Raw genomic sequence first — 113,685 nt, 5'->3', positions numbered from 1 at the left:
GGATAACCGACTTGTACTTGACCAAAAGGAAAATGAACTTGAGTGAAGAACCGGTTGGGTCCATCCATCGCTGGGAGTGGCTCCATGCCCGATGCGGCCTTGGCCCCTCAGTTCGACGCCATCGACTGGTCCATAAGCTGCATGGTCTGCCCTCCCCTTTAATCTCCCCTTTGGCTGAGAATGATTCTAGCGGACTCTTAACCACAGAAAACACACTGATGGTTACCAGAGGGGAGGTGGGGAGGGGGGGTAGAAACAGGTGACGGGGATTGGGTGATGAGCACAGGGTGCTATAGAGAGGTGTTGAATCACCCTAATATACACCCAGAACTAATATTACACTGTATGTTAACTAACTGGAATTTAGATAAAAACTTGCAAAAAAAAGATGATGATTCCAGAGAACAAGGACTGTGTACCATCCACCTCTCCAGAGGCCACGGGAATTTGCCCATCATGAACTAACACTAAATATGTTGTCCTAAATGAATGATTCCAGAAAGAGTCACCCGCAGGCGGTGATAATTTGCATTTGACAAAAAAGCAAGCCGTGACGTGCCTCCTGGCCCCCTGCATCAAAAGCAAATCCTGACAGAGGTGAAGTCATTGCTGAGGGCTGACATCGCCCCTGATGTGTGCGTACCAAGGTCTAAGTCCAGCTAGGGGCAAAAGGAAACCCAGGATGTGTGTGGGAAGCGAAGAGACAACTGTTTGCCCGTTATATCTGCACGTAGGGGCCGCTCACAGAGGCAGTGGCTTTATTTAGCTTAAAAATCAGGGGCGCCTGGAGCCTGTTTCAGATTCTGTGTCTCCCTCTCTCAGCCCCTCCCCCACTCACACCCTGTCTCTCTCTCAAAAAGTAGACATGTTTTAAATGTCTTAAAAACTTTTGAATATAAATATAAAAAGTAAATAAAAATCATGGGACACCTGGGTGGCTCAGTCGGTTAAGCGTCCGACTTCGGCTCAGGCCATGATCTCACGGTTCGTGAGTTCGATCCCCGCGTCAGGGTCTGTGCTGACCACTCAGAGCCTGGAGCCTGTTTCAGATTCTGTGGTTCCCTTTCTCTTCCCCACCCCTCCTCATACTCTCTCTCTCTCTCTCTCTCTCAATAATAAATCAACATTTAAAAAAAAATTCTTTTTAATAAATAAGTAAATAAAAATCGAACTAAGCCCCCCAGTGACCAACAGTGACAACGTCCAGAGCGTGACCGCTTCCTTTCCTGGGCCAGGGCAGCTCAGGAGCCCATCACAGCGGAGGGCGCCATCGTCCGCAAGCCTGGGCTGCCCGGCTCCGCCCTCCGGACTCCCCCACGGGACCCCTCCGGGCGCCACGGCAGACACGGTGACCTGTTTCCCCAGCGGCAGCCCGGCAAGGCCCCCGCCACGCACCCCTCACTGCCCACAGCGTGGCTCATCTGCTCGGGCTCAGGGACTCCCCTACCTCGTTCCAGAAATGTGCGAAATCAGACACCCTGAGGGACAAACTTCACCAGCGGGGCCAGGAGCGGGGGGTAAGTGCTTCATCCTTACCCGCCCCGTGTGTGATTCTGACACAGGGTCCAACAGATTCCCGGGAACTCTTGGAATTTTGACCCAACAGCTCAGTCCACAGTGAGTGCTTGCAGGGTTTGGGGGGTCCCCACGACCAGCCTTGGGCTTGATCATTCACTGGAAGGACTCCCAGAACTCGCTGGAATCTGTTATGTTCGTGGCTGGGGTTCACCAGAGGGAACATCAGCCACGGGAAGAGGCTCACACGTGGGTCCGAGAATGTTCCAAGTCGTCCTCTCCTGGGGGAGCCGTGGGCGGTGCCCACTCCTCCTGGCATCCACGTGCACACAGCACTGCCAACCCGCTCACCCAAGCGCTGGTGTCCAAAGCCCTGGGGCTCAGGGACGTGGCCGTGACCTCCAGTCAAGCACTGACCTTCAGTCACCAGCCACCCTGGAGGTCAGGCTGACACTGTGTGACCCAAGGCCCCCACCCGATCCCACTGTCAGCAAAGACCATCTGGCGTGGCCCAAAGCCACAAAGCATCCCACCGGGCACGACATTCCAGCGGCCAGAGACCCGCCGGAGGGCTGATCCTCTGCTGCTAGACAGGACATGGACACGGCGTGCCCCACGTTGTCGTGCAGGTGGGTCCAGCGAAACGCTGCCCCTGAACTTGAGGACATCTGAGCAACCCAGGCAGGAAAAATCTCCCAGGCAGCCCCGCGGCCACTCTCGCTTACTACTCAAGTGTGAAAGTGCGATGGATCCACTTAAGAAATTAAAACGTGTTTTTCAGCACATAATTGTTTCTCTTCTTCTCTGCTTTACGGGAAGACTCGTGAAATCGATAAATAGTATTCATCCACAAGCTGTTGGTCTCACTGCCTCTGCTCCTCCGAGGGGTCACAGCACTTTTAACAACAGGCATCATCAAGAAGGAAAGGAAAACAGAGCGTCAGAGCAAAGTCACCTTCATCTGGGACGGGACTGCCTTTCGTGCTGCACCCCCCCCCGCCCAAGGTGAGAGACCTGGGCGGGCGGCACCAGGCCAGCGTCTCCGTCCTTCGTGCATACTTCTGCGACCTGGGAGGGAGGTCACGGAACTTTGTGTGTTTGTTTCTGGGGGACTCGGGCGTTAGGCGACACCAGCCAGGGCCGGAAGATGCACGAGCGGCCATGTGATGACACAGGACTCCACACTCAGGCCAAACCATCCGCTCTTGCCGTCTGGAAATTCTGAATAATTTCCGCACCAGGGGCCAAGCAATCGGTCAACGGATGCCAAGGGGGCCTGGCGAAGGGTCACGGTGTTGAGTGCGTGGAGAAGACTCGTACAAGGCCCCGCCCTCAGGCACGGACCCGGGGAGGGGACAGTCCCTCTGGGGCAGAAGAGGCACCAAGAGGCCGCCCCACGGCCGTCAGCCCGCAGGCCCGAGAGAACGCATGAAGGCTGCAAACTGCCTGGTCAAGCGTGGCCTGCCCTGACCTGCCGTGTCCGTGGCTTCCGAGAGGCCAGGACACGTGGTCTGCGCCCTCCAGGGAGATCAGCGGAGGAGGCGGAAGCAAGTCTGCCCTGAACCTAGACACCCACACCCCTTTCTCAGACACGCACACCCCGGTCTCCCCACGTCTACCCCAGGGGGCCCTGGCTGCATTCCCAGCAGCCTACAATCGTAGGGTCGTTGCGTCCCAGGAATCGTGCTAAGCCCCGTCCGTGCAGTCCCGCCCGCGTGAGGTGGGCCCCAGCGCCCTCCTTTTACAGGACAGGGTGACGGGGCAAGACCTGCCCACCACACCATCAGGTCGAGGAGCCCAGGGGGCTTGTGTGGCCGGGATCAACCACATGTGTTTCCGGATCTTGCTGTGGGTCGGACTGCCTTTCCCCAAAATTCGTATGTTGGACTCCTAACCCCCAGGGCCTCCACACGTGACCTTATTTGGAAACGGGGCCATCGCAGATGGGATTCGGCAGGTTAAGATGAGGTCACGCTGGAGCAGGGTGGCCCTAATCCAATGTGACTGGTGTCCTCATAAGAAGGGGAATGTGGACACCGACAGGTGCAGGGAAATACCACGTGGGCGAGGGGAGGGGAAGGGAGAGGACTTGAGCACATCCTTCCCCAGCACCTGCGGTGGACCCGGCCCTGCCCCACCTGGATCTCAGACGTCTGGCGCCAGACTGAGGGACAATGAACTTCGGTTAAGCCGCCCTGTTCGAGCGCCTTTGCCCCGGCAGTCGCGGGAAGCTAACCCAGGTCTCCCAGCCGTTGTCCCGGGTTTCCGCGTCATCATCACAATATTCCAGGAGAGTCACGGGGTGGCCCTCATCGTATCCATTCCAACCGCACCTGAGGCCCGAGGAAGTGAAACGGTTCCCCGAGACCATGCTGCGCGCCAGGAGCGGAGCAGGGGACTAGAACCCGGGGACCTCGTCTTCTCTGAGGCTCTTTCACGGTCTCACGAGGCCAGAGTCGGGAACCCAAAGTGTTTTCGGGAAAACATATATTAGAGATCTATATTAGAAGCGCCTCAAGTGTTTCATAAGTAACAACAGCATCACAGCGCGGACGCAGGGCTGGGACACCAACCTTGGTGTTTTGAGTGATGAAGACTGTAGACTGGCCCAACCATCCACACGTTTTTCAACATCTCACTTTTCCACCTGGGGGACTAAATATATGAACAGACAATAGCCAGACTGTATGTGACCACAGCTCTGACCCCCAACCCGCGGCCACCGGTCGGGGAAGCCAAGCCGCGGCCTGCGGCAACCAGCCCCAAACGGCCAGGCCTTGATCAACACCCGCCAGCTTCCCTCGCTCTCGCCCCCACCTCCAACTTAGGACAGACGGGGAAAGCCAAATACGTCCCCCCAACCAACCGCGTAGGATCCTGCTTCTGGTCAGCCCTCCTGACTTCCCCACGCCCACGGCCCCCAGCAGGACGCACCTGACCCCCTTTTCCACGGTGCAGCTCCCCTCTGCCAGCTCGGAGTCCCCACCCGGCACAAGCAATGGTGGCTGAGCCCCTCTGAAGAAAACAGCCATGACTGTTCTCATTTAGTTCTTCATTTATTTCCACACAGCAAAGCTTTGCCTTCTTTACCACGAATTTTTTCTTCCAGAACCAAAAGGAAAGCAGATTTCATTTTATATTTTCCTCTACATTCTCCACGAGAGATGCCACCACATCACATGGCCAGAGGGCAGGCAGCCAACCACCAGAGTTCTCCCGGGCTGAGAGAGCCTCCGTCGTCGAGAACCGACCCCAACCTCCAAAGGTATGAATTAAGAAAACTTCTGAACGTAAGTGACATCTAGAAACTCTGCCCTGACCACAAACATGATGCCCACTGAAACTACTAAAATGAACAGAAATTATTTTTCTCTTTAAGAATATTCCCCAAAGTGGGGCGCCTGGGTGGTTAAGCATCCAACTTCGGCTCAGGTCATGATCTCACAGTTCGTGAGTTCGAGCCCCACATCGGGCTCTGTGCTGGCAGCTCGGAGCCTGGAGCCTGCTTCGGATTCTGTGTCTCCCTCAAAGTCTGTGCCTCCCCCTCTCGCACTCTGTCTCTCTCTCAAACATAAATAAAACATTAAAAAAAATATATTCCCCAAAGCACAGAACTTATAGAACACTGGGCGTTCTCACTTGAAAACAAAAGATGAATTGACATAGCATCACATCATTTTTATTTTTATCCTACTCATCAAAAGGGGTTGTTTTCACTAAAAACTAGAAATTAGACATCACAGCAATGACCACACCGTCAACTGCCACGCGGATAACACTGTAGGAATCACCGCCCCCCCCCAAAATCCCTTCCCTTTGGGGCATTTTGTTTATATTTGAAATTCCAGTAAATGAAAATTGTGCCCTTAAGGAACAAATGTCTGCCTAAACGCGGTCTGAGGAGAGTAACAGACTGAACATCTGCGTTACCTCGGATGAGTATGAGCCTAAGAAATGAGCGACCACAAAAAGAAACACGAGACAGCCATCTGTCCGTCTTTCTGCAAAGCACCAAAATAGCCGCTGGAACTTAATGTCCCTCACTTACCACCAGTGACCACCAGAAGCACCATTATGAGTTCTCTTCAGCTCACGATACAAGTAATATTCCGAAGAAAAAAGGTTTTAATTTTTTTAACTTTATTTATTTGTTTTGAGAGTGCGACAGAGCGGGGGAGGGGAAGAGAGAGACTTTTTTTTTTCCCCCTAAACAAAGTCGTTTTTAGAAACCTCATCTTCTCTCTCACAGAACAGTCTACCAGGGGCAGAAACACAGGCGTCCCTCCACCGACACCCCCTCGTGAAGGCAGCTCTTCCGGGGGGACCCCAAGTTCCCCGGTGGTCTAGTGGTTAGGATTTGGTGCTCCCTCTCTCCCGGGGGGACCCCACATAGACGGGTGTCCCCAGCTCTGGCCTCCGGAGCCTGGGGCCGAGAGCCATCACCCCTGTAGGCTTCCCAAGTGATTAAGAGCTCTCGGCCCTTGAGTAAAGAGACACCCTGCACCTTCGCACGAGCTTCCCGAACATGTCTGGCCCTGGAACTTGCTCCTTCCTCTGCTGCACCGAACACGCTCAGAAGCAATCGTTTCCTAGCACGCCATGCACGGCTCACTGCGAGCAGGACTGCGTAAGTCGCTGGTCTCCTCCAGGGGTCCCGGGTGGGATTCCCGTGTAGCCCAGCAGGCCTGGCACTGTCCCACGCACAGACTGAACCCTCACGGCCGTGAGTCAGGCAGCGCAGGTCCTCAAGGGGACGAGGTCACCGGCGTCCCACAAACCATCTCTGGCACCGGGGTGCGAACACCAAGCCCCTTTCCTGCTCTGTTCAAACCGGCCACGAGCATTCACTTCTGGGCAGGAAATGAGTAGACAGAATTCCAGGATTCACAGCTGGAGGCTTTCCAGAACCATCTATGGTGAACAGAGGAGTTTAAGATTTCAAGAGAAAACTATACGCTTAAAAACGGATAGCCTTGGGGCGCCTGGGTGGCTCAGTCCGTTAAGTGGCCGACTTCGGCTCAGGTCAGGATCTCGCGGTCCGTGAGTTCGAGCCCCGCGTCGGGCTCTGTGCTGACGGCTCAGAGCCTGGAGCCTGCTTCCGATTCTGTGTCTCCCTCTCTCTCTGCCCCTCCCCTGCTCATGCTGTGTCTCTCTCTGTCTCAAAAATAAATAAACGTTTAAAAAAAAAATTAAAAACAAAAACAAAAACGGATAGCCTTTTGTGTGAATGTATCAGCGACTTTCTTTTTTCTTTTTTTTTTTTTTTTTTAAGGAAAAGCAAAAAACAAAAACCCTGAAAAACTGTTGTGGGTTGTGGTTATTAAGCCCTATCAATATTGTTACCCCACGTCATGAGGTGAATTTCCTAAGGTGTCACCGCAAGATCAGGCACCCACACTTAACTGCGTTGTGAATGTAACTTTTCAGGACCCTGGCACCCAAATTCATTACACAGGTCACCACGCGGGGTTGGGTGACCACGCTATGTTACAGGGCACAATCCCACCTGGAAACAAGGCTGTCCGTTGAGTCTGCACGCAAGAGCTTGTCGGCCCTTTTAGAAGTTAATGATCTGGGGGCACCTGGTGGCTCAGTCGGTTAGGCGTCCGACTTCAGCTCAGGTCATGATCTCTCGGTTTGTGAGTTCGACCCCCGCATCGGCCTCTGTGCTGAGGGCTCGGAGCCTGGAGCCTGCTTCGGATTCTCTCTCCCTCTCTCTCTCTCTCTGCCCCATCCCCACTCATGCTCTGTCTCTCTCTGTCCCTCTCAAAAATAAACATTAAAAGTTACTCAATTGTCGAAATGAGTCAGAGAAATGCCATGCGATTTCACTCGTATGTGGAAATTAAGAAATGAAGGAACAAAGGAGAAAAGAGAGACAAGCCAAGAAACAGACTCTTAACTACGGAGAACAACTGGTGGTTACGGGAGGGGACAAGGGTGGGGCACGGGATGAAACAGGTGGCAGGGACTGAGGACACTCGTGATAATGAGCAGGGAGTAAAGTGCAGAACTGCTGAATCACCAGACCGTGCACGTGAATCTAATGTAACACCGCACATTAACTACACTGGAATCAAAATTAAAAACTTAATTAAAAAGGGGCACCTGGCTCACTCGGTTGGGAGAGCGTGTGACTCTTGATCTCGGGGTTGTACGTGGGAGCCTCACGCTGGGTGTAGAAATTACGTTTAAAAAAAGAATCTTCGGGCGCCTGGGTGGCTCAGTCGGTTAAGCGGCCGACTTCGGCTCAGGTCATGATCTCTCGGTCCGTGAGTTTGAGCCCCGTGTCGGGCTCTGTGCTGACGGCTCAGAGCCTGGAGCCTGTTTCGGATTCTGTGTCTCCCTCTCTCTGACCCTCCCCCATTCATGCTCTCTCTCTGTCTCAAAAATAAACGTTAAAAAAAAAAAAATTTTTTTAAAGAATCTTAAAAAAAGACTTAATTAAAAAAAGTTACTCAACAGTCAACCAGGACCATGAGCTGCGTATTTCTAGAAAGTTTATAATGCTGTTAATCTTTGCCATCAGGGGACATTTAAGTTGTACGTCCTACTGCAATAACCTTCTTAAACTCTAATTCAGAGAGCTGTAATTATATCACGCAATGATGTTTCGATTACCTATAAAGTTTAATTTACTGCAGACATAAGACCTAATAATACATGTGAAAACCTACTAATTTCGTTTAAGAAAATGGCTACATAATCAGAAATGCAAGCACATAGACTAGCCCAGCTGAGATGGGAAACATCAGTGGAAAATATCACTTAGTCGTTTGTACTTTTACAGCTCACTACTTATTTCCCTAGATGGCTTATTTCTAATTATTATGAGGAGTACTTTACATCATGCTGTTATCCTAAATTCTTTGACAGTTCTCAAGTGTCACTGGTAACGGGCAAATCACCGTCGCTCTTTTTCTGCAAAAGAAATAAAGCACCGTGCTAAGAATGCAAAAGACCGACTATTTCTAAATACAGCAAGAGAAATTATCTTTCAGTTTTTACGCTGAAAGCTGCATCCTCAATTTCAAAACGTCTATTCCCTACCTTCATCCAGAGATCATAGTATCCGATTGTTCTGATTTGATTCCCCTCTGACACACCTCATCGACTTTGCCCGCTGTTTTACAGAGTAAGACATCAGACTCTGACCTTCATGCATACGTTAGCCAAGCTCCAGACGAGCCTTCACGTCCAGCCGACTTCACCTCTCCTGTTCCAGGTTCGCTCAGTGACTCCAGAAAAGCTACGGCTCTGGGCACAACCTCCCAGGCGTGTCTGTGCGAATCCCATCATCCCTCTTCACTTGCTTAAGGGCTTTATTCTTAAGAGAAAGACCTGTGCTCGCTTCGGCAGCACATATACTGAAATATGTTAAGAGAAAGACCAAAACTCTCACCCCAGCCCCACCCTGGACACCCTTACGTCCCCCCTGCCTTCCACACCAGGCGTTGGTGCTGCACTGAAAACTGGCCTTGTGACCTGTTCCCGGACCCCTTCTCACCGTGGCTCACAGGCCCCTAGACAATGTGCAGTCACAAAATGGGGACCTTAGCGGAGCACCCGGAACCCAGCAACCATCAACAGATGATGGCTTTTCCCGTTTTAAAAACAGCTTGAGGGGGCGTCTGGGTGGCTCAGTCGGTTAAGTGTCCGACTTCAGCTCAGGTCATGGTCTCGTCGTTCGTGAGTTCAAGCCCCGTGTCAGACTCCTCACTTACAGTGCAGAGCCTGCTTGGGATTCTCTCTCTCCCTCTCTCTCTCTGCCCCTTCCCTGCTTGCTCTCTGTCTCTCTCTTTCGAAATAAATACATAAACTTAAAAAACATAAAAACTTGAGGCACAAAGGATGGGCCGCACAAACAGAGGGTGCTGCGGTTTCTATAGCCGGCAGCCTGAAGGGGTCCCCCTGGAGTTGCGAGAGAGCAGCCCCACACTCTCGTGTCACTTCCTTCACACGACAGTGTCCCCCACGGCCGTCTCTCGCTTCTCCTCTTTCCAGCAAGCATCTCTTCTGGGATGTTCCGCACCGCAGGGCGCCCCGACCACGGGCTCCTGGCCGCGTTGCCGTTGGCTCACGGCTCATGGAGGCAGAGAGGGAGGTGAGCATGTCCCAAGTGGCCCAGCCGCCAGCCAGGCGCCGTGCCAGGGCGTGAACTGGGGATCTCAGACGACCTGCTCTCCGCCTTATTCTCAGCCCCGCCGCACTACGATGAGCAAATGACACAAAGGGCACCTCGCCGAAACACTCCATCATCTGGTGTCACTGCCGAGCGCACACCAGAAGCGCGAAGAAAGATCACTCGAGGCCAAAGGGTATCTGGTGGGAAACTACTCAGAATACATCTGCAGTAAGTGTTAACGTGGCCAAGAGGGACTTAAATGGAGCTCTGATCAACTGTGACGGCTGATCTGACCCCTTAATACTGAAAATACAGCCAGGACATGTCATTTCTATTTTGACACCATAAACCCCTTAAGTTTTTAATTATTAATTTTTTCATAATTTAAAGTTATATTCATTTTTATCAATTAAAAAGTTCTGAAGTTTTCAGTAGCAAATACCATTAAACTAATATATATTTGTGCATACACACGTAATTAGAAATCATCCATGGCACCCCCCGCCGAGCTAAAAAAAGGGTAAAAGTCAACCAGGGAATAAATAGCCGCTTACTTTTGAGACGTAACACAGGGCAGAAGGAACTAACATCTTAACATGAGAAAAATCTTCCATGATACCAATATCAAGCTATAGTTTCTTTTCTCCTTTTTAAAAAGATTTATTTCCATCTGACCGTGTAAAACTGACGTAATCGCCAATTAGAGCCCCACGCAATTATTTTGCCAATCAATTTACATTGCTCCTTAACAAGCCTGACAGCTACTTTTAAACGAAACGTTATGAAATATTCTCCAATTAAGTAAAGAATTATTTAACAGATAAATATTCTTAATGGGGCTCTCTCGTGGTTGTAAATGAGCTGTGCACCTGATTAAACCCCACAAGCTTGTCTGCACTAGTGTAATTTTTACAAATGAGATAGAATGGAGGGATCGTAAAGAATGAATTAATCACGAAACGATCAGGAGTTCGGTCACACAAGAGCTCGTTATTCACATTGGTTAAGTTGGAGAAGGAAGTATTACTACCGTACAATATACTGAGGTCTTCAAGATCTGTGCGGGGCAATTTCCTCCACTGGACCCTTGTCGATTCCAGTGCAGGCGGTAACCACCGTTCAGGGAAGCCCACCTTCCGAGACATGTGACAACATGACATACCCACCTTTCGGCACACGGCACATCTACCAGAGTCTCCGTCCGGAACGAGATTTTCTATCGTTACAAGTCCTAAGGTCAAGGGGAGCCTGGGTGGCTCAGTAGGTTAAGCGTCCGACTCTTGGTTTTGGCTCAGGTCATGATTTCACGGTTCATGACTTCCAGCCCCGTGTCCGGCTCTGTACGGACAGTGCAGAGCCTGCTTGGGATTCTCTCTCTCCCTCTCTCTCTCTCTCTGCCCCGCCCCTGCTCTCTGTCTCTCTCAAAATAAATGAATTAAATGAAATCAAAGGGAAAAAAAAAAGAAGTCTTAAGGTAATGATAGTGAATGTCCCAGACGCTCGAAAACCAGGTTTCATATAAGGTCACCCAAACACAGAACACTTGTCAGTGCAGAGCACGCACAGCCTGGAAAAACCAGGGAGGGAGTCTCCGTGTGAACGGGAATTTATCTCAAAAGGTATTGGGCAGATACCGTGTGCCAGGCGTTGGAAGGTCCCTGGGGGTACAAAGATCAGTCCCCTATTTTCAAGGACCTCAGTCCAGGGAGGGCCACAGGGCATCACTGGAGCATGGAGAGGCTGGCCCGACGGGGGAAGAGGCTTCGTCCAGAGGGGATGCCGGAGCCCTCCGAAGGAAGGGAGCCCTTCTGCGGGTCGCTCACTCCAGGGCGCCCACACCTGCCGCCGCAACCACCCAGTGACAGCCTGTCTCGGTGCATTCATCTGAGGCGTGCCTGTGGAACAAGCATAACCCAAACCAAAGATGTCCTCGTGCTGGTTATGAAAAGAGCGGCTCAGAGCACAGAGCTGGGCAGGGGGACAGCAGCAGTGCAGGCAGCGGTGGCTTTTGTACGGATGTTAAAGTGATTCGATTGTATCAGCAACGCGATGCTAAGAAGAGGCCAGGTGACGTTTAGATCCTACAACTCTACACGGAGATCTTTTTTTAAAAATATCTTCTTGGGGCGCCTGGGTGGCTCAGTCGGTTAAGCATCCGACTTCAGCTCAGGTCATGATCTCACGGTCCGTGGGTTCAAGCCCCGTGTCGGGCTCTGTGCTGACCGCTCAGAACCTGGAGCCCGTTTCAGATTCTGTGTCTCCCTCTCTCTCTGACCCTCCCCCGTTCATGCTCTGTCTCTCTCTGTCTCAAAAATAAACAAACGTTAAAAAAAAAAATATCTTCTTACTGAAAGTTCTGAAGGCCATTGAATGCATGAACCGAAAATTCCCTTCCCCCACCAAAACTATTTTTTAATGCAATTGTGACGAGTAGGGCTCTCAGGACACAATAACTGCTTTAAATTTTTTTAATGTTTTTTTAAAATTTATGATTGAGAGACAGAGACAGAGCATGAGCATGGAAGGGGCAGACAGAGGGGGAGACACAGAATCCGAAGCAGGCTCCAGGCTCTGACCTGTCAGCACAGAGCCCGACGCGGGGCTCGAGCTCACAAACTGCAAGATCGTGACCTGAGCTGAATTCGGACGCTTAGCCGACGGAGCCACCCAGGCGCCCCTACGATAATTGCTTTATAAACAGAATAACAATGGCTAAAACTTATTGAACACTTACTGTGGGTCCATTATGGCTCTAAGTGCTCAAACTCTTTTACTTGCCTTGTGAAATACAACAAAGTCCACGCACATGATGAAACAGTATTAGCGGGGCGCCTGGCTGGCTCCGTCGGTTAAGCGGCCGACTTCAGCTCAGGTCATGATCTCGCGGTCCGTGAGTTTGAGCCCCGCGTCGGGCTCTGTGCTCACAGCTCGGAGCCTGGAGCCTGCTTCGGATTCTGTGTGTGTCTCTCTCTCTGCCCCTCCCCCATCCATGCTCTGTCTCTGTCTCAAAAATAAATAAACATTAAAAAAAAAAAAAAGAAACATGAGCAAAACGTTATGAACAAAAATGAAAATAATGCAACATCAAAACATGCTATAAATCCTGTGTCAGTAGCTTCCTAGAACACATTCCATACCAAGGGATGTGGATGAGAGGGGGAATGTTTTCTAGCTCCTGCGGCTGTCTCCAAACTCTTTTTATTCCAGCATCTCATGAAATCACTGCCCGGGCTCACGCCATCGGGTTGGACCCCCGCTCCCCCGGCTGGTCGCAGTTCTCCTCCTCCTTTTACAAGAATCAGGAAAGCACACTTTACATCAGTAATGCCTTCTCTGCTTCCTACCTGCTGGTAGGCACGCACTGAATTCTTTTCAGCCACGGTTTCCTATCTGGAAAATGGGGAGAACAGTGATGCCAATTTCCAAGAGCTGTTGTTAAGATTAAGGAAGGTCACGCACGGTCCCCACTTAGCAAAGTTCCACGTGGAAGGACATGTGGCGCTCCCGCTGCCACGTGTCGGACGCATGGGTGTGCGTGAAGGCAGACAGACCGGCCCGGAACTCAATGCGACAGAGTGGCTGGAGAAACCACACGAAACCAGAACAGACCGGAGGTCCTGAGAAGCAGCAGACCCCCGAGGGAAAGCAGAGAAGCTGTTTGTTTGGACAAAGTAAGAACTGAGTGGTCTGAAAGTCCCCAGTGAGGAGACGAGGGTCTGGGGTCGCTGACAGTTAATCAGGAACCAGGCGGGGACGGCCTACGGCCATACCACCCTGAACGCGCCCGATCTCGTCTGATCTCGGAAGCTAAGCAGGGTCGGGCCTGGTTAGTACTTGGATGGGAGGAACCAGGCAGGGACGGCCTCGGGCAGAGGAAACTCAGATTTCACCACGCTGGGAACTTACTGCTGTTCTCAACCTCGTTTCTAAACTTAAATAATAAAACTAAATGTTTCTTTATGAAGGCTAAGCTTCAGAGAATAAAACCTACTTCGTGACTTGGAAGCAAGTACCATAACAGTGTCAAACGGAACGCATTACATGAAGAACGGCGCAACACTAAATCTCTTACTTTCGCCAAGTACCTTTTAAGCCAGCAACCTACTCAGCAAACGTCAGAGCAACCACTCAAAGCTCAGCGATGAGTTCTGGGTTCCAAGGAAGGGATGCTGGAAATCCGCAGAAGCACCCTCCCCGCCCCGCATCCAGAGCCCCTCACGTGAGCATCCGGGGCGCCGCTGGTGACCGAGTGGCCACTGATGGCAGGCGGTCCCCGTCGTTTTGGGAAACGTCCTTCCGCGGACTTGGTACCGATCACCAAATCCTCCGGTGACGGGAGACAAACCGCAACACCCTTTGGAACCAGCATGAGCCCAAAGGGGAGACGGAAAGACCAGCACAGCACGACAGGAAATCTGTATAAAGAGTCTAACCGCTTTTATTACAACGGTGCACGGTAGCATTTCATCCAACACTCCAACGGCAAACCAGCGTCTTCTATAAAACAGTTCCAGAAAGGTCAAACAGGAAAATGAAGAGATACATTATCTGTAACGATTCTCGTACAACAGCGTTTAGTGTTGAAACTTCATGTGACGCCAATAAAGCGTGATCATTTTCTAGCAAACATGTGGCAAAAAAGTTTGCTGTTTTGTTTTGTTTGCCTACAGACACATCAGAACATGCCTCACAAGTAGAAACGTTTTTACAGCAACTCCAAGACACCAAAATCTATTCGTGCTTAGGCTCGGCCAGTTGTACCAAATACCAGGAAATACAAAATAATAGGAAATATAAACATCAATTTGTATTTCAAGTTTATAACGTTTTATTTACAAAAATAGGCCGGGAGGGAAAGGGGGTGCAGCCCCATATTCTTTCCCGCGGGGACCAGTTTGCGCCATCTTCTGGGGGATTTCCTCACCATTTTTAAAGTCGCAGGTGAATTCCTTCAGAATTCTCCGCGGACTAGAAGCTCGGAGGCGGGGAGGCGGGGAGGGCGCGGGGAGGGAGGGCGGCCGTCGGACGGCGGGCACACGGGGGGCGTGCACGGAACCGCCTCATGCATTCGGCGACGCAAGCACGCTTCTCGACATCGACACTGGACGCCACTATGTACAGGAGCTGCGGTCTCAGCCCGGCGCCGCGTGACCGGGCGACGCCGTCGACGCGAACACTAGGACATGACTCCGAAGACGGGGTTGTGGCGGCAGATGCTGGGGCCATACTCCTCGTAGTCCTTCTTGGTGTGGCACACCTGAAAGAACTCGGGCTAGGGGAGGCAGCGGTTAGGAGCGGTACAGACACCTTCCGGAAAGGAACAGGACTAGTAAACCGTCACGCAAAGGAGACCCCGGTGGTGAGGTTCTCGCCCTCTGAGGCCCGACTACGGACGGAGGTCACTTCGGTTCTTGGACGTGTTCACCCTCCGCTCGAACCAACCACACGCTCACCCTACAATGGCGACTCACTAGCTCGTCACCGAGTGAGGAGAAGAGTAAAAACTACTTGGGGCAGTCATGGGAATCAATGACTGACGCAAGGTGTGTGAGGTTATTTTGGGATCCCGCTTACCCACACTGTCTGCAAGCCCTAATTAGGAAGGATTAGTCGTGCGATGGACGTTACCATTAAGACGGTTCTTATACGTCACAGAATTAAAAGTGCAACTGTTGAGAGCCACACACCATTTAACCTTCACAGGGCAACGTTCATCCCAACTCGACAGAGAATGCAGAAATGAAAACAGACAACAATCTAGAAAAGGACTTACAGTCGAGGCCAGCATCGAGCCTCCAAACCACACCGCATAGCGCTGCATATGATGCGTTATCACCTGAACCTCCACGGGCTTAGGCTGCGAAAGAGAGTAAGGGACGTTGAGTCACCAGGGCGGTCGAGTGGTCACCCAGCAACCACTCAGCAGGCAAGAGGACAGCTCTGCCCTGAGTGCTGACTGTCGAGGGGCCTCTTCCCAGCTGACAGCTCGAGGCCCATCCCCGATGTTCTAGTGCCTCGGTGGTGGCATCGGCCACACACAGCCTCTGACAGGAAGGGTCTCGGCCAAACGCCCCCAGCCCCCAGTGGGGATGGTGCAGAGAACAAAGCGCCCACATCAAGGAAGGGTTATCTTTCACGAAACTAAAGGCGTTTGAAACAGTAAGAAATCCAAGCAACTAACCCAGTTGATTTTTTTTTTTACTAATCCAATTAGATGTTTCAGCGTCACAGAACTAATGCCAAGCGTCCCGAAAACACCGTGAGAAAGCTGCCACCAGTCACTCCACCAGGCCAGAGGGTGTGCATTTGCTCCCGTCTACACCGAGGCCCAGCCCTGCCCGGAAGCCCAGGGAAACTCTGCAGCTCGTCAATGATTACCTTCGGGTAACACACCGAGACTCCCCACTAAGGGTGCTTACTTTAGTTTCGTGAGAACACCTCCAAAAAAACATAAAAGACCCTCACTGTCAACTGGTCCCAACCCGGTAGATCCTGGTCATCACAAAGAAAGCGCCGGCAGGGGTGGGTCACGAAGTGGTTGGTGCCACCCCAGTAGGGACACCAGCCTTAACGACACTCTTGGGATGAGTTCGGCAGCAGCGACCCTCGAGTGTGATCTCACGGTGTGGCTGGGGAAGGGACTTGAACCCTGGTGCGGGCTCCCCAGCTGGCCGGCCGGCTCCTCGGGCTCTGTGGGAAGGAGCACAGCCAGGCGCGCTCAGGGCCCGGAGACGCCTCCTACCTTGATCCGGCCACCGCTGAGCTCTTCGCTGAGTCTCAGCCTGGCATCGACCACTCGTTTTAAATCTCTCTGCAGTCGACGTCCGAAGTCCCTGAACATTGTGGAGCCTCCTGAGAGAACGACGTTCTAGAAGACACAAAGCAGAGGGTTTCCTTTGATGAAATCACCCGCCCACACTGTTCCGTAACCCGCCTCGCCGCTTCTGTGAGTAACACCCTTCGACCTATCTAAGAAGGTAAGAACCGAAGCAGAGCCCGTGCTACCCCACGGTGTACATTCGTGGCGTTTGGCTCCCGTGTCATAAACTCCTTCTCTCCGCACTTTTCCTTAATCATAACCAAGCAAAGCCGTAAAGCAATTCTGCTCCACAAGCTCCCTCGACAACGAGAGAGCTTCACAAGGACCAAGAGGCTCAAACAATCTATAAACCCCCACACTGACTTGCTAGAATAATCTAAAGCCAAATTAACACTGGATCTTTAGCTATCTTGCCTTAATAATTACTGGGGTGGGGGAGTCTTTCGATTAATACTTGAAGCTTCCTGGAAGGGTGAGGCTGGGGAGAAAGGGTTCCCTAGGAGATTATGCGGAGAAATGACACCCTGCTGCCCACTCCCCCCATCACTCTCAGATGTCCCTAAGGAGCCAGACAGAAGCCTGTGTGGGAGGGGGAGGGAGGGGGAGGGAGGGGGAGGGAGGGGGAGGGAGGGGGAGGGAGGGGGAGGGAGGGGAGCTGTATTAAATCTCTTATCGGATGTTGATGAAAGACAAATACTGTGTTCTTTCAGGACACAGGATAGTATTTACGACAATGAAGCAAGAATCAGGATAGCCTGACAACTTTTTTACAGAAAGTATCGCTTGAGAAAACTGTGTACAAGAAAATAAAGTAATCCTTCCCGGAGCCAGAAGCCCCGCTTCAAGACCATCTGGCGACACTAAACATTAGACCTAACCCCGCTCTCCCCGAACGCCCTGAGTAACTGCAGGATCCCCCCACCCCCACCCAAGTCCTGTCTGAACGTAAATCCCTCACCACACGGAACAGAACGGGGAAGCAGGCCTTCCTGTCGCCGGTGACCCGGGTTACAGGTCAGCTGACATGACGGTAGAACATGCCCTTCCTGACACCTGCCGCCCTCGTGCTGAACAGAGAGGCCGCCCCTTCTCGTCAATGCCCACAACAGCCACCAGCACCCGCTTAGCCTCGGGGAGAGACACACAGGTGAGCTCAGAGACTGGAGGAGAAGGAGCAGGTGCACGAGAGGCCACCAGTGATCCTGTCCCCTTCCTGGGGATGTACGCCATCTCCACCCGAGCGTCCGCAGAGGAAAATGCCACATTCGCGACTGCCCACCACCCCAACGCGGCCTGGGGTCGCCGGGCTGGACACACTGCCAGAGGGGGGTCTCTGAGCAGGCCATGGCCGGGGGGCGGGGGCGGGCGGGGTAAGCGTCAGTAAGCAGCCAGCAGTCCAGCTAACGTTTCTGTCACCGTCAGAAGTCTCCGTCCGGCCCACTGACGCCGGCCGATCGGGGCTGGCGAGGCCGGGAACTGGGGCTGACTCTGGGCTGAGACGCCCACGGCCTCCCTGGGGGGAGAAGCGCCGTGCAGCCCAGAGCCCTGAGCAACCGCGGGGCTGCCCCCAGCCCTGCGGCGGCCCCTTTCTGCTGGAAGGAAAGCAACGCTGAGCACCGCAGACCCCGGGGGGACCCCCCTCGGCCAGAACCTGCGAATACACACCAGACACAAGGAACCGGAAGGCCTTCTGCCGCCAGAAGTACCCCTCACGGCCGGTCCTCACCTGTGCGCTTCAGTGTTCCCTGAGCACTGTGGCCACGGTCCCCAGGGAGCCCAGACCGCGGCCCCTTCCGCCTCTACGGACGCCCCCGCAAGAACCTTCTCAGGGCGCCCCTGCCCACACGCAGAGAACCTTCTTGGGGCGCCTCTGCCCGCACGGTGAACCTTCTAGGGGCGCCCCTGCCCACACACAGAGAACCTTCTCGGGGCGCCCCTGCCCACATGGTGAACCTTCTAAGGGCGCCCCTGCCCACACACAGAGAACTTTCTCGGGGCGCCCCTGCCCACATGGTGAACCTTCTAAGGGCCCCCCTGCCCACACACAGAGAACCTTCTAGGAACGCCCCTCACCACACACAGAGAACCTTCTTGGGGCACCCCTGCCCGCACGGTGAACCTTCTAGGGGCCCCCCTGCCCACACACAGAGAACCTTCTGGGGGCACCCCTGCCCTCATGGTGAACATTCTCGGGGTGCCCCTGCCCACACACAGAGAACCTTCTCGGGGCGCCCCTCACCACACACAGAGAACCTTCTGGGGGCACCCCTGCCCACACGGTGAGCCTTCTAGGGGCCCTCCTGCCCGCACACAGAGAACCTTCTACGGACACCCCTGCCCACACACAGAGACTGTGGGGCAAGCTGCAAACCTAGATCTTTCAAGCAACATCTTGTCCCAGAACCAGCGTCATGAATAATCACTGTTATGCTCCATCACCTTGGGGAGAAATCTCCCAGAAACAACAAGAGAGAGTCTGGCTCCTGTCAGAGGCAGGGAGGAGGGGCACCCCCCACAGCTGCAGCTTCGGAAACACAGAGCTCGGGGTCGCCCTGGGTCTGACGCTCATGCACGACAACACCCAAGGGTGAGACCTGCAGGAACCAGTCCTGGACAGACCACAGGGAAATCCTAAATGAAGCAAAACGAGGGGTTCTGACTCCATGTCCTTTCAGAGAGGTGTCATCACCTGGTGACACACACAAACTGCGCATCTGTTTGCTGTTACAGATCACAACACAGGAGGCCTGGGCGGCTCAGTCAGGTAAGCGCGGACTTTAGCTCAGGCCACGATCTCGCAGGTGGCGAGTTCGAGCCCCACGTCGGGCTCTGTGCTGACAGCTCAGAGCCTGGAGCCCGCTTCGGATTCTGTGTCTCCCTCTCTCTGCCCCTCCCCTGCTCGCACTCGGTCTCTCTCAAAAATAAACATTTAGAAAAAAATCACAACTCAATGGGGCCCCTGGGTGGCTCAGTCTTGGTTAAGCGGCTGACTCCTGATTTTGGCTCAGGTCATGATCTCATGGTTCTTGAGTTCGAGCCCCACATCAGGGTCTGTGTTGACAGTGTGAGGCCTGCTTGGGGATTCTCTCTCCCCTCTTCCCCTGCTCATGCCGTCTCTGAATGAATGAATGAATGAATGGATGAATTATGACTCAAAAGTATTCTTGAGATTTTGGTCATCGTATCCTAGAACAAGCCTCAAATGGCAACTGATCCCACTTTCTAAATGCTGGTCAGAAAGGATACAAAAATGCTGACTCAAAGAGGCACATGCACCCCAATGTTTACAGCAGCGCTATTGACAACAGCCAAAGTATGGAGAGAGCCCAACTGTCCATCAACAAATGAATGCACAAAGAAGATGTGAATGGAGTATTACTCGGCAATTAAAAAGAACGAAACCTTGTCACTTGCAACAATGTGGATGGAATTGGAGGGTATTATGCTAAGCGAAGTAAGTCGGTCAGAGAAGACAGATGTCATATGTGGAACTTGAGAAAGCCAACAGATGAACACAGGGCAAGGGAAAGAAAAATAAGATAGAGAGAGAGAGGCAGACCGTAAGAGACTCTCCAATACAGAGAACAAACTGAGGGTTGCTGGAGGTAGGGGGTTGGGAGGTGGGGAAGATGGGTGTCGGGCATGCAGAAGGACGCTTGTTGGCCTGAGCCCTGGGTGTTATATGGGAGCGATGAATCCCTGGGTTCTACTCCTGAAGCCAAGACCACACTGTATGTAAACTAATTTGAGTTTAAACTAAAAAAAAATATATAAATGCAGGTCAGACCAACCGACTATTTCCTGGAAAGAACTCAGCTTATACTGAGGAAGAATTAAGCAGGAGCTGGGGGAGGGACAAGGACCACGCCTGTGTGAACTCTGACACTTTGAAGTGTGCTTTTAACGAGGTGCTTTGTTTTTGGCTATTGTTTTTCACTTACTTTTATTTCTTAAATCCCACCACACACAACTCTTTTAAAACCCTTCCAGGCTAAGACCACCACACAGCCTTGCTCCACAGCTGTGTCATGGCATGCCCTGAGGGTTCCCGAGGAAGCCCGGGTCTATCCATGGCTCCCCTCGGCCCACCTCAGCGTGGCCAACATGTTACAGTGGCCAGCTCCTTGAAAGTCCCACGAAGCCCCTGTGAGCCTATTCTCCCCTTAAATGGCTGTCAAAAGATATGAACTGCTTTTAACTGAACACCCAACACGATCAACCAAGAATCTTCCGCTGCCGAATCTCAAAACTGGGTGCTTGTTATTTTGAAAGATAACCTAACGGGTATATAGTGTATATTCATGCTTCTGAGTGATCTAAATTTTATTACTACGTCACAACAGATGGTCGGAAGGCTACCCGTGTGTTCGGTGTTCTCTTGGGATCCACCCAAGGGACTGTGCGTCTGGGCTCCACACTCTCGGCACAGGCCGCTCTCATAGAGACGGCTGGAGAACGTACTCTCGGCGAAGGTCTGAAGCGGCAGCTTCTCTTAGGTCTCTGTGTCAGGAAAGGCTGCACCTCTCAGGAAAACTCACTGGTTGTGATCGCACGTCTCAGAGGCCCTGTGACTTCCACGACAGATTGAGGCCTCCCTCGTTCCTCTGGTTAATGGGCCTTTCGTGAATGGTGGGCTCTGCTCTGTCCTCGTCCTGCCCTGCCATGTTAGTCTGCTACCCTGTTTTCCCTGCCCAGACGCCTTTTACATTAGACGTATTTTCCCAACCGCCTCAAACTCCGCACACTAAGGTTGGGCAGGTAGATAGCGGAAGTTTCTAGGAGCCGACAAACAGGAAAGCTGAACGCGTAAGAACCAGCTTCAGACAAAATAGCTCAATGAGACTGGAGCTTATGAAAGAATGCTTCGTCTTACTTTGGACTTCCTTCCTTCCTTCACTCCTTCGTCGCACAGCAGACCTCGACAGCCTGAAGTCCGCTGTAACCAACAGTCAACTTCCTATTCCCTTTCGTGCACTTGTTGTGACAGGCGCTAATGCAAAGACCTTGCGGAGCACCAAAGAGCAGAAATCATAACCTGGGTGCTGGAAGTTCATTCACAGGCTTGAAGAAGCTGTCTGAATCCCAGGAATCCAGAGATTCTCAAAGGGGCCTGTGATCTCAAAAAAAGTTAGAAAATGTAAAAAAGTGAAACTTTAAAATGCAAATTTCTGTCATTGTGGAGACTGACATTTTAAGAACTTAATGTTTTGAACCTTCTAAAAGCATTTTAAAGTTATTAATTTCATATTTTTCTCTAAAAGGAGCTGTTTGTTTCTTCCATTAAAAAACAAAACAAAACATTCTGTGACTGAAACTTTGTTATCATTGAGAGATGCCCAGCAAGGTCACTGCGCAGGGAAGCTGAAGGTGCACTGAAGTGGCAGTGATTTGGCTCCGGAAGCAGGGTCCCTGGACCCCTGGTGGACCCCCCACCTCCGAGGTGCCCACTCACCACCGTTAATGAGAGCTACATAACAGGCCCCTGAAAAAGAGTTGAGTCCTTTCAGGAGCAAGCATCCATATCAGGAGAATCTATGAGGCAAGGTCACAACCCAATGACAGGTAAAAGACAAGACAACCCTCTTTTCCATAGCTTTGCTTATTATCTGGAATTAGGATGTCCTCACTGGGAAATAAACATGAGCTCAAAATCACGGTTTGGAGCTCCATCCACATAGTCATTATGTTCTGTCTAGATCAACCACAGTTAATATGGTCAAGAACAGTGAACTTTAAAACTATGCTCCAGAGGGAATCTTGAAGAAAATACTGCACGAATAATGGCAAGATTTAAGATAGTTCTATCCATCAAGAACATTCTGGAGAAGTCAGAAAATTCATATTTTCAAATGCATAAGCTCAAAAGTAATCAGCAAATGACAGCAATGTGCAACAAGACAGATAATAAAAAAGCAGAACTGAAAAGACTAAATTAGGGGTGGTCTGGATCCAGGTTGTAATGAGATTTACTGAAGTAGAATATACTGTGTGTAAATGTGTATTTAACTTCACTGTAGGACTAGAAATGAAGAAAAGCAAGTCCCTGAACTAAGTCAATTAAGACACTAAAAGTGACAAGTGGTGAGATAAACCACCAATGGGTCCCCCCTGTGGACAAGATGGCTCTCACTGACCATGGCAAGTGGACGACCTGGGTCTCACTGACAACAGTAAACGGACACAATATGGCTCTCATTGACCATGGTAAGTGACAAGATGGCTCTCGTTGACCATGGCAAATGGATAGATGGCTCTCACTGACCGCAGTTAAGTGGACAAGATGGTTCTCGTTGACCATGGCAAATAGATAGATGGCTCTCACTGACCGCAGTTAAGTGGACAAGGTGGCCCTCGTTGACCATGGCAAATGGATAGATGGTTCTCACTGATCGCAGTTACGTGGACAAGATGGTTCTCGTTGACCATGGCAAATGGATAGATGGCTCTCACTGACCGCAGTTAAGTGGACAAGGTGGCCCTCGTTGACCATGGCAAATGGATAGATGGTTCTCACTGATCGCAGTTACGTGGACAAGATGGCCCTCGTTGACCATGGCAAATGGATAGATGGTTCTCACTGATCGCAGTTAAGTGGACAAGATGGCTCTCGTTGGCCATGGCAAATGGATAGATGGTTCTCACTGACCACAGTTAAGTGGACAAGATGGCCCTCGTTGACCATGGCAAATGGATAGATGGCTCCCACTGACCACAGTTAAGTGGACAAGATGGTTCTCGTTGACCATGGCAAATGGATAGATGGCTCTCACTGACCGCAGTTAAGTGGACAAGATGGCCCTCGCTGACCATGGCAAATGGATAGACAGTTCTCACTGATCGCAGTTAAGTGGACAAGATGGCTCTCGTTGACCATGGCAAATGGATAGATGGCTCCCACTGACTGCAGTTAAGTGGACAAGATGGTTCTCGTTGACCATGGCAAATGGATAGATGGCTCTCACTGACCGCAGTTAAGTGGACAAGATGGCCCTCGTTGACCATGGCAAATGGATAGATGGTTCTCACTGATCGCAGTTAAGTGGACAAGATGGCCCTCGCTGACCATGGCAAATGGATAGATGGCTCCCACTGACTGCAGTTAAGTGGACAAGATGGTTCTCGTTGACCATGGCAAATGGATAGATGGCTCTCACTGACCGCAGTTAAGTGGACAAGATGGCCCTCGTTGACCATGGCAAATGGATAGATGGTTCTCACTGATCGCAGTTAAGTGGACAAGATGGCTCTTCGTTGACCATGGCAAATGGATAGATGGTTCTCACTGATCACAGTTAAGTGGACAAGATGGCTCTCGCTGGCCATGGCAAATGGATAGATGGCTCTTGCTGACCACAGTTAAGTGGACAAGATGGTTCTCGTTGACCATGGCAAATGGATAGATGGCTCTCACTGACCGCAGTTAAGTGGACAAGATGGCCCTCGTTGACCATGGCAAATGGATAGATGGTTCTCACTGATTGCAGTTAAGTGGACAAGATGGCTCTCGTCGACCATGGCAAATGGATAGATGGTTCTCACTGATCGCAGTTAAGTGGACAAGATGGCTCTCGTTGGCCATGGCAAACAGACAAGATGGTTCACATTGACCAAGCCAAGTGGACAAGATGGTTCTCATTGACGATGGTAAGTGGACAAGATGGTTCGTACTGACCATCACTGAGTGGACAAGATAGCTCTCACTGTCCATTGCAAGTGGACAAAATGGGTCTCAAAGACCACAGTCAATGGACAGGATGGCTCTCATTGATAAGGTGAACTAAGCATCACTTTATGAGAATGTACTGGCTATACTGATTTCGCCCTGAATCCTTTCCCATTACTTCCCTAGAACAGATCATCTCTATCTTGCAGATTATAAGGCTTCTTCTGTTGATTTTGTTGTGGCAGAAAAGAGATTAAATACAAAACAGTACTTGGTAAAACAAAGTTGGATTGACATTAAATCCCTGGAGTGATGCCTGAACTTAACAGTGATTCCATCTTCCTAAGACATACAAAGGGATCTGGTGCACAGGGCTCTGTAATAATGTTAAAACATGTCAATCAAACTAGGTACTTAAAGGTACTGTAAGGAAATAGAAACTATCATCAGAAAATTTCAAATAGGCCAGTTTACCCAACAGAACTCGAAGCTGGATTTCAGAGACAGAATTTGTAACATAAGCCATCATTATAAAATACATAAAAAATTTATGGGGCGCCTGGGTGGCTCAGTCGGTTAAGTGTCCAACTTCGGCTCAGGTCATGATCTCATGGTCCTTGAGTTCAGGCCCCATGTCAGGCTCTGTGCTGACAGCTCAGAGCCTGGAGCCTGTTTCAGACTCTGTGTCTCCCTCTCTCTGCCCCTTTCCCACTCACACTGTCTCTCTCTCAAAAATAAATAAATATTAAAAAAGATTTTTAAATACATAAAAAATTTGGTAGATTACATCTAGAATGACCATTTATTTTTCAAATACATTTCTATTTACATTTCAACCCAGATAAGCACAGTAACCTAGTTTTAAAAAAATTTTTAAAAATCAGTTAATGGCTATTTTAATACATTTAATCCTACTTTTTTAGAAAAGGCAAATATTAATCCAACAAGTCGACGTAATGGATTTTTTATTTGAAAAGAAAAAACTTATTTGAAAATAAGTAATTTCAAGGTAGCAAAAGTGGGACACCTTCATTCAGATTTACCTAACACTTTACCACATCTGCTCTATCATTTGCACTCAAAAACTCTCTCTCTACACACACACACTTTTTTAATCATTTGAGAGTAAATTATGTATATCATGGTCCTTTACTCCTAAACACTTAGGAATGTGTCTATTAAAAACCGGAATATTCTCTTACGTTACCACAGTACTACTGTCAACTTCATAAACTTGCATGAATGCAAAACTTCTATCTAATCTATTATTCCTATTCCAATTTTGTCACTTGACCTATTAATAGTCTTTATAGCATTTCTATCCCTCCAGTCCCAGACCTGGTCTAGGGTTACTGCGATTATCTGTCATATCTCTGTAATGGATTTTTTAATTAAAAAATAATTCACCAGAGTTTGAACATGAATGTTCATTATGATACTTTAGAAGCACTGCGAGGTCTTGAGTTGCCTTCAGAGAAATAATATGTAAGATCCATTTTTCATTCACACAATAATAAAAATGGCACTGAATATACGCGGTCAAATGATTTTAGACCAAGTTGCCAAGGACTTCAAGAGGGAGAGGATGGTCTTTTTCAAGCAAGAAATGATGTTAGAAAAACTGACGCCCATAGGAGGACGTGAGCACTTGCTCATTACCGAACTTCACGTGCACAGAACTCACAATGGATCAGACTTAAACGTAAGAGCTAGAACTATGTAGAACCTCCAGAAGAATTCTGGCTTTTTCAATCTTCATGGCTTTGAGGTAGGCAAACATTTCTTTCATAGCACATAAAAAAAGCATGATAAAAATGGGCTGGACTTCATAAAATGAAAAACTTTTGTTCTTCAAGGATACCACTAAGAGAGGCACGTGGCTGCCTCAGTCAGTGGAGTCTCCTGATCTTGGGGTCGTGAGTTTGAGCCCCACACAGGGGTACAGGTTACTTAAAAAAAATAAATTAAATTAAATTAATAAATACAACTAAGAAAACAAAAAGACAAGCCACAGAGTAGGAAAAAACATTTGCAATACATATATCTGACAAAGGACTTGTATCCAGAATATAAAAAGAACTCTTACAACTCAATAAGATAAACCAATAAAAAAAAAAGTCAAAAAATTCACACATTTCACAAAAGAAGATCTACAAACGACCAATAAGTCCATGAAAAGATAATCAACAGCACTTGTACTAGAATCATACGAAATCATACTTAAATACATTACACACCAAGTTCAGATTAAGATATGAATGAATGAAACTTCTACATTGTCAGTGGAAGTGTAAATGACGGCACAACCACTTTGGGGACCATCTGGCAGTCTTTATAAAGTTAAACACAGTGCCTGGGTGGCTCAGTTGTTAAGCATCTGACTTCGGCTCAGGTCATGATCTCACAGTTCCTGAGTTCGAGTCCCACAGCAGGTGGGCTCGAGTCCGGCTGCGGGTGACCATGAGCCCAGGTGAGCCCCACTTCTCTCTCTCTCTCTCTCTCCCTCTCTCTCTCTCTGCCCCTCGCTCACTTGCCACCCTCTCAATAAATAAATAAATAAAGTTAAACATACATTTATCATACGATAAAGCAATCACACTCCTGGGTAATTACCCAAGGGAAAGAAAACATATATCCACACAGACTTGTACCCAAATGTGCAGAAGGTTTTGTGGCAGCCAGAAACTAGAAACAACCCAAATTATATCGGGGGGGGAGGGAGACACATTGTAGTGTATCATACAGCAGGTGCTAATTGGGACAAAAGTTATGAACTACATTAACCTGCAACTTAAAAGCACGAACCGAGTAAAAGGAGCCAGAAACAGAGGACACGCCAGTAGGAGTCCACTCACACTCGTCCCTGGGAAGTCCAATCGGATCTGCAGTGACAGAAAGGTCCGTGCTCTCCAGCAGCTGGGGAGGGACAGGGACGGCCGGGGAGAGGACAGGAGACCTTGTACAGGTGACGGTCACGTTCTGTATTTTAACTGTGGTGTTGACTATACGGGTAGGTAAACATGTCGAATCTCTTCAAACCATACTTAAAATGGGTTTATTTTACTGTAAGTAAATTAGATCTCCAAGTTGAATTTTTAAAAACAGGGCAACAGCACGTGATAGAGGAAGGGCTACGGTGAACTGAGGACCCACTGAATGGGCAGCCCCCTAGATGCACGGAGCAAGGAAGCCAGAGGGGGGCGATCCCACTCAGGAGGCCCGGTGTCTCTAACCCCTCACTGCCCTAATGTACTCCGCCCACATGAGGAAGGAGGCGTAGAGCCAAATCCAAGTTTATTGAACATGTAACTCCCAGGCGCTGCTGTGGACGGCAGAAACACGGGCTCTGTGGCCCAGGCCCCGAGCAAGCTCCAGGCCTCACCCCGGTTCCACGCCGTGCTCGGAATCGAGAAATTCTAATGTGACCCAGTAATCTCAAGAGACTTACAGAGGACCAACCCTGGATCTCAACCCGCTCGCCTACAAGTAACTGCCCACCCTATCCTTCTGCCTCTGAACACACACCTGTCGTCCTCAACCCCCGCTTGGATGCCCCCCACTAGCAAGCACCTTCCTTCACGGAGACCCACGACAGAGGGGCCGGGCCGCAGGGGGAAGTGTGCAGTGCCCCGGCCAAGGCACTGGTCTCTCTCTCGTGTTCGGCTCCTCCTAGGCTTCTGAGCACCGAGCTATCGGGGGCACGTCCACACGTATGCTCCACGCACGCGTGACGGGATCGGCGAGTCCCGGAGCCCGGCAACGACTTGGGGTCGGTAACACTGCACACCCCTAACCAGAAGCTGCAGGCCCAAACTGGAGCCTTTACTCTGCCTGGCGACACTTCTAAGCTGCTGTTCTCGACTCTCTCATTCTAGCAGGCTGCACTTCTGCCTATGACTACGGGTTTCCCTGGGACATGAACTCTACCTCCAGGCTAGAGAGGCGTCACATGGACACGGGAAGGCACCGCGTGGACATGGGAAGGCACCGCGTGGACATGGGAAGGCACCGCGTGGACATGGGAAGGCTGCCGAGTGGTCATGGGAAGGCCCCCACGTGGACATGGGAAGGCTGCCATGTAGACATGGGAAGGCCCCATGTGGACATGGGAAGGCTGCCGTGTAGACATGGGAAGCCTGCCGTGTAGATGTGCAAAGGCCCCGTGTGGACCTGGTAAGGCTGCTGTGTAGACATGGGAAGCCTGCCGTGTAGACCTGGGAAGGCCCCGTGTGGACATGGGAAGGCTGCCGTGTAGACATGGGAAGCCTGCCGTGTAGACGTGCGAAGGCCCCGTGTGGACCTGGGAAGGCTGCCGTGTAGACATGGGAAGGCTGCCGTGTAGACGTGCGAAGGCCCCGTGTGGACCTGGGAAGGCTGCCGTGTAGACATGGGAAGGCTGCCGTGTAGACGTGCAAAGGCCCCGTGTGGACCTGGGAAGGCTGCCGTGTAGACATGGGAAGGCTGCCGTGTAGACGTGCGAAGGCTGCTGAGAACAGAGCTGCCCGGCAGGGGCGTCCCACTGATGCAGCCTCCGCTGCCCCTAGATGGCCGCAGCCTAACGCCCACCCACAGCCCCCCATGCCGACCCTGCTGCAACGCCTTCCCCGGCCACACTGCCTGCTGCCGGGTGGGACGGAGGGCACAGCTTTCAAAGGAAGACACACCAGCCGCTTACACTACACAACGCAGAAAGCCGGGCTCTGCATGGCCCCCCCGCCCCACAGGAACAGGAGGCAAGAGCACGAAAACAGCATCCAGAAGTAAACACACACTCGTGTGAGCGACCCTGTTTCTGGAGCAGGCAGTCCAGGCCCTTCCCGGTCTGAGCGCTGGCCCGTGCCCCTCCACTGGAGCCAGAGCGACAGCCCCAGTGGGGCTCACACTCTTCTCTGCTGGTTTTGAGACCAACAGGCAAATCATCTTCTCCTGAAGTCTGTAAGGAAATCAGGAAGGTAACACACGGGCAGCACGTGGCCCGGGGCTGGACCCAGGCACGGGCACTCTCTCGCGGAGGCCTCACGACACCAGTGGGACCGTCCCCGCCCCCCCCCCCACACACACACACTGGGGACTGAGCAGGGCAGGCCCGCCCACACTCTGCGCCGCGTCACTGGCACAGCGCACGGCCAGCGGCGGCTCCCCGGCGAACATCTGGGGCCGTGGGGGCAACAGTGAAGGATGTCGCTTTCCTCGGCTCTGGAACAAAGGGGGAAAGGGGAGGAAAAGACTCCAGCAAGTAATTCAGGAGCCACAAACAGGAGTCACCACTTCCACGGACTTCCTGCACGGCGGTCCTCTCACGTCCCCCCAGCGCACAGGTTCTCGACCAGGGACGATGCGCACGCAGGGGGCACCCGGGACTGTCCGGAGACGTCTGCCGGGGTCAGGAACGGGAGGGTGGGATGCCCCCGGCACCCAGCGGTAGACTCCCGCGGTCCCCGCAGGACGGGACTCTCTGGCCCAGCATCCCCGGCACCGAGACTAAGAGCCCCGCTCCCGTGTTAAGAAACCCAGAGAGACGTGTGCCCCTCTCGACCCCCAAAACAGCAGCCGCTGCAACGAGAAAGCACAGAAAACTGGGCAAGACCCCTGGGAACTTTAACTTGAAGACGAGAAGAGGCCATCAGCGGGAGCCCACCGGGGCACGAGGCGCTGTCCACGGGGCACGACGTGGAGCGGCACCTGGAACACTGCCGGCAGTCACGGGAGGGGCGTCCGCCGAGTTGCAGGCCCCGCACCCGGCCCGCAGCAGCGTCACTCGGGGACACTACCGCCCCGCTGGCCCAGCCCGAGAGGACCCTGAGGCCCCGAGAGGTGGAGCAGCCCCCGCGGGGAGGGCTCAGACCCAGGGAGCGCACGGGCCATCCCTTCCTCCCGGGCCCCGCGGGACGGTCCCCAGTGCCCCACACCCCCCACTGGGCCTGCTCCAGCCCTGGCACCCCTCTGCACAAAAGCGCGAACGGAGCTCCCTACTGGGTCTTCCCTCTCAGGTCACACAGCACCACTGCCCCAGCCTTCCGGCACACGGGGCTCCCCAGGACCCGGCGACCCTGCTCCGGAGAGGCCGCAAGACTTGATATCAAGCCTCTAACAACGTGCCCACCACACACAGCAGAGGACCACCCCATCGAAGCAGGGTAAAGAAACTCTGAAGGGGAAATGGAGTCCTGCCCGGGGCATGGCAGGAGGGGCGGGAGGGGCGGGCAACCAAGTTCAACCAACAGCATCTCCTAACAGCAGAGAACAATGGTGGCAGGAAAAGCACCACACCCACGGCAGCAGGAACTAGAGGAAAGCTCTGGCACTTTTCCGGCCCCTCGGGAGTTGGCAGATTCTTACAATCACCAACCAGGTTGTACGTTACAAAGAGGAAATCAAAAATCCAGTATTTCCCTAACTAACCCAGGAAAACCTTTCTCAACATTCAACTACAAAAATACACCCTTCCCGTCACCCCAGGCACAATTCGAATGGAAAAAGCTCTTTTATAAAGAGACCAGAAGGCCCACCCGCCGCACCAGCAGCCCCTGGGCCGTCCTCACTGTCCACAGGCGGGGCCTGTGTCGCCCCGAAGATGCCAGAGATGAACCACACGAGGAGCCACAAGGTGCCACCGCAAGGCTGGTCCTCGGCCCCTCGGCCAGGGCCTCCTCCCCCCCCCCCCCCCCACCATTCCTCCGCGGGACCGCATCCTGCTTACCGACATATCACCCACTCTGCTCTGAGAAGTGGCTCCCGACACGTGTCGGGCAGGACTCCTGACGACAGGCCAGACGCGAGATGCTGGCCAGGGGAGGCGGGGAGCCGCCGGCCGGCCGGGCGCAAACAGGACCCGTCTCCTAACTGGCGTTATGAGAGAGGTACAGTGTTACCCAGACTTCCTATTTTCAACCCAAGTGAGTGCCCAGAGAGCCATCCTGACATTTATGTCTCGCTCACAGGCATCATCTGTTTGGTTTACTACTTCTTTCGCTTTCAGAGTGAGAGAAAAACAGAGACAGAAAAAGAGAAATCGGTGAAATGACCGATAAATACAGTCTCGCCATCTCATTTCAGAGTGAAGCAACAGCACCCATTACAATGAATCTGTGCCTCAGAAACACCAACATTTACCTCAAGGATCAGAAACCAATTCCCACTTGGAAGAGTGAGTAAACACTGTTCTAAGGGCACCAAAAATAATAAAACTTTAATATTCTAAAGTCAAACCCCTTACAGAAAAGAAACAGACCCATGGAACAAATTATCGTAACACACGAGCAGGGACAGAAGGCTCACAGCCGAGCACCAAACACAGAGAAAGCATCTTAATGTGCCCTAATTATCTAATATCGTATTCGAAGTCACAACAGAAACAGTGTAGACCACTACTCTCACTGTAAAGCAGTCAACAGGACCTCTTAAAATACAATTTTGAATTTAGTATAAGCGTTTTTTTGACGTTTATTTATTTTTGAGAGAGAGACAGAGACAGAGTGTGAGCAGGGGAGGGGCAGAGCGGGAGGGAAACACAGAACCTGAAGCAGGCTCCAGGCTCCGAGCTGCCAGCACAGAGCCCGACGCGGGGCTCGAACCCATGAACCGTGAGATCATGACCTGAGCCGAAGTCGGACGCTCAACCGACTGAGCCACAAATACGATTTTGAACTTAATGTTTCCTTTAACAGTTAAATATTCACTGAGCCTACTTCTCTGAGTACTTTTTTCACTAAGATTCTGGATTTGGTCTTAATCGAGCCCAAACTCCTTAGGAGCGCACACCAAACCCCTCTGATCTCACCCCAGTGTCTGCCCTGCGTCCTCGTGGTCACGCCAGCACGGCCTCCGCAGCTCTGTGATCTTCCCTGCCTCCACACAGCGGGACCTGTGCCAGAACCCCAACGCGCCTCCCTCCGGGTCCGGCAGCACCCCCTTCCCTGCCTCAGAGCTCCCCAAGCTCGACATACTCTTGTGCTTCGCCCGGCAACATTTACTGAGAGCCCGCCATGGTCAGTGCTGAACCTGACAGGTCAAAACGGAGAAGACACCGGCCGTCACACGGAGGAAAGTAACAGGCGCGGCAGAGGTAGGTGGTGCGCAGGACACGTTAAGGCAAGGGAGTGTGAGATGGGGTTTAAGGGACAGGGCGGAGACGTGATTTTTAGCAGGCTGGTCAGGAAGTCTCGTTAGAAGAGAACATTTAAGAAAGGACTTGAAGGCACCAAAGAAGTGAGTCAAGTAGATACCTGGAAGAATTTCCCAGGCAGAAGGGGCAGCAGGTACAAAGGCCCTGTGGTAGAAGTGTGCTTGGCGTGTTTGTGAAACAGCAAGGAAGGAAAGGAGGAGTCCAGAGTGAGGCAAGGCAGACAGGAGGAGCGTGATGTGAGCTCCTAAGTTAACGGGCCAGGTCACCTGGAGCCGTGCAGCCCTTCCAGGGCCAGCAGCTTGGACCCCGAGTGAGCTGGGAAGGCTCTGGAGGGTTTTTCTCGCAGGGCCTGATCTGAGACGTCAACAGTATCACTCTGGCCACTGCGTTGACACTGAAGTCAGAAGGGAGACCAGTTAAGGATACTATTCTCGTTGCACTGGCGAGAAACGACGGTGGCTTGACCTGGGGCAGCAGCGGACGCGGCAGTGAGAGACGCTTCCACGTACCTTTTGAGAACAAAACCAGCGGAACCTGATGACGGGGTGAATGTGCAGTTGAGAGAAAAAAGGAACCAAGAAGCCGATTTCCAAAGTTTCTGGCCTAAACTCCAACTGAAAGGCTGGAGCTGCCGCTAACTATGGTGGAACAGGTCTGCAGGGCCAGATGGGGCGCTCTGCTCAGGGGACCTGGAGTCCGAGGGTCTGCCAGACGCCCGTGGACATGGGAGAGGACCTGGTCTGGGCTGCAGGCACCGAGCGTGGAGTCATCGGAGAATAGGCAGTGAGGAAGGCAGCCGACAGACACAGAAGGGGAGGGTCCAGGACCACCCCCCCATCCTACCCCGCACAGGAAGCGGTGGGTGGCGAGGCAGAAGGGGGTGGGCCACAGAAGGGGAGGGTCCAGGACCACCCCCCCCCCCAGCCCCCTGCACAGGGTCAGCTCGGGGAAAGCCACGAGGGTGAGGTTCTGTCCGGAGGTACCAAAGCGAGAAGGTGAGGACAAGTGCACAGAAAAGCTGCACAGGACTTCTGTCAAGGAGAGCGGAGAAAGGAAGGCTGGGCGGACAGAAGCGGGGTGCAGAGGGCCTCTTAAGGCAGCTTTGAGAAGGAACGGCCTGTTCTAGGCTCACTGTTACTGGACGCCATAGCGAGGGGGGACGGCAAGAGTGACGTTCAGGCGGAGGCGTCCTCAGGTGTCCAGGGAGGGCGGCTGCAGGTAAGAGTGGGAGGGGCTGCTAGGGCAGGAGGTCTGGATCTCGGTGAGCCACGCACCCCTGCCCACAATAATGTTGTTGTGTCGTTTGTTCTTTACAGGGAGAGAGAGTAAGAGAGAGCGTGAGCAGGGGAGAGGGGCAAAGGGAGACGGAGAATCCCCAGCAGGTTCCACGCTCAGCTCGGGGTCCAACACAGGGTTTGATCCCACGACCCTGGGATCATGACCTGAGCCGAAACCGAGAGTCGTACGCTCAACCGACTGAGCCACCCAGGCGCCCCCACGATAATATTCTTAAAGGCATAAAATGTGCAGGATTACAAAGGAAACCAATTGGGCTGAAACACAATTATCAAAACTCAAAACTATCTGGGGCACCTGGGTGGCTCAGTCGGTGAAGCATCCGACTTCGGCTCAGGTCATGATCTCGCGGTCCGTGAGTTCGAGCCCCGCGTCGGGCTCTGTGCGGACAGCTCGGAGCCTGGAGCCTGTTTCGGATTCTGTGTCTCCCTCTCTCTGCCCCTCCCCCACTCACCCTCTGTCTCTCTCTCTCTCCTTCAAAAATAAACAAACATTAAAAAATTAAAAAAAAAAAAACCTCAAAACTACCAAGAGAACTCTGCAACCTGTGGCAGTAACTCCTGTCTCCCGCTGCGCAACCAGAGCCGCAGGTCTTTGGAAGGTGTGCATAAAACAGGTCACGGAACCCACCACCACCACTGGAACGTGGCAGGAAGCCCTCCTGGATGTGACTGGCGATGACGCCACGGGCACTCCACCTGGTTCATGACAGCGTCTCCTTCTGGTTGCTGAGTCACGCCTTCACTGCTCTTCCTCTCACTTTGCACTTCTACTTCCCAAAACCCCGATGGCTCCGCCCCCGAAGTATGGCCGAAACCCGACCACTCCCCACGACCCCCATGACTGTGTCCAGCTGGGTGAACCTCCCAGCTGGTTCCTGACTTCAGTCCGGACCCCCGTCCCCCGCTTCCAACATGGCAGTCACGACCGTCAAGTTACAACATGTCCTGTCGGGTCACTGCCATGCCCAAACCCCTCCGATGGCTTCTCAGCTCTCTCAGGGCCTAAGACAAAGCCCTCCCTACACTTCGCAAGACCCAGGCTGCTACGCAGGTTGTGCGCTGCATAATTCCAGGGCGGCCACTGACTGAGACCAGGGGTTGGCAACTCCTTCTGGGGCCAAGACTGGGCCACCGACTCTTCTGGTACAACCTATGAGGGGAGAATCGCCTTCACATCCCTAAAAGGTTGGGGGGGAAGAAAACAAAAGAGCAATACTTCACAACACATGGAAATCGCAAGTCAGGGCCCCCACGGCACCCACCCCCTAGTGGAGACTAAATCCTCATTCCCCAACTATTGCTAGGCCTTCCTCCTTAGCACGTATGCATTTTACCCATTTGGTTTTTTTTTTAATGTTTATTTTTATTTCTGAGACAGAGAGCGACAGATCGTGAACGGGGGAGGGTCAGAGAGAGAGGGAGACACAGAATCCGAAACAGGCTCCAGGCTCTGAGCTGTCAGCACAGAGCCCGACACGGGGCTCGAACTCACGGACCATGAGATCATGACCTGAGCCGAAGTCGGACGCTTAACCGACTGAGCCACCCAGGCGCCCCTACCCATTTGTTTATTTTTGTCGAATGCCCCACAAGAGTGTAACCAGCATGACGGCAGGGAATTTCTTCCTGTTTCGGTCACAGCTGACCCCACAGCGCCCAGAACAATGACCAGCACATAGCAGCTGCCGGTAAGCACTGCTCAACGAATGGGTCCTGGGTCAGAGCCCCCACAGTCAGCTCCGCTCTGGGGACACCTTCCCAACCAGGGCCTCCTGCAGGCCCACGCAGGATTTCAACTGAAAATCCAGGAGTGATCCCAGACCCAGTGACCCAGACAGGCACTGCCGCCAGGCAGCACAAACCCTCCCGTCAGAACCGGCCTGCTCAGAAAGCGTCACCGGCGACCCACCACCCGGAATGTCAGACTACGTCCTGGAAAGAAAGATCTTGACCTAAGCCACAAAGGTATCAAAAGCTTAATGCAAGAAAAGAGTCGGATACTGACAAAAACAAAGGATGGAGCATTAGGTCACATTAAAAATGTTTTGGGGGGCGCCGGGGTGGCCCTGTCATTGAGTGTCAGACTCTTGCTTTCAGCTCAGGTCATGATCTCACGGTTGTGGGATCGAGCCCTGTGTCTGGGCTTGGGATTCTCTCTCTCTCCTTCTCTCTCTGCCCCTCCCTCACTCACGCGTGCTCTAAAAATATAATAATAATAATAATAATAATGTTTTTAAAGAATGTTAACTTAAGAAAATGTTCACAACATAATGCACAGGATACAAAATATAAAGGCAGCATAATATATCTACCTATTCACATTTCAAAGATATAAAAAGGAAAGGTAGTCAAAGCAATAAGCAATGATTACAGAGAACTGACTCGTTTTATTTTTTTAATATAATTTATTGTCAAATTGGTTTCCATACAACACCCAGTGCTCACCCCAGCAGGTGCCCTCCTCAATGCCCATCACCCATTTTCCCCTCTCCCTCACCCCCCATCAACCCTGTTTGTTCTCTGTATTTAAGAGCCTCTCATGGTTTGCCTCCCTCCCTCCCTACAAAAAAAGTTTGTAGCTTTTTTTCCCTTCCCCTCTCCCATGGTCTTCGGTTAAGTTTCTCAAGATCCACGTATGAGTGAAAACATATAATATCTGTCTTTCTCTGACTTATTTCACTTAGCATTAATACCCTCCAGTTCCATCCACGTTGCTACAAATGGCCAGATTTCATTCTTTCTCATTACCAAGTAGTATTCCATTATATATATAAACCACATGTTCTTTATCCATTCCTCAGTTGATGGACATTTACGCTTTCCATAATTGGGCTATTGTTGAAAGTGCTGCTATAAACATTGGGGTACAAGTGCCCCTATGCATCAGCACTCCTGTATCCCTTGGGTAAATTCCTAGCAGTGCTATTGCTGGGTCATAGGGTAGATCTATTTTTAATTTTTTGAGGAACCTCCACACTGTTTTCCACAGCAGCTGCACTGGTTTGCATTCCCACCAACAGTGCAAGAGGGTTCCCGTTCCTCCACATCCTCACCAGCATCTCTAGTCTCCCAATTTGTTCATTTTAGCCACTCTGACTGGCGTGAGGTGCTATCTCAGTGTGGTTTTGATTTGCATTTCCCTGATGAGGAATGACGTTGAGCATCTTTTCATGTGCCTGTTGGCCATCTAGATGTCTTCTCTGGAAAAGTGTCTAATCATGTCTTCTGCCCAATTCTTTCTGGATTATTTGTTTTTCGGTTGTGGAGTTTGGTGAGTTCTTTACAGATTTTGGATACTAGTCCTTTATCCATTATGTCATTTCCAAATATCTTTTCCCATTCTGTCAGTTGCCTTTCAGTTTTGCTGATTGTTTCCTTTGTGGTGCAGAAGCTTTTTATCTTCATGAGGTCCCAACAGTTCATTTTTGCTTTTAATTCCCTTGCCTTTGGAGATGTGTTGAGTAAGAAATTGCTGCAGCCGAGGTCAGAGAGGTTTTTTTCCTGCTTTCTCCTCTAGGGTTTTAATGGTTTTCTGTCTCACATTCAGGTCCTTTATCCATTTTGAGTTTATTTTTGTGTATAATGTAAGAAAGTGGTCTAGTTTCATTCTTCTGCAGGTTGCTGTCCAGTTCTCCCAGCACCATGTGTTAAAGAGGCTGTCTTTTTTCCATTGGATCCTCTTTCCTGCTTTGTCAAAGATTAGATGGCTGTACATTTGTGGGCCCAATTCTGGAGTCTCTATTCCATTGGTCTATGTGTCTGGTTTTGTGCCAATACCATACTGTCTTGATGATTACAGCTTTGTAGTAGAGGCTAAAGTCTGGGATTGTGATGCCTCCTGCTTTGGTTTTCTTCTTCAAAATTACTCTGGCTATTCGGGGCCTTTTGTGGTTCCATACAAATTTTAGGATTGCTTGTTCTAGCTTCAAGAAGAATGCTGGTGCAATTTTGATTGGGATTGCATTGAATGTGTAGATAGCTTTGGGTAGTATTGACGTTTTAACAATATTTATTCTTCCAATCCATGAGCACGGAATGTTTTTCCATTTCTTTGTATCTTCTTCAATTTCCTTCATAAGCTTTCTATAGTTTGCAGCATACAGATCTTTTACACCTTTGGTTAGGTTTATTCCTAGGTATTTTATGGTTCTTGGTACTACTGTAAATGAGATCAGTTTATTTCTCTTTCTGTTGCTTCATTATTGGTATATAAAAATGCAACCGATTTCTGTACATTGATTTTGTACCCTGCAACTTTGCTGAATTCATGTATCAGTTCTAGAAGACTTTTGGTGGAGTCTGTTGGGTTTTCCATGCAGAGTATAATGTCATCTGCAAAAAGTGGAAGTTTGACTTCTTTGCCAATTTTGATGCCTTTTCTTTCATTTTATCGTGTGATTGCTGATGCTAGGATTTCCAACACTATGGTAAACAACAGTGGTGATAGTGGGCATCCCTATTGTGTTGACTTGTTTTCCTTATTGAAGATTTTGGTATTTTTCAAACTTTCTAAATGCATGTTAAGTTGGAAATCATAATCTCTGCTCATCTACAGAGTGTAAATTTTCTAGACTGAAGTTGTATGCACGACGCAGGCTCGACTTGCTAAATGGCCACGAATCCTAGCTGCACAGCACGCCTCTCACTCAACGTGACCGCACGATCCATTTATTCAGCTCACTGTGTTGCCTGGATTTTTCAGGAGCCCTCAGCAATCATAATAATGCCTTACTTACCTGGCCGCACAAATGTTTGTTTCATGATGTCAAACAGAAGTCTCGATTACACAATACCTCTAAAAACAGAAAGACCCTGTCTTTATGCTAGGAAAGGCCACTGCAGCACATGACTTGTAACACTGCACGTAACCGGTTAGCCACCTGAAGCCTCAGTCAGAAAGATGGAAATACGGTATGTATTACCAGTAAGTTCCATTAATTAATACCTAATATGGCATTAACAATGACAAAGTTATGGGGCTCCTGGGAGGCTCAGTCGGTTGAGCATCCAACTCTGGCTCAGGTCATGATCTCGTGGTTCACGGGTTTGAGCCCCACGTCGGGCTTTGTGCGGACAGCTCAGAGCCTGGAGCCTGCTTCAGAGTCTGTGTCTCCCTCTCTCTCTCTGCCCCTCCCCTCTCACGCTCTGTGTCTGTCAAAAATGAATGCTTAAAAAAATAATAAAATTGGGGTGCCTGGGTGGCTCAGTCGGTTGAGCATCCGACTTCGGCTCAGGTCACGATCTCGCGGTCCGTGAGTTCGAGCCCCGCGTCGGGCTCTGGGCTGATGACTCAGAGCCTGGAGCCTGCTTCCGATTCTGTGTCTCCCTCTCTCTCTGCCCCTCCCCCGTTCATGCTCTGTCTCTCTCTGTCTCAAAAATAAATAAACGTTAAAAAAAATTTTTTTTAATAAAATAAATAAAAAAATAATAAAATAAAATAAGATAACATAACTTAACATAACATAACATAAAATAAAATAAAAATAAAAAATAAAGCATGACAAAAACTCCCATTTCTGTCATACTAGCAGATTCCGTGCTAGAGACTCTAATCTCATCTTAACTCAGTTTGACAGACATACACTGCCACCTACCCACCATCCTGTGTAACTTTAACCCACGTTCCCAGTTCATTGGGTTTGCTGCAGCACAAAGTAAAATGCTCCCAGGGGAGTCTCTGCCCGGCCACTCACTGCAGGTGAGAAAACTCCGTCAGAAGCTCCTGGGAACGACCCCTACACTGCACTCTTGAAAGGCTGGCCCTCTTTAGGGACAAGAGCTTCTGGACTCAGATGGAACCCAGAGACTGCAATCCCAGCAAAGTCTGAACAAGCCTGTTTGTGAAATATGGAAATAAGGGCTGCAGGATGCCCCCCAGTGTCCTCGAGAAAATCCAAGTGCCTCTCCGGGGTTGGCTCTAAACAGCTGCCTGATCTGGGGGACGAAACAACTAATGACAAATGTCTCACAAGAGTGTCTGCACATCCTCCCTCCCCCTTGTGAGCCCTCTATTCCCTGCAGATGCTGTCATCTGGCCTCTGCCCAGCTCCTCCCGGCCTCTTCTCTGAGAGCCCAACGGCCACCTCTCCACCTTCATCGGCGTCACCTGACCAGGCTGATAACAGCTGTCTTCCCTTGCCTTCCACAGTTTTCTTTTTTGAGAGAAAGAGAGAGAACGCACATGTGCACGCACAGAGAGAGAGAGACAGAGAAAGAGAGAGGGAATCCCCAGCAGGCTCCACACTGGCAGCACACAGCCTGACACGGGGCTGGATCCCACCAACCGTGAGATCATGACCTGAGCCGCTCAGGCACCCCCAGAGTTTTCGTTCTTTCTTCAGCTACTCCCTCTATGCTTCTGTGATGGTTAATTTTATGAGTCGGCCCGGCCTGGCTACAGCACTGGCGACTTCATCAGCACTAGCCCAAGTGCCGCTGTGAAGGTATTTCGTCGATGCGGTTAACGTAACGAGCACCGTCGGTGACGTGCGTGGGCCTCACTCGCACGAATGAAGACCCGCCTCAAGAGCAAACACTGAGGTTGCTGGAGTGGACGGAAGCCTGTCACTAAGGCTACGGCGTCAACTCTTGCCTGGGTTTCCAGCCTGCTGGCCTGCCCTGTGGATTCCGGACCTGCCAGTCTGAAAGCAGGACGGTTCTTCACAATAAATCTTACAGAGAACTAAAGCAAGATTAGATAGATGATTAGGTAGATATAGATATAGACATACAGGGATAGAGATATAGATACATAGACACAGAGATATAGACATACGGAAATATAGATATATAGAGATATAGAAATACAGACATATACATATACAGATGATTAGATAGAGATCTAGAGGTAGAAATATTGAGATATATAGATTACAGATACAGAAATATATAGAGATATAGAGATATAGTTATAGATATATAAGCATAGATATATAGCTATAGATACACAGATATATATAGATATACAAAGATAGATATGTAGATATAAATACAGATAGATATAAACACGTCTAGACACACAGACAGGTATAGACACAGATATAGAGATATATACAGACACAGACATACAGATAGAGACGGAGGGGGGATATCCTATTGACTGTCCCTCAGGAGACCCTGACTGATGGCCTCATTGGCCCCCCTCCTCTGCCCGCCCCTTACAATCTGACCTTCCTGTCTTGTCACCGGCACTCTCTCCCTTGGTGACACTGATGATCCCCGAAAATCTCAGGTCTTCTTGATCCTCCACAGCCCATGATCCAAGTCCACGTCACTGGAAGCTGGAACTCGTCTTGTGACCCCTCAGTGGGCTCCCCTTCTCCTGCATTTGCTACCCTGGTAATGACATCCCCGTCGTCCCAGATGTGCAAGAAACCGGCCTCATCGGAACATCATCAGACACCGCGGAGCCCGTCTCCTCTCTCTCCACCCGCCCGCCCTCTGCCCTGTCTGCCACCGCTTGCTTCCCCAGCCTGGGTACCGTCCCACCCGGCCCGCGGCCTTTCTGGCCCCATCACTTCTTCAGCACTTCTAAAACCTGAACTGGATTGTGTCTCCCCCCTCGTAAAACCGTCAATGCCCTTAGGGTAAGCTGACTCCACACGAGGCCCCTCCCTCCAGACCCACCACACCACCCTCCAACCCCGCTCGGTACCAGCCACCCGCAGCGCCCCTCCTGTGGGCCCCGCGTGCGCAGCCCCCACCCTCCAGTGTCAGGTCGAGATGCGGGAGGCCCTCCGGACACACAAATGCCCTGCTGTCCTTCTCCCCTGGCCCCGCGAACAGACTACGTCCACCAGCCGAACACCCTTCCCGCCTGCTGACCAGGACGCCATACCAGCCTTCGGGACACTGAGAAAGTCCCAGCAGCCAACAGCCACGCGTGGCCGTTTGTGCTTAAATTTTAAGTGAACAAATTCTAGATGCTGTTCCTCGGTCACACCAGTCACGTTCCAAGGGCTCAGCAGCCACTACAGCCAGTGGCAGCTGCGCTAAAGGGCACAGATACAGAACGTGTCCACCATGGCAGAAAAGTGTGCCGAGAACACGGGCTCAGACGCTGCCCACCGGGAGCCTCCCTCACACCCCGTCGGGGGGAGCGCCCCTTGTGCCCTCACAGCCCACCGCACCCCGCGATGGCGGTCTGCCCATCTGTGTCGCCAGTGGCCTGGCCTTGTGCGGGTGCTGGGTGAACACGCACTCAGCGCTGTCCGGGGGACACCGTCACCCATTTCTCCCCCACTCCGGTCACAGCGAGCTACTCAAAGTCCGGGGGTGGGAGTCGCGGTCTCTCCCGGGTGACACCACAACCGTGCACTTCCGGAGACGTCCGCAGGAGACACCGCTGAGGGTTATGGGGGATACAGGCACAGAGTCAGGGCTGAACCAGCAGAGCTCTGGAAACTTCTCTGCCCACCGCCCTGCCCCAAACACAGCAGCTGCCTTTTCTCTGTTCACGTGTCAGACTTGAATCAGGACTTCATCTGAATAAGAGGCTTATTTTGAAAAGGGCTGGAAAAAAACAGTATCCTAAAATATGTATTTTTCTCTCTCTCAAATACTAAAGATATTTGAACTGATTCAACATTAAGAACGAATATAATAAATATAATTCATTTACTCTGCAACGTGCCTCCTGATTTAAAAGGCCGTACCATAATTAAAATACGTATACCCAATTCAAACAGTTTGTTACAGAAAAATCATTCCTTGAACCGTTTCAAGATGTATTCGCACCTGCCTGACAAACGTAATAAGACTTCTTAACAACTCCCAACCCACCGCTAAGGCACGTTTAACAATATCTTGTCACTAGCCCTGCCTGCCCTCCCTCCTAGATTGGTTTCTGACTGCCTTCAATACCACCTGAGAATCCACCCAAAACAGATTTCTTTTTTTAAGTTTACTTATTTATTTTGGGGGGGGGGGAGAGAGAGTGCATGAGCGTACGCACCCATGAGTGAGGGAGGGACAGAGAGAGGGAGAGAGAGAGAGAATCCCAGGCCAACTCCACGCTATCAGCACAAAGCCCAATACAGGGCTTGAACTCAAACCCCGTGAGATTATGACCTGAGCCGAAGTCAGATGCTTAACCAACTGAGCCACCCAGGTGCCCCGCAAAACAGATTTCCGAAATACGTGCCCTGCTCTCCCACCGCAACCTGTGAAGTGCCCTCCCCCGCCGGCCTCCCCGCTCATCTCCACAAGCCGAACCTCAGACTCTGCTCAACTGCCACCTCTGAAGGCTTTCATGATCCCATCTCATTAAATGCAATCTGCCCCTTCCCTCAATTACCAGAATTTGCATGACTCACTTGAATGACATTTAGCTTGCAGGGGTTCCATTCGAATTGTCTCGGTGTTATCTGTGGCTTTTGGAAGCTCTTAAAGACAAGAACCACCTCTCATACACACCCACATCCTCTAACTGAACGACAATGGAGTCCTGCAGTTAGCAGGTACCCAGATACCAGATACACAGAATTCAGACGTAGAAGACACTTAATTGCACTACAAAGCAACTCAAAGTGGCTTTGCCCTCAAGTAAAGCATAAAAGTCACAAAACACTGACTAATCCAGAAGAGAACTAGTTGCTAACAGTGGTTCTCATTTCGCTGAGCCTTAGAATCATCTGGGAAGCTTTTACAATCCAGATGCCCAGGCCAATTATATCAGAATCTCCGGACAGAGACCCAGGCATGTGTATACTGTAACGCTCTGGAGGTGTTGGTGTGGTGGCCAGGGATGAAAACTTGTTTCCAGAAGCACCTGCTCCTTGTCATAACCTGGTCTTTGGGGGAAACCACGGGACTACCAAGACTGGACCCTCACACGAGCGCCCCTCCAGCCTCCCGCCTCCATAACGTAGCAGCTGAACTAAAAAGGGAGGCACGTAAATACCTACCCTTCTACTCTACAGGCCAGAATGAAATAAAAACTTAGGGGCGCCTGGGTGGCTTGGTCGGTTGAGCATCCGACTTCGGCTCAGGTCACGATCTCGCGGTCGGTGGGTTCGAGCCCCGCGTCGGGCTCTGTGCTGACGGCTCAGAGCCTGGAGCCTGTTTCAGATTCTGTGTCTCCCTCTCTCTGTGACCCTCCCCCGTTCATGCTCTGTCTCTCTCTGTCTCAAAAATAAATAAACGTTAAAAAAAAAAAAACTAAAAAAAAAAAAACTTAGATTACGACTACTTTTGTCTAAAAAATTGTTTTGCCTTTTTAAAGATTCTAAATTGTCAAAGCCACCTATCATTCTCATTCTTCCACCATCTCTGCTTTCTTGTCTACTAGCCCGAGCAAGGTGCTAGCTCAAGGGCCAGCACTGTCTCAGGTGCTTCCAACAGAGCCCAAAGTAAGCCTCTTCCTGCTCTCCTCCTCCCCAGAGACCACCGGCAGTGACCGAGGCTGGGCCTGGTAAACATCAGTCCTGGCCTGGCCGGTCTAGACAGCCCCGTGAGGAGCGAGCTGGGGGAGGGGAAGACGGCCTCCCCTGAAGCCGAGGGCAGACCCTCAGGGCACCCAGAGTCCTGCTGGGTCTCCAGGGTCCCACAGCCGCCCGTGTGAGGCTGTGGGGTCTGCAGGGACGACGCGCGGCGGCCACGTGCTCAGGAGCCCAGCGCCCACACCCCGGAGGGGCAGCGCACCCACGCGGCTAATCCTCCAGGGCTCGGCACACGCACCACCTCCTTCCCAGTCCTGAGTTCCGCGGTCCGGACCGTGTCTCCTACTTGTGTCCGGGTCTCTCCGTCCTGCTGGAGCCGGGGCAGGTGCAGGGGCCGCCGGAGCCGGCCGGGCGGGGAGGCAGAGGAGCAAGAGAGCAGGGAAGCGCGCGCGGCCCCAGACACTGACCCGGCAGCTCCCTGGAGCGAGGCCACCGCGTGCTCCCCTCAAGTTTTCGCAGCGTATCTTCCAACTGAGAGATTTCAGGCAACTTTCGTAAACCTACAAGCCCACACGTGTGCGTGCTTCCCCAACACAGACGCCGGCTGGCGGCTCTCTCCGTGACAAGGCCACGGCCACCCTGACGAGGAGGAGGGGCAGTGGAGGGGGACCAAAAGAACAGGGTGAATCTGAACCACAAAGCCCCAGGAGAGCCCTTCACGGGCCCACAAGGGGTGACAGCGGGGGAAAGCTCAGCAAGCACCGGCCGAGCAACCCGGAAGTGAAAAGGGCCTGACAGTCAGCTTCCCGAGGGCAGCAGCGGCCGCCGGTAAGCAAACACGCAGGCCAGAGGGCCCATCGGGACGCTGTCGGGGCCGGGCTCCTGGCCCTCTCGTGCCTGCAACGGACCCAGCTCCCAGGACACAGCACCTCCAGTCGCTCGCGTCGCCTACGGCTGCTAGGGCAGGACCGAGGAAACGCGACACAGACCGAATGGCCTGAAAAGCCACAAGTATTCACCGTCTGGCCCTTTGCAGAAAAGTCCCCATGAGGGAGAAGCACTACGACAGCCAGTGCCTGGCAGGTACCCCCAGGCCTCTACACGGAGCTTCAATGCCCATCGAGCCCTGTGTTCTAGAAACAAGTTCCTTTCACGGTGGCCGTGGCAGAAGCACTGGTGCCCACAGACCCTCCATCGCCCTGCCCACCCCCAGTGCCTGGCGGTACAGCTAGCCGCGTCACTGTGCTGCCCGTGGCCTGCCACCCCCCACCGGACGTGTCCCCTGAGCAGACACAGATATCAGGGTTAAGTTTTCCGGTAACATATTCTAGTCCACCCTGATATCTTACAAAGGGACAAGGGGGTGCGGTCCCATCTGTGTCCCTCTTTTCCCCACAGGGCATGGAGCCTCCCCCTCTCAACCCTACCCGAATCCTAAGCCAACTGCGAGGCCGCGATGACACTGCAGAGGCCACGGAAAAACTCGTGTGGCTCACAGAGCGCAAGACGCACTCGGCACAAATGTGACAACCACGGCCGACTAAACCCTTCCCAAAACCGCAGGGGAGAAACGACAAGCCCAAAGGTGACGTGGTCAGGGACGCAATTTCTCTTTGGAGGATCATCCTGCGTCACGTGATGAAACACGCGTGGGTTTTCCAAGATGTGGGACACGGCCTGGACTCCAAACCCAACTGCACCACTTAGCAGCTCGTGACCTCACGTGCCCCCAACTGCTCTCAGAGCTCAGTCTTCTGATCTGTAAAGGAGGATATCATCGTCCTCCAGGGATGTGTGTGAGGAGGGAAAGACCAACAGCCTGCGCGTGACGGGCCCCACCGGACACAGCAGGGCTGCCTGGAGCCGGCGGCCACCTCGGGTCCGTCTGCGGAATGGGGAGAGAAACCGCAGCCGCCCCAGGCCACGGCTGTGAGGAACATGCTTAACCCAGTTCTCAACGCGTATCAGCGCTCAACAAAGGAGCCGTGGCTATTTATTAAATGATCATTTAAAGTCTGCAAATAACACGATTTCTTCGAGAGAAACCTGTTCAGAGATGGAGACGCCCCAGGCTGTTTCTGAACAAGGTAAGGGGCACCTGGAGAACAAATTAACCAAAAAAAGGAAATCTGAGATTTCCTATCATTTAAAAAATTTCACTGAGTAGCTCAATCACTTTCTCCAACTTCCCGAGTACAGTGCTGACAGAAATCTGAGATTTTAAAACGATGTTGGGAGGGGCGCCCAGGTGGCTCGGTCCGTTAAGCGTCCGACTTCGGCTCAGGTCCTGACCTCACGGTTTGTGGGTTTGAGCCCCGTGTTGGGCTCTGTACTGACAGCTCAGAGCCCGGAGCCTGTTTCGGATTCTGTGTCTCCCTCTCTCTCTGCCCCTAACCCACTCGCATTCTGTCTCTGTCTCTCTCAAAAATAAATAAACATTAATAAAAAAAATTTTATTTTAAAACAAATGTTGGAAAACACAAGTAACTGGGCTAAGGCCCTGCTTTTGTCCCGCTGCCGGTCCTGACCCTCCCCGGGCCGCACTGCACCCTCCACATCCCATCACCTGCCGACCCCTCGACCCCGGGCTCTGTGCTCACCTCCTCCAGGCTGCGGCCCAGGGAGTGGGTGTGCACGGCTACCAGCACCAAGGGAAGCTCTCCCCACGGCCCTCACCCACCACGATGACCCTGAAGCGATGAAACTAGCCAGTACCTCCTCTCACTCTGTGTCCCCAGGCCCGACCGGCCCGCAGCTACTGGTGACAGCAGAAGGACCCTCGATTTAGGAGACAAAACGTAAGCAGCGACTTGCATGTGTAGCTACTGTGATGGCTACAGGAAAGTCACCTGGAAGCGTCCAGAAAGCATCGGAAGTGGAGGCTAGATCCCCCTAGTGGTGAGGAGGCAAAGTGCCGGGAGCTGAGCCACCTCTGCAGACTCTCTGGTTCCCAGCCCCCAAAACCTGTTTTCCCTCCTCCACTTTGGAAGTGATATCCTCTCCCGCTTCTAATCCTCCTTCACTCCGATGACTCTGTTATTAGCCACTTAAAACTTCCACGCCTGGAAGTGGCATCCCAGTGCAATTACTGGTCAGAAGAGAAGGACCAGGCACCCTACAAGGGAAGAGACAAGAGGCCAACCCCTTCGGGTGACCCCGAGCAGGTTAGCGTGGTAAAAGGAAAGACCGTCTCATCTTTTCTGTCACTCCTGCCCAACCTCGCCAGTTCAAGTCACAGAGATTAAGGAACCCGTCCTGGGACAAGACGCACAAAGCAGGACCAAAGAAAGCCTGAGACCCATTTGCTCCAGTTCGCCCAGGTACCTCCTTCTCCCATGTCCGGGGCTCAGTCCACACGCTCTCCAAAGGCCGTTTCTTCTTCGAGAATCCTCTCAATCCACCGAATGTGAGCTAAACTGTGCAGAGAAAAATCCCGCCCCGTATCTCGAGCGATCCGTAACTGCCGCACGACTCGCATTCCCGTTACGGTGCAACGAAGACTAAACAGTGGACACCTGCTCCTCACTTTCACGGACGAGAAGACACAGCTAGTGTGGGGGGAGAGTAACAAGTGGGAAGAACGCCGCGTGCTACTCCAACAATAAAAAGATGAAGCCTCAATACTGCCATCTGTCTTGTTTCCCTTTTCTTGCACACTTTACTGGAGGAGAGAGATGTAAAGAATATGCGACAAATAAAAATAGAATTGTAACTTGTTTTTACCCATAAAAAGTTGTCTACATAGTGAATTTTTCCAAATAATAAAGATAACATCTGTTGGGCCACCTTGGTGGCTCAGTCGATTATGCGTCCGACTTTGGCTCAGGTCCTGATCTCACGGTTCATGAGTCTGAGCCCCGCGTCGGGCTCCGTGCTGATAGCACAGAGCCTGCTTGGGATTCTCTCTCTCTGCCCCTCCTCCACTGTGTGCTCTCTCAAAATAAATAGACTTAAAAAAAATTTGTTAACCATAAAATTTCTAATAATTTTAAACACAAAAAGTAGAAAGTACAATCCATTCCTCACCCCCAGTATTGTGTAATCATTCAAATCCTTTTCTCATATGCAACTAAGAGCTCCGTTTTTACATAAAATGACATAATACCATATGTAAATTTTATAACTTGCTTTCTCACTAAACAATACACACTGTTGACATCTTTTCATTTGAACTGACATTGATTTACCTCACTCTCTTCAAAGACTGCAGATGAAACAAAATTTAGCAATGAGCCCCGACTGAGCCTGATTCCCTCCTCTCTCGCATGCAGTACTGAGCCTGATTCCCTCCTCTCTTGCGTGTAGTACTGAGCCTGATTCCCTCCTCTCTCACGTGCAGTGCTGAGCCTGATTCCCTCCTCTCTCTCATGAAGTACCAGAGTCTGAGGAAGGCGGGATAAAGTGTGAGGCAGTGACGGGGTGACACACTCAGGCAGATGCTAACTGACACTGAAGGCCACCCGACCACCACCTTCTGCTCCCAGCACGTGGCTGTCAGCCATATTTCTTTATCCTGTAATCACACGGGCTAGCTTTTTGTCATTTCAAGTTTCAAAACTCCTTATAAAACAGAACTTTGGAGAAAATATTACATGAGCATTTTCTCTTTGTTTCGTCTCAGGCTCTACCTTCTCCCGACAACACCTCATTTGACACCGAACTAAATATGCATGAAACAAGACGAGTGGAATTCACGAAAAGCATGAGGGGAAGTATCGCTTTTATCTTCCCATCAGTACATGTGGTTAAGACTGTCCAACTTAACACAGCTTGCCAGATAAGAAGATACTAGAGTATTCACATTAACTATTTCTGGTTAATGAGACTATTTCCAGACATTTAGGTCATCCCCACTCCTCTAAGAAAAATATTTTACTGCCATAGTGGCCTTGAACAAAGCCTATCGAACAAGAGTGAAATGGGGATGTGTGCTGAAACGAGGTCAAAGCACCTTACCCAAGCGGCTTATACCTTATACAGCGGGCGGCGCACGTCGATGGGGCAGTTCTGTATTACTTCATCAACGACATCCGAGATGGACTCCATAAAGTCTGGGTTGGCAAACTAAATTTCATACAAATGTAAAAGAAACATTATACATTTCTGTCAACAGGACAAAAGAAAAACTCTTCTCAAAAAGTAACTTTAACAAATACAGAATTCACCATTCCTTTAAAAACTTCACTTTGGAATGTTCAATGTGTCAAATGAATCCCATGTGACTGTGTGTAGTGATGATGACATATGTCCCCTTAAGAGATGAGACGTGTGATGGGGCGCCTGGGTGGCTCAGTCGGTTGAGCGTCCGACTTCAGCTCAGGTCATGATCTCACGGTCTGTGAGTTCGAGACCCACGTCGGGGTCTGTGCTGACAGCTCGGAGCCTGGAGCCCGTTTCGGATTCTCCGTGTCCCCCTCTCTCTCTGACCCTCCCCTGTTCATGCTCTGTCTCTCTCGGTCTCAAAAATAAATAAACGTTAAAAAAAAAAGATGAGACACGTGGGTTTAGTGAGGGAAAGTGATCAGGCTGACAAAGAGACCAGCTTTGCATTAGGAGCGCACGCGTGATGTGTGGGATATGTAACAAGGGACACGGTGAGTACATAGTAACACTTACGAATATTCATAGTATGAAAAAATCAGCCAAGATATAACAAAAAAAAACCACAAAGAGCAGAGTCAATGAAAGATCACTGCAGCGGGCTAGAAGTTGGGGGGAGGGGTACATCTGTGATGACGGTGGCTTTAAAATGACACAATCAGGGGCGCCTGGGTGGCTCAGTCGGTTGAGCGTCCGACTTCGGCTCAGGTCACGATCTCGCAGTCCGTGAGTTCGAGCCCCGCGTCAGGCTCTGTGCTGAGTGCTCAGAGCCTGGAGCCTGTTTCAGATTCTGTGTCTCCCTCTCTCTGACCCTCCCCCATTCGTGCTCTGTCTCTCTCTGTCTCAAAAATAAATAAACGTTAAAAAAAAATTAAAAAAAAAAAAAAAAAAAAAAAATGACACAATCAACACGGTAACAAGCAAGCTGAGTGAACAGCCTTAGATTTAATTCTACAACTTACATAAGGTGAAGTATAAATAACTCGGTTACATTGCATTTTAAGCATGTTTTAGAATCAAGGAAAGCCCGAATGTACAACAGTCTCAGGGACCCAGGTGCTCAGCGGCTCACCCGACACTGTCACCTTTATGGCTGTTGTAAGTTGGTGTCGTCAGAGGCAGGAGGGAATGAGCACGATGTGACTAGATTGTAGGAACTCGTATGTGTGTGACATCCCCCTACACAACAGTCATATACACAACTAAAAACAGGCAGCAGTTTGTAACCTAGGGAACATAAGCTGAATTAGGCAGGAAAACAGACCAAAATACGAGTAAAATGCCTTTCATTTAAACCTTAAAATGCTGCCTCATAATCACTGCTCCTGCAAAACTAGTAATTCTTTGTGACTAACAGTTAAACTGATGACGTGTGTAATTCTCAAGCACTACGTAACGACGGACAAGGCCAGCCCTCGGGAAGCTTAACCTGCCCTGCAGGATGGACTGTCCTGGGCTAAAACCTGGGATTAGGAAGGATGGTCACGAAAGAGGGAAAGGCCACGTGTCACCCCACTTTTAAAAAGAGGCAACTTTCACTTGGTCCCTGAGAGAAACTACTTTCCGCAGCAGCGTGAGCTCGCTTTGAATTCCATCACCTTCTCTGCTCTCCCCAACCGCCTGCAGGCCAACTGGTCACCGGCTTTTCGACCACGAGGTCTGTGCGGAGGCAGAGGGCAGCAGCCACGCAGACGGGGTGGCCTCCACCCACACGACGTGGCAGTCCTGCCACGCACGCCTCGCTCGTGCACTCTCTGGGAGCAAACCTCTTACCTCTGGGTGAAAGAAAATTTCAGGCCCCAGGAATCTTTCGTAGCCAACGTCTATAATGAACTTCTTCTGGTTGATCGCATTAATGCCCGTGTACTGCTTGATCCACTTCCGGGGATCCACGTCATACTTGGCAAATTCCTTGACTATGTCCGGGCAAATGTAACAGTATTTCTCCTGGAGACACGAGCACAAAGACGTCACGAGGCATTAACCGCGCAGTCTCGTCCCTCCAGCAAATGCCCAGTGAGCCCAAGCACCGAACACAGCAGGACGCCAGTGTGGACGTGCCATCGGGCCTCACACTCGGTCACCTTTCACCGCAGACACGACTACGCTCCTATGTCGGACGTGTAAATCCGCTCTCTTTGCAACTCAGCTATGAACCAGTCTCACTCCAACAGATTTTGTCGCCATTCTGTCTGGAACCACGTCCACACGTGTCTACTATGCGTCCTGTCTCCCGTCTCCTCCTCCCTCATGCCTCTGAGGCCCCCACATGGCCCTGGCCCGGGCGCTCCTGCCTTCGGCCTCTGGACCAGCAGGCCCGCGCCGAGTGCAGGAGACTGATCCTGACGCCTGCCATGATCGACCCGTTGGTCGTTGACCTGCCGTGCAGTCGGACACGGCCCAGTCACGGGCCCCGGGACGAGTACTTCCCGAGTGCCGAGGCGTGCAGGACGTGCAAGGGATCCCTGGCCGCCAGAGCACACGCGCTGGCTGAGCGCCGCACAGTTCGCCACGACCACAACAAAGAGGTCAATGACACAGTATGTTGTGTGGTGGCAGGTGCCGCCGCAAAAAAGGCAGACGCGGATAGGGGGACGGGGGTCCTATGCGCCGCCGCAAGAGAGAACCGCGAGCGGCCTTCCCCCGGCATCGGCAGCCAACCGGAGACGCGCACAGCAGTCGTTCCCTCGGCATCTGGTAAGGCCTGACGGGGAACCGCCGGGTGGACCATCGGTCCTCAGAGCCGACCTCAGCACACCAGCAGGTGGCACTTGGGTACCAGCTGCCGAAAGGAAGCTTTCTGTGGGCAAGAGCCAAGTGGGCGCTGCGTCAGGCACGCAGCTGGCGCTCATCACGGATTCCGGAAGGACCTGTGCAGGTGTTTCCAGGACATTAAGATCAAAGTTTCTCAGAATCCCTGAAACGTATTCTAATGCCATCCTTGATATGCCCTAGCAGAATTCTCAGACGGACGGCAAGATCTGCTACACATCCCTGTTCCCTGATGACAGAGGGAGGGGGCGTCAGGCAACACGACTTTAAATCCACCGGGCTGCGGACAGAGACACCGAGCTGTCCTCAGAGCCTGGTCCGTTTCTCGCAGCATCTGCCCTGGCTTAACCGATGGCGTGAAATGCCTCATAAAGCTGGGCGGAGTGCAGCAGTCTTCGTCTTAAATTCTGGACCCAGGCTGCAAGGACGCTGTGTGCCACGATCTATGCAGCCTCAGGCCTGCTCATGGCCACGGGAGATGGCCACAGTAGCACCACGACACTGGGGCACCTCTCAACCAGGATCTCTTGGGGTACCTCTCAACCAGGATCTTTCCAGGATCTCTTCCTCTACACAAGCAGAGAGGAGGCAACAGGCAGCAGGTAACCCACACGCAGGGCCAGCACGGCTCATCTGGAGGGTCAGGGAGGAGTCTCCTACTCCGGCCCTCACAGCTGAGCAGGACATCATCATAACCTGAATGGCCCCCTCCAATCTCAGGGTCTGGACCCCGCATAGCCTGTGAGTAAAGCAAACACCACCACAAGGACCGGGAAGGCACCAGTCACCACACTCAATAATCTTTACGAGAAAGGGAACACTCACACTCCCCAGAGGTACCCCTAAGTGTCAGGGACAAGAAGTTCGATTCTGATTCACATTAGCAACAGACTTGGGATGGCGAGGAAGCATGAATCAAATACCCAAATTTCCTTCATTGAAGACAGGCAGGGAAAGAGGGAAAGCCTTGGAAAATACTTTAGCCTAAAAAAGAGTCTTGTGAGACTTCTGTCAATTCTGCCCCCAGGTCTGCCCAGAGCTGTCCTGTTCTGGCACCAAGAGCACCGAATCCCGGTCGCTCGTTCCCCTCAAACGCCTCTGTGGCTCAGAAAGTGTGTGTCCCGTGAGGAAAGAGATGCTCAAGGTCACACATCCCACCTCACAACCTCGCTCCTCTCCAAAAACAAACCCTTCCCTCTTAATCCATGTGGTAACTATCCTTGCATCACTGAAATCTCTTGCATTTGACTCAAACAATAATTTGTCCTGATTCTGAAACGTAGTAAGGGAAGTTCCTTCTAAAAGGATCTTTTTTTTAGAAGGAACACAGACGAACCGAAGGGTTGGGCCCAGCGGACACCTTAAGTGAGGACCCATGAGCCATGTTTCTTCCAAGCTTTAAGACCCCCCGTAACTTCTCCAGCGTGGTAACTAGAGGCCAGAAAATACAGATGGGTTTTAACGATTCTGGACCCTAGAAAGGCCTCAGTCTCCACGGTTATTCTCAGGGCAAGGAATCTCGCACGGCAATACCCGACAGGAGTCCGAGCCCTGGCTGGCTTTGCAGACTTCCTAACACCGCTGTGGCTGCTGTTTGCTGCTCATTCCAGACGTGAAGCACATGCAGTTAATTGAGGGTTCCATCTAATTAGGCTCCAATTAAATGATGCTGTACTACGTGCGCCTGTGCTCAATACCCGTTATCAAGCTGTTCTCATTTACAGCTGGAGCTTCCACAGCATTTATGCTCAGAGGAAAAGGCTAAGCTTTTGAGGCTTCCTGCCCCGCAACTCAAGTGGTAAACAGGACCAGAGACCCACGTCCTCGGGGAGAGGAAGGAAAGCGGGAGCAGGGGGATGGTAGCAAGGGGAAGGGTCGGAAACACCATTTCTCCCCCTCCCATTCCCCCCCACCCCCCTCCGCCCAAACCAGCCCATTTCCCATCTGTTTTTACCTTGATGGCTTTTGCGGTCTCCAATGACTGCTCGGGAGGGATTCCCACCTCCCTCTCCCTTAGCAGCTGCTGAATGAAATAGGTAATATCTCTACCTGCAATCGGGATGTGTTTGATGCAGCTTCCAATTACATAACCTTCTGCCTAAGGAAGAAAAGAGGCAGAAGGACCAGAATGAGTAACTCCAGTAGGCAGAGCTCCCTGGACCCCGTGTCCCACCCCCTCACGGCACACCAAGCGTTTACTGAGTCCCCACTGTGCACAAAGCCCAAGACTGGAGGTCTTTTACAGTGACTGCATGCACAGTTCCATGAATATAACCTGAGACTCTCTGTAAGCAAGCAAAATGATGATTGTGTCAGGAATGTGAAAGGAAAAGCCGGTTCATTTCCAATAAGTCATGTTGTCAGAAGAGGAAACTGTTTTATGTTCGTCTAACAAAAAGGAAAAAGTTTTACCTATAAACTATTAAACCAACTATAAACCTACTTATATTTAAGAGTCAACAATTTGGTTAAATACACGGGGCTCAGACAACCTGCATTCGAATCCTGGTTCCACATCTGTCAGCTGGGTGACCACGGACCAGTCTGTCACCACGTTTCAGCCCCACAGTATGGGGTGAACAAGACCCCACGGGGGTTTACAATAGAGACTTGAGGAAGGCAAGCACATAGCACTGTTTCTGGCACGTACTCAGGACTCAGTAAATAACCCCATTTATTGCACGAAGAGCTACACTCGCTGGGAGTAATTCTGGCGAGTTACCCCCCAGCCTGCGCATTTGGAGGCCAGTGCTGGTCAGGACAGGGACCCCTCTCACTCAGCTGCTTTCCCAGCAGGTGAAGCCTGCCCACCCGTGCCCAGAAAGAAACTGGGGCCGTGCCCAGAGCTCACACACCCACAGCGTGCAGTGTGGCCCAGGTCCCTCGCCAGCCTTCCCGGGACACACACGCCCCGCTCACTCTCTGGGGGCTGGCGGCCAGAAGGGATGGCTTCCCGCCACGGTCCCTGCAGGAAAAGAGTCTGCGCCACATGCCCGTGTGACATGGGGTGGAGGGGACAGTCCACCTCGCCTACAGTTGATCGAGGCTAGTGGTTACCAGCACTGCACAGTCAGCACTAAGCTGTAAGGGCACGTGACTGAGTTCCTGGCGTGGTTTTTCTCATGTACCTGAACTCTAGAAGTAAGAAAAGATTTGGCCCCTCCACAGAGTCCAAGCTTTTTATAAAATATCTTAGTATGGAAATAAAAGTCATGTATAAATTAAAGATCAATCTAAACTCATAAGAATACTAGCTGACACAAACCACTCATAATTATCATACTGCATGCCTCACTCGTAACATTTTCTACCAGGAAGTCAACCAGTGTTAAATAAGTATCAGCTCCATCATAGCATTAAAGACTTTAAAAAATAAAAGTAAATAAAGAAAAACCCTAGACGTCCAACAACAGGAAAGCCAACGAATGAATTATCCCAAACCCACGTGATGGGCTACTAGGCAATTATTAAATATTTCTTCACAGAATATTTAAACACAAGAAAAAACACTAGGCAGAGATCAACATGTAAAACATAAGTTTAGAATCCTATGATACAGTTAGAATACAGAACCAGACATAGAATATTCCAGTTTTGCTTAAAACATACATATGTGTGCACCTAAGCAAAAGAACGTGGAAAGCTCTCCAGACAAAAAGCATAATGCAGTTCTCTGGGCATGTTTCTGGGTCATGTTATTTTCTTCTCCACATTTCTGTTAGTTTAGTACAACTCGTACAACAAATGGAATTTTTATAATCAGAAAAAAAAGGATAAACAGACAGAGATAAAAACTTCTACGACCACTTTCTCTGTGGGCCTGCACTCGGCATGAAACGTTTCCTTCTCTTCTCCTCACCTGAGACACGGGCCAGGCCAGGCCACAAGGTCCTCTGCCGCCTCTCCCCAGGGGCTCAGTCTGTACTCAAGGTCGAGGGCATAACCTCAGGGAGAAGCCAGCGCTGGAACCTGCCAGTCAGCGTCACACACCAGGCCTCCTCGGGGACCCACAAGAGGAGTGAGTGTGCGGAGACCGGCCCAAGGGTGCAACCCGCACCGGACCTGCAGGGACCAGCTGCCCCGGCCCCAGCCCCCCTACCCCGACCCGGCAGGGGCCCGAGGAGACAGCACGGGGCAGATCTGGCTTTGCTTCTTCCTGACTGCAGGTGTCTCCTGAAGCCTGAACTAGGAATCACTTCTCTAACGTTTTGAAAATTAAAACCAACAAGCGACATCACAGAGCATTCTGCAAGTCAGAATGTGCCTTCTCTGCTGCTCACTCCTGAATACATTTGAAGACAAGAAGTCATTCCTCTAAAGCATGAGCCGCTCAGAGGAATACAACCCTGTCACGGAACGGCGGTAACCCCTCGGGTGGCCAGGCACCACGCCTACAGTCTGGAATCCAAGAGGACGTCTGTCCCAGCAGCCCCGCACGTGGGCCAGGAAAACCTCCCTGGTGACGCAAACGCCTGGAGGAGCAAGCGGGGGCCACGGGACCAGACCACGGCCGTCGTCCCCACTGCAGGACCTTGCCACTCACAAGTGCTCACAAGGACCAGCTCACAAGTGCTGACGCCACGGCCCAGGGGCGCTGTCCTTTCTCATCTACCGGGTGTAAAAGCTCTTGCTACCTTTCCTAAGCACAGCCGTGACTTTTAACGTGGTGTTTTGATTACAGAAAGCGTGTCTTCTTTCATTTCTTCCCTTACCTCGAAATCAGGTGAGGCCTACAGAGAGTGAAGCACTGAACATCCTGCTTACCACTGGGATGGCGTGAGTGACCCCGTCCCCGCTGTCGATGACGATCCCCGTTAGCGTGCGTTCGCCAACTTGCCGAGACGTCCAAGATGCAGCCAAGGCCAGCACCGCCTGGATACGAGACGCGGAATTGTCAGCACACAGGAATGTTTCTCAAGTCGCTTGCCGTCAGGCCTATCAATACGCTCTTTTTACTTAGTCCACGTAACTCTCCACCTCCCCTGTCCGCCACCCTCCCCGAAAATTCAAATTCCAAATTGAACTTAAGGATTGAGTATGAGGTATTGAACACACTTAAGCTGAGTGAGCCAAGTTTCCAATAAAATAAATCAAATCTGTACAAAGGAAAGCCCATGAGAAAGGAACTTTATAAAGGAGTAAGAAGATTTTAATCTCTAAGCCACTAGTTCCCAATGGGCTGCAGTGAGGGATCACTTGTGGAGTTTATAAAAAATTTTTTAACGTTTATTTATTTTTGACAGAGAGAGAGCGAGAGCACATGAGCAGGGGAGGGGCAGAGAGGGACACAGAATCCGAAGCAGGCTCCAGGCTCTGAGCTGTCGGCACAGAGCCGGACGCAGGGCTCGAACTCATGAACTGTGAGATCATGACCTGAGCCGAAGTCGGATGCTCAACCGACTGAGCCACCCAGGCGCCCCACTTGTGGAGTTTATAAAAGAAGAAAACACCGGTTACCAAGCCTCACACCCAGGAACTCTCATCTGGCAGGACCAGGGCAGTGGCTCTCAACCAGGGGCAATGTCACCCCCAGAGAATCTCTGGCAACGTTCAGAACCACTTGGGATTGTCACTCAGGGAAGGAGAGACAGGTGGTGGTGCTGCTTCTAGTGGGTAGAGGCCACAAAGGCTGACAAACATCCTGCAACACACAGGGCGGCCCCCACCACAGAGAACAGCCCATTCCAAAGCTCCGGGGCTGAAAACCTTGGTCTGAGATGAAGCCTGAGAATCTTATATAAAATGCCCTCCAGGCAGCCTTGATGCACTTGGCTGTGGTTCAGGGTTTTCTAAAAAGTCTCCCTAATCCATGCAACGTAAATAACCTATGAGAAGAGCAGATTTCTGGTTGAATAGATGTGGAAGTGTTGGGATGAACAGACCTCTTCAACGCAGGCATTCTCAGGGCCTTTACTCTGCTACCCACCGTAAGTCACCACATGCAGGCTACAGCACATAGGATCTCCCAAATTATTCTCCCATGCAACTCCTCTTCCTTTTCCTTAAAAATAAGGGACCAGGTATCATGCAGGAAACATTTTGGGAAACACCTATCTCAATATTCCCCCAAATTTCAGCCAAGTTCTTTATACAGGATCACAGACAAACAACTGCCAAAACCAACAAAACTCCCACACCGTGAAGAAGAAGTTTCAAGAGAAGTTCTGGAAGTCTGTGGAAACACAGGAGCCCAGATCCATAGGGGCGACCCTCTAAAGGTGTTTGTTTTCTTTTTTAACAGACTCCATAGTATCTTTCCTCTGCTATGATCAAAAGGGAGAAAGGCCAAAAAGAGAACCATATCTATATCTCAATCTTGTCACCCAAAGAAAACACGTTAGATTGTAAGGCACGTAAAAAGAGCCAGATACGTTCTAGATCAACAGTGTACATATAAAAACATAAATCATGGAACGCGTTCTTTACAGTGTCTGAATGGGGTGGGGGAGTTGTGTTCAGGGAGTGGGAAAATGAGAACACACAGCACACTCCTACAGCAGAGAGCCTTTGGATTCACCATTTCCTCCACGGTTACGCAGCTAAGGTCTGTTGGGAACTGTAAAAATAACTTTGCCCTTACCTGAACTGCAATGTAGAGTCCTGGCACGTTAAATGATTCAAACATAATTTCTGCAAGATATTCTCTATTTTCTGGTGTATTCAGTGGAGGCTCTGTCTGTAGGAAAACATTTGCTATATTTAGTGATCACCCAAATTTCCTGTAATTACATCAGAACCATAAAAAAATTAACCCAAAAGCATGTTAATGAGGATGCGTATAACTCCCTAATTTTACAGACAGAGTACATTTACAGTGATTAATTAAAGAAATCTGGCTATGAGTCGTAAAAGCTTTAAGATGGCAAAGACTTGGGGAGCCTAGGTGGCTCAGTTGGTTGAACATCCGACTTTGGGTCAGGTCATGATCTCACAGTCTGTGAGTTCGAGCCCCGCGTCGGGCTCTGTGCTCACAGCTCGGAGCCTAGAGCCTGCTTGGGATTCTGTGTCTCCGCCTCTCTCTGCCCTTCCCCCACTCATGCTCTGTCTCTCTCTGTCTCAGCAATAAATAAAAACATTTAAAAAAAAATTAAAAAAAAGATGGCAAAGACTTCTCAAAACATTTCTGTTCTTATTACCACCACCCCCAAAACAGGAACAAGTTACAGCAAATAAGATTCTTTCTTCAATAACGTAACACCTGAAACTGAACGGGTCTGCCGCAAGTTAGTTGCCAAGGGCAGTAAAAACTCAAGCGAAGACTCTGAAAGAGGACAGCAGCGACTTTGGACCCTAGGCGAAGTACAGAGCTCTCCCCAGGAGAACAGAAGCAGGGAGCCCTTGTTTGGAACAAGAGTATCGGTCTGAGCAGATGAGCCGAGGAGCCACCCAAGCCCCACCTGCCGCCAGAGCACAGGACACAAGGTCAGAAGCAGCATCTCTGCTGTCGGCCGCGAGGGAGAAAAATCCAGGGGAGAAGAAGCGGCTTCCCCCAGACACCGCCCTGCCCCCACCCCCAGCCCCAGCCCCCGCTCACACAGGTCCAGGAAGAACACCCTCCATTCAAAAGACGAGGGAAAAGTGCACAGAAACCAGCCAGAGACCATATAAAAATACTAAGAGGAGAACAAGAGGAGAGGAGAGAGAGAACAGGAAAACCCATGCCCAGAAAAATAGAAAAACAAACGCATATACAAATCAAGACCAAAATCGTCTCAAAAAAACTCAAATGTCTATTTTAAAATCATCACCATTATCAAATTGGAAGATTAGAGAAAGATAAAAAGAATAAATAAACCTGCTCTTGGTCATTCAGCAATATGTTGTGAACATTTTTCCATGCCAATAAATATGGTCATACATCACATATTTAAAGCTGCAAAAAGAAAAAAAAAAAAGAATGAATAAAAATTCTCTGGGCCTTTCGGCAAAAAGAGAGTCCACAATACCCTTTGTTATAGACTGAACTGTGTCCCCAAAATTCGTATGTTGAAGCCCAACCCCCAAAGTCACCGCCTTTGGAGATGGGGCCTCCGGGGAGGTAATTCAGGTGCAGTAGCATAGGACTGGGCCCTAATTCAACAGCACTAACGTCTCTGTAAGAAAAGGAACAGACACCTGAGAGCTCTCCCTGTCTCTCCACATGTGACCACAGAGGAGAGGCCATGTGAGGACACGGCGAAAAGGGGCCACCTACAAGCCAGGAAGAGGGCCCTCACCAGAAACAAGCCTTACCCCACCAGGATCTTGGACCTAAAGCCTCCAGAACTGTGAGAACACAGAGGCCTGTGGTTGAAGACGCCCAGCCTGTGGTCTTTTGTTACAGCACTTGGTGCAGACCTCGCTACCTTTCCAGCGGGAAAAGTTCAGCCAGCCCCAGCCATCAACATAGCTCCATTTAACACTGGGACACGCGGGGACTCCTGGGCCTTACAGTCTTCCAGGCAGGAAGGTGTGGCCCAAGAATTCTACATCTGGTCACACTGCCAGTCGAGCATGTTGCGAAAACAAAATTTCTTTAACGTACAAGAACGCAGAGAAGCCCTTTGTGGATGAACTCTATTAGAAGATAACGTTCAGCCAAAGCCTTACAGTGAGCACTTAATCCTTTCACGACGCAGCACCGAAGATTGCTCTTTTCTGGGATTTACAGAACAGAATGTAAATGTCATAAATTAAAACAGCAGAAATAACATCAAGCTGAAAGGTATAAAGGAAAAGGAGAGAATACAAAGACAATGATATCCTCTTACCATGGACTCAAATACATCGCTTTAAACTGATCAGGTATTAGAGGCATTAGTACATACAACGTTATGAATGCTGACATCAGAACAAGTTCAGTAACAATCAATCAAAAGCAGGAGGCAGATGAAAGGAAAAGGAAGTAAGAAAATGTGGAAATGTACCGACTTGCTCACTAATCACAGTAGGAAATAGTCAATCACCTCCAAACACAGAGTAAATATATGCAATTAGTTGTATTAAATTATGTTTTAATACCAAATTAGAAAGAATACACACTCACTACAAAGCAAAGAGAAAACTAAGCCTGAGATTTAAAAAATTAACACATAAATAAAACACATTAAAACCAGAAAGCATAACACAGTGCAAAATAGCTCATTGAAGAGCAAACGTGCCTGTCCCATAGCAACATACTAGACCAGCATGGTCCAAAGGAGAGTTCTGAAGTCCCAGTGGTTGGGTTAAATCCCAGCCTTTGACTCTACTGTCGATGGAAAGTGATTTTCTCTCTCTGGGAAATGAGCACTGACCTCACAGAGGTGGAAAGATGGATGGAGTGGAAGTGCTTACAGTAGCAGCACCTGGCACGTGGAATGTGCTTGATGAGAGTGAATTATTACAACTAAAATCTTCAGCAAACACAAGTGAGAAACTCACTTACTAAAAAAAAAAAAAAAAAAAAAAAAAAAAAAAAAAAAAGTCTCTCAGCGAAAACCATGAAACAAAATAAAATTACATTGTGGAGACAAGAGACCCATCTAGAGCAAGATGCTCCAGACAGGTCAAATGTCAGCACTGTCTGTATCAGAAGAGGAGAAACCACCTAAATGCCATCGTGAAGGACACGACTAAGTGACTGACGCCATATCCATAAAGGAGAGCACCTGCCCCAATGACAAAGAATGAGATCCATATGTGCTGCCATGAAACCATCATGACAAACTGTTACATGAAAAGGGAAAGGGGTCTCCAGAACCTCTACATTCTGTTTTTTGTTTCAATATTTATTTTTGAGAGACAGAGAAAGACAGAGTGCAAGCAGGGGAGGGGCAGAGAGAAAAGTAGACACAGAATCCAAAGCAGGCTCCAAGCTCCGAGCCATCAGCACAGAGCCCGATGCGGCGCTCGAACTCACGAACCGTGAAATCATGACCTGAGGTGAAGTCAGATGCTTAACCGACTGAGCCACCCAGATGCCCCCACCCCCGCCCATCTACGTTCTTAAATATTCCTCTGTGCCAGTAACTTCTAACGAAAACTTTTTAGCAAACGAAGAATTGTTCCAGGGGAAATGACCAGAGCTCTGACAACAATGTGAACACAGTTAACCCTGCTGAACTATGCATTTAAAATAACAATTAGGAGGGTAAATTTCATATTACATTTTGATCACAACATTTTTATTTTCTTTAATAAAAAGAAAACAAGGTGGGTATTTTGATGCCACTTATACAAAAGTTTATGTATAATTTACATGTCTGCACACCATTACCTCTGGAAAGATACACTATTAACTGGTTAAGAACTGATAAAGGTGGTTTCCTCTCCCTCCCCCTTAGAAGGTCTGGGAACCGGAACAGAGGTGAGAAGGAAACACACTTAGCCCTGGAAGCCCTTCGGCACCTTCTGAATCCTGTGCTGTCTGCGTATATTACCTCGTCAAACACACAAACAATCTAGCTATCAACCAGCTGCAGGCTTTGGTTTAAACTCTTGTGCAGCAACTGATGCAAAGCTCAAACACAGGGCCACGAGAAAGTTTTAATCACCGCAATCGGAATCAATATATTCCCTGGATGGGAGAGACAGAGAGCAATCTTAAAACACAGGAGAAAAATAATGAAGTCATACACAAAAGCAGATCATACATAAGGGATCTAAAAGTCACTCAACAACATATTACATATTTTAAAGTCCCTACCTCAAAGGGTTGAGGTTAAATTTGCTAATACCTGCAAAGCGCCCAGCCTATAGTTAATGCTATAAATGTGGCTGATTACCGTTAAAGACTTCTTTTGGTTAAAGCACACAAACAAGGCCTGCAGATTCCAACAGGATTGGCCACAATCTCTCTCTCTCAGAGAACCTATCAATCCGATCAACCTGAAAAATGGGCCTAATAACCACCCACCTCAAGGTTGTTGGCGGAATTAAAGAAATATAGGTAAACACTCGGGGAGGGTGGGGGGAGCCTGGGCACAGAGCAAGTAATTATCAATACATGCACTGCAAAGCAGCAGAAATCACATACGTTAACTAAAGGGAGCTATAGTTCTCTCTCACCTTGAATGGGAACCCACATACTTGAATAATAACTTAAATTTATAAAAATAAATAATAATAAAGTATTTATGCTGCATAGAAGTGGGTCAGCATCAAGAGAGAAAGGTGTAGAGGGTCTGGAAAGTACGAGCATAATCGGGCAGTGTTTGGTCCGGAGCAAACACCAAGCCTATAGGAAGACATCGCCAACAGGAATTACGGTAACCCGGGGCACCTGGGTGGCTCAGTCAGTGAAGTGTCCAACTTCGGCTCAGGTCACGATCTCGTGGTTCTCTTGAGTTCAAGCCCTCCGTCGGGCTCGCTGCTGTCGGCACAGAGCCCACTTCAGATCTTCTGTCCCCCTCTCTCATCTGCCCCTTCCCAGCTTGTGCTCCCTCTCTCTCTCAAAAATAAATAAATCTTAAAGAAAAAAAAATTACAGTAACCCTGGCTCCCTGGACTTTTCTGGAGTTTAAGTTCAGTGTCAAATATGTTCCAAATAAACCCCAAATGGATGAAGATTAAGTATAAACATCAAATGGAAAAAGAGTCACTACATAAAAATTTCGAGCTATAGATGTTCAAAAAACATAGGCAAAAAAAACACAACAGAATAAAAAAAAATGTGCTGACAAAAGTCTCCTCCCAATTACGTGAAAGAGATCACTATATAGACAGAATGCAGTACGTGTATAAAACGCGGTCTCCTCGCCCCAAGAAGGAAGGATGCTCTGACAGCTGCCACACCATGCTGAGTGAAGGAAGCCGGTCACAGAAGGACAAATACTGGGTGATTCCATGTGTACGAGGTTCCGGGAAGGGTCAGATTCACACACACAGAAAGTGGCGGGGGTGGGGGGGGGGGTGCCAGGGGCCAGGGGAGGGGCTGGAGGTTAAGTGTTTAACGGGGACAGAGCTTCAGTTCTGGAGACGATGGGGTTCGCGGCTGCACAACAAGGTGAATGTACTTACTGTTAATGCCACCAAACTGTACATTCAAAAATGGTTACAATGATAAATTCTATCAGAAAAAATTTCTAATTCAGAAAAAAGTTCATAGAAATCCCAGCAATAGGGGGACAAAACAGAGGAGACTCATAAATATGGAGAACAAACAGAGGTTACTGGAGGGGGTGTGGGAGGGGGGATGGGCTAAATGGGGGAGGGGCATTAAGGAATCTACTCCTGAAATCATTGTTGCACTACACGCTAATTTGGATGTAAATTGTAAAAAATTAAAAATAAAAAAAACCCACAAGATTCTTCAGTGGCTTCTCAAGACCACCTGATAAGTTCAATAAAGGAGTCTATTTGGGCAAAGAAGAAAGAAAGAAAGAAAGAAAGAAAGAAAGAAAGAAAGAAAGAAAGAAAGAAAGATCCCAGAAAAAATAAAAGCAATAAAACACTGATATCCACAAGAGCACGGGACATGAACAGGAAATTCACAACAGGAAAGAAAACTAAGACACGTGTGAAAAAATGTTTAAGGTCAAAGTTGTCAAGAAATGCAAATAAAAACAAGGTGATTTTTTATTCCATCAACTAATCAAAAAGGGTCTCAATGAATGCTGACGGGAGTCCACACGGTGGCCTCTGTATAAATGCAGACAGAGCACGAACAAGGGGCTAAAGGCTCAGAAGGCTAGTCATACTTCTGCGCCCCAAAATCAAACGCTGCTAGTTCTTTTTATAGGGCTTACTTATTTTGAGGGGGGAGACGCAGAGAGAGAGGGAGAGAGAATCCAAAGCAGGGTCCACGCTGCCAGCGCAGTCGGACGCAGGGCTCGAACTCATGAACTGTGAGATCACGACCTGAGACAAAACCAAGAGTGGGACACTCAACCGACTGAGCCACCCAGGTGCCCCTGGTAGTTCTTTTTATAGAAAAAAATGCTCTAAATAGAGGGCGAAACCGTATGAGCAAAGACTGTATTGTTTCTTATAAAATCAAGAAACTGGAAACACAGTCAACGTCTAAAAAGAGCCGAACTGCTAAGCAGACAGGAAGTACCCACTGGATAGAGGACCACACGGCCACTGAAACAAGTGATGGCAGCTGTGTGAGAAAATGAGGGGGTGGGGCACGCAACAGTGAGTGCAAACCATCTAGAAACAGGAATGGAAAGATCAGATGAAACTATGCCCAATGTGAATAATTAAGTTGCTACGACCGGACTGTGGAGAGTCCCCGAGATGTCCTCCCAATGTTCTGCCATACTTGCAGTTCTGGAATGGAAAAACATCACCACCAGAGGCCTGAAGCCCCGGGTCACGGCCTGTAGGGGAAGCGCCACAGGAACTGCTATCACAGCCTCCTGACTTAACGCATCCGCAGACACACAGCACAGGAGGGGGAACAGCACGCCGTGACAGGGCTCTGCCCTGCCTGCTGGCTCCCCGGAGGATGACACGCTCCGCACAGGCAGGACCCAGCCGCGGTTCTGAAATCGGCTCAGTTCTTGTTCTGCCACTGTCCTCATGCCTGCGGTCACGTCATACCCAGCATCCATTCTGCCTTCTGCCACGCTGACAGAGCACTGATCAGTCACAGGAGGTGGCAACAGGCCAGAGGAAAAGCATTTCCCAGGCTTCACCTTGTGGACAGGGCTCACCAAGTGGGTACATTCCGGCCAATCAGAAGCAAAAGCTGGGGAGCATGGCTTCTAGAAAAGCTCTGTACAAGGTTAGGACTTAAGTAGTAGTCTCTCTCTTGCCCTTATCCCCTCCTCTCCTGGAACACAGACATGATGACTGGAGCGGCAGTAGCCAACTTGTGATCCTGAGGTATCCTTAGAATGGAAGTCATATGCTAAACATAGTGGAGCCCAGAGGTCCCTAATGACACTAGAGAACCACCACACCAGCATTGCCCCCCCCCTACTACTTCTATTAAAGAAAGATAAAACCCCTAATTTGTTTAAATGACTGTTTTTTACACTTTTATTATTCACTGCCAAACAATTCACCATCTGTGAAGAATTTACACTAAAATCTATGTATTTCCATTTAAGGGAACATTTATGGTATAATTAGGCTCTCCTGGCTCTTGAATCTGGTTCAGCATTAAGGGCAATATCCTCAAGGATTCGGAGAAACGTAACATAAATCCGTCTTCCTCCGTCCTTCATTTCTTCTGTGCTTCCTAGCCACAGTTGTTCCTCTGGGAGAGCAATTTATCTTTTTTTCCAACAAGGAACACTTCACGAGTCTGTGTGTCACCCTCACGCAGGGGCCGTGCTGATCTTCTCCGTATCGTTCCAATGTTAGTGTGTGCGCGACGAACACAGATCAACTGAAATAAAACCTTCCCGAACCAGTACGTATAACAATATCTAAAATGGCAGTATTGAGTTTTTCTTACTTTTTTTAAATACTGAAGCATATGATTGAAACAGCACATAAATGCAAGCAACGTAAACATGCTTATTCATAACAATGGTAAAATATCATCTGGTATTGATTCAGAGATGAATAATTAATCAGTACCACAAAAATCAATCCCTATTTCTGGAAAAAGACAGCAAAATGAACACACGTACCTACATCGCTCCACTCCCACATGCCTCTGTAACTGCAGTAGAGGAACCTCAAAAACACAAATCCTCAAGGCAGGGAGAGCGGGACAGCAGATGACAAGATACCGGAAGCTGGAAAGCGCACGGCCAGTGGTAACTATAGCTCGGCGAACCCAAGGAAGCCAACCTGTGCACTGGCCGCCAGCCACCGTACTGGGCAGAGCGGGTCCTAGTCATTCTCAAGAATAGGAAGGAAACTACGGCAGCGAGACAGGACATACTGCATGTGACGACTAATTCTCAGGGATGCCCAGAGAGCTGGCTGAGCATTATTTCTGGGCGTGTCGCGAGGCTGTTTCTGCAGGAGATTAGCATCCGGTAGACCGAGTAAAGAGATCTGCCCTCACCGATGTGCGTGGGAAAGGCGGAGGACGGGCAGCATATCCTCCTCTCTCCCCTGCCCCGCCCCACTCGAGCCGGGGTGTCCGTCATCCCTGCTCCTGGACACCGCAGCTCTCCGCTCTCAGGCCTTTGTGAGCAGCACGTGCTGCTTGCTTGTTCTGGCTTGATTCGTGTTCAAAATATGTGCACATCTCTCCTGAAGTTATAACTCCACTTCCACTCAAGGGCACTGCAACCCTCTAAAACACATGACTCTATTTTGAACCCCGGGCAACTCGGTACTGAACGGAGGACAATTCTCATTTACTGTCTCCTCGGTCCAGATGACCAGTACGACTTGAGACTCTGAAACTTCTTGAAAAACAGGAGCCGTCACGAGCTCATTCTCACCCTGTATGTTCAGATGTCTGCTCGCAGCAGAAAGAAAGAACAATTCTGTGAGCTACCAAGGGACCTATAATTTAGACCTCTGAGACTCTCTAACACCAAGAAGCTCTCATGTGATGTAGCAGTTGAGCAAATGTCTTCAATTAACTTCTATGACTTGGCCGTAAATCTCTACCCTTGCTTTCCTCCGCTTTAACTATTCCATTAACTGATGATTAAGGGTATAAACCTGAAGGAAACTTACCATTCTCATCACTTTCTCAGTCACCGCCTGCAATGAAGTGACTTACAGAATTCAAAGCACAATGTACATAATATAATATTTTCCTATCTTTAATAAACTTGATTTTTTTTAACATTCGTTATAGATACTCGTTTTTGGCAAATGGACTTCAGCTTTTCCATAGTCAAAGCAAACACCTCCGATTCCTTCCTGGCAAGTGGCTTTACCTCACTAGCCTCTAAACATGCCAAAAAAAAATGATTTTAGGGAAAACTTCCTGCAGGCTGTGTCCTGGTGGTAGCGTTTGCTCCACAGGCCTGCTCTGTGTGGAGTGAAAGGGAGGAATCCTGGCGCAGAGAGCTGAGGCAGACAGAAGGAAGCAGCTGGGCACGGTGCCTGGTCCTACAACCCCATCCAACAGGTAGTTATGTGATGTGCTAGAGAAGGAAACATGCCAAATGTGACAGGTGGGAGCCTGTGATTTGTTTTGGCTATAAAGACAAAGCCACTCAGACACACTGTCAGTTTCCTGGCTTCATTTATTTTACATAAACCACTGTAGGTACACAGGATAGAAAATACACAGTGGCCTGTAAAACACATTACCCATACTTGGCAATTCCCAGTTGCAAAGATACAGCCAGAAAAACGATCAGAGCACTTTCAAGGACTTGCCTTAATAGATATCAAATATATAGATTCCGCAAACTACCACAATAGCCTTGCAGTTAACATATTTTAAGTCAGATAATTCTAAAGCACACTCCATATTTAACATTAGAAAGAATTATATAATTGGATCTGGGACCATTTGACAATATCCTTGCATGGAGAAAATCCAAAGCTAAATTATGTACGTTTTAATATGCAGCTTATGTTACATGCAATTGCTCTCTATAAAGCAAGCGTTTTGAACATGTAATTAATTTTAACTTAAAAAGAACATTTCATGGAAGGAAATACATAATGTTGAGTAGAACAACTAGAAAAGATTCCATAACCAAGAGACATTTCTCCTCATTTCTCTGTAATGTTTTATTCTATTTGAACAAGATCAATTAAGTGCCATAATCAGGACCCATAACTAAGCTCAGTCTTATTTTATAAGACTTAAAGCCTGGCAAAATAGTGGCTTCACTGGTTTCCTCTGCTACAAAGCAAAAATCCTAGCCCTCCAGCTCCATCAGGAGGGCATCGCTACCCACACACGGTCCCCGCGCCCCAATCTTCCTCGCTGACGGAGTCTGTTTAGGTACTCACCCTCCTGGGGCCAGGCCATCAGACACCGTCCCCTCCCCAGCCCCCAGGAGGAAATCGATTAGTCTAAACCCATCAATGTAATTTCATTCCCCCTGCTAGTGACCAGGCCAGGCAGGGACAGATGGGACACACAGGCTGGGAACATTCCCGGGAAAGGGACTCTTCATTCTTACAAAGCGTTTCTACCTCTAAGAGCGTCTAAAGCATGAGGTGGTGCCATCCTGGGGCCTGTGGGGAACCAAGGCCGCTCTAGTGCCCTCGAGTGGTGAGCCCTGCAACCGCCCAGCTCTGGCCTTGCTGTTCTGATGGCTGATGATCCCCTGTTGACTTCAGACATTTTTGATGAGCCTTCTGTTATGTGCCAAAAAAGCACCGGATTCATACAAACGGCTTTACAGGAATTTAAAACTCTCCAGGGAAGAATATCTTGAGTTTACAATCTAAGTAATCTGGGGGCACCTGGGTGGCTCAGTTGGTCAAGCATCTGACTTCGGCTCAGGTCATGATCTCACGGTTCGTGGGTTCGAGACCCACGTCGGGCTCTGTGCTGACAGCTGGGAGCCTGGAGACCGCTTCGGATTCTGTGTCTCCCTCTCTCTCTGCCCCTCTCCCACTCACACTCTGTCTCTCTTTCTCTCAAAAATAAACAAACATTTAGAAAAAAAATTTTTTTAATCTAAGTAATCTGGAAAAAGAAAAATCTAAGTAATTCGGGATTTTGAGGATATGTTCCTCTCAGGTCTAGTTACTCACCATTAAAAAGTAATGATCCTCAGGTTCAGCTCGAAGGTATTTAAAAATCACTTGTTCCATGAACCTTTCCATTAGATCCCAGTCTTCAATTATTCCATGTCTTATTGGCCACTACAGCAAGAGAAACCAAAATACGTCAGCCTTCAGGTCACAACAGTAAGAGTAAGAGTCCAACGACGCCAGCCCAGGACGGACTGGGTTAGAGAGGAGGGCTGCCAGCACAGGAACGGACCTCACTCACCAAAGGAAACAGGCACGTGGGCAGAAAGATTAAGCCATGCTCCTGTTTCCACTCTGCAGCCCTTACTTCCAGGTACAAGGAAGTGCGTTAACAATGTGTAACAGATGGGGCACCTGGGGGTGCTCAGTCGGTTGAGAGCCCCACTTCGGCTCAGGTCATGATCTCACGGTTCGTGGGTTCAAGCCCCACATTGGGCTCTGTGCTGACAGCTCGGAGCCTGGAGCCTGCTTTGGATTCTGTGTCTCCCTCGCTCTCTGCCCCTCCCCCACTTGTGCTCTGTCTCTCTCTCTCTCTCTCTCAAGAATAAATAAAATGTAAACAAAAATTTTAAATACCCCCTTCAAAAACAACAAAACTGGGGCACCTGGGTGTCTCAGTCAGTTAAGTGTCTGACTCTTGGTTTCCGATCAGGTCACGATCTCACATTTTGTGAGCTCAAGCCCCACACCAGGCTCCGTCAGCAGAGAGCCTGCTTGGAATTCTCTCTCTCCCTCACTCTCTGTCCCTCCCCCGCGCTTGCGCGCGTGCCTGTGCACGCACATGCGTACTCTCTCAAAAATAAACTTTAAGACAAATTTGTTTTAAATAAAGTTAAGAAAGAAACTTTTTAAACATAAAAATAAAAATACATCCCTTAACTCCTAAGTACAGTTTCTAGACCATCTGCCATTCTGCACTCTCCCTTCTACTGTTCTGTTCTCGGCTCCACACTAAGGCAGCAAATCCCTAAGGGGAGCTCACCTTTGTGGCATACGTGGGCTTATCGATGGCCTCGTCCCCTATGAAAAAGTCCAGGTCATCGACTCCTCTCAACACCCTCCTCTGGGCTTGGTCAACTACCTTTGCCGACTCCCTGATGGCAATACCTTAAAAAAAAAAAAAAAAAAAGCACAAAGATTTCCATCACTATTCAGATTTATCTGAATGATCAAGAAAGGATCATATAATCCCCATGTATGTACAAGTACATTTTCAATGTTAGGGTTTTATATGGGGTGGGGTGTTCATAGAAAAGACACTATCAACGAGTACATAAAATACAGAAATAGCTTTTATGTTGCAGTATTATTTTCAATGGTACAAAGGAACTTAGCTGATCTGCTTTTAATGCTGACAGAAGCTATATCACTATATTTCTCAATTTCATCTGGAAAAATCCCACAAGACAATAAATGAAACGCCCTTGGGGTATGTATCAATAGGTTCCAAATTTTAAAATACAATATAGGAGACAAATTAAAAATATAATACAAAAAAGAAGAGTAAACTGAAAAATAACACCTATACACTCTCCAGTCCTTTTTTTAAATAAAACTCTGCATCAGATAGATTTAAAATATATTCTTTTAATCTTGTTATAGGAAAAAAACTGACTTCACTCAAAGAAACAACTAGGAGGCCGATGGCTAATATCCATCACAAAAAAGAAAAGTACAATAATCAAACAACTGCATTACGTAAAAATGCCAATGGCTTTCTGATACATCATTTTAATAAGGGGTTACCGTGACGTTTGAGAATATACTTAGTAAAAATCACATAGAACTTCACTACAGAATTTAATATTTAATGAAATGTGGAAGCTTGACAAAGATAAAATTTTCCATTTACACTCCTAACCCTTGGTCATACTCCGAGCTCCCATAAACTCACCTTCATCAAATTTATCCCAAAACAAATTAGCAGACACATGAACGTATTTTTTAGAGCAGATCATCTGAAACCCCCAAATCATTACGAATGAAGGGTCGCAACAGTCACACGAGTGAATGTGAACCCTGTTTGTGAGAAAGGTGTTTTGCAGCGACAGGGGCAAGAGGTAAAAAGGAGGAGTCCGGAGTAGAAGTCACTCACTCTGTCCACCTCTTCTCACTCCATCCAGCTCACTGCCACACTTAGACTCAAAGCCTTCCAGTTACAAAAGGTGGCACAAATCTAGGGGACGGGATTTCTGCAGGACTCAAGGAGCAGGTATGGCGTGGAAATGCTGGAGACAAAGCCCAGCAAGCAGTCAGAGGTGGTGAGCATGTCCAGAGCCCTGAAGCTGGTCACAGGGCAGAAAAGTCTGCTGGGCCCTAAACAACTGAAGCAATCTACAGAAACAAATAAAACCACCTCTGAAAACTGAGCAGGCCACTCAATGGCACACTGACAAGCATCACACAGGATCATCTGACGCACACGTCATGCACGCAGAGGCCCCTGGCAGCACGGCTCGCAGCAGACCGCAAGGTCCTCGCACAGGGTGCCAGTGTGAGTGACAGATTCTATCCTCTGGGCAAGATCAAACTTAATTATGCATGAATTTATAATTAAACTGCCAAGTCAAAATAAAAGATTGTGAAGACACAGGGCAAAAAAATTCTGCGATTCATTCCATCATTCAACTTTGCCAAGAATTTGGGGGCAACATATTAACCAGAAGAAAAATCACCACCCTGGGGTGCCTGGGTGGCTTGGTCAGTTAAGCATCCGACTTCGGCTCAGGTCATGATTTCACGGTGTGTGTGCTCGAGTCCCTGCATCAGGCTCTGCACTGTTAGTACAGAGCCTGTGTGGAATCTCTGTCTCTGTCTCTCTGCTCCTCCCCACTCACTTGCATGCATGCACTCTCTCGAAACAAATAAACTTAATTCAAAAAAAAAAGAAAGAAAAGAAAAATCACCACCTTGAAGAAAAAATACTAAACTTAGTGAGGTGACACTACCACACTCAGAAATACAAATGAAAACCAAGTTAATCCTATCCCTCCCAAAAAGGTAATCAAAGTACTCTGGCCCCAAATCATGGTAGGTGTATGTTTTAGTGGCCATGAGAAATAAGAAAAACACAAAACAAAACAAAAACGAAGTATACTTCTTTTAACTATTACTACCTATCATACATGAAGCAACTGAATCCACGAAACAGAGTAAAGGCACAGAGAGCTTATCTTCAAACTCTTTTGCGTAAGCCTACGAAAAGCAAGAAGTGGTCCACACGGTCCTTATGAAGGTGATGGAGAAAGGCACCTAAGAGAGCAGCTATCAAAGACCATCTATGAGCTTTCACAGACTACAGGACTCCTCACAGAGAAAGGGTCCGTGCCACCCCTGCAGCGATCTCCAACCCACCGCCGCCACACACAGTAACAGGTGTCAACAGAGGTGACACTGAGATGGGAAGGACAATGAATAGAACAGATAATGGAGCCAACGGCGAAACGTTCCAACTGGTTACACACAGGTGGCATCTCCACGCGATGGAAAATCAGGAGGCCACGTAAAAGAAGCCAGCAGGTGTTCATATGCCAATCTAGAAGGATGACTGAGTACGTGTAGCGCCTTGACAAAAACACAAGGTGCAGAGCAGTGTACATGAGATGCCACCACTGTGTGAAAACAGATGCCTGTGTGTATCTGCTGGGATTTGCGGAGCATCTCAGGAAGGAAACACAAGGAACCAGGGAGAGGGGAAGTGGGTGGGAAAGAGTTAATTTTCACTGCGTCCTATTATACCATTTAACTTCTATGGCAGACGAATATATTTTCCACTCAGAGTTAATTAAATTTGGGCTTCCGCTTCTGCAAGGACAGAGTTAACCTAGTTTTCCTGCTGCTCTAAGTACAGCCAGAACCCGGGGACTTTCTAGAAGAAAGAAACACAGAGGCCAGAAGGTAAAGAGCGGACAGACTGGCTGGGGACCACAGGACCCCGGGAACAACACAGCCGTGAGTCTCCTGGGTCTTCTTTTTGTCTCCTGTAGCCCATACTGGTTACCCTAGAAACACCGATGAGCTCAAAACAAAAAGGGTGTACCCCCAAAAGCCTGCTACCTGCAACCAAAGAAGATAAAAGGGGCAGTCTAAACAATACCTGCTGAACTCCAGTCAAACACCTCAGGAAAACCACCCCTCCTCCTCAGTGCGAAAGCTGAACGTCCACCCCACCCAGCGGCATCAATCTGTCCCCTCTGCTCTCACACTGGGCTTTCGTCACAGGAGGCCGAGTGACAAGTCAGGACTGCCACCACCACCAGCAGTAACAAGGCACCCCTGTCCCTCCCGGCCAGAAGGCTACTTGCTTAGGCCTAATGCGGAGGCTGAACTCCCACCCACAATGAGCAGTAACATGGAGCCTTCCCCCACCCAGTGTCAACAAAGGCCAAGAGGAGACCTTGAACTTCAACCCCAAACTGGCATTAACAAGGGGCATCCCCCTTTCCTTACTGGAGCTGTATCAGAAATAACCTGCTGAAACATCAGATTTAAACAAGATCCAGAATCTCAGACTATCTAAAATGTCCAGGTTTAGGGGCGCCTGGGTGACTCAGTTGGCTAAGCTTCCGACTTCAGCTCAGGTCATGATCTCACGGTTCATATGGTTCATGAGTTCGAGCCCCACGTCGGGCTCTGTGCTGACAGCTCAAAGCATGGAGACTGCTTCGGATTCTGTGTCTCCTTCTAATCTCTCTGCCCCTCCCCCCACCAAAAAAAATAAACATTTTTTTAAAAAAATTTTTAGGGGCGCCTGGGTGGCGCAGTCGGTTAAGCGTCCGACTTCAGCCAGGTCACGATCTCGCGGTCTGTGAGTTCGAGCCCCGCGTCAGGCTCTGGGCTGATGGCTCGGAGCCTGGAGCCTGTTTCCAATTCTGTGTGTCTCCCTCTCTCTCTGCCCCTCCCCCGTTCATGCTCTGTCTCTCTCTGTCCCAAAAATAAATAAAAAACGTTGAAAAAAAAAAAAATTTTTAAATGTCCAGGTTTCAATAAAAACAATCCCTCACCACAGCAAGAACCAGAAATATCTCAACCGAAATGAGAAAAGACAATCAACAGATGCCCACCCCAAGACGACACAGATAACAGAATTAGTAAGCAAGATTTTAGGAGCGATCATACGATGCGTCAATCTACAAACACACTTGAAACAATGGAAAATACAAGAAAGTCTCAGCAAAGAAGCACAAAGTGAAAGCAAGGATAGAAGACAGAGACAAAACTGCATGGAAATTTTGGAACTAAAAATATACAGTACCTGAAATAAAAATCTCGGTGGATTAGTTCAACAGCAGGAAAGGACAGAGAAAAGAATCACTGATCTTGAAGATATAACAATAGAAGTTACCCAGCCTGAACAACAAAGAAAACAGATTGAAAAGCAAATGAACTGGGCCTCAGGGACATGTAGGATATATAATAAAAGCGCTAACATTCATGCATTCCAAGTCCCAGAAGGAGAGGAAAAAGGAAAAAGTATTCAAAGAAATAATGGCTAAAAATCTGCCAAATTTGACTAAAAAAGAAATAAGCCTACAGATTCAACACTGAACAAACCCCAAACAGGATAAACCCAAAGAAATCCATGCCAAGATACATTACAGCCAAACTTCTAAAAACTGAAGACCAAAGAAAAAATTCTAAAAGCCTCCAACAAATTTCTCATCAGAAATCAGGGCACCCAGAAAGAAATGGTACATTTTTCAAGTGTTGAGAACTGTCCACTCGGAATTCTAAATTCAGCCCAAATATCCCCAAAAATGCAGAGCAAATCAAGACATTCGTAAACAAAAGCTAACAGAATTTGTCATCAGCATACCAACTCTTAAAAAATGGCTCGGAAAGTTTTCTAAACGGAGAGGAAATTATAAAAGTAGGAGTCTTGGGAGGTGCCTGGGTGGCTCAGCCGGTTAAGCCTCTGACTTCGGCTCAGGTCACGATCTTGCCGTTCCCAAGTTCGAGTCCCTCGTCAGGCTCTGTGCTGACAGCTCAGAGCCTGGAGCCTGTTTCAGATTCTGTCTCCCTCTCTCTCTCTCTCTGCCTCTCCCCGACCTGTGCTCTGTCTCTCCCTCTCTCAAAAATAAATAAACATTAAAAAAAAACTAAAGACAAAAAAGAAGAAGGAATCTTGGAACATCAGGAGGGAAGAAACACAGAAAGAGCAAAAATAAGCATAATTACTTTCCTTCTCCTCTTGAGTTTTCTAAATTATGTTTGGCAGTTATAGCAAAAATTGTAACACTGATGTCCTTCTCAATGTACGTAGAAGAAATATTCAAGACAATTATATCAGAAATGTGGAGCCTTTCACTCAGACTGGTAAGGTGTTAACACAGGAGACTAAGAAAAGTTACGTACAGGAAATGTAATAGACCAACCACTGAGATGCTACATAAAGAGATGCACTTGGGGCACCTGGATGGCTCAGTCGGTTGAGTGTCTGACTTCGGCTCAGGTCATGATCTCACAGTCCGTGAGTTCAAGCCCCGCGTCAGGCCCTGTGCTGACAGCTTGGAGCCTGGAGCCTGCTTCGGATACTGTGTGTCCCCCTCTCTCTGCCCCTCCCCTGCTTGTGCTCTGTCTCTCTCACTCACAAAAATGAATAAATGTTAAAAAATAAAAAATAAAAAGAGATGCACTCAAAAACACAATACATAAATCAAAACAAAATTCTAAAAAAATGCTCAAATAATCCCCAGGAACTCAGGTAAAACAAAACAAAGGAATAAAAAAAAAAGAACAAGCAGAAAAACCACTAATCAATAATTACAATAAATTATGTGACCTAAATACATTAATGAAAAGACAGAGATTGGCAGAGTGGATTAAAAGAACCTGACTCTTCACAGGGCACCTGGGTGGCTCAGTCCATCAAGCGTCTGACTTCGGCTCAGGTCATGATCTCAGAGCTTGTGAGTTTGAGCCCCACATCGGGCTCTGTGCTGACAGATCAGAGCTTACAGTCTGCTTCAGATTCTGCGTCTCCCTCTCTCTCTGCCCTTCCCCTGCTTGCACTGTCTCTCTCCCTCTCTCAAAAGTGAATAAAAACGTTAAAAAAAAAAAAAAAGAAAAAGGGAAAGAACCTGATTCTTCAAATATAAGGATATATGTAGGTTGAAAGTAAAAAGACGGAAAAAGATATCCACACAAATGTTAATCAAAGAAAGCATGATTGACTATATTGCCAACAGAAAAAGTAAATTTTATAACAAAGAAAGAAAAAATTGAAAAGAACATTAAAAAAGATAAAGGGTCAGTCCATCAAGAAGACACCACAATCCTAAATGTGCACGTAACAAAGAATGGAAGCGCAAAGTACTGGAGACAAAAACTGATGAGAAAAACAGACGAACCCACAATTAGAGCTGCAGACCTCAATGCCTCTCTCAACAACTGATAAAAGGACAAAAGAGCTCAACAATACCATCAACCTACGGGAGCCAACCAACATATACAGAATACTCTACCCAAAGAGAATAGAGTATATACTGTTTACAAGTGCCCGTGGAACCAAAATAAACCTTATACGGGGCCATAAAAGAGACCTTAATAATTTTATAATCATTGTAAAACCATACAGTCGGTTGGTCGTACAGGTTGGCTCAGTCAGTGGCTCAGTCGGTTAAGTGTCCGACTCTTCATTTCTGCTCAGGTCATGATCACTCAGTCATTGAGATCGAGCCCCACATCAGGGTCCACACTGAGCAAGGAGCCTGCTTGGGATCCTCTCTCTCTCTCTCTCTCTCTCTCTCTGCCACTCACCCACTTGTACACATGTACCCTCTCACTCTCTCAAAATAAACTGTAAAGAATAAATAATTTTATAAGAGTTATACAGAGTATGCTTTTTGACTACAATAGAATAAACCCAAAAATCAATGACAGAAAGGTTACCAGGAAAATCCCACAAACATCTGGAAGTTAAACAATGCAGTTCTAAATGTGTCAAAGAGGAAATCTCAGGGAAGTTTTTAAAATACATGAATGGAATGGAAACAAAAATACAAAATATCAAAATGTGTTGGACACTGCAAAAGCAGTGATAACTGGGAAAATTTTAACACTAAAAGTTTACATTAGAAAACAGAAAAACTCTCTGGGATGCCTTGGGTGGCTCAGTTGGTTCAGCCTCCATGTCTGTCTGTCTGCCTGTCTCTCTCTCTCTCCCAAAAATAAACATTAGAAAAAAAATTTTAATTAAAAAAAAAAAGAGAGAGAGTCTCAAATCAATAATCTATGTTCCCACCTTAAGAACCTAGAAAAAGAAGAGCAAAACAAAACCCAAAGCAAGAAAGAAGGATGAGAGCAGAAACCAATGAAATTTAAAACAGAAAAACAGAGAAAACCAATGAATCTAAAAGCTGGTGTATCAAAAGTTAAACCTTTTGCTCCGCAGAAGACCCTATGAAGAAGATGGAAAGAGAAGCTCACAACGGGAGAAATTGTTTGCAAACCATATATTTGACAAAGGACTCGTTATCTAGTATATATAAAGAACTCTCAAAACCTCACAGTAAAAATGTAACAATTAGAAAATGAGCAAAATACACAAAGAGACATTTAATAGAAGAGGATTCTCAGATGGAAAATAAGCACATGAAAAGATGTTCAACACCACTGGCCATTACAGAAATGAAGATTCAGACCATGACGAGATACAACTACACACTTATGAGAAGAGCTAAAATAAAAAAACTGTGACAACACCAAATGCTGGCAAGGATGCAGTGACACCGGCTCTCTCATACACAGCTGGTAGAAATGTAAAATGGTACAGCCACTATGGGAAATACTTTGGCAATTTCTTAATAATACTAAACATAAACTTGCCATACAATGCAGCAATTGCACTACGCAGTATTTATCTAGAGAAATGAAAAATTATGTCCACACAAAAACCTGTACACAATTTTCATAGCAGCTCTATTTATAATAGCCACAAAGCAGAAATAATCAAGAAGTCCTTCAGTACACGAATGTTTAAACAAACTGGTACATGCATACATTGAAATACGACTCAAATAAAAAAAGAAACTATCTGTCAATACATACAACAACTCAGATGGATCTGAAGGGCATTATGCCAAGTGAAAAAGCCAATCACAAAGGACATATCCTGTATGGTTCCGGTTATAAAACATCCTCAAAAAAAAAAAACCCACAAAATTATGGAGACAGAAACAGATTAGTAGTTGCCAAAGGTTAGGGATGGTGGGGAGGAGAGTCAAGTGTAGTTATAAAGAAACAGCTCAGGAGAGACTGTTGTGGTGATATGATGGTTCTACATCTTGACTGTAGTGGTAATCACAGGAATCTACACATGGGATAAAAGGACACGGAACTACACACACACAGACACACACAGACACACACAGACACACACTGCACCAATTTCCATTTCCTGGCTTCAATGCTATAGTATAACCATGTAAGATGTAGCCCTGGATGAAACAGGGAGAAGGGTACACAGGTCTCTCCAAGCTATCTCTTACACTGCCTATGAATCTACAATTATCTCAAAATAACATATTTGAAGACAAATAAAATATAGTTTGTAAATTATTTAAACAAATTAAAAAATAAAACCCCTCAGTTAGCTTAATGACGAACCAAAACTCATACGATTAAACTTAATAAAGAAAAATGTAAAAGTTCTGCAGATTAAAAAAACTGTAGGAGTATAGAATGTGGGTAACCAGAAGAAACAGACTATTTTCCAAATGTTAAAAGGTCATCTGAGGGTAATCTAGGGAAGATTATCAGAAAGGTGCTCAAAACTTACATATAAATTCTAGATCTTAGGAACATTTACTACAGTAATTACCAGACAACAGTAATTTCTTAATTAATACATCCAGTATATTTCCCAAAAGAATGTCATATATTTGATGAAACCTTCAAGAAATAATAATTCCTATCTTACTTACTGTTCTAAAGAACAGAAAAGAAAGCTGAAAAACTCATCTCCAAAAGCCAGTCTAATTTTGATATTCAAACCAGACAAAAATGTACAAGAAAGGTAAATTATAGAGTAATTGCACTTTTAAACACTGATGCAAAAACCCAAATAAATATTTGCAAATACAATTCAACATGTAGTTGGTATTTCATAACCAAGTAGGGATTATCTCAAGAATGAAATAAATGACTATTTAATACTTGAAAATATATTAATGTAATTCATTGTATTATAGGACCTTAACTGTCCAAAACCATATGATCAGCTCTCAGTAAACTAGAAATAGAAAGGGCACTGTATTAACCTGAAAAAAGCATTTCCACAAAAACCAAGAGCAATGACTAGTGGCACACTAAAATCACCGTCTTTAAAATCAGACTGACAAAAGCACCCACTACCTCCAGCTCTCGTCACTCCGGCAGGAGAAGTTCTAGCCAGTACAAAAGACCAAAAAATATATATAAAATATTGAGATTGAAAGGGACAACCATTACTTACAGTTAATAGTCTGAATAGAAAACTTACAAGAATCTGCAAGCTAATAGAACAAATAAGAGAAGCACGTAAGGTTGCTGGATTAAAAAACAAAAAACTCAATAGCATTTCTACATGATAGCAATTACTAGTTAGAAAATGTAATTTCAGAAAATTCACAACAGCAACAAACACATAAGGGTACCTACAGTTAAATCTAGTAAAAGGTGTATGAGCTTTATGAAGTCTATTACAAAAACATTACTGAAAAACACAACAGCCATTAATAAAGATCATATATACCATATTCATGGATAGAAAAACTCAATTCATAAAGATGTCAAATTCTTCCCCAATTAATCTATAAACTGAATGTGTCTCTAATCAAAACCCCATTACAATTTTTCATAGACCTTAACTAATTTTAAAATCTGTAGTAAAGGGGCACCTGGGTGGCTCCGTCAGTTAAGCGTCCTACTCTTGATTTCAGCTCAGGTCACGATCTCTCTCTCTCTCTCTCAAAATAAATAAATAAACATTTTTTTAATAAAATAAAATAAAATCTGTAATAAAAAGTAAGGCCTAAGAATAGCCGAGGTTATTCTGAGAAAAAAGGGAAGAGGAACCACACCTACCAGATATCAAGACACTGGCTAAAGTAATAACATTTAAGACAGCATGAATTTGGAGTGAAGATAAACAAACGCATAAATGAAACCAAATAAAAACACCAGAAATATTCCCAAGCATATATGGTACCTCAATATGATTTAAAAGGCATAACAAATCGGAATGTACTCTTCAATAAATGGTGCTGGGACAAGTGTCCTTCCATTCAGAAAATAAGTAAAATAACTATCTCACACCATATTCAAAAAGTAAACTCAAAATTGTCACAGAAGAAAATGCAGAAAGTCCTTATGACTTTGGAGTAGAAATGCATTTTTCAAGATAGAAACAAATTATAAGTGGAAAATGCGTACTGAATATTTTAACTATATCAAAATTTTACGTGTCTAGATTTAAAAAAATCATTTAAAAAGATGCCATAAAAGACAATATTTGCAACATATTAATATTCAGAGTATACAAAGACAACTGCATAAAACTCCGTAAAAAAGATTAAAAAAATATGCAGTAGAAAAAATGGGCAAAGATACGAACAGGCAATGAAAGGTGCCCCACCTTACCAGTCATCAGAGAAATGCAAACTTATAAAATGACGCATCGTTTCACATTCGTCAGACTGGCGAAAATTTAAGTCTACCAATGTCAACTTTTGTCAAGGCTGTGTGGAAACAAAAACCCTTTACCAGCACCTCCGGGAGCTTCACTGTGCACAAGCACTCAGAAGAGCAGCCTGACAGCAGCTGAGAAGAGAGGTGCGCACCTGCACGACGAAACAACCCCATTTCTCCTCATTTTCTCTTGGGAAACTAGCGCATGTGCGTAAGGAGGGGTTTACTGCACCATTTTGTATAACAGAGAAAACTGGAAAATGCCCAAACGAAAAAAAAAAAAAAAATTGAGATTCAAATGCTAGAACTCTGATCAAGAACTGTATATATCAACATTGCTAAATCTTAAAAACCGATTTCCGGGGGGCGGGGTTCTTTATAAAAGGACAATGCTGAAAGTGATTTACAGCACGGTGTCATTTAGGAAGGTCTAAACCGGCAGAACAAGGCCACTTACAGGCAAGGAACCCTGTTCCCATAAGGTCAGGACCACAGGAAGTTCCCGGCAGAGGAGGGAGAGCAAGGGGGGGGGGGATGGGCTGGAGGAAAAGGGAGGACCTTGCCCACGCTGATGCAGGGGTTCACAGATTTACAGGCTGAAATCATGTCAGCGTTTGCTCCTTCTGAGTGGTGGGTGGGTACGCAGGTCTGTGCTATATTATCTTTTGCAACAGTTTTTAGCTGAAATAAAAACTTCTTAAAAACTCTATGCAACAGGGGCGCCTGGGTGGCTCAGTCAGTTAAGCGTCCGTCCGACTCTTGATTTCGGCTCAGGTCATTCTCTCACGGTTCGTGAGCTCGAGGCCCACATCCAGCCCTGCGCTCACAACACGGAGCCTGCTGGGGGTTCTCTCTCTCTCTCCCTCTCTCTCTCCGCCCCTCCCCAGCTCACTCTCTCTGCCTCTCTCTCTCTCTCAAAAATAAATAAACTTCCACAAACTGCTTTGTAACTATTCCATTAAAAGAAAAGCCAAAAACATCTCTGGGCTCCGTCCCCACCTCCCGTGGAGACGCTCCTCCGAGCAGGAAGCCCTTCACCTGATGCCAACGGGACCTTTACACCGAACTCCTCCGACGCCGAAGGTCGAACACGTCCTTACTTCCTCCCGACCCCTCCCCGCCCCTCCCTCGCGCGCCTTCCGCGGACACGGTCAGCACACACATCCTCACTCCTCTGCCGGACACTTTTCAAGGACTCTCAACATACTGCGACAACTTACAGACCAAAAAAGGCCGGGAAACCCTCCACTCGAACGATCCTGCACACGCTGCCCAGAAGCGCACGCCGGACACGGGCAGAGCCGCCCGGGAAGGGCCGGACGGGGCGCGCGGCACCTCGCCCGTCCGCTGGCTCAGGCCTGAGGCAGCCGTTCGGGGAACAACGTGGAAATTCCCGGGTGCGAGATGAAAGTAAAACCCCTCGAGAGGACAGAGTCGTCGTCATCCGGCCCTCCCCCACGCTCCCGGCCACTGTCCGCCGAGGGCCGTGACTTCCTCCGGCACGACGAGGGCCCGCACGCGCCGCGCACACCCAGCGGGCCCCGCCCATGTCCGCCAGCGTCGTCGGCGAGCTGACGCACATCCGAACGAGCCCCACCTCTTCTCTGCGGGCGCCACGTCGGCACGTGCGTCTCGAACTTCGCCTTGTGGACGGAGCCTCTAGAGCCAGAAAAATGATTCAGCTCCGGCATCTAACTAAGACGAGCAGGAAAGCCGACAGCCCCGGGCGACCGAGGCCCTCCACCCAACCCAGCATCCTCACCCGGGCCCCCAAATCTTCTCACCCCGCCTCCCGGGGCTTCTCCATCCCTTGCAACCGACTCAGCCGACGATACAGCTGTGGCTTTCCTCCCACTTCTCCGACTTTTTATGCTCTGTCTAGCTTCTGCTACTGTGAACGTTCTGAAAGCACCAATCTGAGAGCCGCCTTGCTGTCTGGCGGCGCATGAAATCCCGCTAATAACTGACTTCAGTTCTCCTCCCTGTTGATGATGACGGGGTGAACGGGCCAGCCGGCTGAACGCTGCCGACAGTTTGAAACGGCAACGCAGTAAAGCAGGAGGTGCAAGGTCAGCCTTTCAGAGCCGTGGCACTTAGCAAGGTTAAAATCCAATCTGCTTTGAAAAGTCAGAACGTCCGATTTATCAATCCAACATGGAACGATCAAGTTCCGGGGCATTCGCAATAATAAAATTCTCAAAGGACTGACCTAGCCTACAAAGCGCCAAGCGTGATGGACCTAACTGCGTCTCCTAAAAATTCATACGTTGAAGCCCTTGCCCCCTGTGTGACTGCGTTCGGACGTGGGGACCGTAAGGAGGTAATAAAAGTTAAATGAGGTCGTAAGGTGGGACTTAATCGAAGAGAACTGTTGTCCTCATAAGAAGAGGAAGAGACCACAGAGATCTCTCTTTCGGTTGTGTGCAGAGAAAAGGCCATGTGGGGACACAGTGAGGAGGTGCTGTCTGAAAACCAGGGAAGGAGGCCTCACTGTGAACCAATCCTGATGGCCCCTTGATCGGGGACTTCGAGCCTCCATTCTGGGATCCAATACATTTCTGTTATTTAAGACATCACTCTGTGGTATTTTATAACGGCAGCCCCCAGCAAACTAACACACCAAATTATGAATCCTAAATAAAGAACACAGCAGACAAATTGTGCCTGTTATTAAGGACACCCCGCCATGGTACCAGGGTGTTCAGACCTAGAAATCAGATTCGTGATCAATTATACAGCAAGCAAGGAAGGAAGGAGAATGAGGTAAATAACATGTGCTCGAGGAATCTGGGGTACACTTCCTAGTGAGGTGAGTACCCATATACACCAAAAAGGCCTGCGCCTTCCCTGGAATAAACGCTAAGCCTCCTCTCCCCAGCTCTCCCAAGCTGCCCATGCTCCACAATGTTCCATACTGCTGACAAGGGCCTACCCTCACTGGGTCCCTGGCCCCGCACCACCTTACAACTTCTAAGATCACAATTCATCGCACAAGATCTACACTTAGGAGGCAGTGTTTCCCTTCCCCCTGGACTGATACAAGTTAGTCTGTAAACGGTCTCCAAATAATAACCCGGAATTTAAACAATTTCAGAGAAAAATTCTACCCTAAAAACAACTGACCTGACCTTGGAGGCTCCTGTGGGAAACAAAGAGTGGGTAGGACGTACTCTTGCCAAGATGTGAGAACATTTCTTCTTTTACGTCCATCACTCTCTACTGACCAAAATTTAAACAAAAGCAGACACTCTGAACACAATAAAACAGTCATCAGGCCTCTCGTGTTTTTTGGGTTTTTTTTAAAGGGCATTCAATAGAGTGAACAGTGCAGCACAATGGATGCTCAGTCCACGGAGTCGCTAAGTTAATAAAACTGTACTTACTTAAAATTACAAATGAACCTTAAAGGACCAGATTTCTTCAAGGCAGCTCAGACATTTATGACTGAAGGAAAAGCCCCAGCCAACCACCCAGGCCGAAACTCCAACGATGGTGACAAGGGGCTTTCTCAGAAGAGGACCAAAGGGCCAGAAAGTTGGGGGATTTTAGGCCACAGCTACGGTCTATAGCCATATTCAGGACTAGGTGTCAAAATCAATAACCCTCCCCAGTAACCAGGACAATCTTCTAAAAGCAGATGGCAAGTCAATGAATATGCTTTGGAAAACAGAATCACAATGCCGAGAACCCCGGTCCTTCACACATGTTGAGGGTGGGGCTGTACTTACATGAAGGAATAATGAACTGTGGCTCAGTGTTGCCTGCGTAGCCAAGCTTGGTATACCTAAAAGCACAAAGTCATCAACACAGGTTTAGATAATAATACTGTCCTCTGGATCCCATTAGTGTCTTTTATCATAAGCTCTCCAAGTCCTACAACATCAAGCCTCAAAATATTCACTTGGAAAAAAAAAAAAAAAAGCTTATGATGACTGAGAATCAAACACTAATTTCAGATAAGCGAGCTGTTATTAAAACATAAAATGTGAAGCTTCTTTCTACTGGCAAAAAATTTTGCACACATGCATTAACACATAAATTACATTTGTGTGTCCCTCACGGCTTTAAACGTGCTTTTACACTCTTTTCCTTTTCACAAAAGTCCTGCAAAGGGAGTAGCCCTTGTCCCTATTTTGCAGATGAGAAAACTGAGGCATTGGGATGTTCGTTTGGCTGCCCCGAGCCAAGCAGCTGGTGAACAGAGAAAGAACCCGAATCTGAATGAGCAGGCTAAACTCCAGAGCTGGCTCTCAGAGAAGCACACTTACTTCTCAAACTTCATGAACTTTTGAAAGGGGGGGGGGGGGGGGGAACGCGCTTAAAAAATGATTATATAATTTTCTTAAAATGTCATGGCATATGTCTAGAAACAGCCACTGCCACCTCCTGAGAATATCTGACAGGAGCATCTCTTTTTCATCTCATTTCAGAACGAGCCCATTTTCTGTCAAGATACTCTGTGTGATGGGTTCCAAAAGTCTTAACTAAAACAAATGCCAAAATACTACTATCTGTTCCAAAAGCATTTGCTAATCCCTTAAATAAAAAAAAAATTTTTTTTTAAAAAGTGGCAGGGGGGGACCACCACGGAGAACCATCTGCTGGAAATAAAAAACTGAAAATCGAAAAGACTCATGAGCCCTTCCTTCCTTATTAGCCGACTGTAATGAACAGTAAAGTCTGGACAACTGAGCCATCATCCTGCAGTAACGCTCATAACGAAGAAAAACACTTCCCAGCAGTGTTGAAAGTCACTTTGTTAATTCATTCCATTTTTATAAATTATTTCAAGATGCTTGATACTAAAATTTTTTGATGTGGTACTACATTCCAAATTCTAATAAATTAATTTTATGATTTGTAAATGTATTTTTACCATATGCTAATTTCACTATTTTTGAACACATAGTGAATGAATAAGGCGTGGGGAGCCCAAAACGGCAAGTTCGCTCCATTTAAATCACGCCTTACTGCTCAGTCTCCAAGTTCTTGGTGCCACAGGAACTCGGGTGAGGCTGGGCTCTGAAAACCATCAGGCCATGCCAGAAGTTTCTGGGAGCCATCTGTGGGCCCTCCAGGTTCCACAAATTACCAGATGCACAAACCAAGTGGACCCCACTGTAGGGCTCACCAGACCCAGAGGAAGGTTTCAAAGCTGACCCAGACCTGGGGACTTTCCAGAAGGAAAGCAACATATACTGAACTTTAAAAATTCCCAATTCGACCATCATTCTGGAAGTATATTCCAGACAATAAATACAAATGAACTGAATTGCTGACCCAAGGCTAAAGAAACCTAACAAGCAGGTCAGAAATCACTAAAACCCTCAAATTTAAGACTGTGGTTTTTTTTAAAGGCCACATCACTCACCCATCCCCCCAAAATCATGCAGCTTGCACTCAGATTATCTGCCTGCCCGCGTGGTGAGATTATAGCTTGTATGATGACAGAACGCAGTTCTTTTTCTTGACTGTACCTCCACCCCCAGCACAGTGCCTGGCATGTGGCAGGCACCCCATAAATATCTGCTGAATGAGTTCTTACCCTTGTAAGGAAAGGGATTTACTGCCAAACTGCGGGGGAAAGGGGCAGTGTTAGAAAGGGGGATGCTGAAGGTCAGAAACACAATGTGATGGGCCACATAAAGACCAGGGCCATCGTCTAAGCACAATCTGTCATCTACACGTGAGAAAACACTTGTTTGTGTGATGAAGTTATTAAGACAAACAAACAAACAAACACAGTGAAATGTTAACCTTTATTAAAATGAGGTGAAGGTATCATTTCTATCTGTTCCATTATATTTTGTATTTCTGAAAGTCAACAGAGTGCATTGTATTGGTCAAGACCATGCACTCCGGCACCAGACTGCTTGGATTCAAGTCCCAGCTCTGTTATTTGCCAAATGTGTGACTTTGGGCACGATGCTCTACCTGTCTGTATCTCAGTTTCTCCATCTGTAAAATGGGCATAATAATACAACCTGTTTCCTAGGCTTAGTGAGTTTTATATATAAATAAGGAAGCAGAGAAAGCCCTAGAACAGTGCTACCTATACAAGTTACATTTTTGAGGGGGAGTGCCTGCAGGGTACGAACAGCTTGGATCCTGGAGCCTGCTTCAGATTGTGTCTCCCTCTCTCTGCCCCTCCCCTGCTCGTTCAGCTTCTCTCTCTCTCGCTCTCTCTTAAAAACAAATAAACATTAAAAAATAATAGTAAGTATTTTGACTGTTATTTTTCTGTGTGTTTGAAATATTTCCTAACTTGAAAGTTTTGAAAAGTTCACAACATGCACACAGCATGTTCTGTGGCCTCGTTCAGTCCCTCTGCCGTACATGACTCTACAGCACAGACACCCCACTTTGCGTTGTGGTGGAAATAAAATGCACAAATGGTAAACCCAGCAGATAGAAGACATCCTTCCACAATTGTGTCTTGTACCCTGAAATCGTGAGCCATGGCCCCGAGAAGCAAAAGGTCAGGCTGCAGAGATGGGCTGGTGCACGTTTAGACCAAAATTCAACTGAATACCGATGATGCCACCAGCACGACGTGCCCCTCGACAGCAGCTGCGGGTATGCGGAGACCCTGAGGCCACCGTGGTCTCTCAGACAGCACGGCCCTCAAGGGAGGCCTCTGTCATGGAGTCACGCAGGTAACGCAGCATCGGTAACAGTAAGCGAACGACGATTTTCATGACTGAGGCAAACTAACATTAAGATATACTAATAATCCGGGGCGCCTGGGTGGCTCAGTTGGTTGAGCGTCCGACTTCAGCTCAGATCATGATCTCACGGTTCGTGGGTTTGAGGCCTGCATCGAGCTCTGTGCTGACAGCTCAGAGCCTGGAGCCTGCTTTCGATTCTGTGTCTCCCTCTCTCTCTGCCCCTCCCCACTCATCTCTCTGTCTCACTCTCTCTCTCTCTCAAATAAACATCAAAAAAAAATTTTTAAGACATATTAATATTCTTATGTATAAATAAATTACTATGAGATCCTCCCTTACCCTCCTACCAAAACTGAAACCATTAAAAACAAAGGCAAAAGTACAAACCATTCAGATCACTTATGGTAACTTAATGCCTTTAGTTTTTCTGTGCTACCCCTTATACAGCATCAAACACACTTGAGGTTTAGTTTCTTTGAATAACCACAACGTAACCAATGTCTAACAAGATTTTTTTAAAGAAACATTCAAATTTCAAGTGTTAATAAAATTTTCATCAAGCCAGGCTCATACCAAACTTCAGTGAGAACCTATTATCTAGAACCCAGTACATGTAAGCTGGCAAGTGCTCATTCTAAAACTCCCTCCTAGGACAATCCAGTGCTGGACTGGTATGCCCCGTTAGAGATGATGTTAGAACAGCTCAACTACATAAACAGCAGGACCAAAAAAAAAAGATCAGCAAGTAAAACACAACTCTTAAATACGGACCACGTCCCAGACACCATTTACGAAAACAAAGCAGCATTATTTTATTCCCATCAGTTTACTAGCCAGAAACCATGCATGTAGCAGCCACACTCTAAGGATAATGAAGAGGGAGGCAGAAAGCATGAGCCCACCCTCAAAGACTTCCTCAAAATGTTTACCTTTTAGAAACAGGATTTCAAATTGAGTTTTTTCTTGCAGCATGGCCTACTTTCTCCGGCAGGCCAGTTTAACATCATCTGGGTAGGCTTCCAGAAAAAATGTAACAAACCTGCTGAACAGATCGCGGAGAAATTTCTAAAATACAAATTCCCAGTGCCTGTCCCAGAACCATTAATGGGAATCTGCAAAGAAGGAGCCTGGACACCTATATTTTTAACATTCCTTGTCCCAACCCCATGGTTCGGATGGTCAACATGCTTAGAAATCACTAGATAATACAAATCACAAAGAACTAAAGAAAAGGAATGACGCTGGGAAGGAGAAGACAAAAATTTACTTGTAAACGGTAATCGCAGACCTGGAATATCTAAAGAAATTAAGTAGAAAATTAAAGGAAATAGGAAATTCAGTAGGATGGCCAGTTATTAAATAAACAGACAAAAATCAACAACTTTCCTACCTAACAAGAACAAGTGAGAATCTATGCTGTATGAAGAGATCCTAGTTGCAATGGCAACAATTTACCTTTACCATTTACTTTTACTATTACTAAAGGCAATAATATTACCTTTAGGACTAAACTATACAGATAAATGGATAGAGATACAGAGATAGGTAAATGTGTGCGAAGAACTCTCAATATACAAGCAGGCAAATAAATTGAGAAAAGTCTTACTCTTACATGGGAAGAGTAATATTCTTTTAAGAAACATCAAATATCATTGGGGAGCCTGGGTGACTTAAGCGTCCGACTTCAGCTCAGGTCATGATCTTACAGTCCGTGAGTTGGAGCCCTGTGTCAGGCTCTGTGCTGACAGCTCAGAGCCTGGAGCCTGCTTTGGATTCTGTCTGTCTGTCTGTCTGTCTGTCTCTCTCTCTCTCAAAAATAAATAAACGTTAAAAAAAAAGAAAGAAAGAAACATCAAATAGTAAATCCAGCTACAAACTGATTGCAAGACCATTCAAAATCTGGGCCAATACTGAAGACAGTGGTAGTAAGTTATACATGGGTGACAGTAAAAGGTTGAAGAGTCATTATACACACATGTTTCACATTATCTATCAGAACTTTAAATGCATTTACCCTACTGTCCAAATGGCACATTTCTGGGAATTTACCCCAATGAAGCACTTTTAGATGTATGCAAAAAAAGACAGGAACAAAAAAATATTCACTACAGCATTATAATAGCAAAACAACAAAACACTGGAAACACTCAAATGCCATCAATTTGATGTATGAAGTAAATTATAATAATTCCATAAAAATGCTATACAGCCATCAAAAATGAAGATTTATGTTACTGCCATACACAGGCAATGTGGTTTGAAAGAAGCTGCAAAATAGTATATGTTTGTGATGTAAGGGAGTTTAATTGGACTCACAATGCTGGGCTCAAAACACAGCACTATGTTACTTCAGGCAAGTAAGTTAACCCCTCCATACTTTAATTTCTTCATCCATAAGAGGCAAATGATAATAATCCCCCCCTAATGTGAAATATTACCATTTCCAGAAAATATTTCCTAATTCAAAAAGTAAAAGGATCCCATTATTTGATAACTTTGTTACTATTAAATGCTATCTGAGGCATAGTAGCCCTCTATGTTCTTCCACATATGACCCTTCAATAATTTTCTGCTACAGCTTTACTACCTTATCAATTTGTGCGAGCCCTTACATATTGAGGATGTGAATGCTTGCTCACATACGTCACCCATTTTTCCCAGTTATACATTTCCTGGAATATAACTGTCGACAGTTTAGATGATCAAATCTACCATTTATCTTCCTGAACAACTTCCTGTGTAGTTTCTACTTTGAAAAATCCCTCACTTTACTAAAATTTCATATTACTCCTCTTCCAGTGCTATGTATGTCTTTTCATCCAAATGGAGAGAGCTATGTCAATCAACTTGTCCCAAATATGTGTACATAAGGAATCAAGACCAACAACTTTTACATTAAAAGCCCTTGGTTTTCTGTTTGAACACGATCTTCCGAAAGGACAGCCAGCATAGCTGAGGTAGGCATTGCTTCCAAAAATGCATAAACTGGGCCACATTCTCAAACTCAATGCCACATCCATGCATCCCCTGACCAGAGACCCTTTCTCCATGGAAACAGAATGAAAAGCTGCATGAAGCAATACCAATACCACTCTGCCTTTTAAACAAATATGTTCTCTTAGCTCAAACTTCCAAACACCAAATCTCACTCCCAGGCCGACACTGCCCACCCCACCCCTGCCTTCTACCACCTCCCATTCTTACGTATCCTTCCACAGTCTCTTTCTGTCAATACAAAATATCCTCATTTGCCCCAAACATTTTAAACAGCTCTTGGGCAGAGCCTCTTTCACTCTTCCGTTAAGCGCCACTATTTTTCCACGGCAGTAACACAGACTTTTCAATTCTGCAGTCAAGAGAATTAATCTGTCAACTCAACATATTTATATATAGTTAAAATTCCTCCTACAACCATGTGTCTAGAGCAGAAGGTGACAATTTAAGCTCAATTAATCTATGTTTAAAAGTGGAAATGTCACATCCTAGAACAGTGTTTTTCAAACCATATCCTATAGGGAGGTTCTTTTGATTAAGACCCCTTATGAGGTCCAGTCTCAAACCCCAAACTTCAGCCAAAATAGCTCCCCTCCTTCATAAGGTCTTCAGTTTAAAAAAAAGGGGGAGGGACCACAACTGCCTTAGAATATGGTTCTCAGGACACTAAAATTATCCTCATGTCTTAATTTAGTTTCTAAGTAATACACACCCTCTCGATACTGTAAATTGGCACGTGATCGAGGTCTAAGGTCTTCAAACACTCCTTGGGCTACTGAATAGAAAAGGGGAGTCTCTGTTTATAGGACAAAGAGTTCAATAGACAAGTTCAAATGTATTAATTATTTCATCTAAATCCAATATCCTTCTTTTGTCTGTTGACCTGTGAACCTGACCACATACACTTGTCCATTTGTCCTTCTATCAGCGGCATTTTTTGCCCTAGTTTGGGGAAACAGAACATCATGAGGTATGGTCTCCCTGTGGATTTTGATCTCTCTAAAGGGAACTTTAACTTCCAGATTAAAATGGTGGACTAAACGTATGATTTCATTATTTCACTTGGTCCCAAAGCCCCACAAAACTCAAAGCAAAATGACTTTTTAAAGGTATATCGATCCCCAATGACGGGAAGAAAAGAAGGGGACACAACAGCAAGAGTCTGGCTCCGGAGAGCTGAGGACCAGTGGTGACCGGCCTGGGGAGAAGAAAACCAGCAGAGGCAAGAGCTGAGGACCAGCCCGGCACGCACGCGTGTGTCCTGAAAGGCTCCAGACCTGGGAGCTGCACGGGCTCTGGGGAACTGAGACCCGAGGGCCCAAACCAGGGGGTCCGAGCGAGACTCCCCTCTGTCCACAGCTGGGCCACGGCTCCCCCGTGACCCCAGCGCACTCTGCACGTGGACTCTCTGGAGACTGTAAGGCAAAGGGCCTCCACCGGCAGTCACTCGGCATGGGGGACACCAGCACCAATCAGAAAACAAAGGGTCGCCTGACCATGTACACGGCAAAAGCTGAGGGCTCAGACACCCTGTCCCACCACTGCTTTCTCCCCGCTCCGCTCTCAGAAGCCCAGCACCCAGGCCTGGCCTCCACGCGGAGGACCCGAAGTGTAGCCTCTGGGGAAACTGACCAGTCCAAAAGGAAGAATCTAAAGACGCAGACGCCAGAACATTCCCCAACAAACAACCTGCCTACATCACCCCTGGTGACATTCAAAATCAATACGCAAATCTACACATTCAGAAAGTCCAATGAGCTTTTCCATTTTCTGACTTTTAATCATAAGCAGGCAGCCAGAAATTACCAACATCTGAGGAAACCCTTTCTACCGCAGAAAAAGATGAAAACTCAGAAGAAACAAGACAGGGGCACCTGGGTGGCTCGGTCGGTTGAGCATCCGACCTGAGCTCAGGTCATGATCTCACAGTTCATGATTTGGAGCCCCACATCGGACTCGCTGCTGTCAGCCTGTCAGTGCAGATCCCACTTTGGATCCTCTGTCCCCCTCTCTCTCTGCCCCTCCCCTGCTTATGCTCTCTCTCAAAAAATAAATAAAACATTAAAAAATGTTTTAAAAAGGAGAAAAAACAAAACCTATATAGGGAGATACAGCACCAACACCACCATAAAAACACCATCATCAATACCCTACAAGAAGATACTACATTCAAAAAATAAAACGAGATACTATTAGTAAAAGAACATTTAGAGAACAAAAAGAATTCTTGGAAATTTAAATAAGAGCAAAAATGGAAAAAACTGAAGAGAAGGACTAGAAAATAAGGCAAGGCATATCCTAGAAGGAAAAGAGACAGAATGATGGAGAACAAGAGAGAAAGAGTAAGAAAATCAGAGAAACAGCCTAAGAATTCAACACGTGAACAGGTGTTCCAGAAAGAGCGTGCACATGAGCACGTGCACTGACACACACACACACACACACACACACACACACACACAGCAAAGGAAGAAACATTTTTAAAGTTTTACCCAGAATTCAAAGATGCCAGTCTTCAGACTGCAGGAGCTCACACAAAGCCCAGCACAACAGAGGAAAACACACTCACTTCAAGGCACGTTCTTGTGAAACTTCAGAAACCAGAGACAAAAAGGAAACCCTAAAAGCTTCCAAGAAGCGGAGTAGGGGAATCAAAGTCACTTACAAAGTCTTCAGACTTCTTAGCAGCAAAGCAGAAGCAAGAACACAAAGAATCAGTGTCTGAAAAACTGAGGGAAAATTACTTCCCCAACACTGAATACTACGTCCAACGATCAACCAAGTGAAGGGTTAGAACGAACACGTTTCGGACAAGCAGGAAAGGTAAACATCTCCCTCCCGCACACCCTTTCTCAGAAAGCTACCGGAGGACGCCCTCTGCCAACACAAAGGAGAAAACCAAAAAGACGACGATGTGGAACAGACAACACACAGGAGAGAGGCTCGTGCGCCCCCAGAATGATGGCAGGAGACGCCAGGATGACAAAGGTGCACCCACTGGAGAGGAGGGACAGGACGAGGGACACGGGCATGTCAAAAGCACTCACTGTGAATCCCTGCACCCACAGGTGCCTCCCAGCCTCACAAAGCTGGCTATTGGAGGGCCACCAGCAGAGAGGAAAGCAAGCAGCCAGAAGGCAGGATTCAGGAAACGGACTCAATCCAGGAGAAAGGCAAAGGAAATGCCTAGAAGGTTATAAGCAAAGTCCCAGGCTGTGCGGCGGGCAGGCCTGGGAAGCAACCGCCCCAGAGAGAAGGGCCAAAGTCTGCAGAAGGAACATCTCCAAAAACAGACTGGTGGGATCTGTAACGTAATTAACCTTGTGGAAAACTGTAGTGAGAAGCTGGCTACTCGAAAATATGGAAAGTCATTAGCAGTGGATACAAAGAAACCCAAATAAAGGCGGCAACCATGAGCTTCCATAAAAACCAAATTTAAGAGAAAAAACAATCATGGCACACTTTTACTCCATGAGCAAGTACATCTGCACACGCGTGGTAACACAAACACGCGTCACAAACTAGCTGGGAAATGTAATAACCCCTTTTGGGAGAAGAGGGAAGGAGAAACAGAGGGCAAAGGCAAAATGAGAGAGTTTAACCCTTTTCTTGTTTTAAGTTTATTTGTGTGTTTTGAGAGAGACAGAGAGAGCACAAGTGGGGGAGAGGGAGAGAGAGACACACAGAGAGAGAATCCCCAGCAGGCTCCGCACTGTCAGCGTGTAGCCCGACGCAGGGCTCGAACTCACGAACCATGAGATCGTGACCTGAGCCGAAATCAAGAGTCTGTCCTTTAACCGACTGAGCCCCCCAGGTGCCCCAGGATGAGAGAATTAAAGAGATAATGTGAAAATTTGATAATCAAAAGACAGACTGATGTGCATATTATTTAGAAACACTGAAATCCATAAATGCTGAAAGATACAGAATTAAGAGCTGAAAGCAGCTGTTTCTGAAGAAAGAGAAAAGCAGGCAGGACAGCACCCATGTGTCTTCACATAAGCCCCTGAGCTCTATCTGACCTTTAATCAGTATGCATATTACTCTGATAAAATGAAAAATTTTTACATAAGCCCCAAAATAAATGATTAAATGAACCACTTGCTTCCTTTAAAGCTTAAATAACACTCCTGCTGTTAGTCTGGCATGTTTTTGACCATCCTTTTTACTCTCTGACAAAGTAGAACTGGGACTCCCAGGGGACTGCAAAACCCCCTAAAAACAGGACACCCTCACAGCACTACAGTCACAGCTCGGGGAGACACAAACTGCTGACACAGAGGTACCCGATAGGGCAGCACCCACTTCCAGAAGGCCAGGGAATTAAGGGCGCAAGACGTAAGACACCATTCTCGGGCCGACACAGAGTAAGCGGGGGAGACCCGAAGGCCCGGGGAACATCATGTAAGTAGCTCACACAGGCAGCTTCGCTTCAAACTCTGGACACACTAGCAGAAAACACATCTGCACGTCCGTGCAGAACATTCACAAAACTGACCAGGTCTTAGACCCCATGAAGTCCAAAGAACAAAAATAAAGCAAACAGCATTCTCTATGGACATACTGCAACAACACCAGAAATTAAAGGCAAAATAAAAAACCAAACAGGCCTTTATACCTGAAAATTTTAAAACATGGTAGTAGAGAAATACTGAGTTATGGGGGAAACTCAAAACAAAAATACAGAAATTTCTTGAAAATTATAATGCAAAAAATAAATCCAAGTCTAAGGGATACATACAGCCTAAAATATATCAGTCAAAATTTTATGGTAATAAATGCCTTTTCAAGTAAAGGAAAAAATAAAAATAAGTTTAACAACCAGCTCAAAAATAAAAAGATAAAATAAAGGAAAGCAAAAAAAAAAAAAAAAAAAAGGAAAGACAAAAGCAGAATGAGTCAAAATACACAAAACTAACAACTAAGAAGTAAACCCCAAAGCTCATTGTTTGAAAAAAGATCCACAAGACAAGTCACTAGGTAAGCCAAGAAAAAAAGGATGAAAACAAAACACATAAATTTGAGTGACAAAAGGAAAAATAACCATAAAAGCAGAGGACACTTTTTTATATCGTGAGACTACTATATACATACATTTGAAAAATCTGGATGAAAAGAATTGTTTTTAGACAAACACAACACAACACAACTGATTCCACTAGATGGAAAGTCCCACAGGGTTCTAATAGGGTGAGCAACAAAACTCTCCCCACAAGAAAGCACTAGGCTCAGACAGTTTCACGGGGGAATTCTACCAAAACCTTAAAACTCAGGTAATCCCAATACTATCCCAGACTGTCCCAGAGCATAGAAGGAAAAGGAAAACCTCTTAATTTGTTTTATGAAGAGAGCGTAATGCTGACTCCAAAATCTGACAATGATTGCACCAAAACACCAAGCCATTAATCAGTCACACTTACATTGAAGCAAAAATCTAAATAAAATGTTAACAATCTACCTACACATCAAAAAATAATGCATCATGATCAAATGGGGGTTATCCCAGAATGCAAGAGAGATTCAATATTAGGCAATCTGTTAATATAACCCATCATACTAACTGGCTAAGGAAGAAAACTACCTGTTCCATTTACAATAAAGATACCTGACAGGGGCGCCTGGGTGGCTCAGTCAGTTAAGCGTCCGACTTCGGCTCAGGTCATGATCTCACCATTCGTGAGTTCAAGCCCCGCGTCAGGCTCTGTGCTGATGGCTCAGAGCCTGGAGCCTGTTTCAGATTCTGTGTCTCCCTCTCTCCCTGACCCTCCCCCATTCACGATCTGTCTCTCTCTGTCTCAAAAATAAACAAACGTTAAAAAAAAAAAAAAAAGATACCTGACATCCAACACCCATTCCTGTTGTAAACATTCCAAAAAACAGAAACTGATTAATAACATGATACATGTATGCATATGTGTACCTACGTGTATTTGTATACATGTGCGTGCATGCGCGTACATGCGTATATCTGTATACTTGTGCGTGCATGTGCGTACACGTGTCTCTGCGTGCTTTGCGTGCATGCGCGTACACGCGGGTCTCTGCGTGCTTGTGCGTGCATGCGCATACACGTGTCTCTGTATGCATGTGTATGGATGGTGTGTACACGTGTGTCTCTGTATGCTTATGTGTGCATGCGTGCATGCACACGCGTGTATCTATCATGCGCATACGTGCATGTTTGTGTGCTTGTGTGTGCATGCGCATGCATGCGTGTGTTCGTATATGTGCGTGCATGTACATGCATGTATTTGAATGCTTGTGCGTGCGTGTGCGTACATACATATATTTGTATACTTGCATATGCATGTGTGTATGTAGGCACATACACACACACACACACAAAGTAGCCCAAAAGCCAGCATATTATTTTGGAAACATCAGAAGCTGCCCCACTAAAGTAAAGAACAAAAGAATAATGCCCACTAACTCCATTCCTATTTAACATTTTAGAGGCAATGGTCATTGAAGTGTCAAAAAAAACCAGAGTCCTTACCAATAGAAAGAAAAGGGAAAAACACTCTATTTGCCAAAGATTTTGTATCTGGAAAACCCTCAAGATCAAGGAAAAAACTCATACAAACACAACAGTATCTTTTAAAGTAACAAATTACAAAATTAACACGCACAGAAAACTAATACCCTTAATGTGTTCAAGAAAAACAGAAAACATAATGAAAAAGAAAACACATTGGGGTGCCTGGGTGGCTCAGTTGGTTAAGTGTCAGACTTTTGAACTCAGCTCAGATCTTGATCTCAAGGTTGTGAGTTAAAGTCCTGCGAAAGGAAGGAAGGAAGGAAGGCCACCATTTATGACAGCAAAACAGAAATTCCATACTTATGTGTAAACTTAACAAGAAATCTACCTAAGGGAAACACTATCCTAAAAGACACAAACAGACTTGAACTAATGGAAAGCTACGCCATGTTCTTCCATAGGAGGACTCACCATCATAAAGATGTTGGCCCTCAGTGGGAATGCAAGCTGGTGTAGCCACTCCGGAAAACAGTATGGAGGTTCCTCAAAAAACTAAAAATAGAACTATCCTAGGACCCAGCAACTGCACTATTAGGCATTTATCCACAGGATACAGGTGTGCTGTTTCGAAGGGACACATGCATCCCCATGTTTCTAGCAGCACTATCGACAATAGCCAAAGTATGGAAAGAGCCCAAATGTCCATCGATGGATGAATGGATAAAGAAGATGTGGTGTATATATATATACATTGGAGTATCACTCGGCAATCAGAAAGAATGAAATCTTGCCATTTGCAACTATGTGGATGGAACTGGAGGGGATGATGCTAAGTGAAATTAGTCAGAGAAAGACAGATATCGTACGACTTCACTCATATGAGGACTTTAAGAGACAAAACAGATCAATTTAAGGGAAGAGAAACAAAAATAATATAAAAAACAGGGAGGGGGACAAAACAAGAGACTTTTAAATACAGAGAACAAACAGGGTTAGTAGAGGGATTGTTGGAGGGGGGATGGGCTAAACGGGTAAGGGGCACTAAGGAATCTACTCCTGAAATCATTGTTGCACTATGCGCTAAGTAATTTGGATGTAAATTTTTAAAAATAAAAAACTAAATTAAAAAAAAGACGTTGGTCCTCATTAAATTAAGTTATAAATTTAATAGAATCCAAATAAAAATGCCAGGAGGCATTCTCCCCCCCACCCCACGCCCAACTAGAGAAGCTGATTATAAGCTCATTTGGAGGAACAACAAGCAAAAATCTATCAGAAAGACCTAAAAAAAGAATGGGATGTGTAGGAGAGGCCGGCCTCCCCAGGTATTAAATCATCCTAAATCCTCAGTAATTAAAACCCCGTGGCGGTGGTGTATGAATAGACCAATTAATGCAACTCAAAACAAAATCTAGAAATAAAAACAACTGCACAAATTTAGTACATGATAAAGACAGCATCTCTAAGCACAGGGGTTTTTTTCATAAATGATGTTGAGATAAACGACATAGCCAAAAGGAAAAAAAGACAGGCATCGTTCCAACTGGGTCCTTTCCTCATACTACATATACCAGGATACATTCCAAATAGATTAAGGATTTAAATGGGGGCTGGGGGGAGAAAAGAGGAATGAAACCATCAGAAAACAAAACACCAAATAACCTGGGAACAGGGGGGAAAAAACTTTGACTCAAACTCTATAAACAATAAGGAAAAGATAAATGTGATTGCTTAAAAAAAAATCTTTGCAGATGGGGCGCCTGGGTGGCACAGTCGGTTAAGCGTCCGACTTCAGCCAGGTCACGATCTCGCGGTCCGTGAGTTCGAGCCCCGCGTCAGGCTCTGGGCTGATGGCTCGGAGCCTGGAGCCTGTTTCCGATTCTGTGTCTCCCTCTCTCTCTGACCCTCCCCCATTCATGCTCTGTCTCTCTCTGTCCCAAAAATAAATAAAAAACGTTGAAAAAAAAAATTAAAAAAAAAAAAAAATCTTTGCAGAGCAAAAGACAAATGATACATAGGGAAGAAAATGCCTTTGCAACTGACACCATGAAGAGCTAACACCCTCACGTGCAGAAAAGAGTCAACAGGCTCAAGATGGCTCTCTTGAGACAAGTCCTGCTTGCCAGCCGGGCCTCTGACTGGCATCTGGGAACTCGGGTTTCAGGAGGGTTCCCCCCATTCCCTAAACGGTATTCACTGTGCCTAAGCCGCGCAAACAGTAGTTGATGCTGAACATCTGCTTCCCTTAGGGGGTTCTGGAACTTCGGCATGTGCTAGGCAGGGGTGAAAGGGCCAGGCCCAGTAACACCGGGCACCATCTTTAATGAGCTTCCTTGGTGTGCTGTCAGACTGGGTGCTGACTAAGCACGTCCGTGTCACTCCACTGACGACTCTGGAAACTTGCTCCTGGTTTCCTCCCGCCTCTTCCCTTGGCTGTTTTTGCTTTGTACTTTTTCACTACAGCCCTGTAATTGCTCCTAGAAAATCACTGAAGCCAGGAGCGGTCTGTGTGACGTCCAACACATCCTAACACACGAAGAGCTTCCCAAATCAAAGAAGCACGAGACCAAAAACACACAGAAAAATGGGCTAGAGAAATGATGAGACAGAAATGTAACGCCTCTTAACCACATGAAGAGATACTCATCTTCCCACATGAGAAGAAACTCAAAACTCTAATGTCACTGGGGTGCCTAGGTGACTCAGTCAGTTAGGATTCTGACACTTGATCTCGGCTCAGTTCACGATCTCACAGTTTGTGAGCTCAAGCCCCGCATCGGGCTCTGCACTGACAGCATGGTGCCTGCTTGGGATTCTGTCTCTCCCTCTCTGCCCCTCCCCTCGATCACTCTCTCTCTCCTTCTCAAAATAAATAAATAAGCTTTAAAAAACCTGTAATATCACTTCTTACCTTCTAGACTGATAAAAATCAAAATCTTTGACAATGTACTCTGTTGGTGAGTCTATTAAGAAGACACAAGCCCTTTCACACATTGCTGGTAAGGATACACACTGCTGAGCGGGATTTCGCACTGATGGGCAAACCTGCATATGCAGTTACCCTCTGACCCAGAAATCCCACTTCTAGAAATCTATCCCAGGGAAACCCAGGAAAACACACAAAAAGATGTATGCATGCACAAGGCTATTGCTGAAGTCTTCAGATAACAGCAACATGCTCAAAAAAAGATGGGGACAGGTCTAAAGAACACCAGAAACAGTTTGCATGGGCCTTCATTGGCCAAATCTGGAACAATTTAAGCATCAAAACAAATAATGGCAATAACAGACAAAAACCTTTTGATTATAACAGATTATTACCTTTTGAATAAAACAACAGCCCCTACATACTGAATCTGATAAATAGATGACAACGATGGAAAAGTGTGCTCTTAGACTAAAACATTAATAAAAGTAGAAATGATGCTAGAGTTTAAACTTAAATCACAATTTGGCAACCCCACTGCAATCATCAATTAAGGCAAAAATCACCAGTGGACACTAAAACTAACGGGTGAAAGTTTAAGGAAAGAACAGGTATTTATTTGCATAATCTCAAATCTCTCTCTCTAAATGATATTAATTACAAAGGGGAAAACTGCAGTGGAGAAATCTAGCGGACATCACTCTATCCAAATAACCCAAGCGAGGGGCGCCCGGGTGGCTCAGTCGGTCGAGCGTCCGACTTCGGCTCAGGTCATGATCTCGCCGTCTGTGAGTTCAAGCCCCGCGTCGGGCTCTGTGCTGACTGCTCAGAGCCTGGAGCCTGTTTCAGATTCTGTGTCTCCCTCTCTCTCTGACCCTCCCCCGTTCATGCTCTGTCTCTCTCTGTCTCAAAAATAAATAAACGTTAAAAAAAATAAATAAATAAATAAATAACCCAAGTGAGCTTCATCCAAGAGGAGACAGATCACTCACTATTTTAAGCCTTCTGACTAGAGGCAGAGGTTCTGAGGATCTAACGTACAGCGTGGTGATTACAGTCGATAATACTGTATCATGTACTTGCAAGTTGCTAAGAGAAGAGACCTTAAATGTTGTCACCACAAAGAAGAAATGGCAACTACGTGATGTGAGGGAGGTGTTGGCTGAAGCTAAGGTGGTAATCATTTTGCAACAGATAAAATGAATCGAAATGTTGCACAACTTGAACTTCTACAAGGGTCTCTGTCAACTATATCTCAATCACGCTGGGGGTGGGGAGATTCTGGTAGGATGCACTTGGATAGAATGGCGCCTCGTGTGGTATTCCTGACCAAAATGCACACGTGTCCTGAATCTATCCTGCGGAAACACCAGACAAGCCTACACCGAGGGACCATATACGCAGCAACTGGCTTCCAAAAATGTCAATGTCCTGAAAAACAGAAAACGGCTCCGGGACTTGTCCGGTTGGACGAGATCTGAAAGGCAGGCTGGTGACAAAACACAACGTGCGGAGCTGGACAAAGGATGGAAGAAGAGGCCACAAGTCATCATGGGACAGGCCCTGGGGATCCAGGCTGTGTGGACAACACCACTGCATACATCTTAGACTCTTTCACATTAGTCATCGGTCTGTGATTACAGAAGAGACAGTCCCTGTATGCATTGAAGTATTTTGGTATAAAAGGGCACAAGATCTGCAACTTACTCTCAAATGGTTCAGAAAAATACTATGTACAGTTAATACCCAGAATGATGGAAGTGATTTTAACAGATGGTGAAGCTAGGTGAAGGATACACAGTAGTTGGGTGCTCTTCTTGTAGCTTTCCAATACTTCTGAATTTGTTTTTCAAAATAAGTTTAGAAATGCAAGAAAGGGACACCTGGCTGGCTCAGTCAGTGGAGCGTGCAACTCTTGATCTCAGGGTTGTGGTTTCAAGCGCCCCATGCTGGATGTAGAGATTACTTAAGGTCTTTTTTTTTTTAATGCAAAAAAAGTTAAGAGAAGCAAGACTGGAATTTGTGGAATATTCTCTTAAAACTCTGTAACCCACTAGTCCCTTTAAATAAACAAAGCTTTATCTTCGGATCAAACGGGTACCTCGGTCCATATTCTCCTGGCCCCCAGCACACTTGTGCTCGCTAAGGTGATCTCAGGGACTATTAGAGGAGGATGTGCAGTCACAGAGATGAAATTTATTTGCTATGAAAAGAAAAAAATATGTATATATACACTATTCGGTACCCTGCTAAATCACTACTGTTCACTCTGTACAGTTCCACGTGAATTTTTCTTTTAGAATTTAATACTAGATAAAAAGCTTTTTCAGGGGCACCTGGGTGACTCAGTAGGTTGAGTGTTGGACTTCGGCTCTGGTTAGGATCTCGCGGTTTGGGAGTTCGAGCCCCATGTCTGTCTCTGTGCTTATAGCTCGGAGACTGGAGCCTGCTTCGGATTCTGTGTTTCTTTCTCCCTCTGCCCCTCCCCCGCTGGTGCGCACTCTCTCGCGCTCTAAGTATAAACATTAAAAAAAAATATTTTTTTAAAGAAAAAAAGCTTTTTCACCTGAGAAGCAGGTATGCCTCTGCCTTCCTAATGACAACAATTACATAATTGACAATGACTCTCTCGTAACTGTCAGGCAGGGAGACTAAGGCCAAATGCGAGGCCCAACTACGGCAGCCGCTGGTCTACAGCGTAGGAGGACTCCCCTTGGTCCTGGTTCATTTTAGGTGCATTTTTATTTAATCCCATTTTGAGGCTAAAGTCAGTCCACAAATAGTTTTCACTCTCTGGGAGACTACTACTGATACACCTAAGTGAACTTAAGCCTTCCCAGGCTGCTCCTTCTGACCACATACCGGGCCCTGGGAATTCCTGATAAATCAGTCACTTCCATAACAGAATATGTCCGTGCAGAACCCACTGGGAAGATTCCCTGCCACTGTCTACAACAGACTGCCAAAGCCTACGACAGACAAAAAAAAAAAAAAAAAAAAAAAAAACTGCAAGGAAGTGGGGTCACAAAACAGTGACATAACTGAAGTTTTATCTCCAAGCGAGCTAAGTTACATTTATCACTTACCTCCAAAGGTCAAAACTGAGCACCATGTTGTAGGCATTTATAGCAAGAACGATGAGTAAGGTTCCCGTGTCACTAACAAAGGTATGACGAACCCCGTGGGCATTATCTTAGCGCCAGCTACCAAGAACTGCTTTAGATTTCACCAGGTTTACAAGACCAAAAATACAAAAGCAAGGGTTTCACATGCACGTGTGGGAATGAAAAATACATCTCCCTGTGGCCTTCACTCTTTGACACGACCACAGCTCGGCTGGGCATGGGATGCATACAGATGTTGCAGGGGGAACGAATGCGTCAGACGCCAACAATTAAGGGGCAGGTGTTCACATCAATTCTGATTTTGGCTTCTGTTTGGGGTAGCAAAACAACTTCTAAAATAAAAGGCCATGTGACTTCTGATACGAATGCTTATTTCAAAAGGAATTAGCACAAGCCAAGAGGCACTTTTTCCCAGCCTGTAACCCATGCTAGTGGCTTCAGCAGGAAAAGGAAAGCACAATCAGTAGGAGATGGACTGTAACAAATTAAAGACACCCCCACAAGGTTGTCAAGGAAACCAAACCAAGTGCAGTTTTCTACAGAAAAGAATCAAGGTTAAGGTGAACACGCCACCAGAAGATTTTATGGCAAAAATCCTTAAAATCCCGTGTCGAAAAATCTTTACGAGACTCAATTTTAGTTCCAGGCTATTTTACCAAGTACATCCTCTGTAACGCAAAGCAGGCATGCTTGAATTTCCAAAGCACCAGCTGGATGGATTCACCTTCCTAACTAAAATCAGCGAAGCTTGGGACACTGAAAGTACGGGAAATTTCCTAAGGTCTCTCTCGCACGTCGTTAACAACATCAGAAGAAACTATCTCAACCGAAAAGTAAAGAAGGGAAAAAAAAGAAAGAAAAGAAAAAAAAAACTAGACCACAAAAAAAAGGCTTTCCCCAATTTAGACATTGTTTTCCAAAATGGAGGCTTTTTAACATCATTCTTTTTTTTTTTTTTTTTTTTTTTTTTTTTTAAGCGAAAAGGCAAGTGAACCGGCCAAGCGAAGCAAGAGCTGAGGCTGAGTGAACCGTTCGACACCAGGAGGGAGCAAAGCGGGCTGCACAAAAGGTGTCAAGTTGGTAGAGCGACGTAAAAACCTCCGCGAGTAAGTGCTAAAGCATTATTAACAAGAAGGGACATGCACTTGGGGGGGCACAGGACCAGGGCCGCTCTCGGGCAGGGGCACGGGCCGGCGGGTGGAGGGGGCAGGTAACGTCAGGAGGGGCCGCAGCGGCCCGGCGCCCGGGAGGAGTGGGAGGCGAGGCGGGCGGCGCCCGGCACGGTGAGCAGGTGACCGGCGCGCGGCCTCCGCGGGCCGGGAGGAGGGGGCGGGGCGCACAGGTGGGCGGCCGGGAGCCGGGCCCGGGCCCCGCGGCGGGGCGCCGTGCGGCCGCCAGGTGAGACAGGGCGGGCCGCGGAGCAGGTGCTCGGCGCCGGGGCGGGGGCGGGCCGCGCGGGAGCGGGGCGGGCGCCGGCGGCTCTTACCCGGTGCCGCAGTCCACCACGCAGGGAGGCAGGGAGCCCGCCATGCTCGGCACGCGTGCCGCTCGGCCCACGCGGGCGGCCCGGGAGGCGCCGCCGCCGTCCGCTCGCCGCGCCGCCCGCTCCCGGGAGCCTCCGCAGCGCCGCCGCCGCCGCCGCCGCCGCCGCCGCCGCCGCCGCCGCCGCCGCCTCCGGGGGGCCCGGATGCTCGGCGGCCGCCCACGTGACGCTGCCCGGCCGGCCAATCAGGCCGCGGGCACGCCCCGCCCCGCCCTGCCGCCCGCCCGCCATCTTTAGTGCTGGCGGCGAGGCCTGCTCGCGCGGACGTCGGATGCCGCTGCTGGAGAGATTGGGAGTTATTTTTATCTGACTTACGGTGAACGTGACCTCGTTGCCGGGGCCTGTCGCCTTCTCATCCCGTAAATCTCGGCTGGAATGTCACCTTCTCAGGAAGTTGTCCCTAATCATCCTAACTCGGTCTCCTCCCTGCACCTTACTCTATCTCAACAGCCTACTGCTCTCTTTGACAAAGCTTGGAGCAAATTTTTAACGTTAATTTATTTGTAGTTTCCCCCCAGCCCCACCCCATTGGACTGTAGGGTCCACTAGGATAGGGCTCGTGTCTGTCTTACCATTGATGACCTGGTGCTTAGCACGGTATTTGTGCGTACATGGGAAGCACCCAACTCTTTGTTGAGTGAGTGTATAACCTTCACCATAAAGACAAAACGATCAATGACCTTAGATGGAGTTAACGCTACAGCAAGATCCTCATGGGAAAATGTTTTTAAGCATCAAACATGAGATGACCCCCAAAGTTCTTACTGAAACTAGGGACGGGCGGGGAGGGTGCCTGGCTGGCTCCGCGGGTAGAGCATGTAGAGATTACTTAAATAAATAAATAAATAAATAAATAAACAAACAAACAAACAAACAAACAAACAAACAAACTTTTTTTAAAAAGTGGGGGGGACCAAAGCAGGCAAGCACCTACCTACTATGTTATGAAGGTGCTGAAAGTCCCATTTGCTTCCGGCTCCTGCCCTATCATAAATTTGTGACATTAATTTTTAGGAGCTTTCTGGAGACATAGTTCCATACAGTTTAGTTTTAAAGCAATGTGCTTTTTTCCCTAGAAGAAGTAATAGATTAGTTGGTCATTCTAGGTAACCCATGATCATCCCCTACCCCCACCCTACCCTCACCCCCACCAAGGGAACTAGAGAGAGAAATAGAAGATGAGAGGGAAATGAAAGGTCAGGAGAATGGAAGAAGCCCAGTATAGGACCCCAAAGCCAGGGACAAAGACTGACTTGCCCACTTTGCATTTTGCCAAGGGCCGGCCCAGCTCCCACTTTTTCAAGGCCCTCGTCAGAATGTTGTATGTAAACTACAGATTGCAATGTGTCACTGCCATGTCTCTTATTTTCATTCACTTAGTATAGTGCCTACTGTGAGGTTTTATGTTACATATGGCCCAGTTTGCTTCACCAGAGAAGATGCCTTAATGGAATTGGGACTAGCTAATGATAAAGCATGTGCCTTCGTGGGGGTGCCCCCTCTGCATAAGACTAGTTGGGAATGGTGGCCATGATCAGCAGCTGGTAGGAAATAAAAGATTTCCTGACCTCAATATTCCCTCTTGATACCCCTTGGTGGATCAGCTAAGATGTTTTCATATGCAGATAACAGAAAACTTAAGGTGGCACAAAGAATGAGTAAATTTTATTTCTTATGATAAGAAATCCAGAAACCCCAGGGGCACCTGGGTGGCTCAGTCGGTTAAACGTCTGACTTCAGCTCAGGTCATGATCTCACACTCCGTGAGTTCAAGCCCCACGTCGGGCTCTGTGCTGACAGCTCAGAGCCTGGAGCCTGCTTCGGATTCTGTGTCTCCCTCTCTCTGACCCTCCCTCGTTCATGCTCTGTCTTTCTCTGTCTCAAACATAAACACTAAAAAATATTTTTAAAAATAACAAAAAGAAAAGAAATCCAGAAACTCCAGGATAATTCAACCACTCGATGACATATTGGAGGCCTGTACATCCCTTTCTACCAGGCTCTGCACACCGGGCTTTGTCTTCAGACTTACCACCTTACCGTTACAAGATGGCTACAGCCACTCCACATAACGGTAATGGACAGGGACAGGGGAAATGTCCCCATCTTCATTCCTTTCTAAGAACGAGAGGAAGGAAGCACTTTCCCAGAAGTCCCTAGCAGCTTCCCCTCATGTTTCATTAACCTGACTCAATTTGTTTCCTAGGGCTACCGTAACAAAGCCCGCAAACTGGGGTGCTCAAAGCAACGAACATTTATTATCTCACAGTTCTGGAGCAAAGAGGGCCAAAATCAGGTGTTGGCAACACTGTGTCCTCTCTGAAGACTCCAGAGGACAATCTGTTCCGTGCATCTCTCTCCGCTTCTGGTGTTGCCAGAAATTCTTGGCATTCCTCAGCTTATAGATGCATCACTCCAATCTCTGCCTCTGTCTACTGTCACACGGTGTTCTCCCCATACACATCTACATCACCACACAGCATTCCCCTCTTCCTATAAGGACACCAGTCATATTGGATTAAGGCCCACTCTAATGATCCCATCTTAACTTGATGACAGCTGCCAAGGCCCTCTTTCCAAATAAGATCATATTCACAGGTCCCAGGGGTTAGGACTTCAACATGTCCTTTTAGGAAACACAGTTCAACTCATGACACCAGCCCGCGCTGAAAGCAGTCATTGGCGAGGGGAACTGACGCACTCTGATTGGCCTCCACGGTTAAAGATGAACCCCTTGGCCTGGAAAGGGACCCTGTGTCCTCTGAAGCACGTGGCTGCCAATTCCTGGCTGAAGTTGGGTCTGAGCAACAAGAAGGGGAAAGGCAACCCATAGTGGCTGCCCTGCTCATAATTTTTCTAATTAAACCAGATCTGCTCCCTCATTCTGTGCCTTTCCACTCCTCAGCCTCTGCTTGGAACTGGCGCTGAAGCAAGTTATTTTTGTCGACCCGGCTGGCGCGACACCCCCTCTGTGAAGCCCTCCTTCCGCTCCATCATTCTCTCCTCCATGCTTCCTCCCACCTTTGCACTTATTTGATGGCAAGGTAACGGTGATGCTTCCCTCAGGCCCGTATACCAGGAGTTCCCTGACAGTAGAATTATGTCTTCTTTATATTTCCATCTCCAGCTCATCGGACCCTACCTAGCATCTTGTAGCCACTTTCAACGAATGAGCGTCGAGTAGATAGAAGTCATCGGAAAATGCTTAGAGCTCTCAGGTGCACATAACATTGGTTTGCGTTTACTTTTTTGTTGTCGTCAGAAGCAAATGAAAGCCAACAATGAGGCATAGTTTCTGTGTCCGCGCAGTCTCCGTTTTTTCCATATATCACAACATGTCCCGTGTTATTCTTCTCAGACCGTAAACCATACATCAGAGACTGACGGCATCGCTTTTGACGGTGTTAGGACAAAACGCCCACGGAGAAATAAATTTCATGTTCTGTAAGAAGCTCTTCAGGTACAATCTCTATTGATCATACTGCCAAAGAGGCTTGTTTCCTCCGATATGCTTCTATTTGTAGTTGGCTTTCCTAAGCAGGAAGAGATATCTCTTATTGCGCTTCTCCCCAGAAATGGGGAAGGCAGAACACTTCCTGTATAGAGTTCAGCATTTCCTCCATGGCCCACGATGTGACTGTTCACGGCTGCTATCCTGAGTCCTGAATAACTCAAGACCACCTTCAAAAGAACTTGTAACAAACATCTTTTGAGGCTGGGAATGATGCATATTTATGCATATGGAGACAACTTTAAAACAAAATAATCAGGGCTTAGAGGGTGTCGATCTAATGCAATTTAGTCAGTGAGCACCCAGACAATGGGATCTTAATTTCCTGTGTTTAACTAGTTATGCTGGGCCAAGAAGGAAAAAGAACACAAAAAAAGGGCTGTCTTCAAAAATGCCCATCCAGCCGCGCTGTGAATCTTAAATGGTAGAGCTGTAGGCAGGAGCGATCTGTGTGTTCTCCGTTGCCATGAGATCGCAAATAGAGAAGGGTACCAAAAAATTAGTGCCCATTCCTTTGAAATTAGCTGGCATTCTCCCTCAAGAGGAAGGGCCTGTCACCACACTCAATGGACTTCCCGGAGGTCTTGGCAACAGCTGGAGAAAATGGTCCAAACCAGAGCTGATCGGCCAGAGCGTGTTGAGCATGTCAGAGAGTTGGTAACAGACCCCAAACCACAGGCCCGGTAAGGAAATCACCGAGAACGTGAACATGTTCAGATCAACTCTGCTGTGCTTCTGCGTCTGCCCAGGCACCCGCTCAGCCCAGAAACCGTCCTCGGCTGCTCTCCGGTGCTGCTCCTTTTCCAGGGCCTGCTCGTTCAGTCCGCTCACTCAGCCTGAGTCTGCAGCCCGGCTTTTGATCCCACTGTCCCTCTTGCTGAACTACCCGGTGCCTTCACACTAGCCAGCCTGTCTCCATGCTTTGCCTGTCCAAGACCTCTTTGGGCCAAGCGGCACCGCCGTGAGAGGCGTCGTGGCAAAACACAGAGGGTTTGTACGTCACGCCAGCTTCCTTCCCCACAGCCTGCAACAAATCCCTAGGAATGACTATGGAATTCGATCCTAACCCTGACTGTGGCATTCAGGGCCCTCCACAAGCTACTCCTGAATTACCTCTCTAATCTCATCTCACATTACGCCCTTCACACATCAGGGCACGCCGACCACATGCCAGACACTCTGCATTGTCAGGTCAGCCTAGAACATTCTTCTTCACCTACCCCCATCCTCTTCCTCCTTCAAGATTCCATTCCACTCATCCTTCGAGTTCAATTCAAAAGCACTTCCTTTATTTGTTGGACAAAATAGGGCGAATGCTCCTTTATGTCTCTAATCAGATCAATCATAGTTGTTTTTTTTAAATGTTTATTTATTTTTTTAAATGTTTATTTATTTTTGACAGAGAGAGAGAGACAGAGAGACAGAGCATGAGCGGGGGAGGGGCAGAGAGAGGGAGACACAGAATCGGAAACAGGCTCCAGGCTCCGAGCCATCAGCACAGAGCCTGATGCGGGTCTCAAACCCACAAACCGTGAGATCGTGACCTGAGCCAAAGTCGGAGGCTCAACCGACTGAGCCACCCAAGTGCCCCTATTTATTTATTTTTGAGAGAGAGGAGGGTGAGGGGCAGAGTGAGACAGAGAGAGAGAATCCCAAGCAGGCTCCATGCTGTCCGCTCAGAGCCTGATGCAGGGCTGGATTTCACAAACCGTGAGATCCTGACCTGAGCAGAAATCAAGAGTCTGACGCTGAACCGACTGAGCCGCCCGGGCGCCCCTGAGATCGATCACTAGTTCTGGGTCTACCAGTCAGAATCTAGAGTTAAATCTACAGGTGCACATATTAATTAGGTTCCCCGTTCTACCGAAAAGCACTATAACTTTATTCATAACACTGTCCTAGCCAACTCTTACAGAGAACTGAACTACAAGAATATCTTCGTTTATAAAGCATATTCAGTACATCATCACATTTACTCTCCATAACATCCCACAAGGTAGATATTATAAATACCTCCTTTAATCAAATAAGAACACTGGGGCTCATACTTTTCAAATTAGGATATATTGAAAATTCAGCTCTGTTTGGGTACCTTCTTTAGGCCCTCTTAAGAAAACAGGGAAATGCTAACGTGTCACAACACCAGTATGTGGGAAGCACGGAGATCATGTGGGTCCCAGTCGGAGCCAGGAGGGATCCCGACAGCCTGCCCTTCGGACCGACCCGGTCCCACACTTTGAAAATGGTGAGCTCTTCACCCAGAATGTTTTCTATTTCCAGCAACAAATGCCCACGAACTTCCATTAGGCAATCACTATATGTCCTAGGGACTGAGTAGCATCCAATAAAACTCTCATTGTTTTACCGAAAGGAAGGAAACTGCTGAGTGGCAGACTTGGATGCCAAGCACTCTGGACAGAGTGTACTGCCAGCAGCGAGGTGCAAACGTCTCTTGCCATTGTGCAATCTCACAAGCAACAGGTTTCGGAGGAGTTGGCTTCCCAGGGGCCTCCCCTTTCCTTACTGATGCTCGCTCTAGAACGTTTTTTAGAAGCAACACGACAGGAACTCTTATGGAACTAGAATGAACGAAGCAAGACTGTGCCGCTTCAAAACATCCTCCCCGGGTGTTGACCCGGTCCCTCTGGGCCCGAGAAGGGGTGCGGGCAAAATGAGAGTTCATAGCGAATGATGTGGAGAAACCGAACGGTGGTGGGTGGAAAGCCGCGGAGTGAGAATCCAGGCCAGCTGAGTTTGAGTCTTTTCTTTTCTCTTTTATTGTAGAGAGAGAGAGGCTGAGAGAGACACAGAGAGGGCAGGGGAGGGACAGAGGAGAGAGAGAGAGAGAGAGAAAGAATCTTAAGCAGGCTCCTCGCTGAGCACGGAGCCCGACCTGGGGATCCATCCCACGAGCCTGGGATCATGACCTGAGCGGAAAGCAAGAGTCAGACGCTCGACTGACTGAGCCACCCAGGTGCCCCAGAGTTTGAGACTTTTCATCCAGCCGGAACTCTGGTTGCAACCATGTGTATCTGAACCATGTCGTCACTTACTTTTTCTCGTGCTTACCTTACTTACCAAGGTGCAAGATGAATTCTAAGCAAGAGCGGTTTGCAAAAAAAAAAAAAAAAAAACAAAAAAAAAACAAAAAAAAAAAACAAACCCGGAGTCACTGGGTTCCTGATACATATAGCTGATAACAAATAGCTTATCAGTCAAGGTGAAAATCACGCTGTGCTCTTAATCCAGACTGAAAATGTTGTATCAGTTTATACCAATAAAAAAAAATGTATAAAATTAATTTGACTTTATTAGAGTATGGAAGGAGCCCAAATTTTGAAGTCTTTCCGAATGTGTTCAAATGCCATTTCAGAAACTTAAATATGTTTCTACATATTTATGAGCTTTAGTTTCCTTATCCGTGAGGAAGGGTTTTTCTGAGCTGTACAGTCAGTTTATAAAAATGCCAGGCACTGTAACATGGAAAGCGTTCAATGTCCTCGCTGCCCTGGTTCCCGGCACCTGCTTCTCCTTCTGGTTGGTAATTCTCATATACTCAGATTTGTGTGGCCACAATCACGCAGCTCTAATCTGGCTATTTGGATGATAACTAAGGGATAAAAAAAGGGTTGAAATAGACTGATCCTCACTATTACTTAAGATTTGAGACATTTTTCCATCCGTGGAGGTGACCTGTGTTGAATCGTTCCTGCTCTCTCGCCAGCTGTGACCCCAGGGACACTTAATTCTTAGGATGATAAAGCTTTTCTAATTCAGAGCTAAATAGTCTAGACTGGTAAAAGGTATAGGCTTTAAAGCCAAATGGACTGAGTATGAATTTCAGCGCTGACTTGACGAGTTTGTGACCTTAGGCGACTTATTGAACCTCCCTATTCCTCAATCTCCATCTCAGTAAAATTAAGGAAATAATATGACCTGCTTCATGAGGGCTGGTGCGAAGAATGAAGAGATGATTTATGTAGAAACCCTTCCAATGGTGCCTGATACCTAGGAAGTATTAAGTAAATGATAGTTATTATCATTATAATTTTTTAATTATTATTGCTGTGTGGGAATCAACATATTCCAGGTGGGCTTCAGTAGAACTTAGTTTTTAACCCATCCAGCTAGAGGAAAACTACCACTGGGAAATTTTCCAGTCATTCTAAGCTGAATACCTCATCTCTGCCTTAAAGAACAAAGTAAGCTCTATTTAAAAGCACTTAGTACTTCGGTGTCTGGCTGGCTCAGTCGGTTAAGCGTCCAACTTCAGTTCGGATCATGATCTCACGGTTCGTGGGTTCGAGCCCCGTGTCTAGCCCCACATCGGGCTCTGCACTGACAGCTCAGAGCCTAGAGCCCGGAGCCTGTTTTGGATTCTGTGTCTCCTCTCTCTGTTCCTCCCTGGCTTGTGGTCTGTGTGTCTGTCTGTCTCCCTCTCAAAAATAAATAAACTTTAAAATCATGTAAACACTAAATCATTCAGCAGTCTTCCAAGCACACATGGAAGAGGGGACTGGGGGGGGGAGGGAGTGCCTTGCATGACCCCACCCTGCAGACTGACCCAAAACCCCTTCTGCTGGCTCACTTTCTCAGTCTGACGGCCCAAAACTCCAATTCAGCCCACACAGACCCATTCCTCCTACCATTACCCATGTCTTTCAAAACGCTTGCAAAAAAAATACCCATCTAGCTCTTGAGTTTTGTCTTTTCTCCACAAAACAAGTAATGAAATGGCAACAAGTACATACCCATCAATAATGACTTTGAATGTGCACAGACCGAACATCCCAATACAAAGACATAGGGTGACTAGAAGAGATTAAAAAAATAATAATAATAAGACCCATCTATATGCTGCATACAAGAGACTCATTTTAGACCTAAAGACACCTGCAGATTGTAAGTGAGGAGGTGGAAAAACGCTTCTCATGAACGTGGGTGTCACAAGAAAGTCGGGGCAGCAATACTTAATTGGACAAAATGGACTACTTTTTTTATTAGTAGGCTCTGCGCCCAACGTGGGGCTTGAACTCAAGACCCCCATGATCTAGAGTAGAGTCCCATGCACTTCTGACTGAGCCAACCAGGCACCCCAGACGAAAGAGACTTGAAGACAGAGACTGCAACAAGAGCTTTGTCTTTGCTGTTCCCGTGGCGCCTAGAAGGAAATGGTTGGTGACAGCAGTAGTGTGTTCCCAACGCTCCCCTTGTGGGGCAAAGAGGAGGTTGCCAGTGTTTCCTCCACCCCACAGTTCATTTGCAAACGCGGATATTTATGCCACCATGATACAGGTTTCTCTAGCACTCAGCAGTTAGCATAAGTGAACTTTCACACTTTGGAAATGGCAGGATATTTAATTTCACAAGAGGTCCCGGTGCCCACAAACCTGCCTGGAGCTGGTCACCTGTGATTTAGTAACCGTGAC

The 113,685-nt window shown here is 47.7% G+C and overlaps 1 protein-coding gene, 1 long non-coding RNA gene and 1 other non-coding gene across 11 annotated transcripts in view; all 3 read right to left on the bottom strand.

Annotated features, from left to right (window-relative positions):
• Window positions 1-14,060: 14,060 nt before the first annotated feature.
• On the bottom strand, window positions 14,061-104,794 carry ACTR3B (actin related protein 3B). 9 transcript variants are annotated; one of them, XM_042927182.1, is made up of 12 exons: window positions 104,689-104,794; window positions 84,740-84,795; window positions 70,327-70,451; window positions 69,345-69,455; window positions 58,378-58,473; window positions 56,562-56,669; window positions 53,752-53,895; window positions 50,799-50,972; window positions 48,897-48,989; window positions 16,383-16,508; window positions 15,414-15,497; window positions 14,061-14,912 (listed from the first exon to the last, which is right to left on the bottom strand). In XM_042927182.1, the coding sequence occupies exons 1-12, from the start codon at window positions 104,730-104,732 to the stop codon at window positions 14,817-14,819; spliced, it is 1,257 nt and encodes a 418-aa protein (XP_042783116.1). In that variant the 5' UTR covers window positions 104,733-104,794; the 3' UTR covers window positions 14,061-14,816. The 9 variants fall into 9 exon arrangements, with proteins under 9 accessions (XP_042783116.1, XP_042783117.1, XP_042783123.1 ...); XM_042927183.1 differs by lacking the exon at window positions 104,689-104,794 and adding an exon at window positions 103,164-103,653; XM_042927189.1 differs by lacking the exon at window positions 84,740-84,795.
• LOC122214644 lies at window positions 65,989-66,091 on the bottom strand. The gene has a single exon (XR_006200024.1). It is a non-coding gene; the product is annotated as a U6 spliceosomal RNA (small nuclear RNA).
• Window positions 104,795-113,031: 8,237 nt separating the features above from the next.
• The window catches only part of LOC122213600, a 1,235-nt gene continuing 581 nt past the window's right edge, over window positions 113,032-113,685 (bottom strand). Inside the window, exons 2-3 of the long non-coding RNA XR_006199595.1 lie at window positions 113,665-113,685; window positions 113,032-113,068 (exon numbers count right to left, since the gene is read on the bottom strand). The exon at window positions 113,665-113,685 is cut by the window's right edge and continues 102 nt beyond it. This is a non-coding gene — a long non-coding RNA (uncharacterized LOC122213600). The remainder of the gene's footprint in view (window positions 113,069-113,664) is intronic.

Source organism: Panthera leo, chromosome A2 (assembly GCF_018350215.1).
Source record: "Panthera leo isolate Ple1 chromosome A2, P.leo_Ple1_pat1.1, whole genome shotgun sequence".
Taxonomy (NCBI): Eukaryota; Metazoa; Chordata; class Mammalia; order Carnivora; family Felidae; genus Panthera; species Panthera leo.
The sequence above is the reverse complement of the archived record's forward strand: the minus strand, read 5'-3'. Positions and strand labels throughout refer to the sequence as shown.

What these genes read in the sequence shown, in the direction of transcription:
- ACTR3B (XM_042927181.1), bottom strand. Translation starts at nt 84,321, where the DNA reads ATGCCCTTTAAAAAAAACCCAAAAAACACGAGAGGCCTGATGACTGTT. An exon ending in GACTCTACATTGCAGTTCAG is followed by an intron (nt 56,670 to 58,377) that starts GTAAGGGCAAAG and finishes TCTCGTATCCAG; the next exon opens with GCGGTGCTGGCCTTGGCTGC. An exon ending in TCAGCGGTGGCCGGATCAAG is followed by an intron (nt 15,498 to 16,382) that starts GTAGGAGGCGTC and finishes TCTCTTTCGCAG; the next exon opens with CCTAAGCCCGTGGAGGTTCA.